General features: G+C 37.7%; 1 protein-coding gene across 1 annotated transcript; it reads left to right on the top strand.

The window, feature by feature from the left end:
- Positions 1 to 13,031: 13,031 nt before the first annotated feature.
- Positions 13,032 to 116,979, top strand: PARP8 (poly(ADP-ribose) polymerase family member 8). Its single transcript, XM_088540322.1, has 26 exons — positions 13,032 to 13,176; positions 13,678 to 13,732; positions 63,139 to 63,176; positions 68,214 to 68,303; positions 69,343 to 69,413; positions 71,705 to 71,782; positions 74,922 to 75,016; positions 77,432 to 77,492; positions 78,535 to 78,625; positions 81,727 to 81,793; positions 82,620 to 82,745; positions 84,787 to 85,351; positions 87,677 to 87,730; positions 87,834 to 87,929; positions 101,326 to 101,418; positions 105,280 to 105,405; positions 106,944 to 107,009; positions 108,325 to 108,392; positions 108,742 to 108,790; positions 109,562 to 109,674; positions 109,836 to 109,908; positions 111,201 to 111,270; positions 113,042 to 113,118; positions 114,070 to 114,139; positions 116,226 to 116,310; positions 116,592 to 116,979. The coding sequence occupies exons 1-26, from the start codon at positions 13,086 to 13,088 to the stop codon at positions 116,692 to 116,694; spliced, it is 2,571 nt and encodes an 856-aa protein (XP_088396448.1). The 5' UTR covers positions 13,032 to 13,085; the 3' UTR covers positions 116,695 to 116,979.
- The last annotated feature ends 27,200 nt before the right edge of the window (positions 116,980 to 144,179 follow it).

The following is a 144,179-nucleotide window of genomic DNA, read 5'->3' on the forward strand; positions in this document are numbered from 1 at the left end:
GCTGTGGTTATAATACTGGTTAACATACTGACAGGATGACAAAGGGAATATTTTTGGAAGAAGTGATCTGGTACTCACCTTCTACTATAAAAGCAGAGTTGTTTAGAATGGAAAAAAAAAAAAAAGGGTGTGATGAGAGACAACTTTTAAATTAAAACCAGAATGCTCACTTCTCAATTTCTCAATATCCACCTGGCCTTTGTATCTAGCACACTTCCTTCTGTGTTCACCTGCTAGTTTGTGTTTAGAAATTCCCCCGTCCAAATTCTCAACCCCACACATCTCCTAGAAGTCCCCAAACAGAACATAATCGCACAGCTCAGTTTCCTGCACAGTCTTTAAACCCAAAGAATTGGCAAAAAGAGGCAGTTTTTGGCTCCCAAGTGCAGAGTTAAGTGAACCGTTGTTGGTGTGTGCAGTCAGGGGGCAGTGGTACACTCCTCACACCCTTCCTTTCTGCCTCTGCCTGTGATGTGCTCTGTGGTCAGAAACAGTTAGCGAGTGAGTTTTAACAAAACCTGTAACTTCAAATCCTTCCTCTACTTTGTAAAATAAAGTTATGAGCTTCCTCCTCTTCTCAGTTATTTTTGGATGTACATCTGGCAGCAAACACAGAATCTTTGAGGAAAGCAGCAAAAGGCCACAACAGGCCTTATCCTTTGGACCTCCTTTGGAAGAAGTTTGATTTCCATATATTGCTTTTACCAGTACAAAATATTTTTGTATGCTATCCTGTAATATCAATTAGAGTGTTTTAAGTGAAGTATACCCTGAGACAAAGAATGAATACAAAGATATAGGTCTCCATACTCATTTCTTCCAGAGAAATTAGAAATGCTACATTACTTGCTTAAAAGGTAGCATAGCCATAGGACAATACATAATTTTAAAATGTGAAAGAATTTAATGGGCCATGCGCCACTAAAGGAAATGAGTTTCTCAACTTGTGATCAGACGCTTGCATGGAGAGTAACTATGTCATTCTTTTTGCAGTATTTTTCTGAATTATTTTCCTCCCAAGTGTTATTTAAAATAATTTATTGGATAGTATCACAGCTCCCCTCTGGGTGGGTGGCTAGAACTGAGGGATGTTCTTAATACAGATGACTTTTATGGATCACACAGTCTGGAAACCAGCTTCTTCAAGAACATTGCAGTCTATTTAGGTAGGAGAGTGACATTCGTTATTCCAGGCAGTGAGAAGGCAGCTGCTTTACTTGGGGCACTGTGCCCTCGTAAACAAGGATCTGTTCCCAGGCTATCTGCAAAATAGTTTTCAGAGTGTCATTTGCACCATCATCGTGGGCACCGTTTCCTTGTTGATTTGTGTCCTCACCCCCGTGGCTGACTCCCACTGTCTAGACCTGAGCCATCCTTCATCGCCGCTGTGGTAAAGGAGTAAATGAGATAACTGCATTGCATTATTTGGCCTTCTGTTTTCTTATACTCCTCCACTTTGTGATGAGTTATTATTTCTTTCTCACATCAGGTGTTTTCTGCAGTACAGTTCAATTGGCGTTTTTGGGAACCCTGATGTTAAATGACCTATTCTCTGCATAAGTAGAAGGTTTACGTCTCAGAGTGCAAGATTTATGTTCTTGCCTGAGCGAGGCTAAGTAGGCTGGTAGACTGTGTGAATCGGTGTGTGCTAGTAAGATTTGACCCTGGGAATTTCTCAGAATAGCTGCAGCCTCTCTTGAGGGTCTGCCCTCCCCTTTCCTCAACGAGCATGTAGCTGGTAATAGGCCACATAAGGAACTCACACAAGGAGCTCATCTGGCTCTACACGAAATTTGGGCTGTGCTCCCTGAACCAGTTCATGGTGGGTTTGCACAAGCACTGGGCTGGCCTAACAAAGGACTGTAAAACACGCAGGCAAAAGCAGCGCACTGTGGGCACTTAAATTTGATCTGAGGAACTTCATCTTCATTCATTCTTGGGGGGCAGGGAGGGGAGAGAACATTAATGACTATGTCAATCAAGTATTTTCCTGAGAGCCAAGGATTTCCAAACTGCCTCTTACTTGGGGATGCTTCTTTCTCAACACACTATGAGACTGCTAGATAAACACATTATGGTTCTATCAAGTTATAAAAATGTCTTTTTAAGGGACATCTTGAATTACTTATTCTGATTGATTGTGTAGATGCACTTTTTTACCCAGCTAAAAATAACCTTCTGCATCATCGAATAATGGCTCTTGCCACTCCAGATGCAGGAAAATGGAACTCAGTTCTTCCCTCTTCAGCAGGTTCAATCCTCTGCTCCCAAGCAGAGTGCCATAAACACAGTGCTCTCAGACAAGTAGAGCTGTTGTAGAGCTTGTAGAGCTGTTTCTCCTTTTCTGAAGCAGAGGGGGGCCAAGGGACTGGAATCCTCTGGAACGGCTGCTCAGACAGCGCAGCGGAGGATTCGCCCCTTCTCCTTTGGCGAGCCCTTCAAACACGAGCTCTGCTACTCAAGGCAGGAACAAAACCAAACTGGATTTCTGCCAAGTGTCCTAACTAAGAGCTGGGGGGGTTTTCCGGAGCAAGAGCCTCTTGTTGAAGGTGTTTTGCCTTCTTAAAACACTTGAATAAGTATGGAAGTGCAGAGATGTGGGACAGAATGGCATAGGTCATTTGGTTTCCTCTAAGCTACTAAATAAAAGGCTGTTTCTTCCCAGACTAGTTTTACGACTTCTTGTTTTTCCTAAAATGAGTGACCAAAAATGAAACATTGTGTTTCAGGCTGAAAAGAACAATTCTGTGTTAAATGAGCCACAGTCTCTCTATTTCTTGTTACAGGGACACACACACACAAAAAGTTTAATTTGATACAAACTAATTATGGATGGTCTTTGCCTTTGATTCAGCAGCAAAAGTCCTAGTCAAAAGGACTTCACATTGCTGCTCCCTTTCATTTCCTGCTGCTCCCTCTTTTCATATTTAGGGAAGTGGGAATTATGTCATCATCATTTAAATATCTTTATGTGAACAGCAAAATGAGGTATCACTTGAAAACTATTCACTCTAAATCATATCTGTAACTGGTTATAATACTTTATCCATGCTGTGTGATTGAATTATGCTGCAATGCATTGGGTCTATTTCCTGACTGTGTAAACAGAAGAAAAGAATTTTCTGGCAGAAGCATGAATGCTAATATTGGTACAAGAACTGTCGTGGCTGCATATTGACATCATGCAATAACACAGCCTTGTGGAATAATTTTGATAACAAGCAAGTATAAGAGGTGGCATAATAGCCAAATTGAAAGGGATTTGTAAATGTGTCCATGAATATATATTTTTTCCTACTATTTGCCCAGCTCTTGTCTTGTAACTGAGTTTAGCAAAATGCATAAATCAGTACTGAGTATTTTAGGAGTCTATCCAGCTGCATTTCTCTTTTAGCATTCTCTTGTCAGCATGAAATATTGTGCCAAGAGCTATATCTGTGCAGTTTAGAGAATTTAGATAATTATGTAGGAAGATGGAAAATTAATTTAATAAAAAAACTAGGGTTTATAGTACAGAACTCTCTGTAGCTGCATTAAAAATATCATCAAGACTCAACAACTAAGATAAATCTTATGTAACATTTTATCACTGTTCTGCACACCAAACCTTAACTATAATATAAAGCATTTCTATAAAAATCAAGTAGTTGGACTACAATGATGATGTGCTAATAATTGATTTAGGGGAACTGCAGACATATAAAAAAAAGTTTGTGGAAACTTACCATCCGATGATATTAGTTCAAGGTTTTCAACCTTGAGATATTCTTAGTGATTTACATTATAGCCTTATGCTTCGGCCCATTTGGAAATAAAAAGAAAAAAAAAGAAAAAAAAAAAACGAAAGCATTGAATCATTGAATATAAAACACTATTTAAAAGTATATTCAATCAAGAAATCAGTAAAAATGACCTTGTTTTGATTGTGGTGGTTTTTCTATCCCATTCCCATACAATAGTTGTGTTATTGAGTTAGTTGGTTTGCACAAGTCTGTATTTTATGTTGCATGTTAGGGGAAATTTGGTTTATACTTACCCAAGCTGCAATATGAACATAGAGTGAACCTCGTAAAACAACCTTATCAGTCACAAGAAAACTTACCTACATTTCGTAATAAATTGGAGTTGTTTTTATGAATGTTAGATGGGACAGTAATAGTATTAAGCACAAAGTTTAACCAAAACAGATGGGGCTCCAACAGGACTTGCAAAATGGGTTACTTTGCTGCTGGCAGCCCAGATCTCATTTCTGACAAAAATACAAGTAGAATTGAGGAAGAGGTTACATAGACGTTCTGAAAAACACCGTGCCTGCAGAAACCTCTGATTTTGGAGTAGATGTGGCAGCCCTCTTGGCTAAGAGAGGGCAGTTTTCCTCTCTCCTTTTCCCTGCTTCCTTGATACAACCGTGGCCTCGTGGCATGTTCTCTGTGTCTTAGAAGGATCAGAGAAGGTACAAAGCTTTGTGAAAGCTCAAATCCTTACTCATGATAGGCACTGACAATGACATTTATGCATTTCTTTTCAGTAATGACTTGGAATTTTTTGGGTAGCTTTGTCAAGAATCTATTGTGCTTGAAGAAGCTTGCTCATAATATTTACCTAAATAATGCTGTTAGAAACAATAGGCATATCTTCACTAGTCTTGCAGAAAATGGTACTTGCTGTTTATGCTGTGCACAGATAGGTGGGTTTTAAAAATCTGAGTATGGATGTGGCAAAACTAAGACCCATGTTTAAAAACCATTTAATTGCTTCATTTTAATTCATAACTTGTCTTGCTTGCATCAATGGGACTGTTTTTACTGAAAGCTTAGATGTGATTTGTAGAAACAAGGTCTAACTGAATTGACAATTTCTGCAAAGAAGACTTGATCTTCAGTATTAAATGTTAATATTCTTAGACATTATTTCTTTAATAAGATGCCAGAATGCTGACACAATGTCCTTAAAAAAAGGATATAATTAACTATTTCCTCTCTTTCCAGTAAGCATTCCTACTCCTCTCAGCTATGTCTTGATTTTTTCATTAACATCTCTACAGTTTTCCCCTGACACCTCCCTTCCTACCACCAAAAATGTAGATTGATCTCCGAGCCTTCTTTTTTTTTTTTTTTTTTTTTTGCTAGAAAATATTGCACAGTTTCTTTTGTACTTGCAACATATCTCTCTGAGGGGATTCAGGTTTTGGTACATCTTCCATTCCACTCGTTTCCTATGTTGTAGACAGGCAGCAGTCTCAGTACTGGATGTGTGGAGCTGTGATCTACTGAAAAGTCTTGTAAATTAGCAGATGGTTTTAAAAGAAAAGGTATCTACTTGAGATGTGATAAGCATGATTTTGTATTCATGATAAGCTGTACAAAGTGTGTCAGATAACTAAAAGGGAGTGGACTTGTTTCTCCAGATACGGCGGTTGTTCTGATTTATGTCTCCACAGTCTTTTTGCCTAAGGATTTTTCATTTATTCCAGTCTCTTTCAGGTGTAAGGAAGACAGCATTGTTTTTTTACTAATTTGGACTATGGTGTTATTTAGTTTTTCATAGTGAATTCTGCATTGTGGATATCACTGGCTCATGAAGTACCTTAGGGTTAAGATAATGGGGAAACTGGGGAATGGGTTGACTTGCAGTAGCTGCCAACTTAGCTCAAAACCAAATTATCTGGATAGTTACCAAATGATGTGGTCAGTGGGATGAATACGCTACCCATAGGTTTGGCTGGGTTTCCTGGCAGCTAAAGAAATAAGCAAAACCCTGCACAATGTCCTCCTGTGTATGCCTTTCATGTTAAATAAAGGTTGCAATATTGTTTGAAACACAATACCTACTTTGGACCCTGCTAGGTTGCACAACTGCTTTACTAGAAGGGAAACAGACATAAAAGATGGCCTATAGATTAAAAAAAAAATGAAAGAAAAAAAAAAGACAACAACAAAAAACTCCACCCTTTTCTTAACCACAGGGGCGCTGGACAGCGGCCTGTGGGAAAATGACTGCAGGCAGCACCCATAAGGATCCTGGAAGTTACACTGTTATGTGCAGGCTTTGGATGCTTTTGGTGGGAGTTAGATGAGACAGATGCATACACTCACTAATTATCACAAATGTCACTTTCTTTTATGTTTAGTTCCTTAAGATGAAAGAGTGCTTTGGTTTAAGAAGACTGAGTGAACATTGCATTAACCCCCGGTCCCATTCTTCTGAAGGGAACCAGCTCAGACACCCAAATCTAATTACATCTGTGGGGTTAAACACAGTTGGTCGTGCAGCAGCAGCCGGGCGCAGGCTAAGTGAGCCTCCTCGGGCACAGGAAGCAGGGTAGGTGCAGCAGCACGAGGCTCTGCGTGTGCCGATTTTCCCTCTTTCCCAGACTCTCATTTGGAGTTAGCTCAGAGACCGAAACTCTACCCCCAGCTTGCAGTACAAATGAACATTGCTGAAGCAGCCTCCAGTTTCCAAAGGCTAATCTTGCAGGGTGCCGAGTGCTCCCAGCCCTATCAATTTGAGCTGAACTGAGGCGTACTTGGCAGTTCCTTGTAATTTGGGGTTACAAATTCTCGGTTAAGATCAGGCACAGGTTGGCTGCAATTGAGGTTGTTTTAGCAGGCAAGCTTCAGTACCTGATAACAGATGGTGACAGGGTGAATCATATTTGCAGAAAATGGACTAAATTGAATATTTTTAGTAAAGTAAGTATTTTACAGTTTTGAGTAATTTCTGGCATGACTATTTGCAATTAAGAAAATGCAATCTGTTTATAGGCAACAAACGAGTTTTGTTCTAAGGCTTTTTATAACTTTGCATTTATTCAGCAGTTGAGAAATTTGCTAGGTGATAAGTTACAGCTGTGGCAGATGATACGTGTTGCCGTGTGGATGCTTGAGCTCTTCACTAAATAGTATAGGCTGGGACCAAACATAAATTGACAGTGCTCATGTGCTTTCTGCAGGCCATCAGTGTGGATATTCCAGTCACCTGTGGTCTCTGTTCAGTGAATGAAGAAGATAAAACTCTTGAGAAAGGGATTACGAATAGATGTGATGCCAGACAGGAAGCACAGAAAATGGCCAGGGAAGATAAGACCCGGTATTCTGCCTCTCACCTGGGTTTAGGTGCTTATCTGCAGCACTGCAAGAGGCCGTGCTCTGGCATTTTGGCTCTGATTTGGGGAGATCCACATGAGCAGCAGGATGTACCTTCAGGAGAGAATAGCTCCTGCACTGCATTAGCTCCAGGCATCCTTCCAGTAAGAGACATTTCTGAAGATAGTAACTGTCACCTTAGCATCGGCCTGGCAGGATAAACATGCAATTCCCATCTCCCAGAAAAATATCCTGACTACCAGGCTGCAGACTAATCTGGATGAAGGCCCCGTTATTTGCCTTCCTGAGCACTGCTGCCAGGCAGGTGGAAGTGTCCAGGATTCATGGAAATAACAACCGACACGGGCAAGAGGCAGCTCACCTGAGGAGCCAGCAGGGAACAGGCAGACGGTTCCCCTTTGGGATGTGCTGAGGTGACCGACAGAAGGCCAATGAATGAAAAGTTTAAAATACTTCTGCTTGCTCATGTCACAAAACTGTGATTTCTGTAGAGAAAGACCCTTTTTGGCCCTCTTCTTTTGTGGCCTATGAAGTGGTAAATGTGACATAGAGGAGGTGAACTGAACGGATAGGGTAGAAAAGAGGGAATAATGAGATTCATTAGAAAAAAATAAGACGTTAACTTAATGATGTAAGAGTTAATGAGGAAGGACAGAAGGAACAGGAGAAATGAGAGTAACGGTAAGAGGCTGAAAGATGAGGTGACATTAATGAAGGAGAAAAAACATGAACAGATTAAAACAGTCATTACAAAGTTTAATGTTAAGAATAGCAATAAATTGTGGTGTCATTTTGGACTCTGATTGCATGATTTATTGGACAGTGCTGAGAGCATTTTATCATGCCAACAGCCATAAGGATAGCCTTGCTGACATGTGGAAGGACAAGTACTTGGGCTTTCATGGAAAGTTAAAGACTACTGTCATAACAGTGCCACACATCTGTGTGCAGCACCTGTGCATCCTCTTTTTTTCTTTATTTGAGGTGACTTTTGCTGCGGTCGCTTATAATATTTTTTTAAAAGGAGAAAAATACAAATGCTTTCAAAATTTAATGAATTTTAAAAAAGTTTTTTGTCCTCTGGTATATCATTTAATGTTCCAGTCTTTTTCTTTCCTCCACAGCTGTTCTGAAAGTAGCAAGTAAAATATATAATGTTAGAATATTTTACCTAGAAGTTTATCCCAGCAGGATAGAAGAAAAGGCTTAAAATGACTTTTAAACTTATGGTGCACAGGAGAGATGACAGTTTAAGGCATCACTGTTCTTCACACAAAATATTTAAAATTTCTATGTATCATACTAATATTTTAAGTTACTTTAATACCATTTAAACTGGCATTCTTTGGGAAGAAAAAAAAGGGCTCTTAGGAGTAGCCGATACCCCTGAGGGCTGCGCTGGCATCCAGAGGGACCTGGACAGACTGGACAACTGGGCGGTGAAAAACCTCATGCAATTCAACAAGGCCAAGTGCAAGGTCCTTCACCTGGGGAGGAATAACCCCAGACACCAGTACAGGCTGGGAACTGACCTTCTGGAGAGCAGCTCTGCAGAGAAAGACCTGGGTGTCATGGTGGATGACAAGTTGACCATGAGGCAGCAGTGTGCCCTTGTGGCCAAGAAGGCCAATGGGATCCTGGGGTGCATTAAGAAGAGCGTCTCCAGCAGGTCGAGGAGGTGATCCTGCCCCTCTACTCAGCCCTGGTGAGGCCACATCTGGAGTACTGTGTCCAGTTCTGGGCTCCACAGTACAAGAGGGATGTGGAGCTGCTGGAGAGAGTCCAGCACAGGGCCACAAGGATGATCAGGGGCCTGGAACATCTGCCCTATGAGGAGAGGCTGAGGGAGCTGGGCGGGTTCAGCCTGGAGAAGAGAAGGCTGAGAGGGGATCTGATCAGTGTATATAAGTACCTCAAGGGAGGGAGTTCAGAGGACGGTGCTGGTCTCTTTTCAGTGGAGGCCACTGATAGGACTAGAGGAAATGGCTGGAAACTGAAGCACCAAAAATTCCATAGGAACTTAAGGAAAAATTCTTAACAGGGAGGGTGACAGAGCACTGGAACAGGCTGCCCAGAGAGGTTGTGGAGTCTCCTTCTCTGGAGATCTTCAAAACCCGCTTGGACGCAGTCCTGTGCCACGTGCTCTAGGTGACCCTGCGTGTGCAGGGGGGTTGGACTAGATGATCTCTAGAGGTCCCTTCCAACCCTAAGCATTCTATGATGTGTTTCTATGGTGTCTCTTCAGCAGACCAATGCTAACCAATTCCAAAAATGATTTAAGGTGTTTTATTCACACTACGCTCTTGCATCATGACCCCCCATATTGGGGGTCTTAGAAACCAATTCATCACAGACTTCTGGTGATGACCTCAAGAAGTCAGTCTATTAAAAACTGTTTCAAAATTTGTAATATGAAGTGAGTGGCTTTATATTCTCTTGTGGATTACTTTGGCTAAGGATTCTGGCTACCTAAAGTAGCAGTGAGCCTCTGCTTTAATGGATAACCAAGAGCAATGCATGGGAGACAGAGGACTTGAAATTTGTCTAAAAAAAAATATACTTAAAGGATTTTAAATTTAAACTCAAGAGTATTTACCAGAGTGTTATTTTAATGCAGGGTAGAAGATTATCACTGTTAGTAATAGAATTCTAGTGAAAATTATACTAAAGTCTAAAGCTAGACTTTTTTTTTTTAATGCTTTGGACATGCTTTTACAATGCACTTGTTTCACTTCTCTTTTGTTGGGAACAAAATAAGTATAATTTCTATGTATTTCACAGTTTAATGCCTATGTTTTCACATTTTAATGACGCAGTCATTTAGAAACAACCATATCATTTTGAGGCAGCTTTTTGGAAAGGGCTGTGTTGTGTCTTATTGCCCTAAGAGTGCAGTGATACTGCTTCTTTAAGCATTCCACCTCCTAGAGCAAAAAGTCTACAGAAATGAACTGGCTAAAATTGCAAAAAATAAGTGACTAAAATTGCAAAAGGAGCAAATTTTTAGTTTCTTTTGTACCCAAGTTTCAGCTTGGGGTTTCAGCTGGGGGATGTAGAAACAGGAACAGATGCTTTTATAGTACTATTTACCAAAACAGTAAAAAAAGAAAAAAAAACAAACAAGTAATATAAAAATTATTTTGGTTAATCAGGGTAATCAGTTCAGTAAAAGCAAACTGACTTGAGCTGGACTTGAGACAACTCTGAAAAAGACATGAACAGATTTTCATGATCAGAAAGACAGCTGGAGAGCCATACATTGAATTCCCTTGACTAAGCCATGACTTCCAAAACCAAATGTTCTGTTGTTCTTGAAATTACTTGCGAAACTCTTAAGAAAATTTCTTAAATATGTTGGTAGATGCTGGTACATCATGTGGGGGCTTACAGCACACATACCGACTGTGCAATAAAATTGAGCTTACTTGAATGTCAGCAGCTTTACATTTTTCAAGATGAACTAACTCTAAAGACTTACCTTGATTTCACAAAATGTTCCATTTTCAGTATTTGTAGCCATAAAATAACTTCAGTATATAACCTAGCTTTTCCTCAGTGAAATCAACTATCCCAACCATCTGATGACTAAGTCATCAGATGGGTAGAGGGCCAAATTGCCTAAGAATCTAGAAAATTAAAGAGACATTTACAATAAATAATAGCAAATATTTCACCATTTTTTTTTCCTCCCAACTTTTCATTGTTTAGTTCATGCTGTGAAACTAGAGACCAACCATATTAGTTTTTCCGATGACAGTAGTAGTGTTTCTTTGTGGGCAGCTTTTAGTTCACTGGTATCAAATCTGTGGGAATAGTCCGAGGCATAAAAAGGCAGTCAAGACTTGTGCTAATTGCTACGACACTGAGAATAACCCTGTGGTCAGAATAGGCTGTGAGCACAACTGTCAGCATAAATATCTTGTAAAATTGAGGCCCGGGTACCCGCCGTGTCCTGCTTCACATGGCAGCGGTAGTAGAGGCCTTTCTCTACAAGGCTGAGGATCAAAAATTCTCCAGAACAAATCAAGTTTGTACGTACATAATCATATGGCTTCTACCTACGCTGATGGGCAAACACGGCTGCCACGCACCAGCTGCCCGCAGGCCGGAATGGGCATCCCTGGCCGGCACAGAGCAGGGATGAAGGCCGAACATGTTCAGGAGACTCTCGAGAAGCCTCTTCGCTCTTTGACTAACCTGGAGTAACTTGCCCGGATGGCAAAGTCTTACCAAATTCCACTTTATTGGCGAGTACAATGATGAGTTCTGTATTCTGCCTTGGACTGCAGTAGAAGAGAATTCACTGAATAGCACTGCAAAGTTGTCTGGAAATCTCTCCTCAAAGGTAAATTCTTATCTTAAAAGCAGAGAACTAGGTCGCAATATGGGTTTTTGTTCCTTTTAAACCCTCTCTGTTTTTCTTATGATTTCCCTGATGTTCCCTCCTTCAGACAAAAAAATGTTGTCAAGAGTATATATAGTCTTATGCTTTAAAATACTTCCCCATGAGAACAAATAATGCCACAGCAATCATGCTTGTCCCCATGCTTAAAATTAGCAATATGTGATTAATATAGACTCGCTTAATAAAAAAAGCACAGAAACACTTGGGCTCAATAATGAATAATCCATGGGAGTTGCTTAGACCTGGCTGAACACTTAAAAACAGAATTTTATGAATAGTCTGTTTAATTTTTAAACAACTCTGCTTCCGCCACCTTCACATCCATTTATTTATTTTCCTTTTAATTATTCACTTAGCACTTCGGCTGATGGAAAGCAGCTCCTTTTGCGGACTTGACCATCCCATGTGAGTGATACTAGGGCTCTTCCTGGAGCTGCGCTGGCGCCCAGGGCCCCCCAGGCGGGATCAGCGCTCCCCGCCGGGCAGCGCGAGCCCCTTCCCCCGAGCCCGTGGGCTTTGGCGGCGGGTTGGCCACGCGGTGACGGGGAAGAGCGCGATCCGGAGCCGCGCCGCGCAGGGCTGGATGATGAGCGCGCTTCCCGCTCGCCGCTCCCCCGTGCGCAGCTCGGCGCGGGCAGGAGCGCGGCGCCGGGGGCATGGGAAGCCGGTAAGGGCCCTTCCCGCGGAGCGGCGGGCCGGGAGCGCGCGGGGAGGCGCTGCCGCAGCGCGGGCGGCGCGGGGGGCTCCGCGCGGCGGCCCCGGGGGGCTCGGGAGGGCCGCGGGCGCCGCCCGCCCCCGCGCCCAGGCCCCGCGGCCGCAGCGCACTCCCTTCCCCGGCGCTGCGGCCGCCACCGTCACTTGCCGTTTGGGCGCTGCTCGGTGGCCGCGAAGGAGGCGGCCGTGGCCATTGCGCGGCCCCTGCGGCCGCCTCTTCCTTCCCCCGCGCCGCCTCCGCCGGGGGAGCCCGCGGGGCGCTACGTGCCGGGCCGGCGGCGGCGGGAGGCTCTGCGGCTCTGCAGCCGCAGCGGCCCCGCCGCCCCGCGCCGCCAGGGACCGGCTGCGGGCGCCGCCGCCGCGGGGCTCCCGGCGCCGCCGCTGCTGCGCGGCGGGCGCCGCTGCTGGCCGAGGGGCAGGGATGTGAGCGGGCTGGCTCTGCCACCTCCCCCCTCCCTTTTTTATTTTCCCCTAAAAAAAAAAAAAAGGGCAGATAAAAAAGCCCAGTTACTTCCCCCCCCTTCAAAAAAAAAAAAAAAAAAAAAAAAAAAAAAAACTGCGGGCTGGGAGGTGGGGGGTTCCCGTGTCGCCGTCGCCACCCTCCGCTGGATCTATTGTGAGGGAAGGAGGAAATTGGCATCCGCCGGCAGCGGCGGCACAGCTGGGCGGGCACATCTGGGCATGCAACATCGGCTCCCGCCGCCTGCCGCCGTCCTCCAGCCGGCCGAGCGGGTCGCTTCGGGGCCGGGGGAGAGCTCAGCCAGCCGGCCCCGGGGTCCATCTTTCGGTCCATCAAAAGTGGCAGGGGGTGAGGGGGCTGGGAATAAAGACTGCTTTTTTTTTCCCCTGGGATTTATTTCATGGGGATGTGTTCAAGACAAGAGAGGATTCAGAAGGATATTGACGTTGTGATCCAAAAGTGCAAGGCGGAGAAGGACTGCCTGTTTGCAGGTGAGTTTACGCGCCGGGCGCCAGCTCCGCGACGCGGTGCCCCCCGTGGCCCCCGCCGGGGCCATGGCGAGCGGGGTGGTGGCCGCCGGCATGTGCGCCGCACCGGCCCCCCGCTCTCCCCTTCCCCTCCGCGCCTTCCTCCCCTCCTTCCGAGGGCATGTGAGGGCAGATGCGGCGAGACGGCGGCTGGGAAAGGGGGGGCAGCCCGAATCGGGGAGCGCGGCCACGCGCCGGAGCCTCCGCCGCGGCCTGGCGCGAGGGGCGCGGGTGCTGCCCGCGGAGCCGCCCCGGGCGCGCGGCCGCGCTGCCTGTTGCCGTTCCCGGCCGCGGCAGTTCCCGCGGTTGCCATAGCACCGGGGCACTTGTTGCGAGGGGCTGGAGCGGGGCAGGGGGGCCGCGTTCGCGGGGGTTCGTGGCAGCCCCCCCCGCCTGCCCCGCGACACCCCAGGCCCCGCGGCGGAGCGGGGGTGCCCCGCGGTAACGCGGCCCTTTGTGTTTCAGATTTCAGGTACTCAGACTCCACCTTTACCTTCACCTACATTGGAGGCGCCAAAAGGTACTTCTTTCGCAATCATGACTCCCTACATTTCCTGGTTCTGCAAGACACAGCGATACCGCCCACTGCCAGGCATTCATATATATACATATACATATATCCCCCTTCTTTTTTGCAAGGAGGATCAATAAATGATGTGCGTTCGCCCAAACGTAAACTGAGGAGAAAGTGTTGAGCGAGGTGCTCAGAAAGGTGATCCCGGTTGGAGGAGGCTCATTCCTCTGAGTGCTGCTCCGTGGCACTTCGCTGCTTTTGTTTTTCAGTTTACGTGCGAACATAGAAATTCTGCCACATGTGAGCTTAAATGCAACAAAGGCAACACAACACATGAAATAGGCTAATTCATCTTAAAAAAACATAGGAAGTTATGTTTTTAATTATAAGTAGGCCTAATATCACAGCAGTATCTAATTCTCGTTCATTTGTGAGCCATATTTAGTTTCATGAGAGATGCAAAGCTGTCTGCAGTTGACCAAATTAAACTACTCAGAAAATAAGTAAAATGCCAGTTAGTTTATAGCATAAAAATATTTGTTGTTTTAATTGAATGTTAACTTAGATATTATTTCTAAATAGATCCCAGTTTTTGTGCACTTACACATTTTTAATTACATTTCATCATTTGTTTCATTGGTCTGCTTTCAAAAGAAAGCATTTAAGAGCTCGTATTAGTGGAATTCACGTCTTAGCTTTCCTGGCGTCTAGCTGGCTTTTACTTCATAAGGTATTTGTGGTAACGCTAGGTCATTCTCTTATCAGTTAGTTTTACTAGGTTTGGAAAGACATCCCAGTTTATCTTTTTTATTTTTTCCAGAGTGTTTATCTGGTACGTGTGGCGGTTGTGTTCCTTTCCCAGGGTGGTCAGTTGGAAGTGCTGCGTTCTGGAACCTGATCTTTGCAAGTGAACCCTGCGATGCAGCCAGTGCTCCTGTGGCCATGGGTCCTGCCCTGCGTGGCTCTGCCTGCAGGATCAGGCTTCCACATGGGCCATGGGCTCCTAGGCTGCTTGGAAAACCGCTTTCCCACTTCCCTAGACTACTTCTTCGTGTTGAAGGGAAGGGGACTCCTGTGTTTTTCAGTGGAGCAGAACAGTTTACTCAATAGCCCAGTATCACATGTATTTACAGGTTGCTTAAGTACTATGCTTTAATTTAGGGTTTTAACATATGTTTTGGTTTGGTCTTAATTTAAATGACTGTTTTGGAAAACTTGTTGCAGTTGAAATTAGTTTACAGAAATACTATTTCTTATAATTAAAACAAATTGAGTTTGAAAGTTACTTTGCACTGTTTCGTAATCCAAACATTGCAGCAAGAAACGAAAGCAGGAAATGAGACCTGTCTATTGTTTCTAATTTCCAAGCTGAATTAAGTAAAAAGCCTAAGGGCTTAACCATGGAAAACAAACTGGTTTGCGACATCGAAGCAAAATATAGTAAATTCTACAAGGAGAGACAGAAGAGGGCCTTGCATCTCACAGCCCAGAGTTTATTCTAAGTAAGTTCATCATAAGCTTAGGAAGCTGTTGACTTGAAAGTAGTCACAGGATCTTGCCAATTCAAATTGAACTGTGGTGCAGGAGTTGTGCTTAGAGACATGGATGGAAGTGCATTCGATGGAAATGCATTCAAATTTCACCTCCCTTCCAGTGTTCTAAGGACGTTTAGAAAGAATACTTTAAAATCAGAGTTTCATGTTTTCATTTGTTTTCTTGATTCAGGGTGACTAAGAACATTTTCCAATATTTTTAGTCCTCAGTGGTGTACTGAGTGATGAGCTTATGTAAGCTCTCTTTATGCATAAAATGAAAAAGTGTAAGCCTTGACCATTAAGGATCAAACTTATGTTTCTCATGGCAAGGGTGAGTTTCTTTCTAGAGAAAGAAGGTGACCAAACACTGGTATATTGTAGTAAGTGTAACCTTTGGGTGGGACTTCAGTGTGGGCTCTGCAATGTTTGAGAGTGGTGACTTGTCTGTCATATCTATTCAGGAGGGCTACCTAAAGCTCTTGCACTTGGCCAAGATTTTTTTCCTATAGCGCTGCTACAGCTGTTGACTCTTTGCACAGTGATCCTCTTTTTTGCCTATTGCATTCAGGAATTGTCCCTATATGACAAACCCTCTATTTATTTATGGTGTGCAATTAAGGCCATGGTCTGAATATTATCTTGTGTGCCTTGTTCTGTTATTTCAGATAATTCAGTGTGATGAGTTTATATTTTTCAACCTGACATGAACACAGGCTTTCAAATAAGGGAAAAAGGGAGTATACTCTCAATGTTCAAAAAGGGAAGCAGCTTTAAATCAGAACAGTTGGAATGGTGCGTAAGTAAGATTACGGGATGTGATCAGTACTTGAAGGCTCCCTAGCAATACTTGGAACTAGGTCTTTTTCTTTCCTTCCTTCAGGTGTTGCTTTTTGCCACACAAGCGTTAATGTGTAGTACAGCTTTGCTGTGTCTGCCAGCTATAAGACCAGACCAACACCTCAGAGAAGACAGTTATGTTTTATGTTTAAGAAGGAAAATTCTTGGCTTTCTCCAATCTGAACATACCTGAGGGGTTCCTGTGCATACTGTAGTTGCCAGTAGCGTGTGTTAAGTCCATTTCTTGGCAGTTTCAGTTTGAAAACTTGGAGCCAGATGCTTAGTAAGTCTGTATAAGCCCACGGAAGTCAGTGTATCTATACAATTTTGGTTGTGATGACGAACGTCAATTTTTTAACTGTTAGGTTTGTTTGCGTGAGGTTTTTCTTGTGGGCTTCAACTTCTCTGATTTTATCAGATTTTTTTCCCGTTGCTTGGACTGATTGCACTGCCCCATTTGTACATTAATGCTATTCCAATATTTGGGTGGTGCAAAACCGCATCCCAGAGGCCAAACAGGTAGGCCTGATCCAAAGCACGCGCCTCATAATTTCTGAAGAGTTAATTGGCATTCCCAAAATTAAGTCCTGAACTAAACCTTGATAATGCGACTTAGCTTTTGTTTAACTACGGAGGTTGCAGTGAAGAGCTTCTACTTCTCAGTCCAACTGAGAAGTGTTATCTGTTTTGTTCATTATGTAGACCTGTTCAAACATTTGACCTGTAGGTGGTATTAAGCATTATGTTGAATTAAATAATAAATTGTTTGACAGTGTGGAGATGCTTCCTGGTTTGGGAAGGCTGCATTTAGAAATTTATTATTGCAGCACATCTTTGTGCCTAATATGGACACTAAATGTGAGGGAGATTGTCTGTCAGTTTTATCATTTAAGTATAATTATCAGAAAGTAATAGGTAAGGTAAGAGGTATTTGTTACGAAGTAAGGTGATCATTCAGGTGCTGTGACTATGCAGGATTTCCTCTGCTTTAACTATTTCTGGCAGATTATCAGAAATGGCCGAATTCTTTATGCTTTTTACTGCAGGAACTAAAGAAGACATTGAAGTGTGAACATGTTGAGGCTTTTTCATTTGTTTGTTTTTTAAAGAATCTCTTGTTGCCTTTGTCCCCACCTGTGTCTGTATGAAGCATTGCTTCTCCAGAAGCCCCACAGACTGAACAGAATTGCTGATCTGTCATCTTTCTAATAAAAACGCATGATGCCCTCAAGTTGTTTTCATTTTATATATTATTTGACATGGTTTACATAAGTAGAGCATGGTTGCCCTGAAAAAAAAGACATTTCATTTGTATTTTCTCTCCCCTTTTCTTTTTTGAAGCTAAGCAAGGGCATCATATCAATTCTGAGATATCTCTTTATTCAAATATATACTTAATTTGCATTGGCAGTGAGGGACAGTATCAATAAATGTTGTGCATACGAACATATCTTACACTGCAGCATATTTTAAAGAAACTAGATAAGACCTGTAAGAACTAAACACATAGATTAATTTTGTCAGCAAAATTTACGTCTCCCACTTGCACAGTGGATTCTGATGATCTGCTTTCCTAACATGAACAGAATAATGATTCAAACAGCAATTCTGTGACAATGCATGGGAAGTTGGTTTGGATTTGAAATGATTTGAGAAAATGAGTAAAGATTTTCCGTCTTCTTTATTTTTGCTTAGAGTTAAGGCAAGGTGTTTTGGTTTTTAGTGTTTGGCCTTTGTTATCCATAGAACCATAGAACCCCCATAGGGGTTATCCATAGAATTTATCATTGTAGTACTGCAGATTCTGCGGATTCTCTTGTAAGTGGATGAGTTAATTCCCACCTCAGTGTGGGATATTTCACTTTAGTGAAATATTTCACAGTTAGGGAGCTGTGGCCCTGAGGGGGTAGCTAAATTGCTTGTGGCTAGCTATAATTTGAGACAGAAACAACATATCAGAAGTCCAGGTGCATCATGTCCACTGGGTATTTGAGCCACTTGATAATAAATAGATTCAAATAATTTTTCCCCCAGAGGCTCTTTCAATTTTTAGGGTCATCCCTCCCATTGGTAGTTACATGAATTTAATAAAAGTCTGCCTATGTCAGGGTTCCATTTAATGAATTATTTTGAAATTCTGGTGACATTCTGATAATACTGAAAGCTTTAAATATCAAAAAAAAAGCCTTGAAGAAAATAGTTTGAGGCTAGTTGATGCGCATTTTATCTTAAAGATTACATTCAGTTTGAATGTACTGTGTCAAAAAAGGAAAGGATTGAAAGAGAAAAATGATTCCTTCTGAAAATATCAAAATGGAACATTTTTCTGAACGATTTGATTCTTTTCTTTTTCAAAGTGATCCAGTTTAAGACTTTTTTGAATAGTTAGTTTTAATCTAGCTCATCTGTCTAGTTCACGGAATGACCTTTACTCACTTTAGGAATGGAGGATCAGAAAAAAATTTTGGAAATTCTTTGAAGCAGTGGTGACTAATATGAAAGGATGGCATAAGAAGATGAGAAACTAATGTCTTGGACCTCATTGCACTGAATGGTTTTAGTGTAGCTGGAATCTGCTTCATACAGGTCTGTAAATACAGTAGCTGAAATTTTTGTGCTGGTGTGAGTATAGGTTGTCTTCCACCGCTAACAGTTGCTCACTATGTTCAGCTTAGTATTCAAGATATTAAGTATGTAGTTAGATTTCAAAAATCTCTCTCTGCTACAGTAAGATAGGGATGAAACCTAGATGCACAAAAGTACTTAACTCTCTAATGCTATCCAAAATACCTGAAAAAGTGCATATCCTCTTTCAATTTAAACTTTCCTGTTAATTATGGCTTAGCATTTTTTTTTGTAGGCCTACACATATTTCTGGAGGATATATCTTCAATATGGGGCACCAGTTTATGCTTAGCCATGATCTGCACATCTGATGTGCACTATTATTTTCGTTACTTCATTAAAGATTCTGTAGATTAAGTAATGTTGTAAAAGTACCCAGCCTTGGGTACTTTTAAAAACAATTTTGTGTCAGGTATTAATTATACTTCAGTTTTAAAATCTCTTTAAAGCAAGCATTTCCTACTGTATGAATTCCTGGTAACATACCTATTCTGATTTAATAGTACTTCTAATACTGACAGCATTTAGTATGTACTTGAAACCTACCAGTACACTCAATAATTTTCTTGGTAGATACTACGAGAAATTCAGTAGGTGTAACACAGCAAATTATTCATCCTAAAAAGATGTCTAATAAAACACTATAGTAGAAAAGCAATTAAATGCAACATTAAGGGATTGTGAAAGGCAAAATAACTCTTTTCTACTCATGTTATCGTTGAGCTTTACTTTCTAGATGATCTTGTTTCTGACAGATCCTTCTTGCCTTGCTGTTAGAGAATCACTGGTGTCTGAAATTAACTGAATCCCCGTAAATGAGACAGAGATTTAGGGAGATTATGGTTTTGCAGAGATCGCCTGCTGGTCTGGTATAGTCAGGGACTATCTCCTTTCAGCTAGCTACTGTGGTCATACCAAGAACAATATACTCAAGTTGTGACTGTTTACTTTTCTGTCAATGTGTTTTTAGGCACATAAATGCATGTTTCTGATTTTCAGAAGTGCTGAACTCTCACCACATACTGGTCTCTTTATTACTGCGCATTGCTTAGTGCAACCAAAAACAACAGGTCTTCATGCAGGTTTTTGTTGCTGTATCAGTATATATGCCCGATTGTTTGAATGGTTCATCAGCACTGAGTTTGGAGAATAGACTACAGAAAATGCTTACAGTAACTTCTTCTTTCTCTGCTTTCATTACATATTTAACATATTAAGTACCAAAAATAGATGTGTGGGCTGTCATTGTTAAAGTGTTATTGTGGTAAGACAAATTTAAAAGCTGGATTCACTGAGACAAAATTCTTTTAGATCACTTTGGTATGTATTGGGACTAATGCCACTTCTGATTTTTCCTGTTAGACTCGAATAATATCCCCCAATTTTCACTGCTGAAAATAAAGATCTGAAGATACCTGTTGGCATTTTTTCGATGACTTACTGTGCAGCATATGAATTCTCATCTAAGTCAGTCTAATCACTCAGAATCAAAATATCTGCTTTAATAAGCTTCAGGGAAATTTTAGACTGCTGAGAGAGTTCAGTTTAGTTACAATTAAAACTAAGGAAGAGATGAAATTTGAGTAAATCTGGAAAAGAGTCCAATATATAATTCTGCCTTGATATTAAATAAATCACAGTCAAGAGTATAACTCTTAAGAATTAATGTCCTCCTTGCTACAGGAGGTTGAAGATTTTTACAGCGTGTTTCAGGGAATTGGCCTCAGGTTGGAAAAAGGGAGCTTATTTTATCAGGGTAAAATTGTCTCATAAAGATAAGCTGCTACTATCCAGTGCAGCAGTAGGTTAAAAACCTCCTTGAAAGAAAAGGGACTTAGAAAAGGGACTAAGGGTATGTTCCACTACCACAAGGGCTACACAACTTAATAGATAGATAGATGCCTTGGACATTATGCAAACCAGTGGGAGTAAGTCTTGTCTTGCATGTGCTCAGATTAGGCAAGAGAGAGTAAAAACTATCAGTCAAGTGTTGGAGGATGAGTGTGTTTCCATAGGGTCTACAGATGTGAGTCCTGTAGAAAGTTTTGGCTTATCCTGGCTATTGTAGAAGATTGTGACTTATCCTGGTGTTTACTGTTGAATTGAGTCCCTCTGACAAAGTTTGTCTGAGAGAGGCTTGTGCTGTGCTCAGTAGGGACTTGTCTTGAGTGTAGAATTGAGGACCCGAAGCAAGCTCAAAGGAGCTAGCAAGCCCTCTGCATTGCTCCTTCTAGACTTGCGGCACAGGGAAGGTGCCTGAAAGGAAGACTAGCATGTCTCCTGTCTAATGAAATGGATGGTTGTAAAGGCAGAATGTGAAAAATAACAACATATATTTCCTATATATATATATATGTAAAATAAAAGAACAAGTTCTTTTTGGTTCCACGTCCACGTTTCATCTTGTGGGTTACCAAATGCTGTCTTGGAATCCTGGTTTCATAAATGTTACTTTAAATTACTATTTTGTCTTATGGTTATAGATAAGGATTTTTCATATTTTAAGAGCAAAGCCAGAAGCCAGGATAACTTCTCACTATTCAATTGGCTTGTTTATCCTAAAAAGGTTGGTACCTTCCTGACAAAGGATACCTGTATGACAGACAGCATTTCTCTCAAGTAGGAAAAATAGCCTAAACGATAGACATGGTATTCCAGGTCATTAATGTTTCTGTAAATGATAGGATATTTTATTTTAGTCATTGTTCTGCTTATTCTGCTTCATTCTTCTTCCCCTTTTAATGCTGAAAAAAAAGTCTTTATGGGGAGCTCTCACCTCTCCATAATCATACATACAGTAAGATATAAAAATAATTAGTATGCCTTTCTGGCGGATTAGGAACCAGAGTTGTTAAAGGTGTTAAAACTAGGAAGCCCTTTATTGTCATGAAAGTACTTACTGAGGGTCAATTACAGCTGTGTAAATCCAGACTAATTCCACTAATGTGATGGGGCTCACTTGGGTCTACAGCAGCATTATTGAATTTTTCATTTGGCTGTGACTCTACTTGTTGTGAATGGAAATTCAGGTGATGTTTTCACACTGGAGGACTTAGAAGACCAGTGTCGTGTTTTCATACTCCCACCTTTGAAGATATATTCTCATTTTGGGTACTTTCGTTGGTGGCAGGAGATCTGTAATTTATCTAAGGAAAAAAGCTCTCTTTCATGCATTCTTATCAAGTCACTGTCATTGCAGAGGACAAAGACAGAAGGCCAGTTGTCAAACCTATGCTCTTCCTGTATCAGCCCTACAATCCAAAAAACGTGTTGTAAACGAGTCCCTTTTTAAGAACATAATTTGCCAGGCCATATGAAAAACTCATCACCCTCACTTGCTCAGAATCAGCATTAATTCTTAAATTAAGTCTCAAAATGGTTTCAGAGCTTTTGTAGATGCAACCATCAGTTGAAATAGAAATGATAATTACTGAATTATTGGCTTAATTCTTATATGTGCATGTGACTAAAAGTGTAATGATAGCTTTAAAACAGTGTGAAATCTGATCATACCTATCTCTATATGTGTCTATTATATATATTTCTATATATATATCTGTTATCATACATATATTTGCTCAAAATAGTGGCGATAAAAGAACTGTATTATGTAGTATTTCAGACCAAAATATAAAACCTCCAAATATTAAAAACTTGTGGAAAAATATACATTTAATTACCAGCTTAATGCAGTAGTTATGGATACTAACTTCAGATTGTCTAATGGTTTAACAAAGTTTTATGAATTTTACATTTCAGTATATTACATGTTTTATCACCATAGCTGTAATGAGGTCACAGCTGAAAATTGAGCTTATTAATTATTTTCTTTTAAGAAGGTAAGTGTAAGAGAATTATTTTGCTATAAAGATTTCCAACGGTCATATAGAAGAAGGCTTATTAGGCTTGGAATAAAATTTCAGTAGTAGGCTTTTGTGGATTTGCATGTTGAAAAAGGACTCATGTTTTACCAGTGGATGACCAGAAGAGTGAAATTGGATGTGTCTAGGCGGCAACAGGAGGAACATAACCTCTGAAAGGTTATCTCCTTGGGCATATGCTGATTTTGTTAACTCAGGCCAAGAGAAGTTTTAAATTAGCTAGTATTGATCTCTAGAGTACCAAGTAAAGAGCTGCAGTAATGAGCCTACCAAAGATGCAAGTTCTCCTGCCTTCAGCAGACTTATTTGCACATGCTTCGTGTTGCTACAGGTGTCTGTATTGCACAAAAGGAATGTAACATTTGGTGTATCAAACTGCTTTCTCAATGTTCCCTTTGCCAAATTTAGCTATTGATTGGAATTTTTATATGAACCTGGTGAACTCTGGTTAACTCTGTGCTACCTTTATTACTGAAGTAAAATTGCATGAGATTAGCCACTACCAATTGAGTTGGTGTTACCTTGTTTTGCTAGATAATATTGATCTGAAAAAGACCTTACAAATTCCATTTTTTGGGTATTACATGTTTTCTTCTTTCTTATTTTCTTGTTACTCCCATTCAAAATGACAAATTGCATCAAAGTCCTTTATTTACTGGATTTAGTTGTGTATAGTGAATTAGAAGAAATGCATTTTCCCTCTGAACCACCCTTTTGGGAATGGGTAGGAGGAGGGAGACTTCAGGCTCTTTCAGTACGTAAATTTATATATTACTGATATATGTTTATTTGTTTTAGATTGTACCAACCTTTAGATTGTACCTCTAATGATTGGTTTCCGTATTGTTTGATGTTTGGAAATCAAAAAATACATGTTAAAAAGTACTTTATAAAAAGCCTGCTATTTATTTAGGCAGGAAGAAACACACTGTGGTTCTGTGGTTCAGCTAATAACTGACCTTTGCCAAGGACAACACAAGCACTGAGATACGGAGAGTAAATACTTTTTATATCTAGCAGTGCCTGGCTTCCAAGGCAGGAGTGGATTCACGGAAGACTCTGGCCTCCTAGGGTGCTAATAAGGATTAGGCATCGCTGTCTATGAGGGGAGCAGGAGTCGCAGTTACATGAGTCAGGATGAAGACTGCAAAGGCTATAGCTTATTCTGCTGAAGGACATAAACTCATAATCATGTAGGGTCAAGAAAAGCTCTTACCCAAGCTACCAGCTCCTTTCTCCTCTCCCTTATGAATACAGCGTAACGAGGCAGGCGCAGGGTGAGTCAGGTCTTTGAAGATTCGAATCAGGCCTCTGGATAGGTGCGGTGTCTAGTCTGGCATGGCCATTCCCAGGTGGGCTTCTAGGGGCATTTTAGAGTATGTAACAGTCACACTGGAGAAGTGTTTTTCATCAGTTCCGAGCAAGCTATCACAAATTACAGATACTAATAAGCATTTTGCTATTAGTCTAGCACATTTTCATCTGTAATTTATTCCAGTTATTTCTCTGTTGTATGTTATATGAGGTAACATTATCCATATTCTCTGGTGATATAAATTGACAAATTACTGTTGAATGCAGTAAAATCATGCCAATTTATAGCATTGAGGATCTGATCTATAATTATATTCATCTTGTTAAAGATGTTTAACTAGAGAAAAGCTAAATATAAATGTAATACATATCTCATATTGACATCTAGTAAAATAGTTGAATGTGTAAGTGTGAATACATAGCAAAGCGAAATTACACATTATCCATGTTTGCATATTAGATAGCAGGTAAGGACCAGCTTCCTGGAAGCTGACAAAGGGAGATATAAATTATGGTCTTTGGGAATGACTTGTGTTGAAAGCGGAGGGGAAAATGGGTGAAGTGGTAGAAACTTGAGTGTTTCTCACATGACGAGCAGGTGCTCTCTGCTGTGTGGTCCTGGAGTCTCAGGTTTGAACCCAGTGCAATCCCACCAGCAAAGGCATGAGCCAAGGCGCTGCAGTGGTCTCTCTTCTTGCTGTTGGTGCCCAGGTGAGCTCAACAAGGTCCTCCCCTGTCTGTGTGCAGCGTGGATGTTCCCACAGCATCACTGTGGCCTAGGGAAGGTCCCAGCCCCTGGGAAATGTTCCCTGTGTGGTCCCCCTTGGGGGGTGATGGCAGATACAGTGTCATGCCAATCCCAGTCACGTCCTTTCCATTTCTGACCGTGCCACTGGTCCGCATGAGTTCCTAACAACATTTCTTTGCATTCGTTCTCACATTGTAGTTTTCCAATTTCTTTCTTCTGGCCTTTTATTTTCCAGGGGTGCTTTGCATATGGGTTTATTCTGGCAAAAAATAGCATCTGTTATGTTCATATTGTTAAAGCAGAGAAGAATGAAATATTTCGTCATCAGTAACTACTGAGCTATACTCTGTAGAAATGCAGAGTATTGATCATGTATTTCTTAGTTCTCTTCCTTCACACTCACATATAAATATATATATATATATATCCTAAATGCTTATTTCTGTTCTTGGGAAGTTTCACCAGAATGGTGAAAGGGATGCTCAGATTTTTAATCAGAGTGATCACATGTTCATTGGTGTTTGCTATTCTGTTTCTGATATCTAATATGCGAGTGGATAGGAAAAAATCATTGTTGAAATAATTGGCAGCTGCAATCTGAGCTGTTTGTTGAGTTAGATTTAAAAATCTGTATTAACTGGGATGTTCTTTGAATTTCTATTTTACCTGAGTAAAACTCAGCAGAGATTTCTAGAAATAACAGTATTTTGGCTCTTCTGCTGTTGCTGCTGCACAGTATAGCAACATAGCTTGGACAAATAAAAGACTTAAATTCTTACGAATAACAGAAAATGTCTTAAATAGAACCCTGTAGCAAATAAGAAAATAGATACTGCTTTATATGGTTTCCCATTCCTCTGTTTGTGGGAGGAATTGAAATTGAAATTGTTCGTTTGAAAACATTCCCCCTGGACCTTCAGAAAGACTGCTCCAGTGCCTGTTTTTTAATTCTGTACTGTTCAATATAGAAATCCTTCTGATACTTCCATCAGGAGCAACACATACTTTTTTAGGCACATGGTGCTATTGGTTGCAATTCTGGGCTTGCAGGGTGTTTGGTACTTGCTTTGAGGAGCATTGCAACATCCTTTTCATGTGTTTGTCCATTAATAATATTGGTATTTCCTCAATTTTTTTACCATCTCTGATGTCAGTGGAGGTTTTCTTTCGTTGTTTTTTTTTATTGGTGATGATTTGTGAGACAGATGAAAGTGTTTTCCCTCTTTGTGCTGTAGCCCAGCTGGTGAGGTTTCGCTGGCGTGAGCCAGGCTACTTGGATACATCTGGGCTTTTGGTTACAGGCAGGATTTAAAAGCAGATTTGCCTGGTGTGCAGGTCACCACCGGGGCTGGCAACGTGCCAGGGTGGCGCAGGCACCTCCGAGCTGCCCAGTGCCACCCGTGCTGGGACAGGCCTTGGTCATGACAGCAAAGGGTAAGCTAAGTAAGTAATAAAGTGAGATGAGGGAATTTTATGCAGCAGCAAACAGGGGGAGTACCTTGAGTTCTCTGCCTGTGAAATTTGGAAAAAAACAAGTTCAGGATGTATTGCAGCCTCTTCTCTTTGGCTTTCAGAGGGCTCCGAGTTCTTGAGGTTGAACATAGAGGATTTCCTCCTCGTGAGGAGCTGAGCAGAGAATAGTTCTTTTCAATTACAGATTTTATAGAGAACCTAATGTGCAGAAGCCTGCAGCATATGCAGCCACTCCGGACTGTAGCGAATGCGTGCGTGCGTGTTCATTTCAGACAAGTGGTGCCAGCTCACTCTGCACTGTTCCGTCCTTTGTTCCTGCTCAGAATTTTTATAGCTCTGAATACATTTGTAACGCTTCATAATTATATATATATTTTTTTTCTCTGATTAAAATCTGCGTGCATTTTTTAAATGTACATGCGGATTAGTTATAGCCCTCAATTTCCTGGTAGGTTGCCGCAGTGGCCGGGAGCGTGGCAGCGGTTCTGCACCAGCACTCCTGGGAGTGCTAATGTGTGACCGTACATGTTAGATCCGTGTAACAGGAGAAGGTTTCCTGTTTCCTTGTTGTTGTTGCTGTTGCGTGAAGGGCTAGAGAAAAGAAACCTGAAGGGAGTGGTAAAAAGAAAAGACGTTGGTCCACATTCAGCTCTGACTTAGTGCAAAGCAGTAGCAATTTCACTGACCTCAGTTTTGGCTGTATTTAGAAATACATCTTTATAAAATTTTGTGCTAAATGATAGAGACAAAATGAGCCGATATTTACTGCAGTACTTTCGTCTTCAATTAATACACTTAGCTCTAAAAGATAATATCTGTTAACCTATGTATTTTCTCTGTAAATTGTTTTCCTTTTTTTTTTTTTGTGATAATGAATGATCTTGGCAGGAAATTGAAGCCAGGTATGCTACATATGGCAACATTATTCCTTCAGAGATATATTGGCAGGTTTTGTTTCACTATATTTAGATGACTGAGGAGGATCAATGCAACATATTCTAATATTTCCAAATAAAATTAAAAATATAAATTATGAATGTGTTTGACAAGCATTAAAGCATCAAGTATATAAAATAGGCACACCGGTCTGTCCCTGGTATTTTGAAGTTTCTTGTTACATTGCAATACACAGCTCTAGAATTCCAATCACATTGATTAGGATCTTATTAAGAGAGAATCTTTTAGATTACATTTCAGACTTCAGGGTGATTTCAATGACTAGTAATCTCAGTATGCTTGTGATTAACTAGATAATGTTCTTTAGTGAAAAATTTTTGAATTATCAGATGAATGTTTAGGTGATGCAGGAACTTCCGAGCTTAGATTATTTCTACTTTGAAGTCAATTGCCCAGAACTGCAGGGTATGTATTATTGTGGTCCTTGGTAAACTCTGGGAGATCATCACATAAACATTCCCATTCTGATGCTGATTGGTATTTTGACTAGAAAAAGTTTCTGCATTTAGTCTGTTTCTCTGTACTTCAAGACTATGTAAATTGAGATATGAGCCAAGCTAATAAGAAAGTGCAGTGTAATTTCCTATATATGGTTATATTTTGCCCTTATCATTACACTGATTTCGCTTAGAGATTATTGGAGTAACCCAGACAAATATGTGTGGCCAAGTTTCATTTTGGAATAGTCCCATTTATCGTCCAAATTGCTTTGATGTGTTTTGCTGACTTATTGCATATAGCTGCAGTCATCTGCATAAAACCGAAGTAACAATATTGGTTTTATTTGCACTTTAAGAGCTTAATGCTATCTATTTCTCTGGTGATCTATCTATCTGAAAAACCCTCCTTATGTTTTTATATAATATATATTTATTTACAGAGGCTTCAAATACATGGTGTTTCCTTTTTGAGTATTATTATCATTAACACTGACCATCTTACATACTGAATAACATTGTGAGAGAAGAATAACTATCATCAGTGGACTATCCATTAGTTATGCTTTGAAGGATTCTGCTTCATCCAAGATTCGTTTCACATTTTTCCAACATGTGATGTTCAATATTTATGCTTCTGATATAAACGTATGTTTATAATAGGAAGTTGGGTTACTGAACTTTCAGCTTTTATTATTTCATAACCAAATACTTCACAGGTACAGCAGTAAAATGGCAAATGATACTGCAGAGGTATCTTGAGAAAAAACTTGGTGAAAACACTGACTTTTAAGAACAAAGTCTAAGACTTTTCTTTTATATGGAAAGTGAAGATGGCTGAATATACTAGTAAGATTGCAGTGCAGTGTTTGTGTCAGAAAAACTTACATCTTTTGTACCATTCTCAAAATTTCTGTGAAATGAAATTTGTTCATTTGCTATTGCACCTGACTGATTACACATACTGGCTGTATATCTAATTCACTCTACGTACTAGCGACTAGTTAATGTGATCTTCATTTAGATAAGCCTGTTATCATACCTGACATAGACCTTATAAATTCATTGAATAAAGAGGGTTTATCCAAAGGTAGAAAAAGCTATCGGGCTTATGTCAGGATAAACACCTCTGAAGGAATTTATGTGCACCATCTCCTATCAGGACAGTTGAAGCTTCAGGTATTTATGCACCTGTTTTGTCCCAAAATACAACTGAATGTTTTGTGGTAGTGGTTCCCTTTCTTTTAGTAGTTTCAGAGGCTGATCTGGAGGACGTTTTGAGAATGCATTTTTCCTGAAGTCCCCTGGGTAAAGGAACACGTAATTTGCAGATTATTATTATACTTCGTTGTGGCACTGTGCAGCTTTTCAAGCATCGTGATTAAGCTGTTGTACCTGCCCTAAAACCAGAACTGGAGCTGTCTGAGGAACCCATTGCCTGAAAGTTTCTTAAAACCTCTGCATTGTCCAATTTGTTTTTCATTTGCCATCTCACCATGGAGGGGTTGAAAGTTTTTGTCCCAAGATCCTTTAATATTTTGTAAGTCTATTACTAGTTCTGTAACACCACTTGGACACAGATGCTCCTGGGTAGGCTCCAGAGCAGAAATACAGATGCTTAGGAAACTTTGCTGATTAGAAACATAGGTGACAAAAGATCCCTTAATGAGCTTTCTCTCTTCTGTCTCTGGGCTCAGCTAATGATTTCCTTTTGTGAAGTGAAACACATCTGACATCAGTTGACATGGCTTCATGTGTTTTTTAATGGAATCTTGCTCTAAATCCATCTTTCAGTAGTTGCAAGATTCTTGCTTTGCTGTGATCTTTTGAGTAAAATGACAATTGCAGCTCCAATATGCCATCCGTGTGAGATTCTGGAGCCACTGGATTGTGAAGATAGATGTGCAAGTCCCTGACCTCTAGGATATACTTCATTGGTTTAAAAAAAAAAAAAAATTTCATTGTTGAAGTCTGTGTATTTCAGATCCCCAAATAAATACATTTCTGTTTTACAACTTCTTTCAAACTGCCATGGTGCAACATTGTTTATAAGCAGTTTCTGTTCCTGATGATACCTGTTTACAGTTGGAGATAATAGAGAATGAGGTCTAGATTATCTTTTGTAGATGTGTATTGCATTGATGAAACAGTGTAATCTAATCACAAGCTTATGAACCCTAGGAATTGCACTGTATGCATGCTAATACTTTCACTTATATATTTGAAGACATGTTTAAGACAGTATTGATGATATAGGGCAAAATGACTTACAGTTGCATCCCAGAAGACATCTGTGGATTTCAATGTTAGAAGTTCTGCTTAGTCAATTTTAAAGCAATATGATTATGCAAATCCTGCCCTAATGTAGCTTGAGCCTCTGTCTCACAACTGAAGGAAGGCTGCTGTCACATTTCATTAAGTAGTCTGCAGATGGAAAGGCTTAGTGGCATCAGGGGAGACTGTGGACATCACTGCCTTCACTGAGATGCTTTGGGACATTGTGTGATTAACACTCACTCATCATCCCTTGTGTGCCTTCATGCCTTCCAACAGCTACATGAATTGAAAATCTAAATTTGGTCATATATCATCCTAGATATATGTAAGCAATTTTCAGGGTGTGCAGGAGTAACCTTACTGCATTCAGAGACAGAATTGCTGTAGAGAAGGCCTGGAGGAAAGACACTATGAAAAAGTGGTGTAGAATCTGGAGGAGAACAAGGAGCAGAAGATGTCTGGATACTGAGGAAGGTGACAGAGAGAGGCATGTACATTGGAAGGAGAAATGGGAAAACAAGTGTAAGCTTGAATGAGGGGAAAAAAAATGCTACCAATATCTGAGATGATCTGAGAAAAGATTGCATCTGAAGTAAAAATAGGAACTCTCTGGAGAAAAGAGATTTTAGAATGTGGTGTGTTCTTAAGAAATGGACATCAAAATGATTAAAATAGGCTAGAAAATGGAGTAAAGAGCAATACAGTTTGCTGCTATATTTGTAGGAATCAAAACAGGCTACAGAAAATAGAAATAAAATCCTCAGAATAGTCTGTAATTGGCTATGTAGCCTGTGCAGCTATATAAAATATAGCATTCTTTTTTCTTAAAATGTGTTACACATTTGCACATAAGTGCATACATTTACATACTATAAGAAATCTCATAATGTTGGCAGGGCAGGACACATGCCTTTCTCTTGCTAATTTTTAAGGTCTTGCTTTAAAGCATGGGACCTCCAAGTCTTGCAAAGATGTGTATATTTTTTCATATGGGTAAAGAGCTTAGTTTAGTCTAGACATTTTTTTAAAATACTCAAGGTAGCTATACCCAGTTTGAGAAGCTTCCACTGAAACAGTGTGGTCATAGGCAACTGAAAAGGATTTTTTTTTTTTAATAGCGGCATTGTGAACTGTGTTAGGCACCATGAAGAGATTAGAATTTGGCTTTACTTTCAATTGTGTCACTTTAACTTAAAAGTTTTATTGCAAACTGTAACAGCAATGATTAGATCTAACTCTTGGCTGAACTAGCATTTTCATTTCAGGCAAACAATTTAAAATTGTATTAACTATAGAACAGCTTTTGGCCCTGTGTAGCCTGGATTTCCTATTAAAATACTTAGCGGCAGTATGAAAACTGAACATGTGCATGCTTGTATATGCATACAAGATGAGAGAGAGGTTTGTAACATCTGTCTAATTGTCAGTGGGATTTTAAATATGAATTGCAATCCAGATCCACATAAATTTTCTAGGATGAAGAGATTATAGTGGTCCTCAGATAAGGATTCAGAACGAAGTCTACAGAAGTATGTGGAGATTGTGGTAGACTGAATGATAGAAGCTGCAGTTGGGTATGGATCTATTGCTGTCTCTGTTACACATATTTTAAAAGAAGCTCCCATATATTATGCTTTTGCTCCAGAAGTTACCCAATTAAGACAAGAATTGGCATCACTAGAAAGGTAATATCTCTGGTGTTTTTTCAAAGTCTCTTTTCAAATGGAGAAGTTCACAGCACATACTGATATGGCTTGCCTCCTGACACTGGACCTTGCTTTGATACTGAAAACTCATGAACGTACGGACTAAAGGAATGTGAGTGCAAGTTCCCTAAGTTCCTGTTTGCTCTTGTGCACTGACAGTGGCATTTGAGAGATTTTTTGCTCCCACAGGAAGATGAAGAAGGAAATAATTTGCTAATTACTTCTCAGCTCAGCAGGTCCCTTTCTGCCTTCACTAATGACATTTAAATTGGGAACAATTTCCTTTGAAATCAATAATTTTGAGTGTAAGTATAACCAAGCAAGAAGAGAAGAAACTTGTTATGTTTGAATATTTTGGTATGCTGCTTTTCTCACATCTCTGACTTTGATCCTAAATTATAATAGTTCCTACTTATCTGGATTCACATAAAATCAAGAAAAATGTTTTAATGCATAATTGAAAATTGTTCAACAAGTATTTGTATTTGTTCCTAAAACTGCTTTAATTTCTAGACCTCATGTTTCTTACAGATGTAGTCACTAAGTCTGAATGAAACAAAGGTCTGTCTTGTTGAAGTGAAAAAAAGAGGGGCACTGTTTAGGGAAATTAAGTCAGTTCTGAGTAGTATTCTCTCTTTTATTTTTCATAAGATTTATTTAATGACCAAAAGATATTTTGCCTCCGCTGTTTCACTTTGGAGTATTAAAGTAAGCCTCCAGAACTTGTGCGTGACAGACGTGGAGAAAGCATGTCTGAGGAAGAATCTGTTTTACTTCAAATCTTTCTTTTTAATTTAAAAAAAAATAATTCATTTAATTTCTAGTAGCAATAGGAACTCACGGACATTCAGTGGACCTGGAAGATGAATGAGATTTTTATGATGTTGTGGGTTTAATCCATCAGTACTGAAACACGGTAAAATGAAAACTTACATTCCTATTTCTGCTTTAGTTGAATACATTTCCTAAAGAGAAGTGTCTGACGTGCGCTCAGAGCAGTGCGGTGCTGTGCATTACGGCCCATCATTCGCTTGCTCTCTGAAGGCAGCAGTAGGGCCATTAGCAGCATGACTGCAATTCTTCAAAGAATTGCCGTTTCTGAGAGAGTAGGAACAAGATTTGGGGAAAGAGCTGCTGCCAGTGGTGTTTAACATAGTCCCTTCAAAAATGTTCCCTTAAAATCTTCTGCTGAAACTGCATGATCACTGAAGTCTCTTGGAAGTCCCATTTCCAAAGCAGAACGGCTGTACTTTCCATGCAGCAACATTCCATGCAGAACTGCTGTGTCTGAATGGCAAGATACATGGTCATGCTCTTGCTGTGTTGTGTTGGAAACCCATATGTTTAGTTACTCTCTGCACCAAGATGTATAGTCTCCTAACTTTGCTCTGATGCTCCTGTGAAAGTGGCCTCTATCTACATACATGCCTCTGTAGGTGTTGATTTCAGTTTCTGAGGCACCTGAGGCTTTTTTGTTGTTGTTGTTGTTGTTGATAAATAATAGTCCTCTTTCTGTTAGAAGTTTTTTCTGGGTGCTGTGCCTGTTTTAAGCTGGGAATGTTGTTTTGATTGTGCCAGAAATACTTTGACAGGAAAGGGTTATCATGTGTCCTAAAGATGATCGGAGTATGAATTCAATTTAACCATCCTAGGGAAGTCTGTCCCTTTGCTGGATCTTCCCAGCTGAATGTTTTTTCGACAGCTTTAATACCCACATCTACCTAATGATTCCTCGTGTTGTGGAAAAGCACCATTGTCTGTGCAGTGTCTAGCAGGAGTAGCTAAATCCTGATCTTTCAGAGGGCCAAAGTAATCTAGAGGGGAATGTGCTTGCTGTTGGTAGGGACGTCTTAGAACAGGTAGGGCTCTTTTAGAAGCAGGTCAGACTTGCTGCTTGATCTCTTCACTAGGGTGGGTGCTCCTGTGGAAGAGACATAGTGGGAGGCTGTAAGGAGAGGGTAAACCAGGACAGGGAGCAGAATAAGGACACAACAAGCAAAGCTGCAGAGCTGCTCTGAGAACTGCCTTCCCACTGAGCTGCAAAGCTGTTTCACCTCCTCTGTACACTAACCAGTCAGTGGAGTCTGGGGTGGATAAAATAGAGGTATGTGCTCCCAAGTTTTTTTTTTTTTTTTCCTTTTTTCATTGATTGATTGATTTCAGAGGATAGAACTGTCTTTTCCCAACATGTTCTCTGGGCTCAGACACACTGTTTTATCCTCCTAAGCTTGGCACTGTGGAGCCCAGAAATCCTAATCCTGCACCTGATGCCTCTGGCCCTTGCTGTTTACTAACCTGTTTCCAGAGTCTCCCTTCCAGGGCGGGTTAACGCTTACAGGTGGCTGTCAATTGGGAAGAAAAGGAAACCACTAGGATAGATACAACATAATGTTTTTTGTGTCAGTTCTGCTTGATTGTTGTTGCACACAGACACAAACAAAAACCAGCGGAGTCCTACAGCTGGTTCCCTGACTTACTTCTTCTCTGTGGCCATGGTTAAAAGAATCCTGTGCTGACCCGCATGTTTTTAAATCCTGTTCCCTGAGCCCCAGTTTGAGCCTTGCCGACGTGCTGGGAAGGGCTGTAACTTCCTCGCTGTCCCTGGCTTGGTTCTCCTGACTTTGTGTCCTTCTCCTTCATCCCACCAAGAGGGTAAATGGCAGCATCAGACCCTGCTTTCTTGCTCTGGTTGTTGTGGAAGCTTTTTATCTATAAAACAACCACCTTTTGCAAAGAAGATAGAAAAAGTGTGTATGTGTTGACACATTCATTACTTATTAGCTCTTAATTACTGTTTTTTTTTTTCTTTTCTGACAGATTTACTGGTGTTATTTCTCTAAATCAGGAGGAAGAGAGTTTACTGCTCAGTGAAAGGCAGCTGTTAGGTGTGAAAATAGAGGCAGCTCATAAAGGCAAAACAGAATTCATGTGTATTATATAAAAAGATTCACCCACAGAACCAGGGACTGCATTTTCAACTTTTACTTGTGGCATCTCCTTCTTTCTTCTGTGTTGGTCATTCTTAACTAAGTTGTCTGAATAACCCATAATATTTTTGTCATGGTTTTAGTAGTACATGCATTTTCTTCCATCTCCAAAAATAAAGGCTGCAGATGCCTGAGGCAGATATTCACATGTTCTACATCCTTCTGTCCTGCGTGTTGTTTTCAGTTATCTCTGTTTTTTTTAACGTTTGGGGATTGAGGATAGTGTTTTTTTTTTTGTTTTTTTTTTTTTGTTTTTTTTTTTGATAGAGACTCAAAACAAAACAAAAAAGCACCTGGTTGTACAGCACACCATCTTGAACACAAAACCTCTCATACAATCACACAGCAGAACACTGCTTGCTTTTTCTTTCCTTTTTTCCAAAAAAACGAAGACTTTTTTTTTCCAGGGTAGACACTATTTCTGTGTGTTGAACACAGTTTTGGAGAGAGAAAAAAAATTTCAGGAGGATGGAGGGATTACTGTAGGAGTATGACTGCATAATGTGTTACCAGAATTAATCTGATAAGCATAGAAGATTTTTTTTTAAAAGACTACTTTTTCCTTACGTCTAACTGTTTGCACAGGAGTTTACTATAGAGATTTGATAGGGATGTTAGTGTATTTTCAGCACAAAGAATGTGATATTCAATTGTGTTGGCAAAAATTGAAAATACTAGGTTATTTTTCACTTATTTGTGCCTTTCAGCTGTCAGTTCCTTAATCTTTTGTGTGATCATGTTACAAATGATCAGTTTGGTTAGCTCAGTTTCTATCAGAGAATGTTATTTTGTTCCTACAAAGGCAACACTGTAGTGTATGCCTGAAAGCGAGAAAGCAGTGCTTTTTACCGTCAGGTCTTTCAGTACCTCGGTTTTAACCAGTATTGCATGGGCATAACATTATTTCGTAGCTATATTCTGAGATTAATTAGTTCATAGTGTTTTGTGGATGTTAAATCGGCACTGTCAGAGCTTGTCATGGTTACAATCTCAGGGTTAGGCCACAGAAGCAGTAGCAGTTTCGGCACCGGCTGACGGGTGCTCCCCAGCTGAGCTCTGTGCACACACCTGCTGCAGATAGCCGGGAAATCACAGGGTGGCTGCTCAGCTGCCCACCAGACCTGTTTTCTGTTACTGCCCTTCCTTGTACAAGAGCATTTACATTGCATACTTTTCCTTGAACTACATAAGCAGATGGTGCTGTAAGTCCTTGTGGATATATATGTTAGGACTTGGCGTTTCGGTGCGTAAGCTTTTCCACGATGTGCAAGAACAGAATTTCACAATTTACGCTTATGGCCATAATGGTTATTTCCTTAGGGGCTTTGACATTCCTTGATACATCTGAAAGCTTTTCATTAGGGTTTTGGGACTAGATGGGAAGAAAAAATTCGTATAACTGGAATGCTTTCTCATGTGTGCTACTATCCACGTCTGAAAATCTAAGTCAGATGATGCAAATTTGAGGTAGAAATGGGTGAAACATTAGGAAAAGTGCTCATGCAGAAACCACGTTCAGTCTCAGAATATAGTTTCTTGTTATACTTAATCCAGTGTAACAGCAGACTACTGCCCAGAGGCTGCTTTTAGATTGCCCTGTGGTAAAGGGGCTGTGTTACTATCCCTCCCTTCCAGCAGGGAATTGAAATGTTGGAAAGCTGACGGTTTTGCTGCACGATTGCTAGATCCAGCACAAGGGAGGCAGTGAAATGGGTGGCTGGGTCTTGAGAGCAGTGAAAACAGGGAGAGGAGGGGAGAAAAAGAAATGCGTCTTTTCAGTGGCAGCCTCTTGTTTAGGTTGAATTAAACACAATATGAAGCTGCTCTTTCAGGAACCAAACATGTAGCTACCTTTGAGATCCTCCAGTACTGCCATCACTCACCGTCCTTGTTTCCACATCTCCCCTCAGTCAGTGTGATCCAGTCCCTGCTGGTTTCAGCTTATTTTGCTTTGCTGTGGTTATGAATTTGTCACCTCGGCATGCAATGCACATTCTGCTGGAGAACGCCATCAGCATCTTGCTTTGTTCGGCTGTGGTCTGGCTGGGATTTCATTAGGCATGCCCCTTACGGTGTCTAGCTCCTCTGATGCCGAAGAGGAGGTGATGCAGAGTGTAACATTTGCTCCTCCAGGCCCCTGTTTTTATGCAGAGAGCACGTTGAGACCATCTCTGCCCGTCTTGCCGCGGCGGCGGGGGCAGGCGCGCGCCTGCTGCGTGCGGCCCGGTTACGCATTCAGGAGCGGTGCTGCTCCCACTAGGCTCTGGTTACAGCTGGCAGGTTGAGAATTAGGTATCAGAAAAAACTCCTTAGCCTTAATAGGAGTCATTGTAGAGCAGCAATGACAGTGTTTTGACTTCCAACCGCTTACCTGCTATAGCAGATAATTGTTATTACTAGGCAGCTCCTTCCTAGTGCGTGAAGGGAGGAACTGGGAAAGGAATGGGTATGTGTGGGCAAGTGAAAGAGCCTTTGGGGTTTCCCTGTCTAATAATACCCGCTGAGAATGAGATGGGCTTACTAAAGAGGGTTTATGCCAGTGAGGGAGACCTGGCTAAAGCTCTGGATATAAATTTGAATAGATCTTATAGCATTAGGGCTGAGCTATTTCTGGGTAGCGGGTCACTTAGTGGATGCATAAACTTGATATAAGGCAAATTATTTCTGCTGACAGTTTCAGATACCTTTCTTTTTGAAACTCTTTCTTTTGAAACTCTTTACATTTCTAGACTAACTGTATTTAATAAAATAGCACCCCTCCAATTTTTCTTGCATGAACCTTTTCCTTTACATTAAATAGTTTCTATTTGTTCTTGGAATTTATAAGGGTGGAATCTATCAGGGTGAATTTGCATTCCCTCTCAACTTCGTTTTTCCTTGACCTTTACTGGATTTCTCCTGAAAGGGTGGTTCTCCCTCTGCATAATCATTCAGTTTTGAGGTCAATGCTGCCAATCTGTGAAGTGACGTACATGGTTTCGGATTGTGAAATCAACTTCTATCTTTTTTTTTGCACTTTGGCTTATTATGTTATGGCTTATTAAATCAGTAAGAAGTGTTTATTATCTGCAGACACCTTTAAAAAGTACATATGATTAAGAGAAAGAGATATCTAAAATAGAGATTTGCAACTGGAAGACTAGATTCTTGAGGTAAACCGTACATGTTCATGGTTGCATTTTAGTTACTCTCCTCAGTTGTAAAAGATATCAGTCCTCTACTAAGTAACACCATTAACCTGGCATATCATAACAGAACATGTTTACATTTTCTTTTGAACCATCTTATTATTAGATACTGATGTAAATTAAGGAACTCTGTGTTCCCCAGTGATGTCTAATAATCATATTTGTTAGACTTGTCCATTCCATTGTAACAACTTACAACTTAATTTGATAAGTTGTAGTTTCATGTATGTTGTAGGTGGAAGAAAGAGCCTGTGAAGAAGTTTCTCAGTACTTTAATGCAAGTGTTTGTTGCACTGTGATCTCCTAATTAAAAACTACCTGGAAAATCTGTCTTAGCAATTAATGGGCTTGCAGACAAATGAGAGCATTAGGATAAGTTTAAAACAAGGGCAAATCACAGCATGGTTGAGGCTGGAAAGGACCTCTACAGATCATCTAGTCCAACCCCCCTGCTCAAGCAGGGACACCTAGAGCACGTGGCACAGGGTTGCATATATGTGGATAATTTGGTTTTCTGTTCTTGGAGTCTCAATGCATGGCAAATAGGGGTGTCTCCAAAATGTCAGAAGAAATACATTTTTCCTGTATGTGGCTAATAAGGAATAGCTCAAAGTACTCCCTACCATTTTTTTTTTCATTGCGTATATTTCTTAATGGCATTCAATATGCCATATATGACAAAACTGTACTTAGGTTACAGGTTACCAATTTATACTTGCATATTAAGGACCAGCTCATCCCCTGGCACAAGCAAGTTCAGCGTTCTTCACTAGAGCCGTGGCCGATGTATAATCGAGGGCCCCCTTGCATGGGCCCCCAATCAAGATTCATTTACTAAGAGTAATCGGCTCAAGGGCCTTTCCTCCATTTATGCATGTCTTTAAAGGGGGATAGAGCTTCTTGGCAATGACACAGATCTACCCTTCCTAATTTCTGGTACTTGAAGCTGGCGCTTCCACTACAATACATGGAATTGATGTAGAGAGTATATTGTTTAATATAACTTTTTAACTCTTTATGCATCAATATAGACTTTTATTCTTTCTTGTATTTACACCTTAGTCTTTTAGTTCTCTGGTGTTTTGACTATGTAAGCGGTGAAAGACCAAAAGAACCTGTTCCTTTCCTAAATCTTCTTCTGAACTGTAGTTTTTTCCAGAGTGGAATTAGAGAAGTTCTATTTTCCTCTCTTTCTAAGTGATGAAGTATAAATCTCCTTTCCTGCATAAGCTTTATGGTTCTATATAAAATCAATAGCTGCTCTTCTTTTCTTCTTTTTGAAGTCATGAAATCCTAGGCTATTTCCTGAAGTAGGACCATTTAGCCTGGCACGCAAAAATTAAATGATGCAGTGCTGTAGCTTTTTAGTTCTGCATTGTTGTGCAATGAATATCATATATATACTTGGGTGAAATATTTCTTTGTGTGAAAATATTCATTAAGTGAGGAACTTTACTAATGCATGGAGGAGGTAAGGGGTTTGCTAACGAACAGAATCCAAACTAACCAAAACAGTAATTTAACTGGAACTCATTTTAATATCTGTAAGCAGGCAAAATGGGAACCACTTGTTTGGAACACTAGAAGGGTCATATTAAATTGTTCTAATAGCTTTTCACTATTATAAATTCAATCATTATGGGGAAAATGGGATTTGGGTTTTGTGCTTTATTTCCTTACTTGGCCGTTGTAGGCTATATGGCAAGTCTCAAGAGGATAATAAATCTGCCCTCTGTATTCTCAAGTTGTGAATAGTTTCCTGTGCTCACATCAGTATAATCATAATTATTAATTACTGTTATTATTTATTAGCACCACCACTTAGACTGGAATTGTTAATTGCTGTGCTCTAATACGAATGGGGAAAGAGGGAGAATGTTAATCTAATACAGTCTATCTATTCTCTAATTAGGCTTACACATCTCATCCCCCTTAGTGCTTTTGTGCAAATATTGTATAATATTCAAAAGTATAGCTCAGGGACGATTTTAATTGTAAAGTGCAATTTTCAGCTGAAGTTGTTGGTTTGTTTTTTCTTTTTTTTTTTCCTTTTTCCTCTCCCACCAAAAGGCTAAAGACTCCCTGATGGAAGTGGTGTTGGAATAAGTTTTAGAAGGACGGAATAAACTTAAAGGATGGAACGGTGCTAGGCCTCAATGACGACTTATGTGTAACTTGCTTTGTAACTTATCTTGCTTGTCAGTCATAGGTATCTCCTGAGAACTCAGATAGGGAGGACTGGTGCTAGGTGTGCAGTGGTTTTATGATGTAAAGAAACATTCACTGAAAACTATCACACTTACTTCGCTGGCAGGTCTCCTAAGGTATTAGTTATGGTGGTGAAATCTGCTTAGTTTGAACAAACCGTCTTAATGTCTCCTGGCAGTCCACAGGATTCCACAGGATGGAATTCTCTGGCTGTCATGGCCAGGGTATCCATCCCGACAGGGAGAAAATAGAAGTTGTAGGTCAGCCCTCTGTCCACATATACAGGATAACCTATAGTCAAGTCAGAAAAGTCTTGTTGTCTTATGCATTAGGTATTTGCAAAGATGTTCCAATACGAATATTCTTGCCTGCAAGACCTCGTATCTAAATCCCTGACTTTTGGTCCAGTTTTGCTGCCTATTTTTCTGTTTCTGTATTATAATACCATTAAAACCTTAACCACAATGAGGCTGTAGATTTGCTTGGTTGGATGCCCTTTTACTATATGTTTATGCAAGGTGCAAGGCATAGGGAGGTTGCCTGAGGTTTGTGGATGTTAATGTTTTACAAATAATTAAATCTAAACTATTCATAATTCAATTGAAGTGATTTTTCATAATAAATTGTATAATTGTAAAAGTTTATAGACATCTCAGCTTAGATAACTGGCCTAATACCTTGACACCCCTTTTTTGTTATTGGCAAGCAAATTGCAAAATAAATGATCATTATTTTTCCTGGTGACCTCTGGGATCTGGTTTCTTGCATTTTTTCCTGCTTGTATTACCTAGTAGTTCAATGGGGCAAATTTACTCCAGTGTAAACACCTTATTAAGGGGCAAGACATTTTGCACAGTGACTGCCATAAAGTTTCTTCTCCCATTTTTGCTCTCGCATTATCTTTTTGTAGTGAAATATGTTTGGTTGGGCAGTTAGCTTCCTTGTGTGTTATATCACATGCAAGAATTTCTGGCACTGTGTTAAATCTAGAATACCTGGTCTGTTCAGGCTGCAGAGAAGATGAGGTTCTGTAACTACAATTCCCGAGATGCTCTGAGGCCATATAAAAATATTTCTGCTGAAGAATATTTAGCATTTTGATTGAAAACTCATCTGTAGAAAGCACATTCTTCTCGTGGAATTTTTTGGCATGATTTTCAGTTTTTAAATAAATAATGAAGATTTCTAAAACCGTTTCCATTTAGCATAATGAACTACAGCCCTTTCAGAGCTCCCTGTGGACCAAGAATGAGGAAATGGATGAGGAGAAGGTGAGAGAATAAAATGCAGAGGAAACGGAGATGGAGGAAGAGTATAGGGTAGGTGATCAGGAAGACTCACTCTTAGAGAAGAGGGAAAATGGAGGCTTTGACTACCTTGCTATATCAGAAAAAATGGATGCTTGTCTGCATATCAGTAAGTGATAAATTAACTTTAACAGAGAGAAGCAGAAATTACCTCTTCTATAACTTTAAGGCAATGTAATGTGAAGTGCAGAAATCCTTAGCAAAAATCTTTTTAATATTTCTTTCATAAATGTGTACTTTAGACTGGTAAATATAAACGATAAAAAATCCTCTGCAAATCTTAGCTCTCCACAAATTCTGTAAGCTTCTGTTTTCATGGGCAATAGTTATTCCTATTTTTACCTTCAAAATCTAGATTTTAGAAACTGTCAAATTAATGCAACCAGATTTTAGTTGTATGCTGAAATTATAGTAATGCACACATTCTTGAAGTTAAAAACAATCCTGAACTTATTGTTGCGTAGACTTTTCCACAGTATACAGAAGCAAGCTGACATGTGTTATGAGCAATATTATTTTCAGGGTGTTCAGTCCTAAGAATTAGCTTAGATACGGATGTGGAAAGCAAACACTCTTTTACTGCTTGTGAGTGTCAGAGGCTCCTGTGTAGTTGGGGCATAGCTTGACAGACTTTCTTTTCAGAAAGCCAAGTGTTGGACTTTAGGTAAACAAAATGTTTTTTGTTTATTCTGGTAGACTGGAATATATCTATCTATCTCTCTATATAGATATATATTTGCTTAAAAAAAAATCTGAGATCCTCCCAGAATTGTGTGTCTTATTTGTTATTGTCTTTCTTCTTTTTTATTGTGGTGCCTTTTGTTTCCTTTCCACTTCTCGTATTGATCATTGTGAAATGCACATCTGCAAAGACATTTCTGACTTCTGCTTGTGTTAATGAGGTGCCAAGGGTGAAAAGTTGTCACTGCAAGTACAAGATTGTCACCTAGATCAGTTGGGAATTGACGGAAAGAAAAAGAAATTATTCTCCATTCTAGTTTGTGTTAAGATGTAGGACATAGATGGATTAAAAAAAAAATCTCTAGGATAATAATTTTGTATTTTGCCAGCAGGCTCTATTCTGACCTGTGCTTAGAAGAAATAAAATATAAATACCTTGAAAAACAAATGAATCTTTAAGCCTATTGAGAAGAAGTTCTCTGTTCTTCAGGAATATATTGGTTTGGGGTTCACCTCTAAGGAGAGTTGAAGAGCCTGCAATTTTTTAAATGAATTAGGATTATTCATGGGTAACATAGAATTTGAATCATAAGTGAATAAACAGACGTTGTCCTTTGCACCATGATCTAGTGAAACCTGAACTCATTTTAAGTTCTACAGATCTTCAGAAAACAATTCTCTTTTGTTTTATCATATGATCTGTGTTTAGCCATATCACGTCTCACACAGATGCAGGCCATGAATGTGGCACTCTTTGTATTGCTGGCATATCCGTAATCCTGGGAGATAAGTCTGTGGGTTTTTTTTTTTTTAACTTGGCCTCCATACAGAACAGTAACTAGAACTAGACTTTTGTGGCTTAGCCCCTGCATTCATCAAAATTTCAGAAGTCAAGGGGTTCATCTGTCTGTATGTGACAACTGCTAGTGCTTTGACTGAATCTGCAGGCTTCAAGAAAATCACGTTGTATGTGAGTTGGAAATGCAGTGAAGAAGAAACCTTAGTGCCTCTTCTGATGCACTGCTTTGCAGTTTGGTAGCACTCGTAGAGCTGTTTTTTTTCATCATTGTGTAGCACAAGCAGTGAATCCTTTTGGTGTTGTCTGTCTTTGGATCTTAGATCTGTAAAAAGAGTCTGTGCCATTAGCTGTATGTTGGATATGGCAAATAAATCTGTAGAGGTGTATTTGGTACTGATCTGATTGATGAAGGTTGTGAAAAGGCATCTTCAAGTCTGTCAGATCAATAGGTGTTGGACTGAGGAGTTTACACACTCTTCACGTGGTTATTCTCTCTGTGTCTTTAGGGCTGCTTGCACTAATGCTTGCTGGAAGACCTACTCTTTTAGTGTACCTGAAATTTTTTATCTCTGTCTGAAAGCATGTGTCCTCTCTATGTGCAATCCTTGATCCTTTCCCCTTCTAAATGTAAAATCAAAAGCAGTCTATCAGATTGTATTCTCTTAGATGGAGACCTGGGAAGCATGTCAAATATTTGTTATTGGACTAATTTAACCATGCACTGGTGTGTTTAATACGGAGCGTATACCTGGTGCTGTGCAGTGTTTAAGCCTGCATACATAATAATAAAAAAATCTAACAAATAAGAACATGGGAAGGAATTCTTGATTTCTCACAAGCAATCTATAATATCAACGTGTTTGCAACACAACAAAGCGTGAGAGAAAATGGTCTCAAAACAACAAGAGGTACTTGTGCTTAAATTAATATACTTCCGTATTTCTTAGGAAATAAGTATAAATGCCTTTCTTCTTAAATCAAGAATCTTATTCCAAGATTATGTTTGTATACAAAATGCGGAACCATTTGAGGCAACCTGGGTGTTGTTGGCCTCCTGTTCAGAGGGTGCTCCCTGGCTCTCTCTCCACTCAGAATTTTTTTCCCCTCAGGCTTTCCGCATACCAGCCTGGGTAGCAATGCTTGCTGCTTAGCTGGTGGCGAGCCATAAAGTGTAGTGGCTTCTCCTGCTGCCAGGCTTGGCCTCTTTTCTTTCTCAGCAGCTAGGGAGGCACTTAAGGTGAAGGGGACGTGGGGGTGTTCATTATGTGGGAGGAAGGATAGGTCTTTGGGTTGCAGAGGAAGGATGGCTTGGGGGTGCTGTATCTTCATTGGAGGAAAAAGCAAATTCTGGAGACATGTGAGGCCAACGGGGGATACTGGAGACCTGGAGATAGGTGTCCACTACCGATTCTCGCCCCATGAGAGCTTTCCAGTACCTTGAAACTAGCTTCTCCCATCCTTGATACCTTCTTAAAATCTCCACTTTTATTTTCTATCATCCCTTCTAAACCCTCCAGAGTTTTATTACTGCCACTCCAGGATGCATTCTTTGGTGTTCCTGGAAAAGACTCTTTGCCTCTGCTGCAGCAAAAGCATGAGTCAGCTTACTCCAGAGGAGGAGGCGGGGGCTGGGAAATCTCCTTTTATGATAGTTCTTCCTACACTTCCTGGTATTTCTGTTTTGAGAACACTGATTCCAAAAGCTGTGGGCTGTTTTCTGTCCAGCCTCTGAGTGTATGGAAATTATTCCTCATCTGTAGGGATGCTGTATGGAAATTGTTCCTCATATATTAGAATGCTAGTATCGCCTACTCCTGATACTTGATGTCAGCAGCCCGCCTCTTTCCCCATCACAAAAGATTACCTCCATTTTACGACTATTGTAGTGGAGGACACAGAGACAGAAGGCAGAAAGCTTTTGCTGAGCTGCGTAGTGTCTCAGTTTCTATCTATGTCAGATATTTTCTGAGGTGCTCCTTAGTCTGAGAGCCTGTTGCGTAGAATTTGATTCAGTGGGATAAATATATTCTCATTAAATTCATGGGGAGTTCAATGCTAACTTAAATGAAACATGATTGGATTCGCAACTCTGACAGCAAGTCGGTTTTGGAAATAATGCATCATTAATTTGAGAAGCTTATGCAATTAAAAAAAGCCCCTTCTGTCTTTGTGTTCTAAAAGTCAGACTCTGATGGTGAACATAACAGTACTGATTTGAGTGTAATAAAAATAGATAAAAATGATGACAAAAGAGAAAACAGTATTGTTCGGATCACTTCTGAAAACATCTTGCAAGTACTTCATTTCTGTTTCATACTGGAATTTAGAAATGTTACAATAGGGACAAGAGGAAAAAAAGTAGAATTACTTTAGCTCTGTAATTCCACCCACAGACATTTTTTAGTGTGGAAAATGAGTCATCAAGAAAAGATATTTTTACTTTGCAACAGACATTAGAGAAATTTTGATCTTCAAACAAACTGTGTGTCAATCGATTTACCACTCAAAAGGTTTGATCCAGCTTGCATTCCCTTGCACAGATCATGCTTTCTTTGAAAATTGTGGAAAGCCAAAACAAGAAGCCACCAACTTGTAACTCTTTAGCTGCCTGTGGTTCACAAACGGTTTGGATGTGGTTCCCACTTTGGGAGTTTTTTGCCATGAGGGATGTGAGGGTTTTGCTGGCACAAGAACTAGTGGGTAATCCAAGTCTCTGCGTCTGGGAAAAAAAAGTAGGGCAGCAAGTTGTTCGGAGGCTAATGCTGTCCCTCTGCGTTGGGTTCTCTTGCAAACCATGCCACAGGCGGTTCCGTGGTGGGGACATGGTGGGGACATGGTGGGGACGTGGTGGGACTGCCCCGCCACGTGGCTGCGCTTTGCTGCCCTTGGACACAGAGAGATTTGAAAGCGATGGCGGTGTTGGAGCCCAAGGACAAAGAGTTTTTAAAAAGTTTCCTGAAACAGATGAAAATGAGTTTTAAGAACTAATCTGTGAGATGACTTCTTGGCTTGTGAAAAAATAAAAGCAGAGATGGGTAGAGTAGCTGTTGCATACTGTCTGAGAATGTGACCACTGATTTGCTTTTACTTTGTCTTGTATTTTGAAGTATAATGCTTCAATGTATGTATAATAGACGTATGTTTTGTAGTTTTTAAAACATTTTACCAAAGGGGAACAGGAAGCTTACTGCCCATAGTCCTATATGGGACTTTATTAGTTGCCAGGCTCAAAGCTATTTGTTTTTATTGGCCCTCACTTTTATGAGTCTCAGCTGTTTGAAGAGGCTGTTGGCTCAACTGGATGTAATGCTACAAACTTAAAACCACAAACCCATCTTTATCCTCTAAACTTGTTTTCCGGTAAACTTCTGTGACGTTTGAGTTAATATTTTTCCCCAGCAGAAATACACATTTTTTAACCGTTTTTACATTATTAATATATTTTCAGTTGGATTTCTTAGTATTTACTCTCAGATTTCAGCTTCTCACAGACAGAACATCTGGAAAGCTTTGCTATATTGTTCAATGGTAATTGATTTTTTGGAAGCTTGTAAGATGTGAAGCTTGCAGTTACAACACCCTTCATCATGGTTTGGGAGTTATACAATAAATTTATTCTATTTGGAAGTCAGATCAAGAGTTGACAATTATTTGGTAAGTCCTGCTCGTAGATGATAGCTGTAAAGAGCTGTTGAATCAGGTAGGCTGATGGAGGTGAGGCTGCCACAGCTCCACATCCCCAAGTGCAGCCCATGGCCGGTCTCTTAAACAACCCCTGGTAAGTTTGTGCACAGTGCTCCCGTAGTGACTCCATCTCCCCAGGCCTGTGTGGTGACACTGCCACGGCTCTGCGCTGGAGCTTGTATCTCTGCTGGGGTCGTTGGGGTTCCCCTCTCATCGAACCTGTGTGCTCCTTCCTTTCATCACGTCACCTACAAACAACCCGTGTGAAGTGCAGAATGCTCCTGTTGGTGTTTTAATTGCCTAACGCTTAGAATCAGCTCCAAAGAGCTGAATGCTGCCCGTGGCTTCATCTGGAGACCTGTTGCAACAGGCACCCGTAATGTGGAGGCGTTATGGTGAGTTCGCCCGGCTGCTGACTTGTACTGACGCATCAAGTTGCTTCCTGCTGGGTTTAGCTGTCTATTAATAAATCGACTTGCATTGCTTTCACTTGCATCTAGGCAGAGCTGAACTCCCTGAACCCTCTTTGTTTATTTAAAATCAGTATGATTTGAGAACACACTGATTTGGGCAAATTATCCTTTTTTCTTTTTTTTCCTCTATATGATTAGATCTCTTAATGTATCATAAAACAAAGAGATATCTCACTTTCATCTCTCAAATTGGATTCTCAGTTACAAAACTTTACTTGTCTGTTTCTGTGTAACAGAGTATCTGTTTATCATAACTAGTAATTTAAAAGATAATAGACACATTTACTTTGTTTCTTTGAAATTTCCTAGGGTAGTGATGCCTTCGTAGAGTGTATGGGAACAGGATACCATGTGCAAAACAGTGCATCTTCTGGTAATGATTTTGAAAGACATGACCTGAAAATCTGGAACAGTGTTCATCATAGTTGTGTGTCCTGTTGATGAGGGAATATGACTGAAGCGTATATTGTGTGAAAATATTTGGGTTGCATTATTGCCTTTAGGTGTGGATTTTCATCATCAGAAGAAGCAAAGGACAAAACCCTTGCACTGATATGTGCAAAAGGAGGAGGTTGGATATGTTATAGCCTCAAACATTGCCTGAGAACAGTGTAATTGCTTCAAGTCTAGCCTGCTCTGCAGCATGCTGAGACAGTGGTGTGGGAGGCAGCCCATTCCCGTCTCCAGCCTCTCTTTTAGGATGGGGTAAGTTGGGTGCCGTTGAAAAACTTCTTAAATCTTATTTCCAGACTTTTCTTATAATTTGTTAGTTGAACCAGGGGAAATATTGGTCCCTTTGTGGAGAGCATACCAAATTCCCTTAGGCCTGGGCTTCCTCTAAGATTTGGTTTACACTTGATGTGATCATGGAGAAGAACTGAATAAATTCATGGCCTACTAAATTAATGGATTGGGAGATTTGGGCAGGTTGATAAGGAGACCTGTGGCAGTATAGGAAATGGTGAAGGTGATTTTTTTAAGTGCATGGAAGTGATTCCTGTTCCATGTATGTGAATGTTCCTATTAGTTTTAGTGGCAGTTGAGAAATTCACTTGCTAAGGGTTCACAGTTCATGTAGCTCTCCACATCTTCTCAGCCCTACACAGTAGATCAGGTTAAAATATATATGTTTCTTTTTCGTCTTCTTCCTCTGCTATAAAAGAAAGAAATAAGTTCATTTATTTTGGTAGATTTGAAAGAAAAGGCTATAAAAGAAGAGACAAACAAACTTAAATTCTGATTTTCTGACAGTTCTACCAATGCCAATGGGAGTGGGTTGCATGACCCTGAAGGCAGAATAGTAGTTTACATTCTTAAATCTCTAATTACCTGAATGAGCTATACTCATTTCTTTTTAAATTTAGACTGTAGTTTCTGCTTACACAAATACTTTGATGAAAACAAACACAATTCATTTAAAACACATTGTGTGTGTAAGTTGTTGATGCCTATGTTTGCCTGCTTCATTAGGCACATTTACAGTGCATTGCTGCATTTCTCCTCCTCTCTTACCCGGTGAAGTTATACTACCTCTAATGTAATTGAGTTTCATTTCACTCTTACTTAGTAGTTGCTGCAACAGGAGAAACATTATTTTATTTATATTTTCTAAATCTATATTCTAAATCTAAAAGCCATATTTCATTTTTTCCTTCTGTATTCTCTGTAGTCTATTTATTAAAATTGTTATTTCTCTATAATTTCACTTCTTTTAGATCATTGTTTTGGGAGGCAATTTCTTTTTATGTTAGAAAGATGTAGTGTGCTTTACACAGCACATATTCAGTAAGTTTGACTGCTGTGATGAATTCACAGAAGGTGAGGGGCAATGAATTATTCTTTGAGGCTGAATCTTAATAATATTAAATTCTTATCAAAGGTAAGATTTTTAGTTGATGTGAAGAATATTTTGCAAAAGCACTTCTCTTCCTTGTATATCAGTGTGATCCATATTGCAAAGGTCTTTTTTTTTTTAAAAAAAAAAAACTATATACAGGGGATTTGTTTAAGGAAGTAACCTTTTTTTTTTTTTTTTTTTTTGCAATTTCCTTACACAATTTTATGGCACCGTTGTATCTGCAAGGGCTATGTTTGCTTTACCGCTGCTATAAAGCTTATGGCCATGATGGAATCAGGAGTACTATGCAAGAATATTCATGCTCTGTAGACTCTTGTACAAACACAGTATCCTAATAATAATAACTATTTCTCTTACTCCCAGTGGAAGGGCCCCGTGTTTCCATTGCTGATGATATTACTTACTGGCAATAATGGTAGTAAAATTTTCAAGCTTGTGAAAATCAAACAGATTTTTACTCATTTGTTTCTATTTGCAGTCACTTTAGTGAGCATGTGTTTGGTAAAATCCCCTTGGTCTGCGGACCAGTGGCAATCAGTCAACAGCTATGACTACATTTGGTGGAATTTTTATTAAGAAGTATACAGATGATCTAGAAATAAAACCAAAAATCTTTATTTTAATGAAAATGCGTGCCTTCATGTAAACCATTCTACTCTCTTATCTCAACAGAAAATTTAGAAAGATTTTCAGTTTACAAAGAGCAGAACAGTGTTGTCTGTATTAGTTATAATTTCATTTTATTGCACAATATATTCATAGTTTGATTAGGCTAAATTAAGCAGATAGTAAGTATAACGCTTGTATGCTTCTACAGGTCATGGCTTGAAAAGGGTATCTAAAACTCAGTCAACTCAACTTTCCCTTGAGGATAAATATCTGTATTCAGCAGTAATCACTCAGTGCAACTGGTATCTTGAGAATGGTTGATGGTTTGCCAGTATTAAAGCACTTTGCAGGAGAAAGGATAGTATGTCAGGTGATGCTTATGATGGTCCCTTGCCGATCTGTTTGTATTGAAACTTTGCAGTGTCCTAGGTGTTTGTTCCTCACCTGTAAAACAGGACCTATGTCTGTTGGCTCCCCACCAAAGCTGTGTCCAGCACTCTTGCTGTTTCCCCAGGACTGACACTGAGAGAAAATGCCACTGAGAAGGAGAAAATGCCTACTGGTGCTTCAGCAGCTGGAGAAGCCGGGGAGGGAGACAGGCTTATTTCTGTATCCGTCAGCTCATCTGCTGTTGGCTAATGGTGGGATTGAATTAGCCAACGCAAAGTTGTTGAGTAAAAACAAACAAAAAAATGCTTGAAATTTGTTTGATTACATTTAACATTGCTAACCACATTCTTGTTAAATGCTGTTAATTAATGCTGCTTGATGTGTTTGCATTTAGTCATTTAGATTGCATTGTCCTTTAAGTGTTCTGGGCCCTATCCTAGACCCACAGAGGTCTCAGTAGGAGCTGGGAACACTTAGCATGTCTCAGGAGGTGGCAAAGTCTTTGTGGCGCTGGATCCCATACAGAGTAAAAATACATTGGAGCTTTTCAAATGTGTTTTTGATTAATACGTTATGAACTCTGCCACAGTAATAACTTCTGAGCCTTAATATATCACTGTACGTATTTTGCTAAGCAAATACTGCTATATTTTTCAAGCCCTCTACTATATATATCGCAGTGTGAAAAGAAACTGCTATTTTTCCTCTGATTTCTTGGGTGCAAATAAGTGATGACGCTTTTCAGTTCCATTCCACCCCAGGCAGTAATTATGAGCAGTTATCCCGCTTCTCTTGGGCTTAGTGACACCATTAGATGGCAGAGGGTTGGGTGACCTTTCAAGAGGGAATGAGCCCGAGTCCCTGTGCTGCTTTGGGTCTAGTTTTGCTCTCTGCAGAAGCAGCGCCCGCCTTGGTGGTGGAGGATGTCTGTACGTCCGTACGTCCGTACGTCTGCCGATGGAGGTGCTCCCATGGGCCGCGTCCCACAGGCCAGAAACCCAAGCTTCTGGCAATAACTGTGTAAACACATGGGCAGCTTGGCCCACACCTCCTGGTAGGTTTTTCAAGGGATTTTTTTTGAAGACATTAAAATGCAGTGTGCCCACCCACCTGGGCAAATATTCCCTGAAGTTTTCCCTATGTAAACTGTACTTCCTGAGGAAACCTCCTACACCCTGATCCTCAAACTAAAAAAAAAATTCTCAACTGCTGGTGTTCACATTGTTTAACCTTGTCTAGTTCGGGTTATTTGCAGTTCACTTACCACTGCCGTGTGTATTTCTGTGTTGCCGACATGCTTGAGAAAACAGTTTGGAGCTCAATAAAACTGGCCCAGATTTTCAGATGTAGATGTCTGAATCAGACTTCTAAATCTCTATATTTAGGTTCCTCAGCAAAATGGCCTCAGTTAACAGGGTGACAAGCACTTGCAGCTGCTTTACTACTTCCACTGATACTTTATAGTAAATGGCAGTGCTGGCAGAATAGTTCTTTATGTCATTGAAAGTACATGTGCTGCCAGTAAAGCATTAAGAAGGGAGATATTCTGCGTTGTTTGATCTTGTTTTTTAATATTCATTTTATTTTATAGGATTTTTTTTCTCATTATATGATCACATTTCTTACTTTAGTCAGCATTCATTTCAGTGGATTAAATACTTGGAGCATGTCTTCAAATTAAGAATTTTGTATTTGTAAAAGGCCCACTGTTTTTAATTTCATGTTGGTAGAAGACTGAAATTTTCTGGGCATGTTAATTCTCATTCCCTAGACTTATGGGAAATGAGTTATAATAAAAGCATTTCACAATCATGTCTGATTATAAAAGTTAACACTTACAGGGCATTTCCTGTCTTCAGGTTACTTTCCAAGTTTTGATGCTATACTGTGCAAACAGAATGAGTGAGAAAGGGGTAAAGGGAATATATAATCTCTTACATTTTATTGTTGCAGATTTACTGATAAAGAGTCCGAGATAAAGGGAAAACCTCTTATTTTTTTGAAGTCAGTGAGAGTTCTGGCTATTGACTCCCATGGGGTTCTGATTTATTGTGTGTTTCCAACAAGTATGTACCAATTTTGAGTGCCTTAGCTTGAGTTTTGTTTGGCTAATTCTCCAAAGGTATTGCATGCTAGCCTCAGAAAAGGTGCTTAGGTAACCAACTCCCTTTTAAGATCCCTAAACTACTGTGGAAATCTGTGATAAATCAGATGTTTTTTTACCTTTGTGAGTAAACTCAATTATCCCAAGTGGTGGATATGTGCTGATGGGATTTTTAGGTGAAGCGTCTAACTGCCATTTCTATACAAATTTTGTTGCCTAATTATGTTTTAAATCTGGATCGTAAAGCTTCGTTTTTCAAAACTGCAGAAGGTTCCCACTGTTTTTTGCTGGAGATCTACAGATTCAGCATGTATGAAAGATAAAAGAGTGTCTGAACACTTTGCAATTACTGAACGCCTTTTAAAAGCATGTACATTTTTCTCTTGCTGAGAGGCACTTTGAAAGTCACAGTAGCAGAGCCGAGAATAGATTTATCTCTATCTTTCCAAAAATTACATGGGCTTCCTAAGCTGGTGTTTCATCTGACATATAATTAGTTTTATGGGAAGACAGGGATCTAATTATGACTAGTGAAGGGATTTTTTTTTTTTAAATGTATCTTTTCAAATTAAAATAATGCTGAAACTCTAACTACATGTTAGGATAATACACTAAAATTATCTATGTTTGTTCTATTGTTTATTCCACTTCTATAGGAATATTTGTCCAACATGATTATTTGGATATGGCATAGTATTCTGTCATTAGCCATGCATCAGTAGCTGCTTTTTTGGGCTCAAAGAACAGCATGTATATTTAGAAGTTATTCCCGATTAGAAGGACTGGTTACTAATTGTGCTTGAAGGAAAAAAAGGCAGTGCAATGTGCTTTCTATTGCATTCTATCATGAAAAGTAAATCAGAGCGTAACATTCAGGAGCAGCTAAAATTCATGAGAAGTTGGTGGCAGAACTGGTTCAGATCTTAGCTGACGGTGACACTTCAGATGCATAAAAAGCTCTTGAACTCCAATTCCCTGCTGCTACTGTTCTGCGTGCTCTTCAGTTATAGTACACGGGATATACTTTGAGTTTTTTTCTGAGTAACGCTGGGAGTCATCAATGTCATATTCAAGCTACACTTTCTCCTCTGAGCAACTAGTCAGAAAGACAAGTAACATTTTATCCATTCCTAATGACTTTGAAGCTAGTAGTGGAAAACATATTAGTATCATTGCCAGCGCAAAATTGTTCCATAAATTTTACTTAAAACTCTTTTTCTCGACTGATTTCAAATGACTATGCGATTAACCTTCTACCACTTCCGCCTAGGAGACTAATTCACTGTTTAATGGGGTTCAGACTTTCTGATTTTCATCCTGGATCTACTTTTTCCTCTAATTTCACCAAAATATGGCTTGCCATCTTTGCTTGGGTTGTCATGTAAATATGATATCCATCTTCATATTTGCACTCTGTAAAACATGTCTCCTCCACCTGATTGTATTTTCTACCACACTCGCTCATTGATTTGCCACACTGCATGTAACCAGCTGTCTGAACGTCTTTAAAGTTTTTTTCGGCACCAGCCTGTTCTGTCAGATTGACAATTGATTTTTCAGTGATGCTTGAACTGCCTCCAGTTTACTGTCACCTTTCTAATGCTGAGGATATCCAGGACTAAATGTTATATTTAAACTGTTATTTATCCTATACCCTAAAACTGAAACTGTCATAGGTTAAAAAGAAAGTGTCTTTTCTTCTTGTCATTTCACACTGCATTTTCTGTTTTATTTGCTGTTCATGGTTACAGGGATGTTGTAGAATAGTAGCAGAGAAGTTAAAGATGTTCTGTTGTGGATCCAAAGGCCAATATGACCCACTGTATTGTTTCATGTTGTCCCTTGCACCACCGTAGTTAGGGCTTTATTGGCCTGAGGATGCAAAACCAGCTGGAACTGAAGCTAGCTGTTGTATCTCCACCTTCAGAAAATGGTGTGTTTTGACCATGCTATTGTAATGGAATACCAAGATGAGCCAGTCTTTTAGTTCTGCAAGCAATCCTTGCAGCTTTATGGCACAGGAGTCTGAAACAGCCCTCATTGCCTTGAAGTAATACTCATGCAGGATGTGGGTTGAGGGTGTTTCATGATCTAGCAGTTTTTGGAGGTGCTCGTCACCACCTTATTTACCAGACCACAAGACTCTGGGTACTTCTGAGCGACAGATAAATAATTGTTTGTCCTAATCCACATAGACCTGAATGATGTGAGCATGTTATTGCTATAAATAAACCAGTGTGTGCAGTTTCATAGGTAAACAACTACTGAAACTCTTGCTCTATGTCATTACTGTATATTGAACATGTACAAAGGTTATGCAGTTGTCAGTATGAAGTATTCATAGAAGTTGTGCTTTGAAGTCCAAATTCTGCAGCTGGAAGTTATATGTTCTGTTTATATTGATGCTAGTGAAAGTTGTAGGTACAGAAGTTAAAAAATCTTTCAAAATACAAAAACAGGACATTTCAGCAATACCATGAAGTATTAGGGAATTTATTTATGGAAAAAAAAATCTAATGCCATCAGATATCTCACAGAACTGACTATCCCAAGTATTTCAATTTGTCATTTTTTCCCTACACAGCAGTGGCTGTCCCACACCTCATTAGACAAACAAGCAAAATGCCAACTAATTAATGAATATGTAGAGAAATCTAAGAAGGATGCCTAGAACCTTGCTCTTTAGCCAAATATTTCATGTAAAGGAAAAGGGTTTTTTGAAGGCAAAGAGTGCATGTCCTTATGGATTTATTTAAGCATAATTTATGTATTTAATGACTAGTAAGTGAATAGAGTTTTGATTGGATCATGACTGGATAATAATTCTTATGACAGGACATTGTTTTCTGTTGCTTGGAACATTGCTAAACTTTAACTGTTCAGTTTGCAGTTTTTCATTCTCTTTCTTAGAATGATAAGGATTTTTGTTTGTTTCCCTGTATTTTCATTTTGAAAAGTTTCAAACTAGGGACTCTGTGCAGGGGCTGGACAGAATTTCCTGTGCCATTACATCAATGAAATACGAATCGAAAGCAACATTATCTAAAACAAGTCTCTAGAATAGGTCTAGTAAGCCTTACTAGACTAAGTCGCAATAGGAGCAGTGCGGACCAAAACAGACTTTTGAGATAACTGTTAACTGGCTTCTTTAAAGACTCATGTCAAGGGCTTATTTCTGACAGTAATGTCCCCAAAATAAAAATAAATAATTTTAAGAGTGGAAAAAGCTTACTTCTCAAAAAAGAAAAAAAAAATAGTGTACAAAGGTGGGCCCAGCACTGGAAATAGCATTGCTAAAGGCTGTTATCATCTATACTGCTTGGGCCACAAACGAGCTGGGCTGAGAGGTGACTGTCCAGAATTTGTTCTGAGCTCTGTCTGAGCTCTGGGGAAGACTGCAGTTGGTTGAAGAGCTAATGGAGATTATGGAGACAGAATTCACACCAATAGGGTTAGTGAAGAGGAATACAGAAGGCAGAGGTCTAAAGCACAGCTGTGTCACTGGGTGGGAGCTGCACCTGGTCAGATGAAGGTCGCTGCAAGAAGACCCCACCGCTGTCATGCTGGGAGTAGTTGGTTGCAGAGTCTGATACAACCTGGTTTTGGACTGCCTGGCTTTGTATGTGAAGCCGTATCTTAATGTATTTCTTTCTATACAAAAAACAAATGGTTCTCATGAAAGCAAACAGATGCTTGTTTCCTGATTTTTGTTTTCTTTCAGGTCTCCTGGTTCAGTTGTTTTATTAGTAATATGGTATTTATTTTTAAGAGTAACCTACATTGCTTGTTGGAGAGGTGATTAACCCTATGCATTACCCTACATTTACTAGAAGTTGTCATACCTTTTTCATGGGAAGCTTTGTAGAAGGGAAATGGTTGAGCTGCAGTCTTCTGCATCCCCTTTATTTGAATAAAGCAGCTAAATGAAGCAGCTCTTTCTGAATAACACTCACCATTTGATTCAGGTGCACTTTGGCTATGTGAAAGGACCACTAGCACAATTATTCTTAGTGACAAATGCAAACGTAAAATAGTTTTGACTCAGCACCTCCGTTCCTCTAGGTTATGTCAGGAAATGAAAGCAGTGTCATTTTTGACTATTGGCATTGCTCATATGTCTTTGCAGTGGTTTTCATTTGTTATTAAAAAGAAGTGTTATAGTTGCCTGTGACGTTTCATGTGTCATCACACGTACATTCTCTGACATCCAGAGGAAAAGATTACTCAGAGTCAGTTGTTACTCTTTTCTATATAATTGTGGTGCAGGTGCCCCACAGGGAAATTTGATATGCAGTGGAAGGAGTAAAGAGTGTATTGGCAAATTTTAATTCCTTGCAAGCACCTGGCTGTTCCTAGTTGAAAAAATAACAGTAGCTGTTGCTGGGTCATCAGTTATTAGATCACAGGGGATTAAAAAAAGTTGAAGTAATGTATTTCAGAATGATATTTAAAGTGGCCCATATATCTGAAAACAAATTTCTAGGATACAGACAAGCACATTTTAAATATCTTTAAGAATATTTAAAAAGTTGTTTTGAAATCCTGGAGCTTCATTTTAATAAGGAAACCAGGAAAAAAATGGCATAGTTGTGAAATGATTTGATAGTCATAGTTATATAGTAAGGTGCAAGTGTGAAAATAATTTTTAAAAACGCTCACCAAAATGTGCAGTGCTTGGAAAACTTCTTGAAAGTTGTAGCAAAGCGGTTACATACATGTTTATAGAAGTGCCAGGAGCATGGCAGAGGCTGGGAGTCTTGTATTCTCTGTGCAACTCACCTGTAATCTTCTCTGTCAAGTACTAAAAGCTGCCTTAGATCTCAGGGGGATTTAGTTCAAGTTCTAACTTCAGTAACAGAAAAGAAAATATATTTTAGTTTTGTGAGAATATTCTTGCTGCAGTTGGTGAATGGTCACTTTTTTCTCAGCTGTGCTTACGTCTGCATGAAAATTTGTCCATTTAATTTCGGTCTTATTTGTGGGGACTTTTGATTCTCTTTTCCTGAATATAAATATAATGATTTGGAGTAATTTTTATTTTATTTTGTTACATTGGTGTGTATTTCAGTGTTTTAAAAAAAGTCGCCACTTCAACATTTATTTGACTGTGTGCAAGAGTAGAAGAGATGTGTATTTTTTATTTGCAAAGCCTTTATGCAAGCTTCTATTTTCAGAATTATGTCATATGCTGTCCTATCTTCTTCTTCTAACTGACATGATTCTAACTATTCACCTCTCTGTGTATCTGTAAAGAGGCATGTGTCATTTTGTGGTTGTTGTTTTACATAACTGAAACCTTTTTTACTTCTGATTTTCTCACAATACTTGGATCTTATTATAAGGATCTCTTGAATGAAATGCAATACTTGCTGATCTTTTCTTTTAGTTCTTTTAAATAGTATCTATTGTACTCAAAAATGTGATTTGCAATGCATTTAAAATTTACCAAGTCTACAATATCTTTAACTAAAGGCATTGTAAAGTCAATACTAGCACTAGTTGATTAAATGATTTACCTAATTAAAAAAACATGGAATGCTGCCATAGCTTTATGTGCATTTCTGAAAACTGGGGTTAATATAGCCCTTGGCTGATGTGTGCAGAGCGGCATGGGTTTATTCAAAGAACCCAAAGTGCAATAGCAAAATTGTTGCTCTTATAAAATGGTAAATTTTTTTAAAAAATAATTTTTTTTGTAGAGCTGTATAAAGAGGTATTGAAATATTTAATAGCATAATAATTGTAGATACCAAGTGCTGAAATATTTTCCTAGTTGTTCATAAATTGTCAGCAGAACTGTCACTTCTCATGGCTGTGGCAGTTTCCAGCCTCAAAAAGAAAGCTTGCATTAAGTATGTGTGGCCTAACTGCAAGTAATCTGGTACTGCTTTCTGCTTATTTTTCAGTTGTTTTATAGTCGTTTTGTTTGCACCGTTTTCAACATAAAATGTAACTTAAAAGGTCTCCAAACTGAAATTTGGCAGGTTTGTCTTTTGGCACTGTCTGTTAAGCTGAAGAGATCTTCTAACCGTATAAGGCTACTGGGTCTCTTCTGCTCGTTTGCATGTATGTCATCTTCATACAAATTGAAAGATTGCAGCAGAATATTAAACAATTAGTTTACAATTATAATTCTTTTTAGAGAATTTCCTAAGATTCAAGTAATGTGAGTTACAAAAAAAAAAAAAAAGGCAATGGATTTTGTTTCTGTTTCTATGTATTCCAGAAATTTTGCAAAAATAGCGTGTCTCTTTTTTCAGGTGGTTAGTACCTAAGTATTTTTGTCTCTTACAAACTCTCAAGGTACTTGTTCAAATTATAGACATTTTAGGAATGCAATCTGAAAGTTTGAAGGATGTCCACTGTACATTTTTTTTAAATCAGTAATTTTTGCTTTTATTTCTGATGCGGTTTATTCCCAAGCTTTTATGTTTCAAAACAGATCTCAGACCAGCTACTAGAAAAGAGAATGACCTGTGCTGATAGATAGAATCATTATAGAGCCAGATTTATAAAAAATAACCTAGTCAGAAGAGAAGTGATTTGAAGATCTGGTGTCAGAATGAAAATGTGATCTTCCTCAGGAAGAGGAGGTTAAAGGCAATGAAAATGATAGGAATCCATTGAAGGATTTGAACCATTTTTGTAGTTAATGGAAAGAAAGGCTGAAAATGGGAATGGAAATATTTTCTAAATAATTCATGGCCTTTCATTAAATGTTGTTCTTCAGTTTAATGTTATAAATAAGTAAAAATTGTGATAGTTTATAGCTAGCAAATGGTAGAAGAATACAATTTTAGTTAAATCTTCAATTCACCCTTGTCCTCATTCCTTCACATTGTTTCCCCTAGAATAGAAAGTAAAAGCATTGGGCCTATCATCCAGTGATTTCAGAATTAATATTCTGATTACTAAAAAGATATTTTTTAAATACCTCGTGTTTAACCTAATATATTTGTCCATAGTTTACAGTCTTAGTCTTTCTCTTCAGGAATAGACCTTGATAAATCTTTTTGTGTTGTTTCATTAGTTTATTGATGAGATAGATCTAGGGTTGTGGATAGCGTAAGAACATAATATCTTCAGTATTTGTAGTTCTGGACCCACTGCAGTTGGATTGTTTACTATGTTTTGGTATCTTTTCTAATGTGTTACACATTGCTGTTAGATTACCATAAACGTCCACAGAGCAAAAGGCTTGTTTCCTTTCTTGAACAAGCTTTTAAAACTACAATGTTAGTGCATGGGTCCCTGGCTCTGGGAGAGGCAGCTAAAACTGGATAGAAACTAGATCACAATCTCCACACTTAATAAGGCAATAATTCAGCTGTTGCCATGTGACACAGCTGGTTATATTGTCTGTCATAACTATTCCATAGGCATAAATCTGAGACTTGTGCCAGATGCTTCATGCTGTTCCTGCTGTGTAAAACAGCTGGAAATTCAGCTTAAAGGGTTTCATTCCTAGAGAGAAACTGCAGGTGGCATGAGGTGAGATAATGTGAATTTGATGGGATGACACATTATGTTCTTCAGCTGTAGCGTCACTATTACTGCTTTGGGGTGAATGCCAGATCCCTGGTATATTTCTTGACACATAGATCCTACAGTCTAGGCACAGGAAACAATATTACAAATTGATTTAGGGTTATAAAGCTGGACATAATGGCTGATGCAAGTTTATATAAGGAAGCTTGACTTTATGGAAGAACAGTGGTATCACTCATTTTTCTTCATATGCTAAACATATGGAAACCTAAAAGAAGTTACATTAAGGGGCTAGAAAGTTGTTGTTGTTCTTTTTTTTTTTTTTTTTTCTTATTTTTGAGTGCGCGAAACTTTTGCAGCCTTTTCAGGTTTTCATGGAATTTTTTCTTTGCCCGGGAGTTTACATTTTGACATTCTTTTTCCTGGCCTGTGCCGATAGCATCATCAGTTTGGACTTTGTGCTGGTTATAGAGACCCAAAAGACATAAAGCCGTTTAGTATTACAGTACAGAGGTATGGCTTAGTATCATAAATAAAATAAATAAATAAAAAAAAGTTGTGCGTCAGGAATATCCAAAGGCTATTTATTCCTAACTCTGTAAAATCTTAAAGCATTAGTGACACATGTTCCTGGTGGCAAATTTGTTCACTTGCTAAGTAATCTGGATATGGATCCTGACTCTGCAAATAGTGAATCTGCACAGGCTAAAGTACCTTTCTAACCAGCTTTAGGAAATTAAAGTAATGCCAAATGCAGGTGGATCTGCTTGTTCTGTATTAAAATGGCACAAGGTGATTTGAAAAATAGCAGTTATGTTGTGCATCCTCATCCAGTTTATAAATCACTTCTCAAATGCACATAGATCTTCACAGGATAATCTCTCTCTAAATAAGGAACTGATATTTTGGAAAACATTAGAAAATGCTTGCAAGAAATGCACCACAAATAGAATTGTTACTAAAGTAAGGCAAGAGCTCTGCATGCTGTTTGTTGTTTTGTTTACATCAAAATCTTGAAGCACTGAAACATGATATCTCTTATATGGTATTTTATTGTTTGCTAAATAACAAAAATTTTGCAAGACAATTTTCAGTATAGAGGTTTTTCTGAGATTAAAAACCAAGAAATATCTCTTCTACAAAGAGACTAAGCTGAACAAAACAGATAATATGGTCACTAGGGCTTTGTCTCACGCAAGGGTTTAACTATGTTCGTGCAGCTAAAGCGACATAAGTTTTGAACAATCATGACTAGTTGGCTGGTTGGAATGTGATTATAGGAATGGAAATAAATTAGAGTTCTATAAGCTGTATTTATAGCAGTGTAACTGCAATAGGGTTGTCTAATACAACTGCACTGCCAGAAGTAAAAATCACATCCCTCGCTGGAATAATCATGTTGTGCTTCTGTATGGAGACCAGACCTAAATTAGTTCCAGTTGCATTTCTGACTGCTTAAACGTGAAAGCCGCTTCAGTAAAGGCTTTCCTTAGCTCTGTGATGATTTAATATGAGAGGTGTTAACATCTACATATTGAATAAGGCTTGTGATTATTGAAAATGCTTTAGGCCATCACAGTCCTGTCTTGGCCCTAAATGTATTTGAAGCCAGGGGGAAAATGTTTCAATGACTGCAGGACTGGAAGCTCTAAAGAGACTTTTCTTAGCCTGGTGTGTCTTGTCTTCTCATGAATTAAGTGGTAGGATGCTGTTATCCTGAGTACAGAAAGTGTGCCAAACTGTGATCATATGTAATCATTGCCAAGGTAAGTTGGAACAGAAAAACAAATTCTCATCCATTTAGTTATTTTATTTTGATTTTTTTCCATAGTCTGAATGTGTTCAGCACAAGGCCAAGCAAAGTGCCACTGCTCCGTGAGAGCCTCAAACCAACCATTTATTCTCCTCAGCTATGAGCTCAAATATACAAGGGAGGAATGGCCCGTATAAGAGCCCTTCAGCTTTCTCTGGCACTGTACTTCTCAAAGTATATCCCCAGAATGGTCACGCAACCCAAGAGAGAGCAGCACAGGGATGCTAACATCTGCTGAAAATAAGAGTTTTAATAGAAGAAGAACAAATGGACATTCCTCTCTGCTTGTGGAGAGGCTAATCATGTGAACAGTTAGCAGTTTCAAATTAAATATGCCCAGCATAATAAACAAATGGTTCTCATGAGGACCTTAAAATAAATTCCTAAATTAAGTCACTAGTGTTGCTAATCAAAACTGATGGCTTCTTTTATTTGGAGGTAAACATTCTGCTTTCAGACATTTTGGCTCACATCTTCCTTAATGCTCACATCTTCCTTGATTTTGGTTTGAGATTTAGATATTCTATTAATATGTTTTCAGATGGAGGTGGCATCATATTTTGGTGGCTAAATTATGTCTTGAGGGGGAGTTTTTATTACTAGGATGACAGAATAATTTTACTTTTTTTTTTTTTTTGCCGTTCCCTGTCTTATGATGTGCACCGTAGTAACAAGGCCGCTATGGAATTCCCTGGGCTCTGGTTTAGACCCTGAATTTGCCTCCAATCATTGCAGAGTCTGGTTTTAGATGATTTGTAACCTGTATCTTCATGAACCTTTCCATTTTGGTTCCACCTCACAAGACTATATAGATTTTTTTTTTCACATTAGTTTCCATTTACTGTGGCCATGGGTACTTCTGTGACAGATACCACATGAAGAAGAAAGAAGAGAAACACACTTGCATAGGAAACGTGCACACAGGAACATGTAATAATTTGGATGGGAGGAGACCTGTGCAGGTCATCTGCTCTACATGCCATTCAGAGCAAAACCAACTTGGAAGCTGACATCCAGCTTCAAATCTAGATTAGGTTGCTGAGGGTCTGCCAGAGTTTTGAAAATTTATTCAGAGGGCTCTGCCATCTTGCCTTTGTATGTCTACTTAACCCACTGCAGGTGTGAGCACACATCATGTACTATTTAAATGTGTAGGTTGACACATGCAATTTATAGGATTCAGAAGTGGAAAGAATTTGAATTATACAACAGAAAATGTTTAGCATGCTTCAGAGCTGAATTTATTTAATGCAAAAGGAAGATGTATGTTAACCTTAAAAAATGACAGGACTCAGTAGGTACTTATACACCTGAATAGACCATTTTACCCATATGTCCTGTTCACAGCAGTGAATTCAGTAAGCATCGCGCTGGGTGGTGGGGAAAGCACACACTGAGCTCAAAGATTGGGACCATGCATTTGTATTTTTGTTTTCAAGTGCAGATAATGTGAGTAATGAAGCTAATTTTAGTGTCACTGTGACTCTTTAGAATTTGATTTCAACCCAACTTGAGAGGTCAAAGAAGATTGTCACAACTTCTATAAATGCAATATTTTGGCCAGAGAAAGGAGTCCAAACTATACAAAGCTAGTGTTGGGAGTAATGGAAACATCAGGGGTGCCCCAACCAGCAAGGAAGGCTTTCTGTTGAGCTTTGGGTAAACCTCAGGAACAGATGCAGGAAAAAAGGCTTCTCTAATCACGATGTTGATAGAGCTTTTCTTTTTTAGTATAAGTACAAACATGGCCAAATACTGTTCTATAATGAGTATAGTGCAGTCCCAATATTCTTTTTAAGAATGTTGAATGCAGGATGTGCCCATTTAGCAAAGTAAGCTTTCAGAATGGGCATTACACTGTTTTTTTAGCTGAGCACTTCAAAAGCTGTCAAAAGAGCTGTTACTTCTTGACCTGGAAGCTGTCAGAAATCTATGAGTAAATCTAAAAAAATACAAAGTAGAAAAACAGTCTTTTGCCAGCAGTTAATGTTGTTGTTGTTAATTCTGTGTTTCTTTTTTTTTTCTTATTGCAGTGTGTCCTATTCAGTGCATGTCTCTGAGGATTACCCAGGTACAGTGCAACATTCTTGTCCATGACACATTGTATGCGTGGTATCGCAATTTGCAGTATTCAGATGAGAATATTTGAAAGGGTGTTGATGTGTTCCAGGTGAATCCTTATGCTAATCATTCTCCATTAGTTATTTTATCTTCACAGTCATATCTCCTTTTCAGGCATCATTTGTCAGCTGAGTCAGGGTGAGAAAACCAGGCTCACAAGTTTCCTGAGGCCAGGGATTGTGATGCTTTCAGTGTCAGGAGCCATCAGTGTCAGAGATCTGAAAGTGCTCAATTCCTCTTTGGCAAGATAAGGTTTGATCTTTCAAGAGGCTGAGCAGTCTGGCACTTGTCCAGCAAAGCTCTTCACTGTGTCAGGCCTTAATGAAACTGCCCATGTTCTTAAAGTTAAGCCTGTGGTACGTGTTTTGTTACTCCTCAGAGTTTGCTGGACCTGTGGGTTGTGTATGTGTATGTCTCAGTAACATAAACTTGTAGAGCTGTTCCTAGCTGCTCGTTCCCAACTCCCTGATATAACCTGTGGCAAGCTGGCAGGAGCATGGTGACCCTAGACAAGGGGAATGACCCATGTGGAAGACAACCAAGCAAGGGAAGAAGGAATTTTTCAGCTAGCTTATTTAACAGAATCACAGAACGGTTAAGGTTGGAAAGGTCGAATATCCAACCCATCTTGCTCAAGATGAGTCAGTCTCACTGGGCAACTCAGTCATCCTGACAATAAAGAAGTTTTATGTTCCAGGAGAACTTCCTGTTTCTCAGTTTGTGCCTATTGCCTCTTGCCCTATCACTGGGCATCACTAAAAGGCATTTGGCCGCATCCCTTTTGCAGTCCCCTCTTCAGATGCTTAAATGCATTGATAAGGTTCTCTCCTGCTGTCCTGGCTTATAGTCCCAGTCCTGTTGTATGAGAGATTCTCCAGTCCCTTAATCATCTCAGCCCTTTGTTGGACTTACTCCAGTAGCTCCACATCTCTTTTATTTCTGTGTCATGCAGACACTGCATGAATACTGCTGGTGGCATTGAGATTAGCAGAAGTAGAAGAGGGAAGTCTGGATAAAGGTAGACAAGGAAGTGCCTAAGTGAAGTTTCATGTTCATACTGTTGGATTGCCCCTCCCCCCCTTTTTAAGCATATTCTACATCAGTGTAAGTATATTAAGTGATATGAAGTCCTCTGGCCTTTTTGATCATTATCCATAACATCTGTAATATTTCTAAAATAAGTATTTTTATTTCTTTTAGGTTCTCTGAAAAGGTAAAGCTTTTAGCTTGTTCTGTGATAGCTGGAGTGTACTGTGTCTGTTCACAGAACCAATGTTTGAAGCAAATGCAGAGAGAAGTCAGACTCAGTACCGATGTTAAACAGAGTGGATTTTGTGAAACAATGCTCACAGTGTTTGAGAGACATTTTCTCTCACCAGTAAAAAAAAAATAGTGGAAAAACTGCTACTAATCCTCAGCTATTAAGCATGTAATAATTGGAGAAACACAGTCATACCAGTTGTAACTTGATTGATTGACTGTTCCATTGACATGACAGTGAAAAAAGGAGAAAACAGTGGAAGAAATCTGCATCGTATGTCATTAACCTTTTCTTTTATAAAATGTTGACAATGGATTTATTCATTTTAGGGTGTGTACTGTTGCAAAGGCACAGAACTTAGTGTTCAGGAATCAGTACACTAAGACACAAAACCAGAGCGTTGAACCAGCAGTGAGTCCCACACCAAATGAGGTCTTATTTCTTGGAAAACTTGTGTCTGACAAAGCTGAAACCTCTTTTACTGTATGCAGCATGGTCTGATGTTCTACAGGGCTGAGTGACTTTAAATTAGTGTCACTAAAACTTGCTGAATATTCTCTGCTATCAACCCCTGTATTTTAAAGTGAACTAGAATTTGTGCATTTTACATTGTAGATAGCTTGTTGAGGGGGATTTTCATTATGAACAGCTAAGCCTTCAAGTCAGTAGAAGAGCTGATCTCATTTGCTTTGTGATGAAGGATGTTTACAGTGTTAGGAATCATAATGCCTTTTTGTCATTTTACAGCTTTGGGCCTAACTAGACTCCTTCATCTGTCTTTGTACTAAACCTCTAACTTAACATTACTGCTGACTGTGACAGTCTCTTCTCTTGAATGTATTTTAAGGGATGTTTCAGAGATGTGTCAGGGTGTCATGCCTTGAAAGCTCTGTGCTGGTATCTTCCTCAACTGCAAAATGATCTTCAAGTATTGCTACTAGTTGATGGAGTTCAGAAGAGTATTTACCTATCAAACAAAATATCACAGGATAAGTCTTTTCAGATCAAGACTTGACTCCCTTAGCTTGTGACGTATCAAATTAATATCCTTAGAGCCTGAGAGTGTGTAATACACAGTGAATTGAATTTGGAAATTCAGGAGAAGGCTGTCAGAGTTGATCGTCACATAAATTGCTAGTGTATTTAGTAAATATATGAAAATAGAAGAAATTAAGTTACTCTACATCTGGTGTTTGTTCGATTAGAAGTGATACCATGGCAAATGAATTTTAGATACCATAAGAGCAGCTTTGGACACGGAATATATTTTAGCTCTCTGCATTGTGTTATGTGTGTAGCAGCAGCATTTTGGCACTGATAACGGTATGATGCTATAGCTGAAGTGGTTCATATTTGCACCAAAAGCTTAGAAACAACTAAGTGTTAAATCATAGCTATAAGAACTGAAATATGACATGACAGTTTTATATAATGGGAGGTATTTGAAAGTTTCATAATTGTAAGCAAAAGCTAAAAGTATGCTCATAAAGACACCCTGAAGAACTTAATAGGAATGCTGTTGAGACAGCAATATCTCAAAGTTATTTATACATTGCTGAAATTATGAAAATACCAATGAAAATTTTAGAGACGGATAATAACAGTTTCAGGAAAGAAACTTTGTAACCATTTTCTCATAATATGGATAAAACTAGGGGAAAAACGTGCTCCTCAGGAGCAGGTAGACTTTCACATCAATGAATAGACTAAAGTTCCATTAATATGAATCGATCATGACTCCTGTGAGAACCATCACAGTAGCAGGCATTTTGCTAATGAATCAATGTTCAAAGTGATATATGCTGGCTGTCAAAAACTTACAGAACTGCTGCTGTGTATTATTGCAGTGATTTATGCATTACATTCACATGAACAGAAACACCCTCTTCTTAAAACTCCTTTGACAGCAGCAGTGATAGAAAAAAGCACTTTGGCAGTGGGCAGTTGTTGCATCCCTGCATTAGGTTCAGGTGGGCTCTGCTAAAGGGTAGAGCTGCTCCTGGGTACAGCTTTGTAGAGGCTGAAGGCAATAAACCAAAAGCAGTGTCTTAATTTCAAGTTTCCTGAGAATGACTGAAGTTAAGAAAAAAAAAAAAAAGTGTTCAACAATGGAAAAGGAAAACTAAACTTGGCAGTAAAAAATTATTATCCAGCTGCCAAGAAAGAATGACAAAGAGTGGACATAAAAGTATAATAAAATAATAAAAATATCTCAAACTGTTACTGAATAGTCCTTTTTTCTTTTTCCATATATGTATATTCTATATTTGGTATGGCACAGACGTATTTCCTACAGTTTCATACATGTTTCCTGCATTCTCATACACTACAGCAACAAGTTCTAGCATTTGGATTTCTTTTCATCCATCTCTATATACCTTGTATTATGTATATTTAGAGCCACATGAGGACTTTGCTTGTACTGCTTCAGATTGGTAGCATCATGCCACAAGCCTGGGAAAGCGCCGAAACAGCACTGACATGGTGGAAAACGCAGCAGAGATTGGGCGAAGGTGTGGGGTGGTGTCAGACATGGCACATTCGTGAGAATATGACAGGGTGGCTGTGTCCTGGGAAAGCCCCGTGTGCTCGTCCGCAAGGAGCTGCCACGCACCTGAGGGAACCACCACCGCCACAGAGGCTCTGCTCTGGCTGCCGCCTCGAGAACCTCTGTAAAACAAATGATATTACCTGCGTTACTTACAAATTAGTGCTCCATTTGTAACACTTCACTGGAAGCACTGTAGTCAAAGGCAAAAAGACCCAGGCATAGCAGCAGGCTTAAAATTACGCACGATTTTATGCCCTTTGGCGAAGTGGGGCCAGAGTGGACAGCATTGGGGTAGATCAAGTCCTCGTTTCAGTTCTCTTATTTCTCTCATTATTATAGTAATTGTCAACGTTTCTGCTCAAGAGCATAAGTTCCGATTCAGCCCAGATCAGTAGAAAACAAAATTTTATTACCGTCATAGGCAGTTCAACAATTCACACAAAGTTAGCCTCTGCAGATAGAAAATAAAAAGTACTGCTCCTTGCTGGTTGTTACTAAAGAACTGTTTCAAAAGCAAAAGAAAAAAAATCACAAATATAATATCTTCCCCTAACTTCAAATTGTGAAAGAAAGCTCAGAATAGATTCTGCAGATTCAAATCCATAGGTTTTTGTTAAGTTGGATGGTTGGATGAAAGATGTTTTTTTCCTGCACCAGGCAGAAGGAAAGTTCTCCAGTAATTATAAGACATATGAAACATCTTCTGTAGAATAAGCCAAACTGAGCATAGATGTTTTTCATAGTGTTTTATTAACACCCAGCTCTGGATCCTACCTTTACTCTGCTCACCAGCCCCAGCTTGAGTTTTAGTGTCAGACAGGCAAGAAACCCCAAGGAAGCTTTTATTTGGGAAAAGGCTGGCTCAGCCTCCGTGAACTTCGTGGGATGATTTGAGCAGTGCTTCTGATCATTTGTGAACAGCACAACATTGGAATTAATGGGGTATTGCTCAGAAAATTTGGTCTGGGTTTCCCATTCTGACATTTTTTTGTTGTTATTAGCAAACTCAGAGGAAAAAAAAAAAAAAAAAGGATGCCAGGAGGATTATTGTACTGAACTTCCCTTACTATCTGGGATGGAGTTCCCTATGATATAGGAGTGAACATGGCATGGGTGTCATGGGAAGTGATGTAGCACTGTTGGACTTCAATATGCAACCTGTCTTTCTTTTGTAGATAACACATATGTTTCCAGTTCAGATAACGATGAAGATGTGTTAGTTACAACAGAGCCAATCCCAGTAATTTTCCACCAAATTGCTACAGGTAATCTTAAATCACAAGTGTTTTACTGATTTCACATTTGGTGAGAAAAGACAAGACTGTACACTTACATAGAGATGTGTTAATGCTATGTATCTTGAAATTTCCTTATAGACTTGCTGTAGCGTATTGTCCCACATTTGAGAATAGAAGCAATTAAAATACTTCTTTCTGGGATCAACACAACTGTGTAGGCAGAATGTGTTTTATTCTTTTAATGTCTTGCAGTCTGTGCTAGCACATTTCTCCTGGAATCCAGTTAAGGTGCTTAACACTTCCCAATTATAAGTTCTCATGCTCACTTGCTTAAAACCTCACTAAATCTTCATCACTGGGGATGAAATTGTTTGTAGCAACCATTGTCTCTGTTGAATTATTTCAGAAAATTTGAAACAAAATTGTTCAGCCTTTTCAGAAAATAAGGCTATAGAAAAAAATAGTTTTTTTTCCAGTAATAAGAAATTTTGGAATCCTCTTCACTTGAAATTATTTCCGTGTTTTACATGAAAGGGCATGCTTTTCAGAGATCTACACACTTTTATACAATAGATAATGAAGATCTGTATACACCCCACAGAGGTGTTTTGTTTTGTTTCACGTTTAGGCAACTAAATTCCCTGATGATTTCAGGGGAAAGACTGCATAGAGCAGTCTTAATTCTGGCAGTTCATCAGATAGGAGCACTTGACTTTGCAGTCTTTTTATTATTATTACAATGCTTTAGGGCGTTTTTACGTAACAGAATTATTTTGAATTCCATTGGAAAACTAATATGATCTTCAGTCTCTGATCTCATTTGTACTAATGTAAATCAAGAATAATTTCACTGAAGTTGGTGGAGTGGCACCCAAAAATAAAAACGGTCATTATAGTCAGGCCTTTAACATAAATTTATATTGCAGATATGTCTGTAATTTAAAAATAAATAAATCTTGTCATTTAAGATAGAATAAAACCCTACTCCAAGTATGTATTTCAGCTCTGCATGTGCAAAGTTATTTCACATTTTCAAGAATGTTCCTTATTCTCCTCTTTTTTTAAGAATTAAGGAAAACCAGCGATGTCAACTACTGCTTATCCATAAAATCAAAATTACAAAGAGAAAATGGAGAGGTATGTAGTTTTTATATGTATATTTTTAACAAAAGACAAATTAATTACAGAGAGTAATTAAATATGAACATATAGCATGTACTAAAAGCATACTTACCCAAACTGAGGGTTTGCATGTTTTAGAAGGTGGACACACTTCTTTGCATTTCCTTGGGGGATTCAACACCACATGGCTTAGCTGGAACGTGGATACTGTCACCCTATCAGATGCAGTTTTGATATTTATATCCCTGCTTGTTGAACAGTGGCATAGACCCTGTCTGCTCTAGAAATGTAGATGTGCGTAGGGATGCTGATCAAGATGCTGTTACCTTGTAACATAGTCTTGCACACAGGACCACGTCCAGCTTCTCAGCTCCCTACTTATTCCTGTGGCCTGCAGCAATCCTGCTTGAGTCTCTGGGACTCTTCAAGGTGCTATTCACCATGAGTAGCATCTGGAAAATTAAGGCCTTCCAGTTTTGTTTATGTCGTATCTTTGTCAGAATTTCTTCTTGATATTAAGTCAAGAGAGAAATGGTGGTAGCATGAGGTCCATGGGCGCTGACAGCATTATGGTCTTAAAGGAAGTTCTGCATCTGTTCTAGTTGCAGGCAAGAAATTGTGCACTGTACCCAGAGTGCTTAACTTCAGGATTTTCCTGAATAAGAATGGTTCTGAATTTGGAGTTCATTTTTCTTTGTTACTGCTTTTTAATCTCAGATCTGTATTTGATCCTGGAAAAGAGAGATAACCATGGGCACACATGATAATGGATTTATATATATATATATAGTTTGATTTAGACATTTCAAGCACAGTAATAATTTATCTTTTTGATTAAAAGTTGATTAAAAGTTAGCTTCATGGGACAGAGTTTCAGCTATTTTTTTTAATTGAACAAGGTACTTAAGGATGTAAGTACTGGGAAAATAATGTAGTATAGAAATCTTCAACACTGACCATTTCTGTTGGCCAGGCAGTTACAGGTTTTGGACAGGATAGGCTGGGTTCGTCACTCTTCTAGTGTGAGAGTTTCATTTCTCTTTAGCTTGCACTGAATTTGCGTTCATTTGAGTTCTGTTTTAAAACACACTTCCTGTTGAGCTAAGGCTATTATTAAACAAAGAAGACTAAAGTCACTTAATGTTTCTCTTCAGCAAAGGAGAAGCAGAAATGCTTTTTATCCTTTGTCTTCAAAAATTGCTGTGAAATTGGCTGAATTAAAATTTTTGCTCTCCATATACATGCAGTGAATACAGCATGAATTTTGGGGCAAAAGCAGAAAAATACAGTGAGAATGTCTGACCATAGAAATTGATGATAATGGTATACTTGACTTTTATGAATGCATGAGATTTAGGAGTAACTTCTACTCTTCGACTTTTTTTTTCTTTATTTATTCCATTATGGCAGTTTTATACAGGATGTAAGTAAAAATATGTAATAAGTACATCATGTTCAGACTGAACTGAAAAATTACGATTTCTGAAATTATTCTTTGGGGGCTTCTTGTCAGTGTAGGGCCTAAGAATTACAAATGGTTTGTAGGAGACAAGTATTAATATCTTTAAATGATTACATAATAATAAGTAAAGGTTTCATTGGAAAGAAGCAGAATATAATACTTAGCTCATGCTGAGTTTCACTCTGTATCATGATCAGGTCTATTTTCTTGAGTGCAATTGTTCACAGACCAGCCTATTTAGAGCAGGTTTTACTTGGGTAAGCATATTACTTTCTGACCTTTCATTTTTAAGTCCTATGGACTTAGCCATAAAATTTAGTTTGAATGTTTCTGGCAACAAGTTCATAATACTTTTCAATTTGAAAATAATAATGAAGCAGAAATGTGTGAGAAAGTTTTTCATGGAAAGAAACTTAAAAATTCTCTTTCTTGCACTAGAACTAGTTCCTTAAACCAACACCACTGGATGGCTAATTTATATTTGGTTTGACTTCAGCTTTATCATATAAGTCTTGATTCCGATTGCTCTGTACAGAAGCACAGAATGAAATATTCATGTGCATTCTCACAGTTTCTCTGGTTACATAGAATACCATCCTATTCTATACCCAGAAATATTTATCCAGCATATGTTCAGGGTGTTTTTAAGTGCCCAGTTTATTGGTACAGGTTTTGTCTGCTGTTTCATCATTGACCAAACAAACCTATAGTACTGTTCTAAAAAGACAACAGAGCAGGAAGGGCTTATTTATAACTACAGAGCTGCAGTATTCATAATTAGAAGTATAAATGCAAGACCAAAACATGTCGTCTGTATCATTGTTAACTTTCCTTTTTAATTAAGGAGTCCAGGCATAACAGTACAGTTGAAGAGGATTCTGAAGGAGATAATGATTCTGAAGAATTTTATTATGGAGGACAGGTAATAGGAGATATTTTTCCATAGCGTTCAGAATGTTAACATTTGATAGCTTCTGTGGTTCATTTCATTATAAATATATAATGATTAATTTCTTGTGTACTTAGTAAGCTATATAATGTAGTATGTATATTAGTATTTTATGTACTATTTTATAGAAGGAATATTGAATATATTGTACAGTGTAGTTATTTCAAACTTATAATAAGATCATTGCTTTTATAATTATGAAGCAGTAAGCACAGAAATAAGCAGCCATTTTTCAATAGGTTTGGAAAAAGGAATCAATTGTTTACTTCCAGGAAATAATTATTTACTCTTTAGCACATGTTCTGTTATCAATACAAATGGGAAATCAGACAGGATACAAAGCTGCATCCTTGTGGAGGATTGACATTCTGTAAAATTTACAGCATTGTAATTTAATGATAAAAATTGTTATTTCAAAACAAATTTATGATCTAGGTAACAGTCCCTTCTTTTTCTGGACTCTACTGCTAAATTCACCTTGAAAAATGCAGAATATTTTTTAAGATGACTGTCTTGCTCTGTCTTTGCTTGTTGTTCTCTCAACAGAATTAGTTATTATGCCATGCTGTTATGTGTTGGCAAATAAAAATCTCTCATATCTTTTTGGGATGTCAGTAGAATGCTGCACACTTAGTCTCAATTCAGGTTTTGTTTCTTTTTAATCTGGCTGTTGCCCAAGAGGTGTCGTTCATCAGTTATGTTATTATTAGGACAGTTTATTGATAAGATTTTAGCAAATGAGGTCAATGCTTCTGAAAGTGGCTGCTGGCTCAGTGTGGAGCCCCGTGTGCGACGCTGGTGAGAGTGACACTGCCAGCCCCGCTCTGCTGCACAGCCCGCCGCAGCCTGCAGTTAGTTAGAAAACAAAATAACAGGCGGGTCCTTTACAGCAAAAGTGTAGCCCTGAAAAGCTGTCAAAAGCAACACTGGAACTGGAAGTGAAAGAGTGCATTTTCAGTGTCAGAAAATAATTGACTCATAAATAATTGACATTCACTTTGGCAATAGTTGTCTCACACCAGCTACCAGGTGTCATGGCCCTACGGAATATTGGAGTGGACTGTGTACACACACTTCATTGCAAAGCCCAGTGTCTTAGTTTATTATCTGTCTGAGAAGAAAAATCTGTTTTGCCTTGTGATGATGAGTTGTGCACGCTGGCCTTGTTTTTCAACCCTACAAAAAGGGCAGTAACCTCAAGACGAAGGAAGGGAGCAGACAGCTGGAAGTGCAATCTTCTTGAACCAGTGTGACTGGATTTCCTGGAGGGTATCTGTCAGTGCCCAAATAAATTTTAACACTGTCTATGGAGAATAAATACAGAGACAAATCATTTTGCAAACCTAAACCAGCTGTCTCATAGGTATTACAGTAGTATTAAAATTTAGTTACCTTACATTTGAAGTGGAAGCTTTATATTATTTTACATTCTAATTTTTTTAACACAGTACATTTAACTTCAGGAATAATAGCAGGCCAAGAAGGGAATTAAATTATAATTACATCACCAGTGAAAATAAAATAACAGATTTTTGTGAACATCGTAAATATAAAATACTGGAAAAGTAAAATAAAAGAGGACAGACTTACAAAAATAGCCCAAGACACCTCTGAAACTATGTTTAACAGCAGAGAATATAAAAGACTACTTTGGAGATTGGATTAGAAATTCCATGGTCAAAAAGAAGCAATTCCGAAGAATTAGAGGGATGTGTAGGAGAGAGATATCTTGAGTATCACTCAAGAAATAAATGGGAAACCAGAATGGAAAAGCTCCTCGAGACAAAAAAGAATAGTCCTTTTTTTAATGTAATAATTGTATGAGTGACCCATACAAACGAGCACTCAAGTGTATAAGGATTCAATAATATATTTTTTTTAAAAAAACGTTGTATATCAGTAAAAAATTAGGTAAGTACTTGTTTTGAGACACGTGAGTCTCTTCCCACAGCAAATCTCTAGGAAAAGGGGTCTAACATTGAGGTAGTGATTTCTGAGCGTCTTTGACCCTATGTTTACTTTAACAACTAGAGAGCAATTTATAGATGCCAGTGTATTTGTGTGTGTGATCATCACAGTTAGAAAAGGTGATGGTCAGGGGTAGTGTTAACATTTACGAGTGGTTGGGGATGGAAAGGCAAGAGAAGAACTGATGATGAAACAAGAATCATGGAAAATGGGAAATGTCATTTGATGGGCAGTGAAAACAAGATACGACCTTTTGCTCATAAATTAAATGTTTGTATCTGCTTCCTATGCACCTGCTTGTAATCCTCCCTAAAGGTTTAATGGATAAATACTTTAAAGTAGTTAAGTGATTCAATAGCCTAAGTCCTATTGATTTTCAATGGGATTTAGGTTGGTAAATCACTTAATCTCCTTTGAAAATGCAACCTTTTGTCATTATATGGGACAGAATAATCTGAATCAGGTCTCAGATTAAATACTAAGACTTTCTAAACACAGACTCTTCAGATACAGGAAAGTTATCAGATTTTTTAGCTTTTATATTCACTTTTTTCTGAGACTCTTTGTTAGCTCTTACTTTGAATCTCTGTACATTTGCAAACGAGAACAGGGAACTGAAACAGTAATACTCCTGCCTTTGCGCACTTTCTCCCTCTCTCATGGGCTTCAGTTACAGAACATTCTTCAAATGCAGATATACAGAGCTCAGGCAGCCTGCTCTGCGTACGTCAGCATGGCTGTGGCACTGACTCAGGGATGGAAAACGCCATAGTGGGGTATTCTGTTTTGCCAGATCATAGCTATGTGTCTCTAAATTTTCTTCTTTGAAATCACAGCCTCTTCCTAGCAGAGAGCAGCATGTAGAAAGCATTATTTTGAATAGTTTGATACTCCATATAATGTGGTTTTTAAGACATCTCGGTCCTGAGGGATTTAGATTTGGGGTTCCTGCTTTGTGTATCGCAGATGGTTTAGGAGAGTCAGAAAGCTTCAATGTTGGACTGTGTCAGCACATCCCTCTTGGGCATGGTGTTAAGAAATTCCTACACACCTGAGCACATCATGTTGGGGAAAATTTTGGGATCCTATGTACGTACCAATGATGAAATAAATGAAAACTTTTAGCAATTTTTTTTGCTGGTAGGTTAGCTATGATGGAGAACTTCACAAGCACCCACAACTGGAGGCTGATTTAACAGCAGTGAGAGAGATCTATGGACCTAATGCAGTATCTCTCAGGTATGTCATTTTACACTTCATATTCTGGAGCCTTTAACACTTCGGAGATGTAGATGGAGATGGCTCCATGTAGAACACACCTCACCACCAAAACAAAAGTTTTTTCTGAAGCAATGATTTCTACATATTATAAGAATACTGTTAGCTGCTAGTAATGCTGGGTTTGCTTTCATTTTGTGGTTGAATACTAGTATGAGAACTGGTCCTGGAAGCCTGTTCTAAAACATAATTTTCTTTTGCAGTTCAATAGATATTTGATCAGGCTGTTGTATTTTGTTGAAAATTACTATTCAGCATAACACTAAATCCTTGTTAAATTGCTTCTGTTCTGTCATATTAAGCCCGTTGTCCAGGAGGTGAACAAGAGGGATGATAAGAGACTTAGAAATTGTTGTCACTGGGGAAATACTCAAGGAATTGGATTTCTCTAGTCTGGAAAAAAAAGACAGAGGAAGAGAACATAAGTCTTTCAAGAAAAAAAGAAAAAGGTTGTGCATAGATAGGATCAGTGATCAATTTTTCTGCATTGTCATCATGAGAGAGACAATAAGAAACTAACTTTGTAAAAAGAATTAAATTCTATGTTAGGAAAGTTTTCCTATTGTAGTTAGTGGAACTTTAGAGAAGCCTATGCATGGAGCTTGTGGACCTCCTTCCAAGCTGGATGGTCAAAAGGAATTCATAGCTGTAGGATATCTTATAGCCTCTTGTAGTCTTTTATGACTTAATTTTCCATATATGTAATTGTAATAATTTTGTAAAAATAACACATAGATGAGACAGAACAGACCTGCCAAAAGTATTACAAAGAAAGTGTGAAAATTCTCATACAAAACAAGTAATACAGAGACAACCATAACAACCTTAGGCATACATAAATTACAAGTAACAATTCCCACTGTCCTCCAAGTAGGAATCTTTATGATTTTAGTGTAAGAAAAGAGAGCTTATCTACCACTATGCTGTACTACATCTTTTAAAATAAACTGAGAATTCATTAGGTTTAAAGGATCTGCTGGGGAATTAAAATCCAAATAATTGTACATGAGTTTAAGAAATTACTGAGATAAGCATTTAGTTGCCAAACTGATAACTATGAAACTGTATGTACCTTGATAATAAGGTCCCTTAGGCTCTCAAAACAGCAACACTTTATGTAACCTTTTAAAAACTTAAATACATCCAATTTATTGAATAAGGTGTTTCACTGTAAGCTTTGTGATCTCCTTGGGCTCAGTGTGTTAGAAATTGGCAGCCGCATCTGCTTCTGGCATGTGGAAAACTTTCAGACTTCTCGTACTCTCCAGTAGTTGAAATAGTCATAACTTCTTGGAAACCACTAACACAACTTTTAGCAATCAGTTTCACCCCTCTCCTGGAGCTGTAGGTCTCTGACTGTAACAAGTCTGTCTGACAGTGACACCCGCTAAGTATGTGTTTCTGCTGGCGAGTAGTGCAGAGACACTGAGCTTTGATGGAAGAGGTTCCCTTCACAAAGCTGTGCAAGATCAAGGCCTGCATACACTTGCACTTGGTTGTCAGGAACTAGTCATTTACAGTGTAAACTGGGCCTTGCCGCTAGCTGAAAGGCCAGTTTGTTTAAAGATGGGTATATTCACAGAAATATTTTCCTATGTCAAAATTTCCTTGTCAGCTTCATTTAAGCCCAGTTGCTGCTGTGCATCCATCTAAGCATCTAGCTTAGAGGAAAACCATGGAAGTCATGAAAACAAGCTGTGTAAACAAACACAGTGTAAAAAGCAAAAAAAAATGAAGAGTATTAGCTAATCTGTGAAACACTGAGTGACTGCACATCTACAGAATTGCTTAGCTAAGCAATTTAAATAAAAAGGAGAGCAGTTGGAGGGTTAGGTGTATGAACAAGTATTTTCTAGCCCTGTTTTTTCAGAAGTTTTATACTGGGTGAAGCCAAGGGAATGAGTCAGAAGACAAACAGAACAGTCACACCTCAAACAAAAATTCAGAGGGCAATGAAACACCTATGCTGTGTTGTATTTGTCTTTAATGATTTATCTCAAGCCTCTCTCTAAACCACAGGGGGCTAATTTACTTTTTTTTTTGTAATTAACTGACTTTTCATTTCCTATAAGTTGGAATAGCATATGACCATCATTGCTTTCTTGGTTTGTTTGACCACTCCATAAAAAAAAATAGTAGCAATAGAGTGAGTGATATGGGGAATTAGTAAAAACCATTTAGCCTACTGAAAGAAAGTTTCAGTGCAGCAGAGGGTCACGCACTGGGAATATTGATCTGATCTATGTAAAATGTGTATTTTATAACCATTTTGATTTTATAGCCAAGATTATCCTTTATAAAATCTTCCCTGTTCTGAGTACTCTTGGGCTGAGGAGTATCTTAAAGACCTAATCTAATATAATTCTTTTCTTTCAGGGAATATGGAGCCATTGATGATGTAGATATTGATCTGCATATTGATGTTAGCTTCCTTGATGTAAGTAATCTAATCACAGAATTACATAATGAACATTAATACCCATTTAATTCTGCTACACATCAGACTCTATAGACAACCAGAGACTTTATTCTTCAGAAGCTGGATCTTCACAAGTGGCTGTCACATTATTGATTGCTTCTCTGTGGAAAGGTTTTCTCTTCCTTTACAATCTCCTTGTTAAAATATTTTGTCAGCTTTTATTTACTGTGCTTTTTTTTCCTTTCAAACATGCTTTGTAAATGATAAATGTTGTAACTGATATAAATGAAATACATTTTTTGCTATCCTAGACCTTAGTTGGGTGAAAGCACTTCATAGAGGCCTGGAGGGAAGAGGCCTTGGCTAGAGCTCTCCTTGGTACTTCTCAACATCTGCAGCTGATTAGGGAGAGGCTTGAGTGGCGAAAGCGATGCAGGACAGCGGTGCTGCCGCCTGCCAGCATGGCCTGTAACAGCTGTGCTGTCATTAACCTGTGCTTCCTCACCTCTTCTGTACAGTTGCTTCCTGTCCTCTAGATGCAGAATGAAAATTAGGAGCATCATTAGCTTCTGCATAGATATATCATATTCCTGTGTCAGTAGAGCACATAAGGTAGTTGGTTTGGGGATATTCTAAAATTTAGAAAAACTTGATTATGCTGTGAATTTATCCAGTCATTCTCAAGGAGCAAGGAGGACTTTCCTTTTCCCTGTGTTATGAGCTTCCTTTGCATCTTTATTTGCTCCTTTTTAGCCTTGAAGCAGTATCCCTTGATTGAGGAGGATGTGTTTACCTACCCTGCAGATGCAGGACTCTGTAAAAACTTGCCCCAGTTTAAATGAACATTCTTGGGACCTAAAAAGCATTCTAACATTGCTCTTCTGAGCATCAGCAGGCAATAGTTTGTCCTAAGTCTCAAGCTTAAAGTTGGAATGGATATCCCATGATTGGGTAAATGAAAGGAAGCCTAGTGTCTACACCTACCCTAAGGCAGATTGACAAAATGCAGCAGGTCTATGTGATGGCTAATGTTGCTTGTTTTCTTTTTATCTTGAATTAGGAAGAGATTGCTGTGGCTTGGGATGTAATTCGCACAGAGCCTATAATAGTGCGACTGCACTGTTCACTTACACAGTACTTAAACGGTCCAGGTTAGTCACCTGCTTATTCTTCATGTGCTTTGGGTGGTGTCTCAGTTCTAAGCCAGGTACGAGTTACCGATATGCTCATTCATTGCCAAATCTCTGTCCATACATCTGCTTAAATCTACCACTAAGAGCAGTACTGTTTGCTTAAAGTTATGATCATATTTAATTTCATGATTAGGTCCTCAGTAATGACATGGACGTGTAGTGTAAAGTTTTTAGGTCAAATTTTGGAGCTTCTTGAGCTGATATCCTGTGAAATATAACTGCCCTAGGAACCTCCAATGCTTTAAGAATAAAAATCTGCAACTTTTGATATGTTATCTTCTTATTTTGAAAATTAGATACTTTGTATGCAGTCAAGGGATCCCAAGCACGGATGCAGACATCACTGATTATGTGCACATTCACAGATCTGTGCAGCACATTAGCATGCCCTTTTTATGCACGTCTGAAGAATCAGGCTGGGATAAATATCCTGTTAACTTCTATTTTTATATGACTGTGTGAACTCTGTGGATATTTAAATTTGAATGAGAATTTTTGATGCTATATAGTCCTCCTGCTCTGTGGTTATTAAGTAAGTAAAGCTTCCTCACGAGATTAAAAATGTCCCAATTTATGAAGACCCAAATAAGATTAAAATTTTTAAAACATTCATATTCAAGAGTCAAGTTCGAATATGTTTTTACAGTGAGGAGTCCGAGCTAAGTGTATATTTTGGATCAAAACTGGATTTGGAGGCTTCCAGTGCAGCTGTCAGCTTAAACTTGTTTCTGTGGGAAAATTCTCCTCCTGGAAAATGAATAGATATTTCCTCTCATGTTATGTTTAGAAAAATATATACCAAAAAGCTGTTTTTACAGGATATGTTGTCTGCTGATGCTAACTCTAAGCTGTATTCGTTTCTTTCAAATGAACATTTCTTTCATCAGTTTCATGGTTTATTTCCTGCCTTTTGTCCTTGTAATTTTTGATCATTTTTGCAAGTGTACAAAACTTGAAGTATCAATTTGCCATAGGTAGCTGCCTTCATAATCAGAAACTTTCTATGAAAACATAATTAAAAACATTAATGGAGCAAATAAAAGAGGCTGAAGAGTGAAGAGCCTCATGCAGAAGGAAATGATCTAGTGAAATGAACACAAGGTTACGTTACTGACAAGGCTGAACAGAAAGTTAAGTTCCAGTCTACAACTGGCTGGTTGTGATAGCCTCTGAGTACCAAATAAGACAGAGACAGATAATTTGCTGTTACTGGCCTTAGAAGTTCAGTGTAGCTGCTGTTGCAACCATGCCTTTTTATTTACCAAAACAGGGACCGCGAGAGTCATCATCCCTTGTGTTAACAAGACCCTTTACTCCTATGGGCATCCCAATATCTTAGAAACCTGCCTTGGATTAGGATGAGTCATCCTTTAGATGTGCTTGCCTGTCTCCTCTGGCTATAAAGCTTAGATAACAGAGGTAGTCTAGGTGTCACATTTTAAGACTGCCAAAACTAGGTATGATGAATCCAGTTGAAAATAATCCACCCCACCCTACTTTATGTCTTAAATTTGATAACCTAAACACATTACTACCCCTAATTAAATTACTCATCCCTTGTGAGAAATTAACCCATTTGGCTTTAAAGGATAAGATTATATTTGAGTAGTAACACTTGAAAAAGGTGACCACAGTGCTTTGAATTCAGTGAAATCAGATGGAAAAGTTCGATATATTGTATTTGTTTTATTTTATTAATAAAGGAAAACTAACAAATTAACTTTGATGTTCTGAGTAAGATGTGACTTTCTGAGTGATCAGAATAATGCAGATATAAAAATACTAATTTTTTGGTACTAAAGTTTGAGAAAAACTCATTTTTTGCTTTGTTTTCTTTTCCTTTACTCTTACCATTACATCCTTACCTAACACAAAGTGTAAAATCGATTCATGCTTTTAATATGTTTGATGTTGTCCTGCCTCCAACACCTGAGGTGCTCTCAACAAGCGCTGGATACCAGCTGCCGCTTCTACGTAGTAAATGTTATTAAAGTAATACTGGGAGCTTATTCTCAGCCTCTATCCCTTATGTTTTCAATTTTCTGACAGTAAATAAGATATACCCATGGAAAGAAAGATCTTGATGTAAATTTAGGATAGTCCTTGGCCACTGGGATTCGTACCTCAAGCATGATCTTGTATTAAAAGGTCCTTAGAAAGAAGCTCAGACAGAAGTCTATTTGGTTTATTCTCCTCTGTGTTTTCTTCACACTCACAGGAATTGTAACCATGTGGAGAAATATTTTACTAGATTTGGATTTTTTTTATCACATACTTATCCAAGATATAAGTTTAAAGATACTTATGGGGAACTCATATCAATTCTGTATTTAGGAAATTTGAATTCTTAAGTGGAGTTCTCTTTGTAGACATAGCAGAAATATTGCAGCTGCCCTGCACCTTTATGAAGTTCTGAAATTCATATTATGTGGGAAAATGCTTCAAAGATCTGATTGAGAGGCATAAAATCTTTGTTTCCAAGGCGGACAAATTCAATTTGGCTGAAGTAGTTACTTTAGTAACTGTATTTTGTAATCAGTTTTTTGGGTTTTTTTTGAGATTCTCCTAGGGCCATTAAAAAGTGATAGGCTGTAAATCAGAGGTGGCAAATAGTGATACCTCTAATTCTCAACTGAGAAGATTTTAAATAAGTAAATTTATTTAAAACTGTGGCATCCTATCCTGTGTATGTGAAGACTTGGGAGAAAGTTTAAGAGATTGTAACTGAGGTGTATTATCCATATAGATGTATTTAATCCAATCCTGCTCTCATGTTGTTCCTCCAGTATAAAGGATAGAAATGCACTTTCAATTAAAAGCAGTGGAAAGAGATGCTTTATAGGGGATTAAATGTTTAAGATTGATACTGACCAGTATTGTGTAAAGGACTATTTCTTCATAGACTCAGGACATGACCACTTGCACCATTGCTTCAATGGTATTGCCTACAGTAAAGGTCTGGCTAGAACAAGGTCCTCAAATGTATGACACAGTCTTGAGTTCTCTGTTTTAAGTATCCGTTTAAGTACCTGCATCGACGAGGTCTCTTTTTTCCCTAGTGCCAACTGTGGATGTGTTTCAGATCTCTACTAAGGAAAGATTTGGGTTGGGACATCAGCTGAAAAAGTAAGTTTGTTAAAGTGTAAACCTATGTGTTTATGTTTAAGTATTATACTCATTTTAGCTCCTAGATCATCTCAAGTATGGTAAAATTCACAGTTGCCAAGTTGATTGGATCAAAGTATTTTGAACTTATTTTTTCTTAAAAATCAACAACAACAAATCAAAAATTTTGCTTTTTTTTTTTTTATTAAGTTCAGTTCTGGCAGTCGTTGGAAATAAGTTGATTTGTGGTTCCTGTAAGGGTTTCCTGTCATTTTACTGACATTTAGGAAGCAAGCTACAAAAGTTCAGAAAGATAGTTCAATTTTGTATTTCTAGTGAGATTGTACAAAGTCTTGGGAGCAGGCATCTTTTTGGGCATCATGCTTTTTGGAATCATCTAAGTGGTGGTCAGCAGGATATACTACAATAAGGAGGCCATCCAAGTTTTGATAACAAGAAGGAAGAATAGCATAGAAAAGTTAGCAATTACATGTATTCATGATACAATCCAATTTTCTTAACAGTCTGGTGAGTCATCTTTTCACATATGTTTGTGTTTATACCTCTGAATCAGTTTGTCCCTAATCCTTCATGAGAAACCACTTTGGCAAGTCTCACAGTGGCTGCTTACATGGAGCATATTTTCAGTGAGGGTACTATTTGAATTAGTTTTGGCTGAGGGGAGATAGAAAACTTTTTTGAAGAGCTGAGGCACCCAGTTGTCATCCCACAGAGAAACTACCTGCAGAGGAGGATGTTGCATCACGTAGGGAAATCGTGAACACAGAGGCCCTGATATTAAAGCAAGTTTGACCTGCCTAGATATGAAAATCTCTCTTTCTTGCAGAATCATGCAGACGTTTGTTACACAGCAGTGGAAGAACAGCAAAGAGAAGTCTAATTGTACGCACAATAAGAAAGTGTCTGACAAAAAGGTGAAATCCCCTCTGCACATCTTTTCTACATTGCGCAGGTATAACAAGGCAAATGAGCTGTTGTTATCACATCCTGTACAAAATCCGCAGGATACTTCACAAGGTGAAATGTTGACTTTTCTCCAAAGAGAAGTGCTCTATTTATATCCATCCAGCCCTTGGCTTGCATGACTTTAAGAGCAAACTATGTACTACCACAGCCTCTAAGACTATTTGAAGGCAGGACCTTTCAGTGCCCTGCTGCCTGAAACAATTGTGTTTCATCTAGAACTGGAAATAATTCATTTTGTATTGCTTACCTTGACTGTGTTTGTTACTCTACTTCCTTGGTACTGTTTGACTGACATGTGGGATGCAAGCATATATATTGCTAATTTTGTGGTTGTCCAGCTCTTCTTTCCACACCTGTATGTATTTTTAATTATTTAAAAGTCAAATGATCCCTGCATCAAAGACTGACTTTGAGGTCTGCTGAGTACCCACATCCCCCAACTATTTGAATGCCTGAATGTTCAGAATTCCTGAAATGCAGGCACAGACGTTCAAGTCCAAAGACATTAAAAAGCATACAAATAATAGTTAGGAATAGTTTGGTTAAATTCATTAAGACTGCTACCAGTCACTATTACACTTTAATTCTCTGTCAAATCAGGCTCTTATTTTCTGTCTTTCAGTAGTATAACTGTCTATTCTAGCATATTTGTCTGCTTCTGAAGGGTTGACAGATCACCCCGTCCATTAATTTGAATTGAATGTTCTTTGAAATTTTGCTATTCTAAATTCTGTGTTTAAAAAGCGTGACATTTGCATCAAGAAGGAAGGAATGTCACAGATGACAAAAGTTTCCTTGTTTTTTCCTAGTCAAAGATAAAAGAGGAAGACTGTGCTTTGAGCAGAAAGCTCATCCGTCCTCTACCTAGCCACTCACCATTAGAGAACACATTTTGTGCAGGCTGTAGCTTTGGGATTGCTTTTATTCAGAAAAGGCATATAAAAGCCAGCAAGATTTTCCTCCTCTGCAGTTGGCTGCTATAGCTGTCCCTCGTCCCGGAGCCCAAGCTCGAGGCTCCCTTTTCCTCTCCCTGGAGTCCCATTCCCCCCTTCGGTATGTCTGAGTGTTGTCAAGAGCCATCTGCAGCCATGAGTCAGCAGGCTCCACTCCTATTGCCCACTGCCACCACTTGCTAAAAACCTGGGGAAACCTGCCAGCCTCTTACAGGATTTTCCCTTTGGGGTTTCATTTATTTTCTTTTCAGTTCAAGGCAAAAAATATTCAGAAGATTTGAATTACTTATAAAGCATAACAAAATGATTCAGCATACCCGATACCAGTTCTTCTTTTGAAAGGGAAGGTGAATGTGAACATTATAGAAATGTGCCAGTTCATATAAGTGTTGTTTCATAAAAGCCTTCTGTTCTTTGTTTTCTGTATTCATAATTTGGGTTCCGTGCTTTTTCATTACCAGTGTTACAAGGGTAGAGTTTGTCTAAAACAGGACAGAATGAGGTCAAATTGTCTTCCACAAAGGGTGTGGATTATTGTGAGGTTAAAAAAAATCTTCAGCTGAATTAAATTTGAGTTAGTGCCTGCAAGTTTCATTACTCATTATATCTTCCATTTGATCTACATGTAAAATTTTTTATGCTATGTCCAGAAGTCTGTAATTTTAATGAAATCATGCCATAATGATTACATAGGAAAGATAGATTTTGATAAAAGGTATTTTCATCTTGTGTGAAATATGTGGTTTCTGTTTCAAAAATAACTGCCTAAATAGTGTTTTGATTAGATATCTGGGGACATGGACCAAGAACTAATGATATATTTTTCCACATAAGCATTTAGCTGCCTTTCAATCAAGAAGAAGATGTGTATAAATGGGAGTAAGACTTGGTATTTGGAAACTTGACCTATGTGCAACTGCCCTTTTTGAAAAGTGTTGACCTGGTTTATCACTAGTCAGATACCTAAAGACAGCTGGCGCTTAAAAATTCATGAATACACATGGGCTTAGTTGCTTGTTTCGCACAAGTTTTTGATTAACCTTCAACTACATCTTTCCGTTGCTTATTTTTAAGGTCGCCAAGCTATCCTCCACCTGGTTGTGGTAAAAATAAAACAAAACTGAAGCCGGAACAGGATGGCATCTGCAAAACTCACAAGCTACTGAGAAGGACTTGCTCCAGCACAGTTAAGACGGAGGATGTGTGTGTCACAAAATCCCACAGAACCTTTGGCCGCTCGCTGTCCAGCGACCCTAGGGCTGAGCAGACGATGGCTGTTAAACCGCACAAACTGTTGAACCGTTCTTGCTCTGCGGCCATCAAGCAGGAGGAGTGCATCACTTTAAAGCCCCATAAGCTGTTAAGTAGGTCCTGTTCAGGGGATCCTCGATGTGAGCACAACAGCACCTTGAAGCCCCACAAACTTTTAAGCAGGTCTTACTCCAGTAATCTGAGAATGGAAGAATTAGATGGGCTGAAGAATCACAAGTTACTCAGCAAGACTTACTCCAATGCCCCTAAGTCATCCAAAATTGAGCCTTTCAAGGAGTCCACCACAGCAGAGGGCAGGAGGCTCTCTCTTACCTCAGGGCTTATTGGTATCTTAACACCATCTTCATCATCACCTTCACAAGCTGCTGTGCGTAATAATTTTTTTATTCTGCTTGTCTTTCTCACCTTATTTTTAAATATGCTGTTATGCTGCTTGTGCAAAGGTAGTAATATTCAGGACATACATTAGTGGAGATTTTGGAATAGTTCAGTGAAGAATAGTGGAGTCTGCTTTTTAAGGTTGATTTAAACAACTATCCATACACATATACTTAGGTCATAAAACCATAATCTTCTTAATTCAAGATGGAGACTTTACAGTCTCCTTGAACACAACTCAATGTACAGCTGGTGGCCACTGAGAAAGACCAGTCATCTCCTTCATTCACTGCTCTCTTGCTGCGGAAAGAAGGGACAGCATCAGCTTCTGTGCTGCAAACTTGGCTTGGTCACACAGGTCTTTTTTTGATTTCCCTGTTTGCATCATGGGGGAAGCAACACCCCTCGGTTCATTCAGATGCCAAGTCACTTCTCTCTCTAGGGCTTTTCATTTCTGACCATCATCATGGTGGAAGGCATGCGGTCACAGTTCAGCTCGCCTTGTATGCGCTTACATTTTGCGAAAGGTTTAACCTTCCAGCACCCTCATGGCAGCAGAAGGTTGGGGAAGGAATTAGGCTCACACTGTCTTTCTCTGTTTTCCCAAAAAATCATACCTCTGAGAAGGTCATGCATATCACTATGTTTATGAAATAGAGTTCACACATAATTCTTCTGTCTCTGACTCTCAGAAGATGGCTTTTACACTTCAGACAGGTGAGCTGGACTGTTTGTGCTCCTTTGAAAGCCCTGGTCAGTTTTCTCTGTTAGGTTTGAAAGAGGCACTCTGGAGACTGTCCTCTGCAGTCGTTCAGCCAGAAAGGACCTTGATTTCCCAGCGCATAGAAACTGAGATTCTTGGTTTTAATGCTGTATACATTTAAAATAGTACCCTTCGAATAATAAAAGTACACTGAGTATATTAAATTTCATAGCAAACTTGTTTAATAAGCTCTGAGCTATACTCATCAAATCAAAAATGATTGATTTACTGTTGTAAAACCATTTATATACATGCTGTGTGACTGGTTTTTGTGAACTGCACAACCAAACTAATTTAAGATGCAAAACTTTTTGTCTGTAAGCAAACTTTTTGTCTGTACCAGAGCAGAGGTTCTTTTTTTTTTTCTGAAGCAGTAGAGGAGGTCTCAAAAGTATTTTTCTTCCTGAAGTTTAGTGCAAAGAGACCCATTAATTTTGATAAAATAATGAAGAGTTGCCTAAGTGGTTTCATAACAGATATTATCAGTTGATCCAGAAGAAATGCAGGTCTGACTTAATAGTCCATAAAGGTCTATGTTAGTCCTAGTAATTTTATTACTATAATGCATTTACTTTGAGGGAAATCATCACATACCTTGTCACATGCAATTTCACAAGTATTAACCAAAGACCATCAAGAATCCATTTTACATTTTACATGTGGGGACCAGACATACAGGTCATCATGATACCTATTTCTAATCTGAAGTCTGTGAAGTGTATACCTGATGAATTAAGTCCCTAACTTATTTTAAATTTTCAGCTAAAATGTTTGAGTCTCATACATGTATATATACATATATTTTATATATATATATGTATGCATACATACATACAAATAGCAGGATTATATTCCATAGGAAAAAAAAATCCCAAATATAGAGAAGAATGAAAGAAAACAAGACTGTAAATGGACAGAACTCCAAAAGCTGTAAATGGAGCTGATCTGACTCTCAGTCAAAACAAGGGTTGTTTGAGATAGATGTCAGCCTGGGGGAAGTCCTGTATCTTACTGATTCCTGTGGCAAAGCTACCTTCAAATTTATGTTGTTGAACATTGAAAGAAAAAGGCAGAAGGAATGTGAATGGGATCTGAGTACAGAGAGCTGTCAGTTTGGAGCTCACAGAACTGATCTCATAGTAAATATGAAAGAAAAAGATTTTCAGCACTTCTAGAAGTTTAGTCATTCAAGCCTAAGCACATATTCCATATTTAGATAGGCATCGTTTAAATGTGAAAGAAGTAATCAAATGCTTGCTCATTAGAATGGAGTTGAGGAAACTGATGTTTCCATTTGAGACTAGAGTTTTGGGATGCTGAGATACACAAGCTACAAAAGGAATGCTACAAACCCACCCTACACTCAGCAAACAGTAAAAAAGATGAATTATTTGTGATAATGGGCTTCTGCAAATGAGATTTTTTTTTAGATGCAAATATGGTCTAATTAACAATTTTGTACACCAAAAATAGAAGTGTTTTACCGTGTTCTCAAGAAAGCCTTAGAATTAATCTACCATCACTGAAGTTACCTGAACTTTTTTGTTGCAGCAAAATTATGGTGCAAAATGCATTCCAGTACGAGACCGTGGCTTTCTGGTGCAGGTAGGATGTCATATCTTATCCATTTTTTAAGCGCTCTGGAGCATGAGCTGACTGTTAATTATTTTTAAGCAGATGTTGTTATTCTCATTTTCGTTGTTCTTAGACTATTGAATTTGCTGAGCAGCGGATACCAGTGTTGAATGAGTACTGTGTAGTTTGTGATGAACCCCATGTGTTCCAGAATGGACCTATGCTGAGGGTAAGTTGTATGTTTGCTGAGTCAAATAGTGCATTTTTAATGCCTTCAATAGCAATGGGACATGTAAGCTTGTTATAAATATATTGATAATTTCAGGTGAGGTTCATCCTTATTTTCTAGTAGGATGCAAAAGTGCAGGGCATATTGACTAGCTTTTACTGTACATTTGAAGAAATACAATGCAAACGGAGAGGGAAAGGAGGCTCGTACAGTAATCATAGAAACATAAAAGAGAAATGTCTTTCACAGGACACTAATGTTTTAGAGTAGTTGTGAGTGGATAAGGACAACTAAGGTTGTGTATTAGGTTGCCTTTCCAGCTTCTTCTGATGCCCTTCACAAAAGCTTTGGGATTATCTCAGTCCTTGAGCTCCCATCATGCGATAACTGTGGTGTTTAGATACACTAGTGTTAATGCTACAAGGCCACAAGTAGCAAAAAGGCTACAAGTGCCTTTTTTTTTGCACATGGGCCACTGTTCCGGATGGGCTCGGGATCCACAGAATGAGGTGACTACATCGAGCATTTATTCAGGTGAAAGCACATCAGAAAAGCAAAGTATGGGTAACTACTCACAAGGTGATACCTGGTGGCGAGATACTGGACTCGAACATCCTCTCGAGCTGGCAGATGAGAGTGAGAGAGTTGCTGGCCGGCTCCCGCGGAGACACTGCAGGCCTCAGAGTTAGGAGTTTCTCCTTCCCCCAGCTCTCTCCACACTGTCCTCTCCATGCCCGGTGCATCCTGGCACGTAGGGTCAGTCCGACCCAGGAGGCAGCCCGGGGGGGCGGACAAACTCCGTCTGTAGTTGCACAACTCTCCCCACTGGGTGTGCAGGCGCGGACACCAGCCAGGGGTCCCAGCCCTCAATTCGAGGGTCCTGCCTTCCTCCTCTTCCTCATTTCTGGGTGTTTGGCCTCCAAAGCTGGTTTGGAGGACGTCTGCGGTTAAGTTGGCTACAAGCCCAGCCGGCTTCAACTGGGTTTCGGAGGGGACTGCCTATGAACCAGGCTGACCAGCTGCATCCGTGCTCCTTATCACTCAGCCCAGGAAGGCAAACATCTTTTTTCTCAAGGTCTGGCCTCTTCTTCCCACAGGAAATTTTTATGACTATACAGATCATAGAAATTTCCATCTCCAATACAGCCACTGGAAGAAATCATCCTCCATAGTTTGATTTTAAACAGACAGTAGAAGGAGATGCTGTGTGAAGTGTCTTAGCTACAGCATCCTAGGCCTGAGGTGCTATGGTGTTTCTGTATGTCTGAGTTCTGGGCAGTTACACAGCTCTTCCTCCCTTTTCATACCCTTAAAATTGACAGTGGGAAATTTTGCATTCTAAACATCGTACCCTGCAATGGAAGTAAATGCTGGAAAGCTGTAGCAGAAATCACCTCACAGTCCCCATGATGCTCAGTGGTACCCTGTTCAGGAGCCCTGACTGCAGGCAGAATATGCAAACAGGCTGCTATAGGATGTTCAAAGCACCTCTGCATATGTAAATCAGAGCCAGCACTGATTTAAGTCACAGTTAAACCCGTGTGCTTCTGAATATCCTGTCAGGTGGTTATTTGCCTCTTTAGGTTCATTATCTGCCTTTTAAAAACACAATCTTATGCCAGCTTCATCAGCAATGAAATCCCAATGAGAAAGCTATAGAAAAGGCACCAGTTTATTATCTTTTCTCTTCAAATGCAGTACTATGGATGCTACCTGTGGCAGAATGAGATAAGATTCAAGTGAGCTATATGCAAAGTTTGGATAATATAATTATTTAAATTACCAGGTCTTTTTTATTGTCCATAGGACTCGGATAAAGCAAACTATAGAATTTCTTCCTGTTGCATGCTCAACTGCTGAAAGAAAGCAGCAAGGAAAGTCATTAGGTCTAAATTAAAAATCTTAATTCAGATTTACCTCTGTATGTTTTTATTCCTCTCCCATCTTAATGATCAAGACCTCTCAGCTTGACTTTTCTCTTGGACCGTTTGGAGCATACAAAAGAGTTATTTTTGCCATCAGTTTGTAAGTTTAGTGCTTCAGAATCAAGAAAAGTGCAAACATATTTGCCATTGCACACATACTCATCAGTGTCTCTGCAGGCAGTATAACCTAGCTAGCACTGCAAAAATGAAAGTGTGTCCTTACATCACCCAGAGAGAAGGAGATAGTGGGAAGAAATCTGTCATGCTCTCTGTATGCTTGAATGATTCAATAAGCCATATAGAGCTATTAAAGAATCTGCAGTTCTGCAGAGGGTGAGAAAGAAAGTATCTCAGTTTGAATCTGCCGTGAATTTACCAGAAGGTTTTGAGGAAATCTGTGCTTCATTCTTCCAAGCACTCACATGGAGGCAGCCCGAAGTAGTTAATTTTATGTTTGTTTCAGGAAAATTGTTCTGTGTATTTACCTGCTTCAAGAATAAACATATGCATATATATATATATGTTTACATATCTATGTTTTTCTGTAAATTGACATGACCCAGCTTAAAGAGCACTTTGTTTAGTAGTGCTGCAACAGTGGATCTCAGGAATACTCTGCTTTTAAGCAGACTGCAGGAGGCTTTCATTTAAGATAAGTCTCCATGGGATCTAGTCTTGCTTCACTTACAGATCCCATATACAGTATAGGGATAGTAGCTTTCGTAAAGAAATTAGAGTACTCACAATTTTGATAACACAGTAATTTCATTGAATTTTCTAGCTAACTCGGCCTTGCTATTGTGTGCCTATATTTTTAGATTCTGTGGCATGATCTCATTTTCAACAGATATCTGTATCTCAAAACATTGCTTAGATGGGCTCTGTAATTGGCTTTACCACAAAAGATGACTTCAACTTAATAGCTCTCAATATTTAACCATTCTCTTCCTTTTAAAGAATGGTTCCTTCACACACATGCACAGAGATAGGATTGTGTGGATCATGTAGTGATGAATTTCCTTTCTACTTTTCAAAGAAAAAAAAAAGATATATAAATTTATAAAAGTTATTGCCCAAGAAATTCTTTTAAAATGTATTTAGGCTTGATTTTCTGCTGTCTAATGAAGTTTTATTTAATTACAAGGAAGCAGTATTCGCTGATGCCAGTAAATTTGATTTTACAGCCCTTCATTCTGTCAGCCTGACACCTTTTCTGGGTGGAAATATAGTTTAATTTATTGTCCTGAAATGCAGTTTAAAAATTTAACAATTGTTATCCCACAAACATTATGTTATTTTAATACTTCAGATGATACTTGAAACTCACATATCTTTGTGTAATTTCTTGTGCTAGTTATTAATGACTCAAACAGTTTTGATATCTTGTTCTCAGGACAGCTGGAGATAGCAAGTGAAGCTATGAGATAAAGCTTTTCCTTTCTGCAGATTTGTTCTACAGGCTGTGTTTTTATCTCAGTCATACAGTATCTTTCAATCAGTCTCTCTCAGTACAAGCTTTCTTCTCAGTATTGTGACCCTTTTTCTTAAGTAATATTTTTCGTAGAATTGGTCTTAGTACCTTTCAGTTTATTTATTTATTAATTGTGATCTCTCCTTTCCCCTAAAACAGGAACAACCTGATAAAAGCTGTATTGTTTAATTTAGTCACTGTTTGCACCTGGCAGACATACCATGATATGCAAGATGCCTGCTGTAGAGCAGCTGTGTGGAACAATTGCTTAAGTTTGGCTTTATGCTCTTGCAGTGAAAACCTGACTTGCTCCAGAGAACACAGTGCTAATCTAACCGTGCAAATGTTCCCTGGCAGTCCAGGAATCCTGTCAAACACAGGAATCTTTAGATGTTGGTAAGCTATCTTAGTGACTTACTAAAGATAAATACAAGGGAAAATGGTAGATTTCTCTTGGAAATTTCTTTGTAGATCCTAAGGAGGATCCCAACCAGTTCTCTTTCAAGCTCTAAAACTTTACTGATATGCAGAAGACTGTAATTGTACATACTGCCCCTGAATGTATTCCACATGTATGCGCATAGATAAATGAATAGATGAGGCTCATGCTTTCACAGGGTCTTGCAGCTACTGTAATTACTATGTAGGAAGGAAGATGGTTCTTGGAGGAAAGCATCTCAGAAAAATACAGTAACACTCCATGAAGGTGTATTGCTACAAGATTCTCTTTTCTCCTTTTTAGAAAGTCAGGAAAGTAGGCAATGCTTTCCTGTAAGTATTCACACGCTTTCACAGCATGCTTCATTAATATTTATTGTAAAAGCACAATTAGATCTATGCTTTTTAGCCCTTTTCAGATCTTATGCTTAGAGGACTCAAAGTGCTATAAATATTAACTTGGTTATATACAGAAAGACACAGAAAACTGGAAATTTCCTGAAATTGCATGGCATTATTTCCACTGTTGCTGGGAAGCACAGAAAAAATGCAATAAATACATGGATATTAATAAGAAAAAAATATTATGTGACCACTTAAATAGCGAAGGGCACACTATTTCATGTAGCCCTTCCTAACATTGATCCTGGCAGTTTGATGTGAGCGCTAGATGCTTGTCTCGTCATAAAGATATCGAGAAACAGCCTTGAAATAATTAGCGAGTCTGCAGCTCCTACATCCAAACCATTCTTTTCTTCTCGTATAAAGAATTGTATAGAAATGGACTGCATTTGCTGAAAGCCTACAAATATTGCACAGCTTTTAAAAGGTTCACATTCAGCCCATGCCCATGCTTTTTATGCGGTTCTGATAGGCAGCAGGAAGTACAAGGGCAGAGGTGGGTTTTCCTCCTTCTGAGGAGAGACAGAAGGTCAACTCCTGTAAACGTTCTGCGAACAAGAAGGTTCTGCTTGTGTGAATCTTTAGACAATATCTTTGAATCATTTCTCAGTATAAAAATTTCTTAGATCAGTGAGACATCGACCACTATTTGCTTGTAAAGCAATGGCTAATCTTCTTTAGTAAATTTAAGTTGTTTTAAAAACAGATTTTGAAATGTTTTTATTTTTTTCTGACATTTTCAAACAGCTAATGTCTTATTTACATGAGTGGTTTTATAATATATAAATGGATAATCTTGATTTTTGTCAAAGTTGCATGTTAAGCTAAGTCTTACAGGTAAAGTTAGGAAATATTAAGCACTTCCGCAAAGTCTATTCCAAGGTACTGAGGTGACAAATGAAAAGCACCTGGACCTAGAGCTTGTTTCATCCACTGCCTTTTAAAACATTTTGTAAGTTTGTGTACTTAAAATTTTGTAGAAGCAGTGTCTGAGCAAGAGATGATTTGAGTTGATCAAATTGGGCATTATGTCAATCTGCCATGCTGGCACTGAAATTCTTTCAGGCTCGCCAATAATAAATGAATGAGGTTTTCTCAGTTTTCATGCAGTGTTTCTTATATTCTTATTTCTTGTTTGTTTCTAAACAAACAAAACTTGTTTGTTTGTTTATTGATTTATTGTGGTTTAGGTGACAAATAAATCTCCAAGGCAGAGGTTGTCTCTTAGTAAGTCTTTGTATAACTTTTACGGTAAAGACCCTGAAGGGGAGAGTGCAGTCTTAGAATCACAGAAGTTGGAAACCTTAGCATATTGATTTTGTCTTAAATAGAAACTGGATCATCTAGTTCATATATTATTGTTATACATTTTATTTAAGATACTGTAAATCAAATCATTTCACTTATTAAAAAGATACCTTTTTTTCTTCTGCTTATCTGTTCTTACTCCTGAGAGCATCGTGGATCAGAGACTCTCTCTTCATGAATACTTACCTTCTGAAAGGAAAAACATGTTTCTCTTACTAATCATTGAAAACATTTCAAGCTTATCCCTTAACTCTTGACAGGCACAAAGATGGAAGAATACTACATGTAGGTTGCACTTCTTCAGGTGAAGCAGGGTGTCTTTTGACTGAGGAATAGAGATAAAAGTTAATTACCCCTCTGTTCTCCTTCCAAAATTAGTCTTCCAAGAATTTCTAAATCTCATGGAAGTTGGTGATGATTTTTATACAGAGAATTTAGCTTTTTTGGATTAAGTTTTTCACTTTTTTTTTCCATTTTCTCCATGTTACCTCTCCATGTTCTTCTTGTATTAGTAGTAGGAGTTGCATATAAGATGCCTATAAAACAGAGTAAACTTATACTGCTGTCACAGAAGATATCTGAGAAATTAACTTTTACACTACCAAGCTGTAGCCACATTGCCTGAAACACTTGGAATAATTTTTAGAGTTTAAAAAAATAAAAAAAGGGCGAGGCAAATCTTAATATGGAAAAGACTCTACCTGCTGTGTGGTTGGCAGTCAGCTTCAAATTATCCAAAGGACAATGAGGGAAATGACGCAGAAAAGGCAGAAGATTTGTTAAGAAAAATTGCAGAGCTTAGAGATGTATAAAACACAGAAACCTGGTCGTGTTAGTAGGTTTTCTGTACTTCTCAATGGTGCTGCTGCACAAGGCAGGATGGATGTTTTATTCTCCGCCTGTAGAATTTTTGATCTAGTGAGGCACAGAATAAGTGCAGGACAAGAGGAAAGGTGTCCTCTTGTGCTTTTCCATATAAGAGTAGATCTGGAAAGATGATGCCCAAGTAAGTTAGTGTTGACAATGCTAGAAATACCAACAGTGAAGAGGATGCTGAGACAAGTAATATTCTGGCCCCCTCCTGTCTGCAGTATCTGGATGTGAAAGAGAAAGTTCTTTCCGAGTAAAGCATAAGGATATGGGAAGGAAGTGTAGATTTAGCTTCTGTTTAGATCAATCTGGCACTGCATTAGGAACAAGAGGAACAAACTGACCTCCAAAGGTCCTTCCTAATCCTGTGATTTTATTTCACTAGCTAAATGTATTTTGCAAAACAGCTGTAATAATATAGTAAAGAAATATCATCCTTATTTGCTTCTGCATTAAAAAGCTATTAACATTTTTTTAATATCATCTGAAATTCTTGCTGTTACTGTAGAGCTACAATAATATTCCAAGGATGCACTAAATATTTTAATAATGAAGCAGTTTTGCTGACATAGTACTTGAGAGATCTTGTTTTAGGGTTTAGTATGTGATAATAGTATTTTTGTTGCAAACATTTAGACATAATGAGATGAAGATTCATTAAGAAAAGTGTTTATTATATTTAAGAATATGATTAAAATATGGATAATAAAAATATATTATCATATTCGACTCCTGCGAATGTAATTTAAAATGTGTAGTTAATGTCTGTCTTTTTGTCTGCATGCCTTTCTGAATTTCTCATTCACCAGTAGTACAGCAGTTGGTAAAAACAGCATCATTTTATGGATTGTAAAAACCCATGAGACACTTACACAGGGCAGAAATTCCCAGAATAACATGATAAACAAAAACGTACCCCAGGGTATCGATAAGTTTTCTTTGAGTCAAAAAGTCTCTTTAGAGTGCCACCTTGTGTTGAAATCTTAGACTAAGGCCTTTTTAGAAAAAAAAAAGTAGGAAATTGTCAGTGAAAAAAATCAGTAAAATTAAACACAGAAGCTATTTTCTTTGAATTTTTACTCTAATATAGATGTATCTGCTCTTTAATCTTTTGTCTACAAAAAATACTTTGAAATAAGAATATTTGAAATGCCTGTTTGTGTTTAGCTCTAAAACTAAGTACAGTCCTGAAATTCTGGTGTATATGCATTTATATTAGCAACTTCACATTTTTATAATGTTTTTCACTCTCAATGATCAGTTATGATTTAGTCATTATGGGAGAAATCACAGCCTCACTGAATTCCTGTGGACTTGAGTAGGTCTTAGATTTCCCTGGCCTTCAAATACGTGTTTCTTCATCACCACAGAAACACAGTAACATTGGTGTTGCAGAAACAGTACACCAGTCAGGGTGGTTGTTTCTTGAGTAGAATAAAAGTCAGTGAACTATTGAGAAGAAAATAGCTGTGCAAATATATTTAGGCAGACTAGTGTTTAGCCAAAGTGCTGGAGTCAAGTTTCCTTTCTTGTAGAACAGTACCATGATCTTATCAGTCTACAGTATAACCAGCTTTTTCTTTTTGGAAAGAAGTTTTCTCCAGTTACAGCTAGTATTTTTGTGAAATGGACTTCAAGCGTTTTATTGTTTATTGGGAGAGCAAGATAGCTCTAGCATAACCTGTCCTGGAGCCAAGAAGTTGTCAGAGCTCACCTTGCCCAGCTAGCACTCCTGATGCTTGTTTATTTGCCATCTATTTGTGCTTCTGGGAAGGAAGGAAAAAAAAGTCTGAACTGTCAAAGAATGCAGAACGAGGAAGAGCAAATATTAAAATCCAGATCAACAAACCAAACAGAGCAAGTGATGTTTCTTGCTCAGTCTGTGTTTTCATCTTACTACGTGTGATATCTGCTCGTTACTGTTGTGTCTACTGGGTCTTTCAGCAATAAGTTTCACGTGTCGCAAAATAATGTAATTAAGTCCAGAAATCATACAGGTTGGATTCTTAAATCTTTACCTTCCATAAATCTGTGTGCGTGTTTTCTAGAATACTCATTACATTTTTTTTTTTTTTTTTTATCAATTTTCAATTGAGCTGAGCTTTGTGTTGCACTGGAAACATAAAGGTCCTAAACTCGTAAATGTGCATTGTTCTAGACCTCTTTCAGAGAATAAAGTGTTTAAATAGTCTTAGTTGAAAGTATAAAGTCACCTCATTAGTGCCTGTCTTCCAGTTACCATTTTGACACACATCTGAAGTCCTGACACAGACTGACACAGGTAAGCTATGGAAGGTCTGGAAGACAGGCTTTCCTGCAGTCCTGCAGTCTGTTCTGGTGTGGTAATGTTGTGCTTATTGTGTAACAAGGAGACATGTGGTAGACAATTAGAAACAAGTCTTATTTTGTCTTCTCTTACAAATATAAATAAGATGATTATCTGAAAATCCATACCATACACAAGCTATGAAATAAACCTGGAAAATGTGAAAGCTCCATTGCAAAGAAATCTTAACCTACATATTTTCTTTCTGCTTCCTTCCTTGCTTCCTTCCTGCATTTTTCTTTTTTCCTTTTTATTTCTGTCTGTCTGTCTGTTTGCATGGCCGTCTTTGTCTGTCTGTTTTGTTCTCTTTTTCCCTGTCTTTCTTTCTCTTTCCTTCCCTTTCCTTCTTTTTTACATCTCTCTTTCCCTCCCTCTCTTTCATTCTCTCTGTATCTATCAGTCCATGTTTTGAATATTATAGCTGCTGCACTGGATCCTTATCCTTCTAGTACATGTACTGACTAGAAAAAAAAACCTTCCTCCTATTGAAAATCTAATAGTACCATGTCTGGAAATTGAAAGTAGAACATAGGTTTGAAGATATATCTCCACTGACCGGTCCTTTCATTAGGAGAAATGAGATGGTCGCTAATAGCTTCACCTCTGCCATTTGTGGCATTTGCTCCAAGTCAGTCTATGAGCTTTCTCTGAGCTTCTCCTATTAGATAAGAGGTTTCTAGGTGTGTCAGTGATGTTGCAGCCTCATTAGTGTCCATGTCGCATTCCACAGCGTGCATGAGAGGGTGGCACATTGTTCTTCTGAGCACAGCTGTACCATGCATTATGAAATAGCGAGATACATCAACGTTTTCTGTGCAAGTTTCAACTGAGCAATAGAGAGAATGTCTGGAAAATATTTTAAGTAATGTATGAATCCAGAAACCAGAATATGTCATAGCAGTATGATGGTTTGCTTGTATGCTACTTCTCAGACACTTCTCTCATGCAAGAACTCTGACAGAGCCCATTTTCTTCACAGCAGCTGTGGATTAGTGCTGCTGAACATGCAAAAAATTGAGGGTGCTAAAGGAAAACTCAGAAAATCTTATTCTGTTCAAAAAATGCCTTCTGTTTCATCAGAGCCTTCTGCTTTTGAGCATTTGCAGTCTCAGCCTGTTAGCCACCTGACTCCTATTTTCTTCTGGCTTTTTCCCAGTGGAATAATTATCTTTCTAAATAATCTTTCAGCACCAATGATCTTCACTTAGCTAACAGTTTTGTGAACGTCAACAGCCTTACATTTATTTTCTGCCTGCTAGTTAAAATTGAAGTATATAAACACTGGCTGTTTCTGGTGAGTGGGAGTTAGAGCCCTACTGTTCACGTAGCAGAGAACAAAGTTGCACAACTTAGTCTAGCAGCTGTTCAGGAGTTCAAGGTGGTGCTTGCAGTCTGTAAGATTTTGCATGTCTCTAAGACCTCACTGTAACAGATACGGTCAACCCCTATATATAAGTGTATAAATCCTATCTAGACATTCATTTTCCCTCAAAACAGTGGAAGCTAGTGAGATCTGATGCAAGTTAAATATTTATGTACCACTGTGGATATGAGCCTAGATCAGTAAGAATGTGTCTACACGTGGAAGTTCTTAGAAAATTCAGCTTGCTGAATATTAAGTGGTCTTAAGTACCCAAATATGACATTGGAATAATGTAATATTTATAAATGTATTACTGCTGTTGTTTGTTTACTGTGGCTAGGGGCGCTAAGGAGCTTTCTCATATTGATGATGTGAAGTCAGAACAAAAGACTGTTCCTGTCCCAAGGGCTCACATCATATCCTAAGAAGAGACATACGTGCTAAAAGGGGAAACACTGACAGCATGCAAAGCCGGAGTAACAGCCTAAGAGTTGCCTTGAATCCCATACCAACGTTTAAAGAAAAAAAAAAAAAAAGTGTTTGTCGTGAAGCTTTGTCTTCCAACGACAATATGAAGGCAGATTATTGCCGCATCCATATTGCTAAAGGGTTTGGGTGCTTATTCCCATGGCATTCCCATTCCCAGATGTTTGCATCTAGTGCAAAACTATGTATTTCCTCCAGCTTTTAGTAGAAAAGAGCATGTAGAATGCAGATATTGTGCAGTGTGTACTTTTTTGTGTGTAGTCCTTTTCCTGTTTTTTTTTGTCCTTTAACCCATCCCACTTCAAACAGGAATTTCATGATTTCAGAAGTTAAACAGAATGTACTATGTAAATGCGTTATAGAAGCAGTAAGTGAAGGAAGACAAATTCAAACTAAATGAACTTCCTTTTTTAATAGCAAGGTTAAAAATTGGAGAAAACTTTATGGGAATGTTGTGTACTGCATTATTTACTTGAATTGTATATAGCAAACTGAGTAAATTTCAAAATTTATGTTCTTGCTCATATAGAAATTGGTTTGGAATTAAAAGAAAGTGGGAAAAGTTGTTTCTCTTGTTTCGAGGAAAATCAGATAAGGTTAGTCTCACAGTTCCCCTGACTTTATCATGTATTAAGAATTTAGCGTGTGGCATGTTGGTGACTTCTAGGATAACTTTGTGTTCTTTCTAGAGATATTTTATATCTGTTTTCTGGACCCACTAGCTTGTGGGTATTTTGAAAATGTAGTGATTCTTCATTTTTTCAATTTCTTATCAGCATGAGTTTGTGAAGTCTTTATTCTTAAAAAATATTCATCAGGCATAGGAGTTAATCAAATGCATAAAATCAGAAGAGTTTTTTACTTCCTAATTGTAATGTGTGCACCTCTTCACAGATCAACGTTTGGCATATTGCTTGTTCTCATACCAACAGTTGTCCATCTTAGCTCCAATGTCTATCTGAAAGAAAACATCCTTTCAAATGTCAAACATTAAGTGCAAGTACCTTTACTAAATTCTACCTTCTAGATACTCAAACTTTTCTGGTATCAGAAAGCAAGGGATTTTTCTTTGTTTGTTTTGTTTTCCATTTGCTGTCTTTAAGCCTTAGAGTATCTTATTTTGTTGAGGTTACAAACAAAATAACAACAATAAGAATTTTCTAATACTCTTTTCTAATGGCAAGCTTGGCAAACTTTAGCAATAGTAAATTATTTTTCCATTCCTTTGCTCTGAAATGGAGTCCATTGACTATGTTGTTATAAAAGTCAAGGTAATGGTGTCACCATACTGCCCGAATACTTAAGCAAATGGTTCAGCCACCTTCTGAATGTAAAGTCTAAGAATAATGTCAATAATAAATACTTTTTGTCTAGTGTGTGATGGCACAGCAAATTGGATCCTGTTAGGCTTCGTCTGCTGCCTAATGCAATGTAACGTAGCAGATAAAATAAATCAAATGAATGACGGTCTATTAGACTTGAGAGATAATAGTTCTTATAAAGCAAGTGATGTGCGAATATGTCAATGCAGTAGATTTCTGATGTTTATTGAAATCTGAAATCTCTGAAACCCAACAAAGGCATATTTGAAGGGCTAGGAAACAAGTAACTGCAAATACAGCATTATATTGCTGACAAAGCTATTTTCTGAAACAGAATTCAAGTAAATTTTATGTTTGCTTTGTGTGTTTGATGCATTTTTGATACACTGCCTTGAACTTCAAAGCATAGAGTTAGATTATCATGGTAACTAGATTCAGAATCTTTAGTTGTTTAGTAATACCTATTAAAGACAATTTTAAGTTTCTGTGAGTTGGGATTTAATACTGTGAACTCAAAAGGTAAATGAAAATATAGTTATTAGGTTGTTTTCAGCACTGTATTTAATTTCTGTTGTTGAGATTAATTATAAGGAAACTTTTAATTTATTTTTCATTCTTGTGTTTGTTTCAACTGTTTGTTCAGTTTAACTGCTTATATTAGCAATTCATTTTGTATGAGCCATGAATTGAGCCTTTAAAATGTTGAACCGCTAATTAACTTTCAATAAATAAGCATGGAATTGCTATATGGAGTGCATCTAATTAGGAGGGCTGTGAAGACATGCCTGTTCTCTTTACTTTAAAGCTGTGCTCTTTTTTTGTTTCTGCTTTTTTTTTTTCGCTTTATGTTAAGAGACCTCTCAAATCTTGCTTAGTTTTCATAGGTCTAAATAGTTTTTTATTCAAACTTTCTGCTAGCACTGTGAATTTAACATTTCCAAAAAAAAAAAAGGCAAAATTTGGTTTAATATTTATTTGTTATCCTCTGTTGTTAAATGTTATCTTCTGGATCAGTCTTCTTTTTAATGTTTTTTTTTAGCAGAACAGCAATCTGTGAAGAATAAACATGCAGATATGAAGGGGATGTGCCCATGTTAGTTTCTAGATTTGTTGTCTGTTAATTTTAATTGTGTAGGTAGTTTTCAGTGTCTAGTAGGATAGTAATGAGGACATTTGTTTACTGTGGCTGCAATTTATAAGCTGTAAAATATTTAGATTTCTTTTACTTTGAGCTTTTGTGAGTTCTGAAGTGGTTTTGAGGTTTTATCACCTGGTTGGAGATTATTAAAGTGCTTTTGCATTGTGTCCTCCACAATTATTGGCATATATTCATACATTAAAATTAATGTTGCAATTAATATCTATCTGGAGAAGAGGATTAAGATTAAATGTGTTTGCTTTTTGTTGTTGCTGTAAGTATGGCATGATAAAAACAATGACCCCAAACTGGAATAGAAATAAAATTAACTTTCCTTTTCTATTTAGCCCACCGTGTGTGAACGGGAGCTCTGTGTATTTGCTTTCCAAACACTAGGAGTGATGAACGAAGCTGCGGATGAAATTGCAACTGGGGCTCAGGTAGAATTATCCAATGCTCATTGCATGTCTGATTTTGTCTAAGTATGCTCAGTCTTCTATGTCTCTTCTAGAATTTATTCTGACTTATTTTCTCTGTACTCTGTCAGTACTTTTTTGTGTTATCTATTTGTGAACTCTTATATGTATAGCTGTAACTACACTGTTTAAGCATGGCATTTTTGAAAGGTCCTAGTGAGGTACTTCCCTTGTTTTCCATTCATATAATTAGAGTAACTCTATTTTCTTGTTTAGTTGTATTCAATTAGGTCACCTGGGTTGTCAACAAAGGCAACGATTGTCCTTTGGAGATGATTCCAATTCATTTTTAGCTAATGAGCCACCAGTACTCTCATGCAATTAGTAAGCTACTTCCTGTTCTTGTTATTGGGATACAGCTATCCACTGAGCATCTGCTATTTTGATTATTAAATAACAGTGGCATGGTCCTTATTGATCTTGCTAAACAAGCTTCTTCTCCCCTTTTAAGGATTAGGAATTTAATACGAGCTTGCTTCCTGAGTCTGAATTCTGTTGTTCTAAACTATCTTACAGATTACTATTTTACTTTTGATTAAAATAGTTTCAGAGTTTCAGTAAATTCAAGGTACAGTGGCCTTTAGAAATCATATGGATAAGTACGTTCCTCTTTGATTTCCTAAGTGTATGTTCCTCATTATGCATGTAGTATATAGTAAGCAATATGTTTTTCAAAAGAGCAAACATTCAGTTAATTTAACTAGTGATTCTATCCAGTGAAAATAAACTACTCAGCTAAGTGCCTGAATGTCACTGATGGGCACATCCACAGAGGAAAAAAACTTCCAGCAGTGTTCCTTATCTTCTTGATTTGAGACTATAACTGTGGAATCTGAGGTCTGTTATCAAAAGACAGTTGAATCACTGTGAATTTGACTTGCAGTATCTAGCATACGAATCTTTGGGATTCATACAGAATTCTTACAGGACTGCACACTTATAAGAAACATAGAGAGAAATGTGCACCATCTCTTCTCAGGATGCGTCCTCTAAAGACGGAGTTATGTGCTGCTGTGGAGCTAGATCTTCATTTTCTCGGTCATTTCAGTACAGAAAATTAGCTCTCATTCCTCTTTTTCTATGAAATTGAAAGGAGAGATGGTCTTCATTGGGAATCGCTCTGTGTTTTATGCAGACCTCATTACTGCAGGCGTGTGCACATAGCTAGGTTTTAGGAATGCTGTGTCAAGATGTGGCACCTCTGCATCTACAGAGCCTTGCTGAACAGTACAGAAATGATTATACCCTTACGGGTGCTTGAAGGAGTTAGAAAAGAGTTTTTGTTGTTTGAGCTATTGGACCAAGATGACTAAATTTTGGTGAGTTTCAGTTCAGTGATAACATCCCACGCAGCTCATCAGATCTGATTCAGTTGTCTTTCTTGTCTGCGGAAAGAATTCAACATGTTCAGATAGGTACATCTGAACTATTTTTGACTTAAATTCAGGATTTATGAATCACAATATATCCTGTCAGAACAATGGTTATTTTCTCCATTGATTATAAAGAGAACCTACGCAGACTAGAGAAGACATAGGTGTTCACATTGTGAAAATCTGCATTTCAGCAGAAGCATCTTCCCGCAAAGCTCTAAATCATTTTGTGAAGCTGAAGCTAAGAAGCCAAAATATAGGCTACCTCTATTTCTAGTTTTAGAAAACTAGCTTAAAAAATAGCTAAAATTAGTCAAAGCTAGTTTTCTAAAGTATACATCTCTGTCACGCCCAGTATTCTGATGGCTTTTTATTTATAGTTAGAGATTGCACTTCATAAAACTTTTAAGTTTATAATCACCTTGCTTTATTTCAATCACTTACCCAAAATGCCTGGAAGTTAAGTGCCTGATTTATTGATAGTTCAGATGCTTCCTGGAGAAACTCTTAAGATAGTAAGTACTACCTGAATGACTGATGTCATTAAGAGAGAATTGTCCTCAGAAAAATGTCCGTTTTCTTCCTTGTAAATATTTAAATTCTAATTTAGCTATTTAAGTGCCCTCTCCTACTAGGAAAAGTTCAGGCCAGCTAAAAGGTTATTTAATAGATCCATAGCCTTTCCTATTTCCAAGGAAAGCAAAAAAAAAAGTTTGCATTCTAATGTTTATATTGCGCTCATTTCCCGGTTTTAAGCTGCTGTTCCGTCAGCTCAAAATGATTATCACAGGGGCAATCAGAGGTTTAATTAAGCCTAATATATTTAACTTTCCCCCATGAAGAGCAATATAGTAGTATGATGATGAGAAACAATATAAAAATCAACATTGATTTTAAAGGGAGATTTTGGGATGATGTTCTTATAAGTACTGTGCCATATTTAAGTCCCACCACACAAGTCACAAAGCAGGATAACTTTTGTTCACTGTGTTAGAAGATCTGGGGACTCATACAAGACTACCATAATAGTGTTTTACAGCTGCAAGCTAAGAAGTGCTTCTGAGAAGTGGGGTATACGAACTCAAACTTGCATTGCTCGTAATACATTTACATAGTGGCAGGCTTTGTGGCCTCACCTGGCTGTGGAAACAGACTCCTCATCTCCCTTGCAAATGTTGGTGTAGATGCCCTATTTTAAAACATTTGTCACACTTGTGGGTATGATAAACTAGAGAGAAATGAGAGAACTCTGAAGAATGGAATGATGACTCAAATAACTTCATTGTTCAATATATGTGAGCTACTTAGTAACTGGAACTAGTGAATATATTTAAACAGATGGAGAAAATTGTCCATTCATGCTAAAGAAGCAGAGGAGAATGGCAACAGTATGACTCACTGCAGCACAGCTCCTTTTCACTTTCTTTACAGTCTTATTTTCATTCTGCTTCTGTAAAGGACCTTCATTTTTATTTCCTTAAAGTGATCAGATATAATAACAAGGATGTAATAAATTTTAGAACATCTTGAGCTGTGAGTTGAGATCTAATCTGCCTGGGATTGTGGGAGGAACCAGAACTGCCCAAAACCTATAGCTTTTCTCAGTTTATTTTCCTTTCATGGAAAAGTCCATTTTTGAAGAGAAATGTCTTAAGAAGCACAGAGGAACAAATTGAAATGAGCCAATTTGCAGCTACATTTTTATGTAGCAACTTTGTATTTCATTGAGGTGGATTTTAGGTTTCATAGCTGTCAGAACACTGCTTTCTGTTTTGTGATTGTTATAGTCTATTTTTAAATTCTCACGAATTTTGGTGTATCTATACACCGTGTGTTACTGTATCGTATGCGCATCTACAGGGAAATATGTGCATCCATGCACAATGTTATGATGGGATGTTGGAGGTGAACATACATATTCAAAGCCATGTCAGTACAAAAAAACAGAAGAGGATCTTTCAATGTCAGGCATTCTGACTGTTAAATCACTGCATGGTTCTGTCTCTTGCAGAAGCAATGTTTACTAGTGTTTCTGCAGATATGATCTTCAGAAGAACAGTAGGCAGTGCTACTAAGCTCATCCTATCCTTTTTCTCCTCTTTGTGAAACTTTCTTTGCTGACCCAACACAGAGCCATTTTATTAGAGGATAAATTTTCATCCAGGAATCCCACATAAATGAGAAAAAGCAGGACTGTAGGCAATCTGTTTTAGATGGGGAAAGATTTAGGACCAAACACAGGTCCCAGCCAAGCACGTGGAATAAGCTTCAGGGTCAGACCCAAAGTGTGTTAAGATCAATTTCAGTCCTAAACTCTGTGTCATGAATAAATCAGTTTGGATAAAATAGGTAATAATGAAATACCATATTACTATAATGTATAAAATAAAAATGAGACTACATGATACAATATAAACGTACATGCTGAATAAATCGTTTTCTCTATCTGCAGGTGGTTGATCTGCTGGTATCCATGTGCCGGTCTGCATTAGAGTCACCTAGGAAAGTTGTCATTTTTGAGCCATATCCTTCTGTAGTTGATCCTAATGATCCTCAGATGCTGGCCTTTAATCCCAGGGTGAGTAGCTATGTTTCAGTATGTCATGGCTTGATTTAAGTCACATGTTAAATTTTAAAGTAAAACTTCTCTCTCCAGACATTTTCTCTAACTATTAGAGATACATCTCTAAATATATGTGTGTGTGCCTCTGGTTTGAGAAGTCTACAGTATTTAAATTGTTTTTGAGAAGGTAAATAAACTGTAAGTTGTATTGAAATCGAGAGTTCTTTCTTTAGGAACAAATTCCAGGGTACAAATTCAAGATTAAAACATGTCTTTTTTTAGTGTCCTTCTGTGCTTATACACTTTAAACACAAAGGAAAAGATGGCCTTTGGGAAGTGTAGATGATGTAGATCAGGGAGATTTCCAATCCATCTTTTATATTCTTAAACTATTTATTGCTGCCACTTCATTTTCAGTTTGGAAAAAATAATGTCCTAAAAACTTACTTTGTCAAATGCTGTTGTAGAAGCATCAGACTTTGAAGCAAAAAGTGTGTTTGCAGTGCTTGCTCCTTGGACTGCAAAGGCTGCTTCACAGGGAAGCCTTAGGGAAGCTGTGAGCTATTATATCCCACCTGAGCCATTCTTTGGACCTCCTTCATTGGGATACACTCTGCCAGTTCAGAAAGAAGGCCAGTTTAGCGGTGGTGGTTCTTCAGAGGAATGGCATGTGTATTCTGTAGAGCGTGGGAGAGGTTTGTCAGGGAGGTGATGGGAAAGATGTGGGCCAGGACACCACTACCCTTGGCAGAGTGTAGATGTGAAGCCCAACAGAGGAGGAGAATGAGGGTAGCACCAGCTGAGGTGTGGAGAGAGTCAGGGTCTGGCAGGACCCCAGCACCCCCATCCCCTCACCACCATGGTGGGTAAAAGCCTGCAGGCGCCCGAGGTGGCATGACCCACAGACAGGAGGCAGTGAGGCTCCTGAGCCTGACATGAAACATGGGGCTGGCAAAACATTCAGCTCGTCCACTTGTAGAAAGTGGAGGCCTCCAGCAGCAGTTCCCAGGCAGGAGACAGACAGAAACTAGCACAGGAGGGTGGCGATGGAGGCTGTCTCAGAGGTGGATGTCCAGTCGTGCTCTCAGTGTGGCACCATGTTTGGAACAGCAAACTATGCTACTAGCAGTACACGTACCCCTCATGTTTTACAGAGTTGGTAGCTCTGTACACATCCACTTATTTGGCATTTTATTTAACATCTGTTTTTTCACTGCATCATTTAACATCATAGCATATTATTTAAATAACCGGCACAGCTTGTGTTTGGCTGCAAATATTTGTTTAGAAAGTGAGCTAATTTCTGTAGTTGCACTTTGTTGCATGTTGGAGATTCCAGTGAAATTCAAACAAACAAAAAAACAATTCTTTTACTTTCCTGGAATTACCCTGGACTATGAATGAGAGTCTGTGTGTAAGCTAAGAAAGATTTCAAGGATGATTTTCTGAACATTCATTCTAAATGTGATTATATACATCCTCAAAGAACTGAGGTGTTCGTATGGCCAAAGACCCAGAATATGCTTTTAATTTATTTGCTTATTTTATATTAGAAGAAGAATTATGACCGAGTCATGAAAGCGTTGGATAGTATCACTTCTATTAGAGAGATGACACAGGTGAGCATAAAAATTTTATATAATTTAATAGCCATTTCTAGAACTAGGTAGGTGTTTACATTGTTGCCCGCGGTGAAGATGAGAATGCAATTGTATCATCTCTTTCTGATGCTGCTGTAAGGATATTAAGATCTGCATTAATAATAATGAAAAAATGCAGTATCTTGACAGCATTGAAGTAAAAGTGATGAAATAGAACTCAGGTCTTTGGATGCTTAAATTAAGAGATAATGTTAGCAGAATCAAACATTGCAACAAAATAATGGCCAACTGCTGCATTTCTGAAAATATCGATGCCACACTGAGTCTTTTATTTCCAAAGCAAAATAAATTGATTTTACAACAGTGTTCTGAGGTGATAACTTTCTTCTATTATAATGAGACACTTGCTCATTAAAGTGTGCTGGGAGGCTTGGAGAGTCAGGCCACTTGGGATTGCTACTGTGTGATCTTCCAGAACTCACAGTGGGACAGAATCTAATAGCCCTGCTTGGTTTATGTGATACTTTGTTTTCCAGGCAGCCCACCTGATTATAACTACCTCTGACTCAGTATGAGCCATGATACATCCATCTTATGTGGCTTGATTTTCCAACTGCTAGATAGACAAGAATTTAAAATCTTATTTTGTCTGTATTTCTAATGCTTTGGAATTCTGAGGTGTTTAGAGAGCATAAATATAAGCTGAAAACAAAAATTTGGGTATTGTTACTTAATATAACATCTTTTAACAATAAAGATTTAGATGTGCTTTTTTATATAATATCTTTTAAAGAAAAAAGTAGCCACCATTTTACCTTATTTTTAGCATTAAAAAAATTACTGGACTAAAGAATTTCAAAGAGACACTTTGCACTGTGAGTGAAATTAAGAAAGATTTCAAAGGCTATATAAGCTGATTCTGTATTTTACCAGTTTATACCCTAGAACAGTTAAAAATATTGGAGTGAATAAAGCTAGGATATTTTGAGACAATTTTCTGAAGTTCTAGTCCAATTAATGCACAAACTAAGCATAAGTAGATGTCTTCTGCTGTTCTCACTGAGATCAACAATGCTGGCTGTAATACACTCATTTTTATGCTAATTATATGCTTATTATTTTACTCTAGGGAAAATAATTGCTATATTAATTCTTTTTGTTGTCAAAACACGTTTATAACTGCACAAGGCTAAATGTCAGTAAATCTGTGATTTAAGCCTAATAATGAGTCCTATGCATTCATTTTAATAAATGAAGTCATGGGCAATGTAATATATAAAATGTAACCTTTTTATTTCAGCTAGCAATAAAGAGCATAATTACTGTTTTCTAGGCCCCTTACTTGGAAATAAAGAAGCAGATGGATAAACAGGACCCTCTTGCACATCCTCTTCTACAATGGTATAAAATTGACTCACATGAAATGATAATTATTAAAGTACCAAGTTGAATGAATAACTACTTTCCCAGTTTAGTTTTGTTTAAGTTCACCCTAAGAATTGCTATCAGGGCTGACATTTGCAAGTGTAATTGTTTGTGGACTGTTTCTGAACCTCATCTATGTCCTCTGAAGACAGTGGAAAGACTCCAGCTGATATGTATGGCCTCTGATTTTCTAGTCAAGCTTTGGTCTGCTTTCATCAGATAAGTTCAAATGCTGTGTACTTTGTGATGGGATTTGTCATTATTTTTAAGAAGAAAATTCTGATTTGTTATCATTTCTAATGCATCTAACTATTTCTTATTTTAGGGTTATTTCTAGTAATAGATCACATATTGTGAAGCTACCAGTGAATAGGGTAAGTGTCTGTGGGTTCCCTCTCCTTTTCTTTCTTATGTTAACATTTTTATGGCTTTTTTAGAATTTTAGGTGGGATTCACAGGGCCAAATGTAGGTGTCTACATTCAAACTAGTCATCTGTGTTCCATTAATAGAGAGTGGAAAGAAATAGGCAGTTCTAGGTCATGAGTGTGAATCATGCTGTGAATATCGAAAATAGGTCAAAGAAATCGTGCTCTGAAAGAGCCTGTTTAAGGTGAGTAGCTCAAGTGCAGGTTCTGCCTTGTAGACATCTGAGACTGGTGAGAACAACACACATATTAACATGAAATGTGCCTAAAGACTGACAAATGAGTGTGCTGCAGAAATGATCACACCTCTAGAATTTTAGCACACCTCTAGAATTTTAGGTGCTGAGATTTATTTCTGGTTGTGTTCTTCTGATCCTTTCAGAAGTGAGTAGTAATCTGTAGCCTTTCAAATCCGAGCTTTAAGTCAGAGCTATCGCTGATCAAAATGCTGTGATAAAATTGTTCAAATTAATTATTTTTTTAGAGTCCTATTAAGCTGAGATCTGTTTCAAAAACTTGCATTTGTTCATAAGCCCTAGTAAGTTTTCACTATTTGATTTGAAATGAAGCTATGGTAATGAGACTTATTGCAACTTAGTTCACATAGGTGTTTAGATGTATATTGTGTGAAACAACATGATATCTTAAGAACTGCCATTCTGAAATAGTGTTTTTGTGTAATCAACTTCTTTTCATTCATGCACTGTTATATTTTACAGCAACTAAAGTTTATGCACACTCCCCACCAATTCCTTCTTCTCAGTAGTCCACCAGCCAAAGAATCCAATTTCCGAGCTGCTAAAAATCTCTACGGAAGTACCTTTGCATTTCAGTGAGTACATATATTAATCAAAGATTTCCAAAATGCCAAAATTGTTTTTTTTTCCATGCCATTTTGTGGTTTACAACTGTGAACTAGTTATTTTAGAGAACTGCTAATTCCATTTTGATTTTACATTGTGGATTTTAATCCTTTCATTTTATTTTTTCCAGTGGTTCACATATTGAAAATTGGCATTCCATCCTGAGGAATGGCTTAGTTGTTGCTTCCAATACGAGGCTGCAGGTAAATATGGACTTCAGCTAAATGGTGTATTTTGACAAACGATGTAAGTATTAGAGAAGTTTTCAAGAGGTGTGCTGTCGATACACATGTTGTGGTGACTGCAAACACCCTCATGGTTCACTGAAAAGGATACTTTTCTGAAGCAATTAAAATGAAGCAGTGTGTTTTACTAATCAGTGGCTAAAGTGCCTTTGTCTTCAGTGTAAGTGCAGTTTCAGTTTTGCATTGCACAGCAGTACCTCCAGGAGGCTTTGCTCGGTATTACTTAAAAGCAATTTCCAGGATTAAAGCTAAGATCCACATAAGCTATATGTGTATTACAGGATCCTGGAGCACCCTAGGTTTACAGAAGCTGGGCATAGAGCGTCTCGTCTCTTTTGTTTTCCTTTGCAAAGGAATATGAGTGCTGGCTGGGGAAGCTATTGCAAACCTCAGTTTGGTTCCCCAGCCTGAACTATCAGAGCAGTCCTGCAGAGCAAAACAGACAGAACCAGAGGGACTAGGGAGCTCCGAGTGTTTGAGCATCAGTGTCAGCTGTTTCCTAGAGCAGAATCCATGACCTTGCTTACATGCCTTAAAGGAGGATCTGAGTAACCGGAATAGGGAACCAAGGCAGAACAGGAAACACTTAGAACTAGGAATGGAAATACTGTTCCTTTCAGTGGTATAGGTGCTTTTGTTAGCATCTTTGGAAGATGCTTTCCCATGGAAACAACATTTATAAAACAAAATTAACCAATAAGCACCTTTGTTTATGGTATTATTTTCCCCATTTTTTAAATGTTTTTTCCCCCCCGCCATTTTACACAAGTCGTTATTAAGTACATCTCTTACAGAGCAATGTCATATCCTGAGCCAAGTATGCTACCCAGCTACCCAGGAAAAACAACCGGTAGCCGAGCTGTGGGATGTGGAGGAAAGGGAGCATCTCTGGGCACTCCTATGGGAGCTTTGGCATCTTGCACAGATGTTGTGAAGATCATGGGGCAAAAGAACATAATGGAGGTTGAAACCCTGTGGTCATTACATCTCTCTGGCTGGGAGAAAACCTGTATTCTCATTTGTGCTACTTCATACATTTTCTTTAAGGGCCCTTTTGCACAAATCAGTCAGTCCCTGGCAGGGAAGCAGCATGACCTTTTTTAAGAGTTTTTTTTTTTTTTTAACAGTATTTATTATCAGGTAATAAATTAGTGTGATGAGGTGATGCTTATCTACATTAGGACTTGTGTCTTGCATTATTGTCAAGATAATCAAATTATGAGTAAGCAATCAACTCTGCTCTTTTTCAGCTCCATGGTGCAATGTTTGGAAGTGGAATCTACCTTAGTCCATTGTCAAGCATATCATTTGGTTACTCAGGTGATATTTATAAGTCACTCTAAATTCAGAGAATTATAGGGAGCTATCTTAGCTTACTGCTTCCTTTTTGTTTTGTTTTGTTTTTTTTTTTTGTCTGCTTGGATGTTTACAACACTGTAATCAATTTGTAGGCCAAGATTTAGTTAATTAAAAAAAGAGAAAATCTAATTTCCCTTATTAAATACTTTGAAACTGTGATTAAAGTGGACAGCAGCTGCCACTGGATGTTCTGTGAAAAAGAGGATTCTTAACTGTGTGTTGGGAACCTGACTGGGTGTTTGGGATTTTTTTGTCAGTATTTGCTTAAATCAGTTTAATAGTAGCAATGGATTCATAGGCTTTGAGACCTGAGCTGTCAAAACACTAATGAGGGCCATTGCACTGAAATCAATAGAAACATTACAGTATTTATATATAAGAATATTCCCAAGTGCATCACCAGATCAAGTTTATGTAGGAAGTACAGAGTAGTATGTTTATTTTCGCATGAGGAGGGGAGGGAACATTATTCTCCCCATTAGTAAATCCTAAGTGAGTCATGCAGTGTTTTCCATGTAAAAGCTAAATCATTGATAAAAGCAAAAAGTAAAATACTGTTACTTTTTCCATTAATCATGTTTATTTACCACTTCATCAGAAATGTCAGTGTTGGCATAATTGTGTGTGCACGTAGATATATTTTATTATAAAAGAATTACGCTTCCTGGATTTCAGTAATTTTTGATAATGTCACAATCCATTGTTAAAGCCCAGAGTTTTCTGCTACTGTTTATTGACAGTATCAGTCATCTCTAAATGTGCTTTTAGTTTTCCAGGGAATACGTGAAAAGTACAGAAACTGTCAGGCTGCACTGAAAGGGCAGACTGCAGTATCACTTATCTGGCTACATAGTCTTGTGCTTTGTCAGCTTCACTATGTTTTCCTCATCTCTCTCCCTTTCTCTGTCCGTTCCATGAAGTTTCCTCTGGAAAGAAACCTGTACTCGTGCAGGGAATTTAACAGTTTCTACAGATAAAAAGCAGGGCGGAGTCCTAAACTTCTTTTTCCCCGTAAATCAGCCTGAGTTGGCAAACTGCCAAGAAATATGGGATACTGGGAAAAATATGAGGCCTGTAGTAGCGTGCAAGAGGGGAATTTTATACAAAGCAACATGCATAATGTAAGAGAGATCTAAGAAAAAACATAGGTTTTTAAATTTTTGACATGGAGGTGGATGCATCCAAACTGGCCAACAAATGATTTAATAATGTTACTTTAAATAAAATTAATTAAAGCTAGGCAGAAATAAAGCTATATTTAAATAAATATAACTGCTCTTAAAATAATATTATAGCAATTAGAAAGTCTAAGTAAAGTGTTAAAGAGGAACATCTAAAATCCTGTCTCAAGATTTTATAAGCCCACTCAGAGTAAATCACAGCATATACTGCTTTAGCCTGATTAGGGTGAGCTAAACTCAGACAGACTGATGTTAAACTTTGTTAAGCAACCATCCAAGAGCATTCCTGAGCTGAATTCAGTGGAATTTAAGATAATGTTTAACTGCTTTGGCACTTACTTAATACTAATTAGTCTTTCCTAGGATCCTTGCAACAAATACAGATGTACAGACAACTTGCAGGATTAAATTATTCTAAGTTAATTAAGTTCTGTGGCACTATGCGAAGGATAATGATCCACCCCATATTAGCTGCTTCATTATCGGTATTTGACTGTGCTTATTAAGGTATTTATATTTCAGAGTATCTGATAAGATTTTAATATTCTTAGGGATGAACAAGAAGCAGCAGAAGGTGTCAGCTAAGGATGAACCTGCTTCAAGCAGCAAGGGCAGTAATACATCACAGGTACAGTACAGAGAGTATCAAATCTCCCTGCATATATACCATAAATACCCTGCTTGCATGTTTGGCAACCTGATAACTGATGAGGAGATATTCCTTTTGTGTAAGCTAACAGGTTTGGTTTGATTATTTGTTTGTTTTTGTTTGCTTTTTATTATATGAAATCAGCAACTCCAGAGACACTGTGACCATCAAATATGGCTTAAGTGCTTTTAGTGACAATTTGCAGGGTTTACTACAGGTCCCTGTATCTTTCATTTCCAGGCAGAAATATAAAGAAAAGGAATGGAACCGAATAACAGATTTTATATTTATTTCATTACGACCCCTAGTAGTCCTTGCTTTCTGAATTCTATTTTTTATTGAATGATGAAGGATTAAATTGAGCGGGGTTATCTCTGTAAAATAAGTAGCATTTTGCTTGTACACACCAGTTTTTCTTCATAGTTTTAAACATTAAAATAATAAAACACTACTTTATCTAAGCAAGTTCTTAGCAGTTTTTTGCAAGGCTAAATTTTGAGAATAAAATCTTACACCTGTACCCATATGTAAAAAGTAAAGACAGAATAATCTGGCTTTGCAGAAAGATCTGTATATAAAAGCAGAAGCATGTAGAAATAAGGCCAGTAAAATACCAAGACAGGGGTCGAAGAATCAGTGACCAGATTTATTGAGTTTTTGTTTGTTTGTTTTTCTGCTCTCAATTCATTGGTTAGTAATATTGTGATCTTTCGATAAACTGTTATTCAGTCTCTAATACATTGAAACTTTTCTTTCTGGTTAAAGGGATTTAAATCCGTCCCATCATATTTCAAACAAGTGATCACAAATTTTTAGGAAGATTACTTCCTTATTTATTAATAAAACATTGAAAATAGCCATTTTTGTTATTTCTTTACTCAGCTTGTCTTACTGCACTAATTAATTTTTCTCTCTTTTTTTTAATCTCAGTCACAGAAGAAAGGACAACAGTCACAATTTTTGCAAAGTCGTAACTTAAAATGCATAGCCTTATGTGAAGGTAAGTTGAAAGTTCTTGAAAAGTTGTTTTAATCAGGTGCAGAGTGTTTACTAGATGCAAATCAGTGCAAGCTTTAATTCTAGTACTGTATTTTTTTGAAATAGGAGACTAATGGTGATCATGCAAATATTTGCTAAATAACTAGTCTTTATATTTCAATGCAGAATATTTCTTTCTTCCAACAAAACCTATAACACATGCTGAACTTTCACTAAATAATCATATACATGTAGCGACTGATCATCTGCTCCATCTTTCAAATGCAATCATATTCCTGTGCCATCAAAATAACAGAAGTCATGGTCTTTATTTGAAACCTATGACAAATATATTAATTATCTGAGAGTCAGAAACTACAGCTTTCCTTGTATTTTCATCTAATTCCTTGTAGAATTTCCAAATAATTTTTTCACAGCTTGGACAAAGATGCATTCATCTGCTCAGCTGGCTGTTCTTCATGACTGCTTCAAAAAGTTTGTGAAGTTAAGATCCAGTACAAATGAGGATGGTCGTTCTGGACTATTCCTTTAATGGAAACTTAGCAGGTTTAGGGAACAAAGTAAAGGATTATGAAATCTGAGTAAAAACTGTTACGAAATTTGTATGTGTCTGATAACACCAGCCAAATGTGTGTGTGCATGCAAGTATTTATGTATGTACACAATTCTCACTGGCCAAAATATATGTGCACATACATGCATACCTATATTTAGACTCAGTTTACCTTATGTTTTGAGCATTCGTTAATTTTAAAATGAAGAATTAATAAGACTGGACATTGTTCTTTAAAATGCAAATTTTAAGTTGTATACTTTTAAAATGTTTTTTTTTCCCTGTGTTCTTTAAAGAGAAGCAATTAAAGTAATTTCATGAGATTCAAAAAAAATAAGTCAACACAATTTTATATTGACAGAAAAATGTGTAACTTCTGTTTTAAACTTTTTAGAAAAGATATGAAAGGATCTAGGATTTATTAGAATTTTCTTGGCTTTATTGTCCAAAATTTCTAAATAGAGCTTACATCTTTCAAAAATGTTGATATGTGCTGGGATTGATAAATGTGCAAATCTTTTCAATAACATCTTTCACATTTATTTGTGGATTTGTGATTTTTTTAAAGGGTAAATTTTAAATATATGGTAACGTATTTTACTTCTGTCAATATTAATTTAATTTTCTGTGCAAGGAAGTTTTTAGGGAAGATGGATAAAACAGATTTTTAATCAATGTAAATTATAACAGATAAATATTTGATATTGTTTGAAAATGAAAGGGCAGTGTTTTACATTATTACAGTTAATAAAACACCTGGTGTAAAAATCGAATATGCATTTATTCATGCTGGCATTTAAATGCATATATAGAAATCTTTTCAAATATGGATTCACAGTAATTTTCTATTTAGCCAAAAGAAATTCTTACACATTGCTCTTATTCTGCTGGTAAACACGCTATGATCAACTACACTGAAGTTTTCTAAAAGTCCAGCCAGTGTTTGTGAACTCCATAATTCCCTTGATTCATAACTACACTTCTTATTCTTTAAAAATATTCATTAATTTTCAAATCCCCAGTGCCTCAGTAGCAGGCTTTGTATTTCACATTTCATTTTTTGCTCAGCCATTATCAGACACAGGCAGCTCTGTGCCAAAGACTGATTAGTTGATACAAGTCCTGTTTAACAGTCCTCTGTCCATTTAAAATCCATTTTTAATAAATACACATTTTCATTTTTTCTTGATTACTAGTCTCCAGAGCAGATTTGCAGCCTTCAAATAACTCAATTCAGTGAAGTGCCAAAAGACCATAAAAGCAGACTTGAATTTAGAAACACCCACTGGCCAACTGCCTCCTGTTCATCTAACATCTGTGTTTTCTGGAAAATATAATGTATTTGGGGGGGACAAAAAATCAAGTTTATCTCCCAGTTTGTACTAGCAGCCAACTCTGAGCTTCTACATCATGTCACAGACATGCACTGGAAAATTAGATATTCCCAAAAGGCTATTTAAAGTATATAGAAGAGTAATTATTTTTCAATGACATTTTCCAGACATTACTCTGAAATTTATTCTTTCCCTAATAGTGATAACTTCATCTGATCTGCACAAACATGGAGAGATATGGGTAGTTCCCAATACTGATCATGTGTGTACAAGATTTTTCTTTGTGTGAGTACAAGCATTTAACTTCTTTCCTAGGCATTTTTTCCCCATGTTTTCCCCTCCAACAGTTCTAAATGAAATAGATAAAAAAGCAAGTTTCTTGTGACCTGTTTATAAGATCGCTTGTTTTTTAATTTATCTTTGTATTTACTATTGTTAGGAAATGTATGAGTAAGTTAGGGATAACAATGCTCTTTAGAGTATTGAATGAGGCAGTGCATGCTTTTTTTTTCTTAGATAGATTAATAAGAAACTAATTAAATTCCATTTCTGTACTTTTTTTTTAGTTATGAAGATGGTCAAGTGGGTGATACGAGTATAAATACACAGGAACCAAGCATCCATAAAGAGATTCTTCGAGTCATTGGCAATCAAACTGCTACTGGTTAAAAGGACCACTCTTATTTAATCGATGTGATTTGGAAGCCTTCCTCAGTCTCAAAGCTGGATTTTGAACTGACGAAGATGCAAAAAAACTAATTTATTATTATTATTCTAAGCAAATTAACCCTTTGAATACTTACTGTTTTCTTACTTAGTATTTCTTATCTCATCGGAATACCTAAGACGGTATGAATTAGCAACTGTAGGGGTGCAAAGTCTATTAATATACTACAACTAATAATAATTAAACAGGCATTTGGGTTGCTCACAATAAACAGACTTTAAAAAGGAGTTTTGTGCTGATATTTTTATATTAAACTCTTCAATTGGAGGTTTTAGTACTGTATACTGGTATTTTAAATTTAAAATGACTCAATTATGATCAATAGAGAAGATTTTATAGCGGAGAACCTGTATTATGCAGGATACTTTGCAATAAGTAAAATATTCTCATATTTAAACACAATAAAAAGTTGTCTGGAACATGTAAATTAAAGAGATTGGTTGCCTGCAGTTATCTTTGGTTCATTTTATTTTACACATGTGCAAGTAGGATTTAGCATAAAAGATTAAAACAATTTTTGACTTAATCAGTGAAAGCAAATGAAAAGTAATGACACAGATGGTGTATCTTTAGTTTCATTATCTTCTCTGGAAAAAAATATTTATTCATTATATAGTTCGGTTACATTTTTTAATTATACAAACCCAGCAAGTGATTAGAAATCTAGAAGCTATATCCTTTTTACAGATTTGATTTGTGTATATTGATTTTGCAATTTCTTTGATTAACAAGATTCTTGAATGTTTTGTCTTAACTTTAGTGAGATTACTCTTATGTTTTTAATTAGCCACATATTTAAGTAACACCAGAATTAGAGTATTTTTATGTTTGGGTTGATTGTTGGTACACTAGAAAATACAAACAAATGTAAAACTTTACTGATTTCATCTTGCCGAAATATTTTATTAATTTACTCGTAAGGCAAACTGAACAAATTCAAATCTCTGCCTTTTACACTGATAACTTGTTTTTCTCTTAGTAAATGGTTACCACCAAGTCAGCAGGACGGCAACACATGAAAAAGCCCAATCCCTGAACCATAAAGCTTATCTTGTGCCCTGCTAAGCTTTCTTGGCCCTCACCGTTGCCAGCTTGCAAGATGACATCCTTAAATAAGGAGTACATAAGTAAGTTTTGCTTGGCTATCCATACACTTTGTTCAGGCCATCTTGGAAAGTGAAAATCCACCAGAGGGTTTATTTCCTCAATTCTCTACTATGTCATTTTCATAATAGAGGTCTTGAAGACACAAATCACAGAACAACAGAGTCTAGCTTTTTTTTTTTTTTTTTTAAATAGAACTACATTAGTGGAATAATTTTCATATTTCTGTTAGTGGACAATCCCTTCTTTTTAGTCCAAGATGGACTTTCCTTATTCCTTGCTGTAATTGAAATGCTCTGCAAGTAAAATAGTGTTATTGGGACTAGAAGCATATACTTGGAGATGTTTTTAGCATTCCAGGCTTATTTACTCATGACTTCGACTCTGGTTTCGCATCTGGACCTGTAAAACTGATTCTGCTTGCAAATCCTCCCTTTGCTCTTGAATTTCTGTTAGCTTTCACTCACATTTGGTGGATCCCTAGTTTGGGAACCAGTGCTGCAATTGATATCTTCTGTGTTGGGATACAGATTAACTTCTCAAAGAAATTATTTTTTCTGTATCAGGACTGCAGTAGGTTGTGCAGCTGCACAAATCAACATAATTCAGGAGTGGAGCTGCAAAGCTGAAAGTACCATCTCTCCGTAGTGTGTCCTGCAGCTAGCAGCTGAATCACAATGTCTTACAAAATACAGAAAGAAATTAGGAAACTAATATAGAAGAGAAGAAAATACATTTCTGCCATCTTTTAAGACTACTCAGAGGATTGTTTTGAATGGTTCAACTGGAGGAGAGGAGAGGAGAGGAGAGGAGAGGAGAGGAGAGGAGAGGAGAGGAGAGGAGAGGAGAGGAGAGGAGAGGAGAGCTCTGCAGTTTACCTTTCTGATGTAAGGTGCCCACTTGAGGTAGTAGTTCTGAAGAAACTGACCAGAGTGTAGTGGAAAAGGGCTGGCAAAGAGTAAAAGGCATGAGGTGATGAATGCAGGAGTTGCAAAACAGTGGGAGAAAGCCAAACCTTTGAGGGAGCAGGGCAGTTCTGCCATGGAAAGGGATTTTGTTGGTAGGGAAAAATAAAAGGGAGCTAAAAACAGCCCAGGCCTTATTCAGGCAATGAATGGAAGGAGAAAGGATTGGGAGGGTAAAGCCACAGTGTGGGGCAAAGGCAGCCCCCTGGTGTGGCAGAGCCCGAGGAAACTTTGTAGTGGCCTGGGCCGTGGGTGAAGGTGTTGTGGTGCTAGGGCACAAACCCAGTGTGACATACAAGTACAGGTACACAACGAGAATGAACACACAAGGTTCAAATTCTTCCAAATACTTATATTTGCAAGGATACCAGGGGATGAGAAGTGAAAGCCAGAGTCATCTGAACAGAGGTCTTATTTGTACAGTGTTTCCCCTACCTGCTCTTCCTCTACGTAAGAGCATTCCTTGGGACTCGCGTCTTTTATTGACAGAAAAAACAGAGCCTCAGACTCTTTTAGCTGCCTCAGTAGGCCAAGTCTACCTAGCTGTAACCCCATCCAACATGGAGCAACCTAGAACGCACCTGGGAAAACTTTCTAAATTCTTCCTGAATACTACACAAATTTTCAAACCCCTGGATATAAATGGTTTGATTGAAAAAATATTTTTTAATAGCTTAATGCTGCACCCTGGTTATAAATTGCTAGATTTATACTTTTATGAGTACTTTAAAGTATGAGAAAGGAATTGAAAAAAAAAAGATTTAAAATCTTTCTTGAAATTCAGACAGATATTTAGCATTCAAGGGGTTAAGCAATATGGGTTCTTCTGTAATACGAATCAGTATAGCTCTATTTTCTTCAGCAATGCTACACTGTTTTGATCACCTGAGTCTTTAGTTCCATATTACTTAACATAGAATGAGCAGTCTGTATAATATCCTGCTTAATGTTTTACCGGAATTAGCTGATGACACCAGATTTGTTTACGCTTGTATTTTTTCTCTAAAGCCCTTGAAAAACTGTTATTGATGCTGTGTAATTTTAATATTATAGTTGTCAGTACTAAAAATGACTGATGAATAATGCTAAGATTATGTTTTTGTTAATACAAATCTACAACCATTTCCAAATGAAGACTTTGTGCTTAGATCAAATGTACTATGTTTATAAACCACTTGTTGCTACAGAAATAATTAGTGTATTTCCAAAACTGATGAGTACAAAGTTCTAGAAAAGGACAAGTGAGTGAAGAGATTCATGATTTTAAAAAGAAAATGTACATATAAAAAAAAATCTAAACAATTATGGAAACAGTATCCAATGGATTTCTTCTTGACTCTAGAAAATATAAGTCAAATACAAAGAATACTTGTCATGACTGACAGGAAGATAATTATACAGATGTAAAAGCACTCTATAATCTTAGCATTTTCAAAACATATATGTTTGGGGCCTGATCCTGCATTGTGCTTAGCAGCCAGTGAAGGCGCTGAGGGTTGGGCCCTGGAACAGATATGTTATTTTTTATACTAGTCATTTCTCACTCCTATGGTAAGATTTTTAATAGCTTCTGAAGCAAAGACCCATTGCAAATGAGATCGCATTAGATGTAGAGATCCGTGCATCTTTAGGTCCGTATGCCTAGGTGGAATTTAGCAGGACTGAGCTCTTCTTTGGCTGCACTAGTGCTACGAAGGCTGCAGAGTGAGCAGCAACCTTGTTGGTGAAGGCGATGAAGAGGAATGGCAGAAAAGGCTCCATAGATGGAGCCAGGTAGCTCCCAGAGCTGCCTTCGGTGCCCATTGGCTGTCATGGGGTCCCTGTGGCATTTAGGGTCCTATAATCCTATATCTGCCTGACGGAGTACTGGCCTGGCGTCCTGCTGAATTTCGTCATTACAAACACTACCTCAAGGTGAAAGATGAGCCTGTTCACTGAACCACATAAGTTTTTTTGTTTGAAGAGCTGTTAAAATATGTGCAGGCCTAGAAGTCATCCAACAAGTATCTTCAGTCTAGTGTGTCAGGGCAGTAACAATGATCACACTTACTCCTCATGGAGGGAAACAAGGGGATATTAGAAGGGGATAAATTTTTTTAAAAAAGTGGAGCTTTTATGGAAGAAGGCTTTTTCTGGTGGGTTGAATTGTAGGATTTGGTTTCAAAAGCTTTAGATTCAAAAGCATTGAGCTCCGAGTGTCTCACGTGGATGGGAGTTCTTCATCTGGGTTCACTAGCTGAAGCAACAGCCACTGAGAACACCAAATGGAATAAAATACCTTGCTATAATCCTGCTAAATGTTAGTCTACTGATGGACAGTTGCAATGTAAACTACCCGTTACACTTTGCATTGGGATTTTGTATGCAGTATGATACATTAAGTATAAGATTTTTGTAGAGGAAAAAAAAAATTCAAGTAGACTTTAGATGAACATATCTAGTGTGTGAAAAAACTGTTGAAGTATAGATTACATTAAACATTTACCAGCAAGTCAGTAAAAATAGTCTTTACATAGACCTTCAATATAATTTAAGGTTCTAAAAACAATTTTTAAATTTACTCAATAAGTATTGTACCTTTGAATTTTAAAAAGCAGCCACTTCTTTATGTAAACATACGAATATGCCTATGTTTCTTTCAATTCTACAGCCTTTTTTTCTCCAAATAAATTTATTGAATTTTGTGCACAAAATAGTACTGCAGCCTGCTATTTAGCCTATGGTGCCTTAGAGTTATTACAAATATTTAACAACATGTACATAATGTAAATACTGCCAAAAGATCACGAAGGCCAAATATTTTCTCTATTCACTTTTTACTGCACTTGCTTTCTATTGCTATTTAAGCCCCTTTTATCCAGCTTTGTAACAGTTATAACGTTGTAGCCAATGTAAATGTTTACTTTCAATAAATCTGAATTTGTTCAACAAGTACTGTGCATTTGGGCACTATTTTGAGAACTTTGTTCCAACTTAAAACATTCTTTTAAGAAGTTAACTGAGTCTGATACTATTTCTTGACTTTCAGTGGTCTCAACAACATCTAAAGGTTGTAGTTAAAACCTTTTAAAATGTAAACCTTTTAAATGTTTAAAGCTTTAAAAAGAATATTTTCTGCAGTGATCTTTTAAGTGAACAAAACAAAACATGCTGTGTTTGTATGAATGGGTTTCACCACTGGTTCAAAATACAAATGCTGGAAACATAGCAGTATTTTGCATGCACAGTGTAATACAAATGCGTAAGGATGTCACAAATAGCATTTTATAATTCTTTTTAAATAATAAGGCTTTTGTCTTTTTTTTTTTGCATAGAACTGGTTTTGTCATGAAAACACAGCAAATATATGAGGAAACATGTTATACTTAATGTGGGTATGTTTAAAGTATAAATGCACATCTGCAACTCATAAAATATGCAGGCATTTGTGGAACTGGTTATTAATTCAGTGAATGTACTATTTTTTCATTGCCTGTGAGTGCATTTTATTTTTGAATTATGTATGAGTGGATATTAACTTGTATATTTTTTAACTTTTAGCTTTTGCTTTGTACAAATTATTATTATTGCAGATTTGGGATTGGAAAAGCAAAAATAATGCTATTGTTTTGAATGCTGGTAAGTATTTTGCACAAATATAAATATAAAGCAGAGGAAAAAAACATATCCCTGCTACGCAAAAAGACTGATAATTTGCTTTTGATTAGTGTCTACAGACTAGAGCTTGAATTCTGTAATGCAAGAGAAATTCCTTGCTTTGGGGAGCTTTGAGTTGGAACGTGCTGTGACATCCAAGTGTGCAAACACAGGAGTTAGTTAGTTAAATCAGTAGTGAATCGTCAGATTCCTAATAAAATCAGAACTCAAGAGAAACAGGAGGGGCAGGATTTGTACTAGTTTTGGCCTAACATATTCCATGTCGAAGTCATTACGTATTAAGCTCTATCAATATGCATTAATTATCAAATTTCCAATAGGAAAGTTTATTCTTATTATATTTCCGTATTGAGCAGTTTAATGTGGAACGTGGGCATTTTAAACATTAATTGACAGCAATGCAATATTATTGCTACAGAACAGGGCTGCTTTCAAATGCACACACAGCTTTTTGACAAGAGCAGAAGCAGACATCTTCTAAGACATCTTCTGTTGTGGCTGATGAGAAGGGCGTTCAGGGTGTTCATTAAAATGCATTTACACTCATGTGTGGCTTCCTTTTGGCGAATGCCAGTGCAGTGCAAGTTGCAGCAGACTCTTTTCCCAAAGGCACATAGGTAGGGCCCCCTACAAGAGGAAATTGTCCACCTGCACTACGGGAGGATGCTCAGAAGAGGCGGTAGTAAGTGAATGAAACCAATAATAGACATATCCCACGTTTGCTGTGCTCCAGCTATGAGCACAAAGAAACTTCTTAAATAAAGTAGCAAGATTCACTTTAGAGTTCAATGCCTTGCAAAAGCCTAGTATGAAAGCAGATGAAAAAGAGGAAAAGCACATGAAAAAAAAATCAATTTAAAATGAGCATTTTTTTGTTAATCCATGCAATAGCTCTCTCAGGATGATTTTCTTAAATGTGGCAAACGTTCCACTCAGAGAGAGAGAGAAGTGCAATTCAACACAAGGAAACCAAAGCCTCTGAACTGGGCATAACACCCTTTTAGTAGCAGCACTGAATGAATGTAGCAAGGCACAGTGCAAGGCATCAACTCTTGGATTTCATCCAGTTTCAGAAAACTGGCATTCTGCAAAATACTGAAGCTGTGGGAATAACACTAGCAGCAGGAACAGTGACTGCTGCTGAAGCAAGAGCAGCACAAGTCTCAAGAGGTCACGTCTGGAGGAAAATACAGGAACTCCTGGTTTAAGGTTTGTTCAACAAAACTTACCAGAGCTTATCATCAGCAAAGCAGTTCTAATTTGTAACTTTTAAAGAGAAAGCATTCTGTTGTTCAGGAGAAATGAATAAAGTAAAAATTTTTTAAAAGGGATTTTTTTCAACCTACTGTCCTGATGCTGTATAGATCACCACTCAGCTGAAGCTCAGTCTAATAACATGCTTTGCACAATGTCCCACTGTACTTGCATGTAACAGGCTGGAGTATTTAGTACAGTAGTGAATTTCTTAGAGATTCTCAGGCAGGATGAAGAATTGCTCATTTGATTAACAAACCCTAGGATCCTGTCTATTTTATTTTACTTACATAGTCTGATGCAGTACATATAGTTAAAACAGTTCAGAAATTGATGTCTGCTATTTTTCTTGTTGATTTTCAACTCTTATCATATTGTTTCTCCCATGTGAACTGTTAAATGAACTTGTGACATTTGTCACAAATGAATTTGTGACAGGTTAAAAAAAATCACACTCCCTCCTTTCCTGCTAGATAAATGGCTTCAGATTTTTTGATATTTCTTGTCTACAAAGGTTAATTCAGTACGAGGAAATTTGAGGATGAGAGGAGGCAGAGGCCCCTAACTAATTTAAATATATATTTAAATGTAAATAGATGTGTATCCATGTGTATACTTACATATGTGAATGTAAATAGAAATAGCTGTGTTGGTTCAAGGACTAAGGATCAAGATACTGCTTTTTTACAACAGATTTGACAAGTACAGTGTTTCTTTAACAAATACTTGATTTTCATTGCTTTTGGTAGATCTGATTTGCTGTCTCCTTGGCGTTGATGTGTTGTGCTGCAGATTTTAAAATTCTTACCCAGGGGAAATATCAAGAGGTCGCTCATGCTCTCATCTTGGTTTGTTACCACTTAGCTGACATGTTGCTCCACATGCAATATTCCGTCTGTGTGAAATTGTGTTATTCTACTACTTGCCTCTTTATTATCTTGTGCAAACGTAGATTTCATGCTTGCCATGCTAATAGGGAGGATGCAAATATCAAAAAGTTGATATCTGATCTGTGATTGCTGCACCACTCCTACCGGTAACATTTTTTTCCACTTAAGAAACATCCTGTTTCATGGTTATTGCCCGTGAAGACAAGGCCACAGTTTCCCATACAGTCCTATCTTTCAATTTCATCATTTCTCAAGTTGCTTAATGCTTTGGACTTAGAGCACCTCTTTTTCTTTAGCACTGTCTCTGCCAATACCAGTAGTATTTGTCTCATTTGATGCCCTGATGACAAAAGTCCTTGGCGGACTGCTAATAACTCCCTCTGAGCTATGGCATTTCATACTTCTTTATAAGAGGCATGGGCTAGGTGATACTTTACCTGTTGTTTCTGTTGTTGTTGTTTTAGTCTTGGGTAGTCTCTTAAGTTATCAAAAGAGAGGAATTAAAGGGCGGACATTTTGCTGTTTGTTATGTATAGCTTCTCTATAGCCGTATTACTTCTGTTCAATTCTGTATAGCTATTAGCATAGCTATATGTGATCTGAATTTCTAATCTTTTGAAGTTCTCTTGTCACTCAGTCTTTCACTCACACAGCTAGTCTTCAGAAAAACATTTGCATTAAAATGCAAAACTGAGGATATTTCAGTTAAAATGCAAAAATGTGCAGTCATGAATAGTAAAAAAAATATTGTAATTATAGTCCTGCAATATGAAAAGCATATGTGCAAACCATTTACACAAGAAAACCAGAATGTGTACCTAAAAGACATGCAGAGCAGGATGCTTTAAAAAACTAGAGAGTTTTATATGTAAACAATTTCCTCTCATAATTCCCTTTCATCTAAGAAAAGCTTGATAGTGTAAGATGAAAATACTCTCTACCTGTATTTCTGGCTATATTTTTGAGGCTGGACTGATGGCTGTTCCTTCCCAGATTTGTCTTTTCCTATGTTATTAGAAAAGCTTACTGAGATCTTAGTTATTTTAAGGAATGTTATTAATCTCCTATATTAATACGCTTGAGCAATTTCCATAAATTTGTTCAAAATGGGCTTTTTCATCAGTAAGATGTGGCAGGCGTTTTCTTTCTTTCCACAGAGCTTTTTTTAAGTTTGTAAATCTCAAGTCCATGTAGTTTAACAAAACTTTTTCTTAGAGGAGTGAAAGATCTGATGGCATATGTGAATGAGCTATATTTTTTAGTTATTTCTTTATAAGTAGAATTTCCATGGCCAAGCACAATATGTATTTGTATAGCATAACAATTTCTGAAGCGATCTGCATGAAGGCAGCTTTTGGTTTTGGCTTTTAGGGTACTATCAACACATTGCCTAGAATTGAAAATATTTGCAGTTACATCCTAATTTTATCACCTGTGAATTTCCATAATGCTGCCACATTTGGTGTATTTTTTCCTTTTTTCTTTTTTTTTCTTTTTTTTGTCGTGTTATGTTGTATAAACTCTTCCTTTGCATTGGCCATTTTGTAGGTGTATATTCACACATAGTCAACACTTGCAAGCATGAATGCAAAGAAAGAAATAAGACTACAGTGAGGATGTGGTAGTCCCTGATAGCTCCTGAGTTGGCCTGAAATTTATCGGGGAGTGAATGCAGGATAAATTGTGCAAGGGATCATTCGGCAGTTTTACAACCTATAGCACCGTGTTCCATGCCCAGGAATGTCCTCAGGCTTCTTCAATGTACTTGCATAGGAATAAGTGTCCTTGGCAAACTCAGGAGATTTGTTTGTCTAGACTTAGGTCTTTATCCTTTCTGTATTAGCACAGATATTCCTTGATGGAAGATTACATTTCTAGGACAGTGTTGTGCTCACTTTTCACCATTCTGCAGTGGGGAAAGCAAATGTGAAATGGCTGAAGGATGCTATTATTTTGATTTGTAGTTTTAGCCCTACATCCTGAGTAAGTACAAGTGATTCCGCAGCATGTAAGTCAATTATGATTCAGGCTTCAATATCACAGTAAGTATTAGTATTTTCTTAAAATATATACATATGTGTACATATATCCTTTTAAATTTTATTGCAAGCTGCTATTTGAATATAGGAAAGTGAGCATCATTGTATTATCTATATGAGGACTGTCTAAATTTACTGAGACAGGACAGCTCAGTCATGAATAGCAATTTATTCCACTGCTCTACTGAACAGAGACTACTGAATCCTGTGGGTGGTTTCAGAAGAAATATGAGTCAACATTCACTGGAAATTTCAGTCAGTGTGATCAAAACAGACTCAGACCCAATCTTCTTGAGGTGAAAGGCTTGTAGTTTATAGTTTAACATATTCCATCCCACCAGCCCCCGAACAAGGATTTGATTAAATGCTTGCCTTTTTTTTTTTTTTTTTTTTTTTTAAACCAGAAACTTTCTCTGGGCAAATAACTCTAAGCAAAAACTTTTCTAACTGTAAAAGCCATTGCCAGTTAATCATGGCTGTGTCAGTTTAAAGATGTGATTTCCACAACTTAGTCCTTTAGATTTATGATGCCTTCTATGATTTTTATTTTCCCCCCACATTATGAATGCCTCATTTCTCTTGAGGGCCATAAAAACTTGAAAGGTATAGTAGCAATATGCAACACAGACTTCCTTGTACCCTCTTGCTGGTCTGCATAAAACCTGAATTGAGGTACTCATTTCCTGCAGTTATTAATCAACATAATGTGATCACTTGATGAAAATCATGCTATGGTAGTTAGATATTTTTAAGGAGGTTTTGTTTGTTTTTTTCAATCAGCCTCTTCAGGAGTAAATGAAAATTGTTATTTTTCAGCTTTTCTGAACTCCTGTCTGTATGACTTCTTTAGATTTGTTTAGTTCCGGATGTTGGGCCAACCACCTGAGGACTGCTCAGCCAAGGAAATAATTTTGCCTATAAGACTGTTCCTCACTACTTAGCAGAGGGCTGGTACGAGAAAGACTCAGAGAAAAGCACTTTTCTGATCAGCTTTTTGCTGGGCACCGTTGTTGGCCCAGCGTCACAACTGATATCTTTTGTAACAGTTACATTTGCTGCATTAACAGAAATGTCACAAATCACACGCTTTGGAAGCACCCTTCCTGGATGAAAAAAAAAAAAAATGAAAGGAGTTGATGGTCTGAAAGAGAAAAATAGGAAGAATGTAGCTAGCTGCTGAACTAACTACAGTAATATGTGATACCTCAGGGATATAACACTAGCACTGCATTAGCAAAAATATAGTAGCCTGTGCTGTCAAATATTTCTTCCTTAGAAACTCTCTACTTCAGCATAATCAGATTTGGACTCTTATCAAGAACCCAAAGGTGAGTATGATGCAAACACTGTTCTTTTTCCTCCACAATCCCCTGCAAGCCATGCTACTCATGTTAAACCCAAGTAAGGACCTCCTGCATGTGCATATCACAGTCTTCAAACTCTCACTTTTTTTCCACAGTCCTGCATAAAGACTCTGTTACGTGCAGTGTAATATCACCAAGAATCTGTGCTCTATTAGACAGTAAGAACCTCTTTCTGAACACCATGCATCTTGTACCAAAAAAGCAGAAGCTGACAATAGCAATTTATCGTTGCTGGGAATCAAGAGGTGAGATATGTGTTCGTCCCTCTGTTCCAAGACCTCTTTTTCCATTGATTTTCATGGTAGTAGTTCTCAATTCATAACGCATGCAAAGCCATGGTACCCAAATACAAAACTCTTAAAGAAGACAAGAACGGAGGCATGTAACTATATATGTAATATATATCAAAAAGAACCATAAAAAAAGAGGGAGAGAGAGAATGCATATTTTACAATACACAAAGCCTTCTGTAAGCCTTATAAAAGTAAATAGTGGCTTCAAGTGTTTTCTAGTTTCCGTTGCATGGGCAGAGGGATTTCTTCCTTCTGCTGCTTGCAAAACATTCACTGAAAGGAGGGAGTCTGCACGATTCTGCAAACACATCTCTTTTGGGACTGCAAGCCTGAGTGTCCCAGCTGACATAACCTGTCAGTAAAAAAGGAGACCAGGAGAGAGGGAAGCTAAACTGTGAAAGATAAATCTATGATAGAAAAGAAGAAAAAAAAAAAGTGTCTGGTTTTCAGAGAATGTGGAAAATGTGCTTTCTACAAGTAACACCAAGGAATGAGTGAGTGGTCAAAGTGGCTTCAAGACAGTGTAAGCATTTTTGGGGTGATAAGAAACGTATATGGAATATGTTCCGTAGTTCATTTCGTTTTTCGTATAAATAATGCTATCTTTATAGTTTATCTTTTCTAATAAAACTAACTCCAGTGGATTCAGCTCATATGGCTAACTTTGGTCCTTCAGAGCCTTGTAAATGTTCCAAATTGAGAATAAACCCATCAACTGAAAAGAGATGTAAATCTACTGGAATTGCCACAGGAGACCGGACAATTCGGGTGTTTTCCTAAAGGCAAAACAAAAGACAAGGAAGAGCTAAGGAAAGAATGGAGAATGTACCCACAACTCTGTTCTTATTAGTGGATCAGATATTAAAATTAATTATCTTAATCTGAGGATGAAAACAGTAGAACCTGATCTCCAACCAGAAGCACCATCTCTGGTAAGCTTTAAAAAAAGGAAATGGCCTATGCTCAGCAATTTGAAAGAACAAATATACACACCTACCCTCAGAGAGAATGCATTGGTCTGCATGATAGAACCCTTGCAGCTCCGTAGCATGTATCTGCCCTCTGAAAAAGTGCCTTCTATTTCATTCTTTCTGGTAGGTATTTTTAGGTGAATCCTTGCTCTACACTTAGATTTATGATGCATTTTTACAAGATCCAGCTGCCTCCATGCATTATACAGGATCATGGACACTTTTACTTTGACTCTTAAGATCCAGCTAGCTAATAGTCATCTTCAACCTTTCTAGCTTGTAATCTCTTTTTTTTTTTTTTCCAGAAGATCTGGACAAGAGTCCTAAAAATGTCTAGGACTTTAGGCATAACTAATAAAAAGCAGAATAATGATTGAACGTAAAGTTGAAACTCAAATTTTGAAGTCATCTATTTTCTTCTCTCAATGTGGATTTATTTATGCCTTTATAACCAACTCATGCAAGTATTCATTCCTATCACCCGAGTAATGTATTGTCTCTTTCTTGCTTCTTTGACCAGCGACGTATTAAAAACATAATTTTAACTTTGATTTCTTGCATACTTGCAATATCTATTAAGCACACAGGTAGTGGCAAAAAAATAAAAGTAGTTAAATTAATCTTTCTAGGTTTTATTTATTATTTTTACCTCAGTGACAGTGGTAAGTTATGCAACAGCAGCAGGTCGTTCCCAAGTTTCCTGAGCTGCAAAATTGAATTTGAAACTCTTTCCTCTTTCTATTAGTGCAGATTTTGATAATTTGACTCCATTCTTATTACTGTGATAAATTATATAAACTAATAATTGTATCATTATCTGCTCTGTTGAGGCCCCAAAAACCCTTGTCAGACATGGCACTTGGCTGTAGTGTGTACGGCCAAAATGCATTTAATATGCAAATACTCCAGCACAGAGGGTTTTAGGAATCTATAAGCAATGAGGTCTATCTTCTTAATTTATAAATCTTTGAGAGTGCACATCAAACACAAATGATTAATACACCTACCTAGCTAAAGTATAAATTAACTTATTTGTATGAATTGCTGAATATTTATGTTTTCTGTCTATGAAATGAATTGCTCAAAAAAGTGTAATATTACTTCATCTTCTTTCAGCATTAGCCTAGAGAGATTTGATTATCTTGGAATATGATAAAATTCTTTTTCATTTTTCATTCAATATGAGAATATGGACTGTCTTTTTATTAGAGATGTCATCTAGAAGAAGGCTGCAGGAGAACACCACTTAAGATTTGTGTCATGGGTTATAAACTTGACACACAATTTTAAATGGCTTACATTGTGAGCGCGTGTTTATTTCACAAGATTTTTATGTATTTCATTTGGAAGGAGCACCTAGAAATATTATTTTTAAAAAAATAAACATATATTGTCATGCCAGGATTAAATGACTACACAGTTGTACGCGGAAATTAAACACTGGTAAAGCAAAAAAATGTTTTTTTTTTTTTTTTTCCCCCCCATGGAAAGACTGGCCCCACGGCCAAAATGAGAAATACTCAAAAAGCATTCAGTAAATCTAACTAGTCAAAATGTACTAAGTCACTAAAAAATAGTGAGATATATGATGGCTGTTCCCGTGTGCTCTCCGGATGGTTTTTGTCCCTGTGGTTCCCCTGATTTCTTCTCCTAGTTTTTCTCTTTACAGGTATGTATATGAAATGATATTTATTTAGTGGGGGGGAGAAAAGCTAGACTGCTAGTAAAAATGGTTACTATTAAAAAAGAATCTTCAACTGTTCAGAGTTTCCAGCCAAGACATAAGAGTAAATGTGTCTGTGTATTTTACACTTATATTTGTTTGGAACTATTGCAAAGACTGCATACATACATATGTCAGGATGAGGACATTGATTTAGTCAGGAGGCAGTATGACTAATATATAATTTGCAAACATTGTGGTGTTTTAAATACTTTATAATTGTATAAATACCTGGAGAAAAAAATCCATAACATACTTCATTCACCTTTCATCTTTCTTAAATAAAAATACATACTGCCCTCTGTGATATCTTCATTGTGGCAGTATTTTGATATATTGCCATGTGTTATTCATTAACAGGTATTGCTTTTACTCACATCATCCTTCTCAGAGATAATCCTCTCCGAGCTACAAGTACATTGACTACCTTAACATTTACGCAGCAGTTCCATGGGAAGTATTGTTGTTCACTTCCATTTCAGAGAGAGAGAACCTGAGACACTGAGCATTGAAATGACTTGCCCAAATTCCTCAAGCATGGAATGCTACTGCTCGTTTCCGCAGAAAGTCAGTATTACCAGGTAGAAATGCATTTACTGAGGCCGGTGCAGTGAGAGAACTTGGACAAGGGACACAGAAGGAGCTGGAGGTGATAAACTTTTCATTCTGGACATCTGAACATCTGACACCAATCAGTGGCTAGGACTCCTGGATGTTGGCACAACAATTGAGACTGAATTAGGTATTTTTAAAAAACTCCAGTTTATTTTCCTGCCTTTAGACTGAGGATGAAGTTAGCTGTAGGGACCTGTCCTGAAGCATTGACATTTGGGCCAGAACTAAATTCACTTAGTCTTTACAAAGAACTGTCAAAATGATAGCAAGGTCATCAGTTCTAATTAATTACTTTTTCCCTATATTAACATCATTTTTGAATATAAAGGAAAATAAGACAAATCAAAAAAGGTTGTGGTTTTCTTCCTCCCTGCCTTCTTTCTGTTAATGACTGAAAACATTTCCTCAGAAAAGAGCCCAAAAAATGTGGCTTTGCAATCTTCTGTGGGTATGCCCTGCCATCCCAGGTGCTAGGATGGTAGTCTTCTGTTTTCCTTTGTTTCTTTAAGTGTGTGGATATTAATGGATATAAAGCACATTACTGAGAAGTAATTGTAATATACCTAGGGAGGGAAAAGGATGTGATATATATTTTTTATCCTGAAAAGTATGCAAAGATAAGGCAGGACTCCTTAATGGAAACCCTGCAAACTCAAAAAGAGGTCATTTCTTACACTTTCTGTTTGGGTTATAAATCAAAAGGGTATTCTTCTGGCACAAGCACCACAAGCAAAATGGGATGTCTTAGCTTCATACTCACAATTTGGCCTGCTGTTGACAAATTCTTCAGAAAGGAAGATTCTGCTGTCTGGACAAAGTTCAGATGTCTAAAAATCCCTTGATTTCTGAGAAACTTAAATTCCATTTTCTCAAACAATTTCTTCACTTAGTTTCTAAACCAACTGGATTTCTAAATATGTACCACTTGCAAAATCCTGTCTCTGTCTGGGATTGGTAAGTAGAGACTCCCTCACATTTGTCTGCAGCTGCAGCCTGAATGCAGATAGAAATATATTATCTGTTTTCTTATTGTCCCAGAAACAGGCTTGTATAGAAATGTTTGGAAGAATAAGTGATTTTATCCAAAAATGACATTTCTTTTAAGGCTAAGGATGTTTTCTGATAATGAATAATCTTATATGAATTAATATTAAGTAGGGCTAAACAAGTACATTGCCAATGTACTGCTAAGGTGCATGTATTTCCAAATTTTTATTTTCTGGGAAACCAGCTTGTTCCTGGTTGCATGAGGGATTACTACTTCTGAAATACTTCTCTGAATCAAATAAGTCCTCAGGATTCCCTAGGATTCCTGTTTCTCTGTCGTGGAATCAGAAATCTCAGGATTTCTAGACTCAACACAATGCAGCAAATCTGGCAGAACTACCTGCCAATGTTGCTATAGCATATTGATTTCCTCATTGAGTTATTTAAACTCATCCACAGTTAAGGCTTTTGTTCAGAATGACCTGTGCCAGATTTTCCAGTCTGAAGGCAATTCTGTAACTCCATTATTTTGTTTTGCGGAAGAAAACTTTTCTACATAGAATTAAGTGCTGAATAATAATAATAATAAAAGACCTTTAACCAGGTTATCCCAGAACTCTTCCTTGGTAAATCTTCCATAACAGTGGGGCAGATCTGGAGCATCTACAATCATCTGTAATTCAGGTAGAAGTTTTGGACAAAGGATGTTCAGGCATTGTGATAGCTCTTTTGGTTCTTGTATTATAGGAATTATGTAGATAATTTAAGCTCTGTAATTTTAATTACCTCTGGCAGTTAATATCCTATGGCTTATTAACCCAAAATGTTTGCTTTATTTTTTTTCCTTTCTGTATTAGTCTACTACTCATCTGAGGACTGGCTCTACTACCTGTCTTTGTAAAACAGGTCACACCCCTTCTTTTTGTACCTTAATAAGTTTAAGATTGAAATTTTCTTCCCCAAGCAAGAATTTAAGCTGGTATGGTGCAATACCATTGCAAATCCTGCAATTCAAGTGCTGCATTCAATTTGTAGGAATTTTCCAGACTGCATAGAATACATTTCCTTTCCTACTACTAAAACCTGTGTTTATTTCACAGATACTTTGTCTGAAGAAATATTTTTTAGTTTACAGCTGTTTTTCCAATCCAGATTATTTCAACACATATTGAACGAAAAATGTCTGTAAGCAGAGTATCTTGGGATATAACTGTGTCTACTAGTCTTTATTGCTTCCTGTTACTTTGCCATTTACATTTTGTTTTCTGTGTTATATCTACTGTAACCTAGCCAATCTCTTTGTAAGAGCATAGAAAATAAATAGTATTCATGAAAACTTAAAAATATATTCAATTCAAAATAAATGTTGTTGGATGAAATTTTTGGAGGTGTAATGTGGAGAGAGAGAGAGGTCTAATGATATTTACAGAATTGCCTAAATGAGTTATGAACACTGCAGTGAGGTAAAGCTGCTTTTGTAAATTCTGCTAGGCACAAGTCTTGATACTTTTGTAATAGTCTTTAAAACCTGACCCCTGGTCTTTTTTTCTAGGTGCCACTATTTCCTGTATGACTCCATTTTGAAATCTGTGCTGAATTCTTAAGGGTTTTGTAATACACAGTTTCTAGTTCCACACGATCCCATAACATCAGCTGCAACATATTTTACAGTCGTAATGGGACAAGTAATTCTTTCAGAGGAAAACAAATCATCTCTGGTTGTAATGGTCTTAACAGCACTTATTTCACATTCTGTGAAGGTTTGAGATACCTTGGTGGAGAGAAGGAGCGGAGATCACATAATAGTCAAGCCATGAATCGTGAATCTGGGAAAGATTGGAGTGATTTTTCTCCACGGAGGTTGTTGGTACGCAAAATCACACTCATTTTTTTATCAGACTTAACAATTATAAATGGGGTAAAGTTATCTGTAGATACACTGAAAGTCTGTAGATATATGGAAAGATTATATATCTTTCCATAAGAGATCTGTAAGGCTTTGTATAGGAATTGCACAGTGAAGCACAAGGATGTCTATCGTACACAAACTCATTCGACATAGGAATTAAATTTCTATTTTTTAAATCTAAAAACTCCACATTACTTTTTACTCTTGTTATAAACTAATTAGTACGGGCTGAATTTCTCAAATTTACTGACACAAACTTCTGCCTAGAAAAATCTTTGCATGTGCAAGATTTTGTCAGTTAGGGCCTTTAAGCTCCATTTACTCTCCAACTCAGTATATAGCCCACTCCTCAGGCAGCCTATAAGCAGGGGAATAACCAAATGAATGAAAATATTCCAATATATTACAACTGTATAGGAATAGCTTCACTTGGTCTTCACAGGAGAGTTTGCTTTTAATGACACGCCCTTCTCATCACAGATGAATAACGAGGTGAGCAAATTTGCCATGGGTAGCCACCAAAAAAGAAACTTTGGTGTTGTTGTGGGCAGTCCTTTGAGAGTATCAGCTCTGCACTCATCTGCAGAGGACAAATTAAGTATTAGGAGCTGATAAGAAAGGATAACATAAACATAAATATTTGACCAGGCTTACCTGTGTTCTGGATACTGAGATCTAAAATGTTGTAACAGAGCTAGGAATTACACAGAGAGCAATAAATATGACTAGAGAATACATACAAAAAGTAGACGCAAACTCTTCAACTTGTGAAAAAAGTGTTCTTAAAAAGAATAGGAATATAAAGTATATAGTATATAGAACAAATGAATGAAAATGATTCATCGTTATTTCTTATAATACAGACATTACTAATAGAATTCTGAGCAGCAAGTTTAAACAAACAACTGTTTTTCACATGACTCACAGTGAAATTGTGAAACACATTGCTGCAGGATGTTGTGGAAGCCAAAAATATGAATACGGTTAGATAAATAAAAAGAGAGTAAATCTGTCCCATGATATGATGATCCTCCTTCAACCTATATCTTAGAAAGTCCCTAAACCAAAAAAGCTGAAAGCCAAGAGGGCAAAACAGAAAGGAAAAAGGAAACTCCCATACTTACTTACCTTGTTGTAGGCAGGCTACTGAGGAAAAGATGGGCTTTTGATTTGACCTAATAAGATTTTTTAAATCAAATTACACATCTGCTTTGAAATGCTCCTAAGCACTTTCTGATTATATCAATCTTTTCCTTTCATAGTTGAATGATGGCCAGAAGAAATATTTTTATTACATATTATGTATTTAATATTTTTTTTTGCATCTAAAAAAGGAAAATGTTTCATAATTCTTCTGGTAAATGGATTTAGAAATGTATGTTTAATTATTAGGTAAATCTGACAGAGAAATGAGGAAGCAGACAAAAGTTTCTGCGATTGAGCTGGCTTTACTAGGAAAGCAGGATTGGATGGTTTTCTTATGAAAAAGACCATTGCTTACATTATGATATAATAAATAGTATATTTCAGAGAATAAATTGCTAGAACATAAGTTAGAAATATGGACTATGCATCCAGTAGGTGCAAACTTCTAGCCACCTGTAAGCATGCAATTCCTTTATGCATTTTTCTATAACTGTTTTTCATAAGCAAACAACCACTCCATATTCAGTTCATGTGGTTCTAGTGTTGACAACAGGAAGCAAGATTTTGATCGATTCCTAGAGGACTTTGATGTCTTCCTGTATCCTTTTGTAGTTTACTCATTCTCCTTCCTTTCTTTTCTCTTTTTCTCTCTTCATTTTCCTCTCTACTCAAACTCAGAATGAAATAGAACTCAATCAACTCAAGATGCGTGAGAAAGCTGCAACCATTCGTGAGTGCAAACACATCTAATGGATACATGATAAAGCTTTACTGTGCTTTTCAGGTCTTTAGCACTCGGATAAGGACTAATAAATAATAACTCTGGTAATCTAGAATAGAAATGGTGCTCATGCTATTTATTTACTTAACAATCCTTCCTAAAATTAATGAAAAGATGGACTGGTGTCTTCAGCAGTGATACAGTTAGTTGCACTGGGCACCACTATGGCTAGTAGTCTCTTAGTTGATAAACTTCAATTAAGTCAACCCTCCTGGGCAATACGTATCAATGTCTTTACCAACTCTATTCAAAATAATTGAATTAGCTTTAGTAGGAAATAGGTAATCTTGAGCACAGAACATACATATTTTAGAGACACTCTTCTGACCATGAGTTTTTCCCACTATGATACTCATTATTTATATTTAAGTAGGTGAGTAAGTCAGGTGACTGTTTCAGTAGCTGAAGTAGTTTACATGAATAAAAACAAATATTTCTTCCTTTTTTAGCATATTTCGATTCAGTCAGGATTATTCAAATGCCTATAGAATGTACTAGTGCAATATCTCTTCAGGAGAATTTTTATTACAAGGGAAATATATTTTCTTGGCATTGACTGTATTCTGTAAACCTGTTTCTGTGCTCTTTCTTGAGCAGACCTTGGTCAGCTGAAAATGCTGTGTCCCATCAAATCCTTACACATTTACGGACCTTGATTTCAATTCATTAAGGGGAGACGAAGTGCCTTCACAAAATTAAACCAACTAATCCTTTCAGACGTTTCTTCTACCTTCTCTATTATCCTGCCTGGCAGCATATGTGTCTGTATTTTAAATTTATGTCTAACTCAAGGAAGTATAATTCTGCCGGCATGAACAGCTGCTGATGCACTGTCCTGTGGTGTTACAGTATGAGTCATTTTAAAACATTCCATTTCTTTAGACATGATCAAACTCTACCATTAAAGATTATAAGGACTTCTTTAGCATTTGTATATACACTGAATAAGCATCTACAAAACATCCTGTCTCTGCCACTGCTTACTGTCCAGCACAGGACACACCATGCTCTATAAATTGGGATTCTCACTGCTATGTTCTGCTGGTATCACTGACTTACATAACAAATTTGGTTGAGTCTGTAATGACCTCCAGACATTTATTGGCATTTCAGTTGCTTCAGTTTTGCTGTCTAGTAATGGATGAATGCCACATGTCAATACTGGTTAACCAGCACAGTTTTTTTTAATAGGCTGTTCTGACATCTGTTTTGAAAGTAATGACTTTTTTTTTTCTTACAGATATTTTCACTCACAGTTTTCTTGTGAACTTTGCTAGATCATTGTCTACAACCAGGACATTTTATGATAGTTCACACTGGTCTGTGAAATATGCCATCTGAACAAAGAAGAGTTTTCAGAGTCAGAGAAGTCTAAGTTTTAACTCAGACAGCTTTGTAAATGTTAAAGGCTGAGTATATTGACTTCAAATGATGACTTCATCAGACTTTCAAAATGTGCTGCTGGGAACATCTTAACTAGCATATTGACTAGCATGTCTTACCTAGACAATTAGGCCTAAGAGACTCTAATCTACGGCACTGTTAGCCTCGTTTAAAAGATTCTGTACAGATTTCTGTCCTTCTCTAATACTAAATTCACAGCATCATCAGAAATATTTAATAAATAAATAAAACATTCATTTTGCAATAGGTAAATAATTCAAAAAGACTTTTTTAAATAGATTGCTAAAAAAAACACCCAACTATTATCTGCCAATACCAGCTAACGTGACATTTACCAAACATATGCTGTTTGTCATGATGAAGAAGAAACTAGTGTAGTTTTCTGTGTTGCGAGAAGGTGTTTCTAATTCCCTTGTATACTTTAACTCTTTGAAAGGAAGTAGACTATTTTTGTCACATGACAAAGTTCAAGCATTACAGCATTTGAACTTGACCCCTATTGTAGTAAACTCTTGCTGCCACTAGTAAGCTACTATTCTACCATGCGGCGACAGAATCAAGCAGGTTTCTCGTTCAATAAACGACAGTAGATCATGCTAATGGAAAATGTATGGGCTATGGCAAGTCAGTGCACACAGGACTTACTATGTATGAATATAAAAATGACATGCTCTGTTTGCTGTATTTGTCTTGGCAGGTCTTCAGATGTCTCAAGTAACAAGTTCAGAAAATCTCTAACCAATAGATCTTTTTGATTTGCTTGTTTTTATGAAAGTATCACCAGGATTTTGTAAGGTTTCTTCTTGCTAGTTTTTTTTTTTTTTTTAGAAACTCAGCAGGACAGTAATAGTGTGACAACAAATCCTGTTGTCCCTTTGTGATTTTTCTGCTGCTTGGCAGGCCAAGACTTCTGTTATACTGTAAAATACTGTTTTCTGCAGTGCAAATGTGTTGTCTAAAGCTATTCTGATGTCATAATATCCCTCCATTGCTCACAGTCAGAGTGAAAATTCTCCATAGATTGATCTTTGCTCTTCTTGCTGAGAAAATCAATTCTGTAATTATGCAATACAGTTTACATCAGTCAGAGGGAACTCAGCAAAGTTATTTACAATCCTAACATGCCAGTAGATAAATGCAGCCTACCTATTAACTTCTATGAACTCAAAACTGGCCTAACCCCTTCCTCTTTTGCCATGAATTTTCCTCCCCACATGAAACAAGTAGTGAAGTTATTCTCTTTGGCCAGTAAATCCCCCTCCCCACCCCGCATGTCCATTTAGTTTGTTGTATTTCTAAGGTAATGAGAAACCGTTGTCAAAACTGTTTAGCACTTTAGATGGAGAGAGGATAAAAAGGGGAGTAGTTCAGGCTCTTCACAACTTGCCACTGAGAATGTGTGTGGCTTTTTGACCCTTGCCATTGATACTACTGGAGACACAGTGTTTATGGTAGCCTTGAAAGAGGCACCCATTACTCCTGAAGAACTTATTTCATAGTACTGCCATCAGTAATTTTCCAGGCTTCATTCCCAAGGCTGCCAATGACTTTGAGAAAAGTATTAGCTGAGAGTCTCTAGAGATATATAAGAGTATCTTCTGAAAAACAAAACAAACAAAAAACCAGAATACACCAGTCAAGATACCAACATTTAAGAAATTCCCTATTGAACTAAGTAATAAGACTGTATTTGGTTATGGTGCTGTTTGTTTGTTTTGGAGAGAGAAGGAAATGTTGGCACGTTCCCACAGCTTAAGGAGGCTGAATTATGGTTAGTGTCATCAAACCCAGAGAATTCTTAGAGTCAGGACTTGAAAGATTTTCCTATAAATAGAGCATTCATTTTAAGAGGCAGTAAAGACTGAGACATTGTGGTGCCATTTGATGCCTCTAGAGGCTGCATTTAAATCTTTTATTTCATTTTTAATTGCATTATTTCATGCATAATTTGCCTCTAAGAGGCTAGGACATTCGTAGAATAAATACTAAAATTAAGATTGCTTTGTGACAGGAAGAAGAAAAGTATTCCTATAGCTGGTTATTTATTTCTTTGTTTAGTACTTCACATAATACATCACTTTCTATCTGCATCTGCAATATATTATAAAGTAAAAGCTTTTTTAAAAAAAAAAAAGAAAGAAAGAAAATGGCCTCAGTAGATGATCACATGTCATAAGAAACCTCCTTAAATAACAAAGATGTTGTCATCTGTCAGGTACTGTGACTGCTTACAAGAGTATTGATCGAGATAAAAGTATAAGACAGTTACTGGAAAGTGGAAAACTGAATCAGAGGATGGGAAAAAAAGTGAGAATTAATTTGAAATTATTAAAGTGAATCATTAAGCCTGTCCCATAAAGTATCTGTCTGGGGAACTGTGACCTATTCAAGACTATTCTCAGTGTCAACTAAGAAATAGTGGAAGTGATTTATGGCACCAGGTACTATGCTATTGTCTAGGTTTGGTTCTAGAAATAGTATTTTTGGAAGACATGTTTGAAATAATGAACTAATGTGTATATCTAGCTGTTACTTTGCTCCGCTAAGATTTTAAGACAAATTGGGTCAAATTTCCAAGGTTCTTTCACTTGTTTTTGTTCAAGCTGTCAGCAAAAATAAAACCTATGTGCCACTTCTGCTTATTTTCTTCAGAACAGAAGAGGAGCTCAAAACTGAGTCCTACTGTAGCCATTTAGGGTGTGCTACACTGGACAAAGCTCTTCAGTGGTCATAGAAGTTCTGATTTTTTATGGCAATAAAATCCTGGTCAATTTCTAGGATTGGCTTTTCATATCTGTCTGGATATGGGTCTGCTCTGTTTTTTTTTAAGTCTCATTCAAAAAAAAAAAAAAAAAAAAAAAACTTTTTCCAGAGAATAGATTCTCTCTACACCACTTGATGTCATCCAGAAAATTATTTGATTCAAAATGCCCTATTCCAGTAGTGAGCAACCAGATATATTTTTAGGTTGGTATGAATTTTGAAGGAATATTCTCACTGGCAATTTGGGTTCTACTCTTTACAAGGTCATTCAATGTGAGTTACATATTAAATGCAAAGTAGTTACCTACTCTCTCTTTGCTGTCAGTGGAAAATGGTAAAAAAATCCTCAGAATAATTTAGCTCACTCCAAAATAAGTATAAATGAAGGAATGAGTCAACTTCTGGGGGGTGCCTATTTATTTTCACTGGTTATGAACTGATAGTGAATTCCAAGTGGGAGTAGAGTGCCAACATAATTAATCAGAAGGATAATGTTTCAACTACATCTATACATCTTATTCACGTAGATTAAAATAACAGCTAACATCCAACTCTCTTTTACTTGTCTTGAACCCAATGTGTATTTATACATACTTAATTTCTGTGGGATCTCTGCCTTTAATTTTGTAATATTTATCTTACACACTGTTTTCAGAAATGAGTCTAAAATTTAAAATCATTTGAACATCTTTCTACTGAACATGTGACAGAAAACCAGTAGCATTTTCAAGACCTGCATCTGTGTTCAGGCAGCTCTGGTTCTATCTTAATTCTGGTATCTAGTATTTCTCATTATCTGGCTCTAGGTGAAGCCAGTGAAGAATACAAGGGGCAGCTGGAGTTCAGGGTCAGATAGTTCTGGGTCACAATATTCTCTGACTCACTGACTTGGAGATGTCAGTAGTTTTTTATGCCGGATTGAAATACTTTTCCATGTAATTAAGGATTTGAACAGTATGCTTGATTTCCCTTGGAAATTTGTTAGTCCTTGATACTTCCTATCTACAAAATTGCTACTGAATAATTCTAATGTTAGAAATTACTTTAAAACTTTCAGTACTGGTGCATAGTTTGCATGCAAAATACTAACTAGCTCAGGGAAGGGGAGATAGAGAGGGAGAAAAAAGAAAAAGAGAGAGCCTGGAGAAGTGCTTTCTTCATAATATTGTTTTCTGGTGTATGGAACCAATAACTTCTCCAAAAAACCTTTCTGTTGAAAACCACTCTCCCCTGCACAGCAGGCTGCTTCCTGAGAGGCAATATACAGCAGATGTCAGGCAAGTACTGCGATGTAAACTGCAAAATATATCAAATGCTCTGCTGAGTCATAACACAGGCTGCCTATGAGTCATTAGAACTGGCAGCTTTGTGCTCAGCGATTTGGCAGGTCTTGTCTTTGTCTTCCTAGAGCTAAGGTAATCTTTGGGTAACAGAGGCAGTTGAGGTGATTTGCTGTTTACTCTATAATCTTCTTTCTAAGTTCAGTCACTTTCTCATTTGATTGGTTCACATATAACACTTAGGCTGTCTGAGATTTTTTTGGCTCCACAATATATCAACAGTTCACAAGTACTACTTTTAATTTTTTTTCTTTTTATTTGGCAGGGGATGTTCTGTATGAGAAGAATGTATGAAAAATACATAAACATCCTAGTCCTAGTCCAAGGATTAGGCAGTCCTAGGCAGACCTAGGACTAGGTCCTAGGACTAAGAGTCCTAGACAGTGAACCATCCTCACTATCTTGACTTTCCTACAGCTTCTGAATTTAAAATATTGGCTTTTAGGAAAAACACTGTAAAACACTTGTGAGGGTTTTCAGCTCAAATGACATGAGAAATCATACACAAAGTGGAGCCAAATACTGAAAACTGTGAAGATATATTGCATTTAAGCAGAGCTCTATATGGATACCCTACGTATTATGCCAGGAAAATGCATTTTAATGTACGAGTAGATTTATTTTGGTGAATATTTAGCATTATATTTCTTTGTGATTTAAACATCTATGCTGAAAGATATCCTGTGTATACATATTTTGTTTATGAACTAACAAGTCCTTTAGAGTTTGCTTCAATTTGTCATGTTACTTTCAGAAATGATATAAGATAGTCTTACAGTTGAATAATGTTTAAACAATTTTTTTTTAGTATGGAATTTTTAATTAACTTTGTGCTCACTTAATTCAGTTAACTTTGGTGAAGCTCACACTATCTGTGAGCTGTCACTGACAGCAACAGATAAAGTGTTGTAGATGGAATGAAGTTGATATATTTATCCCAGCAGCGAGTTTTTAAAACAAATAATCTACCAGCTAACGGGATTACAACTGTCAGAGAATCCTTTCATTTTTGTGTTTAGTATCTCTTGAGGATTATTGGTATTTTTGTTTAGCACTAAACTGCTGTGCCAGTCAGTTCGTTTTCATTGCCTAATGTCCAATTACTCATTTGCTTACAGAAAGTTATCCTATTTTCATTCTACAATATTTTAATTGAAATATTTCATTCCAGAAGGCAGATCAAGAACACAGAGCAGCAACTGGCCCTGCTTACCCAGCACACTGGGAAGTGATGTGGATGTGCCTGTGTCTCCTGCTGAGAGCACTGGCACGCTGTGGGCAGCAGCAGGACACTGGCAGACACTGCGGGGCTAAAACTCTTGTACGCCTTAGCCTAATAAAAAAGCTAATCTTTGCTTTTGCACATCACTGACTCATGACATTTTTAGTTTTCTACCGCCTTGAAGCAGGAGCACCGCTCTGAAACCCTGGGGAAACAGTCAATCTTTTCTGACTGCAGCACTGCATTTGGAGCAGGCTGCCACCAGGCTGAGCTCCAGCCCCACAGGTGCCTCCTTATCTCCTCCAGTGCTGCAGCCTTCCCTACCCAGGCCCAGAAGGTTTTACTAACACTAACTAAAACACAATTGTACAACTGTGAAATCTGGATCGTGTTTCACAATAGGATTGTGGATCCAACCACAATCAATCGTTTCCAAAAGGCAGTGGAAATACTGTAAGCAGGAGGGGGATTTTTTTTTTCTATTTTTTTCCCTCTTTTCCTAGAGGAACATAATTATTCCTATTTGAAACATTTTTTCCTTCACATCACAAACTGTTCTTGTTGACACCTGCCCCTTGGGAGGATGAAGTATTTAAATGCCGGTATTAGCTACTAAGCCGAGGCAAGAGTTTACACATTTAGATTCTGTTATTTCTGAAGCAGAACATGCAGTTGGTCCACAGATCTCTTTGCCATCACTTTTTATAAACATAAAATGAACAGCTTACATTTGTGAGGCCTCTGTAACAAAATTTCAAATAAGAACTCTTTTGAAATAAATATTTAGGAACAGTTCAATGCCAAAATATTTCAATAAATAATCTTTTAAAATAAGGTGGGAGAAAAAGAGGACTAGAAAGGTAAATCCCTCATAGGACTTTCCACCTTCGAAGAGTTTTAAGTTTAGGTTGAACAAGACCCTGAGAAACCTGATATAACCTGGAATTTATCCCTACCTCAGGCAGGATTCAGATTATGATCTCCAGATATCCTTTCTGGG

Source organism: Tinamus guttatus, unplaced genomic scaffold (assembly GCF_059628265.1).
Source record: "Tinamus guttatus ecotype Peru unplaced genomic scaffold, ASM5962826v1 Tinamus_guttatus_pri_ptg000059l, whole genome shotgun sequence".
NCBI classification, from domain to species: Eukaryota; Metazoa; Chordata; class Aves; order Tinamiformes; family Tinamidae; genus Tinamus; species Tinamus guttatus.

What these genes read in the sequence shown, in the direction of transcription:
- PARP8 (XM_088540322.1), top strand. Translation starts at nt 13,086, where the DNA reads ATGGGGATGTGTTCAAGACAAGAGAGGATTCAGAAGGATATTGACGTT. An exon ending in AATTTTATTATGGAGGACAG is followed by an intron (nt 71,783 to 74,921) that starts GTAATAGGAGAT and finishes TTTTGCTGGTAG; the next exon opens with GTTAGCTATGATGGAGAACT. An exon ending in CCTAATGCAGTATCTCTCAG is followed by an intron (nt 75,017 to 77,431) that starts GTATGTCATTTT and finishes CTTTTCTTTCAG; the next exon opens with GGAATATGGAGCCATTGATG.